The 120,000-nt window shown below is 46.4% G+C and overlaps 1 protein-coding gene and 1 pseudogene across 2 annotated transcripts; one reads left to right on the plus strand and one right to left on the minus strand.

The window, feature by feature from the left end:
- Nucleotides 1-3,230: 3,230 nt before the first annotated feature.
- Nucleotides 3,231-10,018, plus strand: LOC121845031 (uncharacterized protein C18orf19 homolog B-like; the record flags this gene model as incomplete). 2 transcript variants are annotated; one of them, XM_042315736.1, is given in 3 exon segments in its annotated part: nucleotides 3,231-3,342; nucleotides 8,743-9,003; nucleotides 9,037-10,018. In XM_042315736.1, coding segments are annotated over 3 exon segments (619 nt in total), but the record flags the coding sequence as incomplete, so codon positions are not given.
- Nucleotides 10,019-19,170: 9,152 nt separating this feature from the next.
- LOC121845032 lies at nucleotides 19,171-58,588 on the minus strand (annotated as a pseudogene).
- Between the last annotated feature and the right edge of the window lie 61,412 nt (nucleotides 58,589-120,000).

Here is a 120,000-nt window from a genome sequence, read left to right on the forward strand (position 1 = left end):
TGAGTTAACCTCCTGTATATATTACACAGTATCTGGCCTGAGTTAACAGTATCTGGCCCTGTATATATTACACAGTATCTGGCCTGAGTTAACCTGTATATATTACACAGTATCTGGCCTGAGTTAACCTGTATATATTACACAGTATCTGGCCTGAGTTAACCTGTATATATTACACAGTATCTGGCCTGAGTTAACCTGTATATATTACACAGTATCTGGCCTGAGTTAACTGTATATTACACAGTATCTGGCCTGTTAATATATTACACAGTATCTGGCCTGAGTTAACCTGTATATATTACACAGTATCTGGCCTGAGTTAACCTGTATATATTACACAGTATCTGGCCTGAGTTAACCTGTATATATTACACAGTATCTGGCCTGAGTTAACAGTATCTGGCCCTGTATATATTACACAGTATCTGGCCTGAGTTAACCTGTATATTACACAGTATCTGGCCTGAGTTAACCTGAGTTAACCTGTATATATTACACAGTATCTGGCCTGAGTTAACCTCCCTGTTTATATTACACAGTATCTGGCCTGAGTTAACCTGTATATATTACACAGTATCTGGCCTGAGTTAACCTGTATATATTACACAGTATCTGGCCTGAGTTAACCTCCCTGTATATATTACACAGTATCTGGCCTGAGTTAACCTGTATATATTACACAGTATCTGGCCTGAGTTAACCTGTATATATTACACAGTATCTGGCCTGAGTTAACCTGTATATATTACACAGTATCTGGCCTGAGTTAACCAACCTGTATATATTACACAGTATCTGGCCTGAGTTAACCTGTATATATTACACAGTATCTGGCCTGAGTTAACCAACCTGTATATATTACACAGTATCTGGCCTGAGTTAACCTCCTGTATATATTACACAGTATCTGGCCTGAGTTAACCTGTATATATTACACAGTATCTGGCCTGAGTTAACCTCCCTGTATATATTACACAGTATCTGGCCTGAGTTAACCTGTATATAACAGTATCTGGCCTGAGTTAACCTCGCTGTATATATTACACAGTATCTGGCCTGAGTTAACCTGCTGTATATATTACACAGTATCTGGCCTGAGTTAACCTCCTGTATATATTACACAGTATCTGGCCTGAGTTAACCTGTATATATTACACAGTATCTGGCCTGAGTTAACCTGTATATATTACACAGTATCTGGCCTGAGTTAACCATCCTGTATATATTACAAGGTATCTGGCCTGAGTTAACCTCGCTGTATATTACACAGTATCTGGCCTGAGTTAACCTGTATATATTACACAGTATCTGGCCTGAGTTAACCAACCTGTATATATTACACAGTATCTGGCCTGAGTTAACCTCCCTGTATATATTACACAGTATCTGGCCTGAGTTAACCTCCCTGTATATATTACACAGTATCTGGCCTGAGTTAACCTGTATATATTACACAGTATCTGGCCTGAGTTAACCTGTATATATTACACAGTATCTGGCCTGAGTTAACCTGTATATATTACACAGTATCTGGCCTGAGTTAACCCCTGTATATATTACACAGTATCTGGCCTGAGTTAACCTCCCTGTATATATTACACAGTATCTGGCCTGAGTTAACCTCCTGTATATATTACACAGTATCTGGCCTGAGTTAACCTCCTGTATATATTACACAGTATCTGGCCTGAGTTAACCTCCTGTATATATTACACAGTATCTGGCCTGAGTTAACCTGTATATATTCCTGTATATATTACACAGTATCTGGCCTGAGTTAACCTCCTGTATATATTACACAGTATCTGGCCTGAGTTAACCTGTATATATTACACAGTATCTGGCCTGAGTTAACCTCGCTGTATATATTACACAGTATCTGGCCTGAGTTAACCTGTATATTACACAGTATCTGGCCTGAGTTAACCTCCCTGTATATATTACACAGTATCTGGCCTGAGTTAACCTCCCTGTATATATTACACAGTATCTGGCCTGAGTTAACCTCCCTGTATATATTACACAGTATCTGGCCTGAGTTAACCTCCCCTGTTTATATTACACAGTATCTGGCCTGAGTTAACCTCCCTGTTTATATTACACAGTATCTGGCCTGAGTTAACCTGTAGTTACACAGTATCTGGCCTGAGTTAACCTGTATATATTACACAGTATCTGGCCTGAGTTAACCTGTATATTACACAGTATCTGGCCTATTACACAGTATCTGGCCTGAGTTAACCTCCTGTATATATTACACAGTATCTGGCCTGAGTTAACCTGTATATATTACACAGTATCTGGCCTGAGTTAACCTGTATATATTACACAGTATCTGGCCTGAGTTAACCTGTATATATTACACAGTATCTGGCCTGAGTTAACCTCCTGTATATATTACACAGTATCTGGCCTGGCCTGAGTTAACCAGTATCTGGCCTGAGTTAACCTCCTGTATATATTACACAGTATCTGGCCTGAGTTAACCTCGCTGTATATATTACACAGTATCTGGCCTGAGTTAACCTCGCTGTATATATTACACAGTATCTGGCCTGAGTTAACCTCCTGTATATATTACACAGTATCTGGCCTGAGTTAACCAACCTGTATATATTACACAGTATCTGGCCTGAGTTAACCAACCTGTATATATTACACAGTATCTGGCCTGAGTTAACCAACCTGTATATATTACACAGTATCTGGCCTGAGTTAACCTCCCTGTATATATTACACAGTATCTGGCCTGAGTTAACCTCCCTGTATATATTACACAGTATCTGGCCTGAGTTAACCTCCCTGTATATATTACACAGTATCTGGCCTGAGTTAACCTGTATATATTACACAGTATCTGGCCTGAGTTAACCTGTATATATTACACAGTAGCTGGCCTGAGTTAACCAACCTGTATATATTACACAGTATCTGGCCTGAGTTAACCTGTATATATTACACAGTATCTGGCCTGAGTTAACCTCTGGCCTGTATATATTACACAGTATCTGGCCTGAGTTAACCTCGCTGTATATATTACACAGTATCTGGCCTGAGTTAACCTCCCTGTATATTACACAGTATCTGGCCTGAGTTAACCTGTATATATTACACAGTATCTGGCCCGAGTTAACCAACCTGTATATATTACACAGTATCTGGCCTGAGTTAACCTCGCTGTATATATTACACAGTATCTGGCCCGAGTTAACCTGTATATTCCACAGGGGAGTGAATGTGGTGCCTTTTCTGGAGTTCATTGGTTTACCAGAGAAGATCGTTGGTCTGCTGAATCACTCTTCTGGCGGCTATGCCCTTACTGCCTACGCCATGTACAAGGTAATACTCCCTGTCTACTCCATGTACAAGGTAATAATGCTCCCTGTCTACTCCATGTACAAGGTAATACTCCATGTACAAGGTAATACTCCCTGTCTACTCCATGTACAAGGTAAGAATACTCCCTGCCTACTCCATGTACAAGGTAATACTCCCTGCCTACTCCATGTACAAGGTAATACTCCATGTACAAGGTAATACTCCCTGTCTACTCCATGTACAAGGTAAGAATACTCCCTGTCTACTCCATGTACAAGGTAAGAATACTCCCTGCCTACTCCAAGTACAAGGTAAGAATACTCCCGGTCTACTCCATGTACAAGGTTAGAATACTCCCTGCCTACTCCATGTACAAGGTAAGAATACTCCCTGCCTACTCCATGTACAAGGTAGGAATACTCCCTGTCTACTCCATGTACAAGGTAATACTCCCTGTCTACACCATGTACAAGGTAAGAATACTCCCTGCCTACTCCATGTACAAGGTTAGAATACTCCCTGTCTACTCCATGTACAAGGTTAGAATACTCCCTGTCTACTCCATGTACAAGGTTAGAATACTCCCTGCCTACTCCATGTACAAGGTTAGAATACTCCCTGTCTACTCCATGTACAAGGTAAGAATACTCCCTGTCTACTCCATGTACAAGGTAAGAATACTCCCTGTCTACTCCATGTACAAGGTAAGAATACTCCCTGCCTACTCCATGTACAAGGTAAGAATACTCACTAAGAATACTCACTATGACTTGTACAAGGTAAGAATACTCACCGACTATGACTTGTGCAGGGTAAGAATACTCACCGACTATGACTTGTACAGGGTAAGAATACTCACCGACTATGACTTGTACAGGGTAAGAATACTCACTGACTATGACTTGTACAGGGTAAGAATACTCACCGACTATGACTTGTACAGGGTAAGAATACTCACTGAATGTGACTTGTACAATGCTAAGAATACTCACTGACTGACTTGTACAGGGTAAGAATACTCACTATGACTTGTACAGGGTATGAATACTCACTATGACTTGTACAGGGTATGAATACTCACTATGACTTGTACAGGGTATGAATACTCACTATGACTTGTACAGGGTATGAATACTCACTATGACTTGTACAGGGTATGAATACTCACTATGACTTGTACAGGGTATGAATACTCACTATGACTTGTACAGGGTATGAATACTCACTATGACTTGTACAGGGTATGAATACTCACTATGACTTGTACAGGGTATGAATACTCACTGACTGTGACTTGTACAGGGTAAGAATACTCACTGACTATGACTTGTACAGGATAAGAATACTCACCTTGACTTGTACATGGTAAGAATACTCACCTTGACTTGTACAGGGTAAGAATACTCACCTTGACTTGTACAGGGTAAGAATACTCACTGACTATGACTTGTACAGGGTAAGAATACTCACAGACTATGACTTGTACAGGGTAAGAATACTCACTATGACTTGTACAGGGTAAGAATACTCACCTTGACTTGTACAGGGTAAGAATACTCACTGACTATGACTTGTACAGGGTAAGAATACTCACCGACTATGACTTGTACAGGGTAAGAATACTCACCGACTATGACTTGTACAGGGTAAGAATACTCACCGACTGACTTGTACAGGGTAAGAATACTCACCTTGTACAGGGTAAGAATACTCACTGACTATGACTTGTACAGGGTAAGAATACTCACTGACTATGACTTGTACAGGGTAAGAATACTCACCGACTGACTTGTACAGGGTAAGAATACTCACCGACTATGACTTGTACAGGGTAAGAATACTCACTGACTATGACCTGTACAGGGTAAGAATACTCACTGACTGTGACTTGTACAGGGTAAGAATACTCACTGACTATGACTTGTACAGGATAAGAATACTCACCTTGACTTGTACATGGTAAGAATACTCACCTTGACTTGTACAGGGTAAGAATACTCACCTTGACTTGTACAGGGTAAGAATACTCACCTTGACTTGTACAGGGTAAGAATACTCACTGACTGACTTGTACAGGGTAAGAATACTCACAGACTATGACTTGTACAGGGTAAGAATACTCACTATGACTTGTACAGGGTAAGAATACTCACCTTGACTTGTACAGGGTAAGAATACTCACTGACTATGACTTGTACAGGGTAAGAATACTCACAGACTATGACTTGTACAGGGTAAGAATACTCACCTTGTACAGGGTAAGAATACTCACCGACTATGACTTGTACAGGGTAAGAATACTCACTGACTATGACTTGTACAGGGTAAGAATACTCACCGACTGACTTGTACAGGGTAAGAATACTCACCGACTATGACTTGTACAGGGTAAGAATACTCACTATGACTTGTACAGGGTAAGAATACTCACTGACTGTGACTTGTACAGGGTAAGAATACTCACTGACTATGACTTGTACAGGATAAGAATACTCACCTTGACTTGTACATGGTAAGAATACTCACCTTGACTTGTACAGGGTAAGAATACTCACCTTGACTTGTACAGGGTAAGAATACTCACTGACTATGACTTGTACAGGGTAAGAATACTCACTGACTATGACTTGTACAGGGTAAGAATACTCACAGACTATGACTTGTACAGGGTAAGAATACTCACTATGACTTGTACAGGGTAAGAATACTCACCTTGACTTGTACAGGGTAAGAATACTCACTGACTATGACTTGTACAGGGTAAGAATACTCACAGACTATGACTTGTACAGGGTAAGAATACTCACCGACTATGACTTGTACAGGGTAAGAATACTCACCGACTATGACTTGTACAGGGTAAGAATACTCACCTTGTACAGGGTAAGAATACTCACCGACTATGACTTGTACAGGGTAAGAATACTCACTGACTATGACCTGTACAGGGTAAGAATACTCACCGACTATGACTTGTAAAGGGTAAGAATACTCACCTTGTACAGGGTAAGAATACTCACCGACTATGACTTGTACAGGGTAAGAATACTCACTGACTATGACTTGTACAGGGTAAGAATACTCACCGACTATGACTTGTACAGGGTAAGAATACTCACTGAATGTGACTTGTACAATGCTAAGAATACTCACTGACTGACTTGTACAGGGTAAGAATACTCACTATGACTTGTACAGGGTATGAATACTCACTATGACTTGTACAGGGTATGAATACTCACTATGACTTGTACAGGGTATGAATACTCACTATGACTTGTACAGGGTATGAATACTCACTATGACTTGTACAGGGTATGAATACTCACTGACTGTGACTTGTACAGGGTAAGAATACTCACTGACTATGACTTGTACAGGATAAGAATACTCACCTTGACTTGTACAGGGTAAGAATACTCACCTTGACTTGTACAGGGTAAGAATACTCACTGACTATGACTTGTACAGGGTAAGAATACTCACTGACTATGACTTGTACAGGGTAAGAATACTCACAGACTATGACTTGTACAGGGTAAGAATACTCACTATGACTTGTACAGGGTAAGAATACTCACCTTGACTTGTACAGGGTAAGAATACTCACTGACTATGACTTGTACAGGGTAAGAATACTCACTGACTATGACTTGTACAGGGTAAGAATACTCACCGACTATGACTTGTACAGGGTAAGAATACTCACCGACTATGACTTGTATAGGGTAAGAATACTCACCTTGTACAGGGTAAGAATACTCACTGACTATGACTTGTACAGGGTAAGAATACTCACCGACTATGACTTGTACAGGGTAAGAATACTCACCGACTATGACTTGTACAGGGTAAGAATACTCACCGACTATGACTTGTACAGGGTAAGAATACTCACCGACTATGACTTGTACAGGGTAAGAATACTGACTATGACTTGTACAGGGTATGAATACTCACTGACTTGTACAGGGTAAGAATACTCACTGACTATGACTTGTACAGGGTATGAATACTCACTGACTATGACTTGTACAGGGTAAGAATACTCACTATGACTTGTACAGGGTAAGAATACTCACTGACTTGTACAGGGTAAGAATACTCACTGACTATGACTTGTACAGGGTAAGAATACTCACTGACTATGACTTGTACCGGGTATGAATACTCACTATGACTTGTACAAGGTAAGAATACTCACTATGACTTGTACAGGGTAAGAATACTCACTATGACTTGTACAGGGTAAGAATACTCACTATGACTTGTACAGGGTAAGAATACTCACTATGACTTGTACAGGGTAAGAATACTCACTATGACTTGTACAGGGATATGTGCATACGACGCCCTGTTCAGGGTATGAATACTCACTATGACTTGTACAGGGTAAGAATACTCACTATGACTTGTACAGGGATATGTGCATACGACGCCCTGTTCAGGGTATGAATACTCACTATGACTTGTACAGGGATATGTGCATACGACGCCCTGTTCAGGGTATGAATACTCACTATGACTTGTACAGGGTAATAATACTCATTATGACTTGTACAGGGATATGTGCATACGACGCCCTGTTCAGGGTAAGAATACTCACTATGACTTGTACAGGGATATGTGCATACGACGCCCTGTTCAGGGTAAGAATACTCACTATGACTTGTACAGGGATATGTGCATACGACGCCCTGTTCAGGGTAAGAATACTCACTATGACTTGTACAGGGATATGTGCATACGACGCCCTGTTCAGGGTAAGAATACTCACTATGACTTGTACAGGGATATGTGCATACGACGCCCTGTTCAGGGTAAGAATACTCACTATGACTTGTACAGGGATATGTGCATACGACGCCCTGTTCAGGGTATGAATACTCACTATGACTTGTACAGGGATATGTGCATACGACGCCCTGTTCAGGGTAAGAATACTCACTATGACTTGTACAGGGATATGTGCATACGACGCCCTGTTCAGGGTATGAATACTCACTATGACTTGTACAGGGATATGTGCATACGACGCCCTGTTCAGGGTAAGAATACTCACTATGACTTGTACAGGGATATGTGCATACGACGCCCTGTTCAGGGTATGAATACTCACTATGACTTGTACAGGGATATGTGCATACGATGCCCTGTTCAGGGTAAGAATACTCACTATGACTTGTACAGGGATATGTGCATACGACGCCCTGTTCAGGGTATGAATACTCACTATGACTTGTACAGGGATATGTGCATACGACGCCCTGTTCAGGGTATGAATACTCACTATGACTTGTACAGGGATATGTGCATATGACGCCCTGTACAGGGTAAGCAGAAATACTCAGATTGCAACATCAGCTTCAATTCACTTGTTCTACTGAACTTAGTGGCTTTCTTTGTCCTGATTTCCTTCAGATTGCAACACCCGCCAGATACACAGTGACTCTGGGTGGGACGTCCTTCTCAGTGCAGTACCTCCGTAAACACGGCTACTTCTCCACCCCTCCGCCCGTCAAAGACTACCTGCAAGACCGGATGGAAGAGACCAGGGAGAAACTCACAGAGAAAATGGAGGAAACTAAGGAACTGTTCTCTGAAAAAATGGAGGAAACCAAAGAACTACTCTCGGGGAAAATGGAAGATACGAAAGAACGATTGTCTGGTATTTCTGAAAAGATGGAGGAGACGAAAGAACGTTTCTCTGGAAAGATGGAGGAGACGAAAGAACGTTTCTCTGGAAAGATGGAGGAGACGAAAGAACGTTTCTCTGGAAAGATGGAGGAGACGAAAGAACGTTTCTCTGGAAAGATGGAGGAGACGAAAGAACGTTTCTCTGGAAAGATGGAGGAGACGAAAGAACGTTTCTCTGGAAAGATGGGGGAGACGAAAGACATGTTCTCTGATAAACTACAGGAAGCCAAAGACGAAGTGTCTTACCGAAAGAAGCTCGATTAGTCTTGTTTACAAGTGGTTGTGAATAAACACATGTTTGGTGTCTTCAATGTGGTTGGGGTTAAAGACAGAATTAAGGCACATATTATGAACCTATTGTTGAGAGACGAATGAGTCCAGACATTACTGTTCTTCTGCAATTCCTGACTGCCCCAGCTAGTACCGTTATACCTGCTATAAGTAGGAGGCAGGTGGAATTTCTCAGTTGCAATAGAATACACTGAGGAGCATTATGAATTCTGGGTATGAAAAATAAAATTCCTGTTTAATTCATCATCGTCCATCAAAGCCTCATGGAGACTGTAACTGCTTGTCTTTCAACGTTTTAAATCACGTTTTCTAATGTCTTTTATCCAATACCCAAATTTTAATATATTGTATTATTTTTGTGTTCCTACTACCTAATGTCTAATCAACTGAAAGTTGTGCATTTAATAGGAAGTGTGATTACAGAAGTTGTTTGATTGATTCCTTAAAGGGATACTTCTGGATGTTGGCAATGCAGCCCTTTATCTACTTCCACAGTCAGATGAACTCATGGACAAAATCCAGAAGTATCCCTTTAAGTTGCTATGTGGATATTACAGAATTATTAAACCAAAATGCAAAAAAATGAAAACCACAGTCTGAACAGAAGGGTGTTGGGTACTGTAGTACCAGTTATTGGACTGTTCTGTTAATGTCATGTCTGGTATGATCACAATTTGCAATAAAGCAGAATATTGAGCTTCCAAACATCGTTCCGTTTCCTGTCTTCATTCCATGTTCTGAGTACTGTACTTAACTATGGAACGGTTCACTCCCAAAATCATGTAGGGAATTGAAAGCCCAACAACTGATTACCAGCAGCATTGATAAAGGCTGAATCTGTCGCTTTCAAGGAGAGAGACACTAATCCGGACGCTTATTAGAAGTCCTGCTACGACCTCCCAACGAGCCGTCAAACAGTCGAGACGTCAATACCGGACAAAGATTGAATTATACCATGCCGGCTCTGACACTCGTCGGATGTGGCAGGGCTTACAAACTATCACAGATTACAGAGGGAAACAGAACCACGGGCCTACCAGAAGAGCTAAATTCGCATCGAGGAAAGCCATACTGAACCATACATGAGAGCACCAGCTGTTCCGGACGACTATGATCTTGCTCACCATAGGCAATGTGAGTAAGACTTTTGAACAGGTTAACATTCACAAGGCCACGCTAACATCTGGCAAGTGTCAATGCTGTTCATTTACTATAACTCAGCATTCAACACCATAGTGGCCAAGCTCAGGACCCTGGGACTGAACACCTCCCTCTGCAACTGGATCCTGGACTTCCTGATGGGCCGCCCTCAGGTGGTGAGGGTGGGCACCAACACATCCACCACGCTGACCCCCAACACGGGGGTGTGTGCTTAGTCCCCTCCTGTACTCCCTGTTCACCCATGACTGCGTGGCCACGACTCCAACACCATTATTACGTTTGTGGACGACGGTGGTAGGCCTGATCACCGAAAACGAGAAGACAGACTATAGGGAGGAGGTCAGAGACATGGCAGTATGGTGCCAGGACAACAACCTCTTCCTCAACGTCAGCAAGCTGACCGTGGAATACAGGAAATGGAAGGCCAAGCAGGAATAGAACAGGCGAATAGAACAGGGGAAAGCAGGAATAGAACAGGCGAATAGAACAGGGGAAAGCAGGAATAGAACAGGAGGAAGCAGGAATAGAACAGGGGGAAGCAGGAATAGAACAGGAGAAAGCAGGAATAGAACAGGAGGAAGCAGGGATAGAACAGGGGAAAGCAGGAATAGAACAGGAGAAAGCAGGAATAGAACAGGAGAAAGCACGAATAGAACAGGAAAATCAGGAATAGAACAGGAATAGAACAGGATAAAGCAGGAATAGAACAGGAGAAAGCGGGAATAGAACAGGAAAAGCAGGAATAGAACAGGAGAAAGCAGGAATAGAACAGGGGAAAGCAGGAATATAACAGGAAAATCAGGAATATAACAGGAATAGAACAGGATAAAGCAGGAATAGAACAGGAGAAAGCGGGAATAGAACAGGAAAAGCAGGAATAGAACAGGAGAAAGCAGGAATAGAACAGGGGAAAACAGGAATAGAACAGGAGAAAGCAGTAGGGTATTAAAGCAGCAGGGTCCTGGTATTAAAGCAGTAGGGTCCTGGTATTAAAGCAGCAGGGTCCTGGTATTAGAGCAGTAGGGTCCTGGAACTAAAGCAGTAGGGTCCTGGTAGTAAAGCAGTAGGGTCCTGGGTACTGAAGCAGTAGGGTCCTGGGTACTGAAGCAGTAGGATCCTGGGTACTAGAAAAGCAGTAGGGTCCTGGTATTAAAGCAGTAGGGTCCTGGGTACTAAAAGCAGTAGGGTCCTGGTATTAAAGCAGTAGGGTCCTGGTATTAAAGCAGTAGGGTTCTGGTACTAAAGCAGTAGGGTCCTGGTATTAAAGCAGTAGGGTCCTGGTACTAAAGCAGTAGGGTCCTGGAGCTAAAGCAGTAGAGTCCTGGTACTAAAGCAGTAGGGTATTTAAGCAGTAGGGTCCTGGTACTAAAGCAGTAGGGTATTAAGGCAGTAGGGTCCTGGTACTAAAGCAGTAGGGTATTAAAGCAGTAGGGTCCTGGGTACTGAAGCAGTAGGGCCCTGGTATTAAAGCAGCAGGGTCATGGTACTAAAGCAGTAGGGTCATGGTATTAAAGCAGTAGGGTCCTGGTACTAAAGCATTAGGGTCCTGGTATTAAAGCAGTAGTGTATTAAAGCAGTTGGGTCCTGGTATTAAAGCAGTAGGGTCCTGGGTACTAAAGCAGTAGGGTCCTGGTACTAAAGCAGTAGGGTCCTGGTATTAAAGCAGCAGGGTCCTGGTACTAAAGCAGTAGGGTCCTGGTATTAAAGCAGTAGGGTCCTGGTACTAAAGCAGTAGGGTCCTGGTATTAAAGCAGTAGGGTCCTGGTATTAAAGCAGTAGGGTCCTGGTACTGAAGCAGTAGGGTCCTGGGTACTAAAGTAGTAGGGTCCTGGTATTAAAGCAGTAGGGTCCTGGGTACTAAAGTAGTAGGGTCCTGGTATTAGAGCAGTAGGGTCCTGGTACTAAAGCAGTAGAGTCCTGGTACTAAAGCAGTAGAGTCCTGGTACTAAAGCAGTAGGGTCCTGGTACTAAAGCAGTAGGGTCCTGTTATTAAAGCAGTAGGGTCCTGGTACTAAAGCAGTAGGGTCCTGGTACTAAAGCAGTAGGGTCCTGGTATTAAAGCAGTAGGGTCCTGGTACTAAAGCAGTAGAGTCCTGGTTCTAAAGCAGTAGGGTCCTGGTACTAAAGCAGTAGAGTCCTGGTACTGAAGCAGTAGGGTCCTGGTACTAAAGCAGTAGGGTATTAAAGCAGTAGGGTTCTGGTATTAAAGCAGTAGGGTCCTGGTACTAAAGCAGTAGGGTCCTGGTACTAAAGCAGTAACAGTGGCAGGTAGTGGTAAATGAGGACTGTTATAGAGTAAACTAGTACATTTGGAGGACTGCTGTAGAGTAAACTAGTAAATTAGGAGGACTGCTATAGAGTAGACTAGTAAATTAGGAGGACTGCTATAGAGTAGACTAGTAAATGGGGACTGCTATAGAGTACACTAGTAAATGAAGACTGCTATAGAGTAGTTTAGTGAATGAGGACTGCTATAGAGTAGAATAGTAAATGAGGACTGCTATAGAGTAGAATAGTAAATGAGGACTGCTATAGAGTAGAATAGTAAATGAGGACTGCTATAGAGTAGACTAGTAAATGAGGACTGCTATAGAGTAGACTAGTAAATGAGGACTGCTATAGAGTACACTAGTAAATGGGGAGGACTGCTATAGAGTACACTAGTAAATGAGGACTGCTATAGAGTAGACTAGTAAATGAGGACTGCTATAGAGTACACTAGTAAATGGGGAGGACTGCTATAGAGTAGACTAGTAAATGAGGACTGCTATAGAGTAGACTAGTAAATTAGGACTGCTATAGAGTAGACAAGTAATTGAGGACTGCTATAGAGTAGACTAGTAAATGAGGACTGCTATAGAGTAAACTAGTAAATGAGGACTGCTATAGAGTAAACTAGTAAATGAGGACTTGCTATAGAGTAGACTACCCCATAATGACAAAGTTAAAACAGGCTTTTAGAAATGTTTTTCGGAGAAGAAGGGCCTTGGTCATGGAGGTGACCACGAACCCAATGGTCACTCTGACAGAGCTCCAGAGTTCCTCTGTGGAGATGGGAGAACTTTCCTACAGACAACCATCTCTGCAGCACTCCACCAATCAAGGCAGGCGGAAGCAACTCCTCAGTAAAAGGCACATGACAGCCCACTTGGAGTTTGCCAAAAGGCACCTAAAGGACTCTCACAGCATGAGAAACAAGATTCTCTGGTCTGATGAAACCAAGATTGACCTCTTTGGCCTGAATGCCAAGCGTCACGTCTGGAGGAAACCTGGCACCATCCCTACTGTGGCAGCATCATGCTGGTGGGATGTTTTTCAGTGGCAGGGACTGAGAAACTAGTGAGGATCGAGGCACAGATGAACGGAGCAAAGTACCTTGATGAAAACCTGCTCCAGATCGCTCAGGACCTCAGACTGGGGTGAAGGTCCACCTTCCAACAGGACAACGACCCTAAGCACACAGCCAAGACAACACAGGAGTGGCTTCAGGACAAGTTTCTGAATGTCCTTGAGTGGCCCAGCCAGAACCCGGAATTGAACCCGATCTAAACATCTCTGAAGAGACCTGAAAATAGCTGTGCAGTGACGCTCCCCATCCAACCTGACAGAGCTTGAGGATCTGCAGAGAAGAATGGGAGAAACTCCCCAAATACAGATGTGCCAAGCTTATAGCATCATACCCAAGAAGACTGGAGGCTGTTATCGCTGCCAAAGGTGCTTTAACAAAGTACTGAGTAAAGGGTCTGAAAACTTATGTAAATGTGATATTACATTTTTTGGGCAACATTTTCTAAAAACCTGTTTTTGTTTATGGGGTATTGTGATGTAATTATGGGGTATTGTGATGTCATTATGGAGTATTGTGATGTCATTATGGAGTATTGTGATGTCATTATGGGGTATTGTGATGTCATTATGGGGTATTGTGATGTCATTATGGAGTATTGTGATGTCATTATGGGGTATTGTGATGTCATTATGGGGTATTGTGTGTTGATTGATGAGGGGCGAAAAAGGTTTTAATCAATTTTACAATAAGGCTGTAATGTAACAATATGTGGAAAAAGTCACGGGGTCTGAATATTTTCCAAATGTACAGTATGAAGTGCTGAGAACATTTAGCTACAGAGAAACCTCTATATAGAGGAGACTGATGGAGGGCTATGTGTTGAGCTACAGAGAAACCTCTATATAGAAGAGACTGATGGATGGCTATGTGTTGAGCTACAGAGAAACCTCTATATAGAAGAGACTGATGGAGGGCTATGTGTTGAGCTACAGAGAAACCTCTATATAGAGGAGACTGATGGAGGGCTATGTGTTGAGCTACAGAGAAACCTCTATATAGAAGAGACTGATGGATGGCTATGTGTTGAGCTACAGAGAAACCTCTATATAGAAGAGACTGATGGATGGCTATGTGTTGAGCTACAGAGAAACCTCTATATAGAAGAGACTGATGGAGGGCTATGTGTTGAGCTACAGAGAAACCTCTATATAGAGGAGACTGGTGGAGGGCTATGTGTTGAGCTACAGAGAAACCTCTATATAGAAGAGACTGATGGAGGGCTATGTGTTGAGCTACAGAGAAACTAGCTAGTTGTTCTAGTCATCCAGTCTCTGATCTACTGCACAAGGCTGACTGTAGGTCTGTCTTCTCTCTAATGGGCGTCCAGACCAGTAGGCTAGCTAGTTGTTCTAGTCATCCAGTCTCAAGCAGCTAAACTGATGATGTCAGAGAAAAGAAAAGTACTACTGAAGTAGACTCTGTCACGTCCCAAATGGCACCTTATTCCCATAGAGCTCTGATCAAATGGCACCTTATTCCCATAGCGCTCTGGTCAAATGGCACCTTATTCCCATAGAGCTCTGGTCAAATGGCACCTTATTCCCATAGAGCTCTGGTCAAATGGCACCTTATTCCCATAGAGCTCTGATCAAATGACACCTTATTCCCATAGCGCTCTGGTCAAATGGCACCTTATTCCCATAGAGCTCTGGTCAAATGGCACCTTATTCCCATAGAGCTCTGGTCAAATGGCACCTTATTCCCATAGAGCTCTGATCAAATGGCACCTTATTCCCATAGAGCTCTGGTCAAATGGCACCTTATTCCCATAGAGCTCTGGTCAAATGGCACCTTATTCCCATAGAACTCTGGTCAAATGGCACCTTATTCCCATAGAGCTCTGGTCAAATGGCACCTTATTCCCATAGAGCTCTGGTCAAATGGCACCTTATTCCCATAGAGCTCTGATCAAATGGCACCTTATTCCCATAGAGCTCTGATCAAATGGCACCTGGTCAGTGTTGTGGATTAGTTACTAAGTCTTTCAGGGGCCTGGTCAGTGTTGTGGATTAGTGAGAAGGTTTTAGGGTCTTAATCGGCTGGGTTCTACAGGGTAGCTGGTGTACTGTGTGGTAGTGGGACTGATAAATACTAGGCTGGGTTCTACAGGGTAGCTGGTGTACTGTGTGGTAGTGGGACTGATAGATACTAGGCTGGGTTCTATAGGGTAGCTGGTGTACTGTGTGGTAGTGGGACTGATAGATACTAGGCTGGGTTCTACAGGGTAGCTGGTGTACTGTGTGGTAGTGGGACTGATAGATACTAGGCTGGGTTCTATAGGGTAGCTGGTGTACTGTGTGGTAGTGGGACTGATAGATACTAGGCTGGGTTCTACAGGGTAGCTGGTGTACTGTGTGGTAGTGGGACTGATAGATACTAGGCTGGGTTCTATAGGGTAGCTGGTGTACTGTGTGGTAGTGGGACTGATAGATACTAGGCTGGGTTCTACAGGGTAGCTGGTGTACTGTGTGGTAGGACTGATAGATACTAGGCTGGGTTCTATAGGGTAGCTGGTGTACTGTGTGGTAGTCGGACTGATAGATACTAGGCTGGGTTCTATAGGGTAGCTGGTGTACTGTGTGGTAGTAGGACTGATAGATACTAGGCTGGGTTCTACAGGGTAGCTGGTGTACTGTGTGGTAGTGGGACTGATAGATACTAGGCTGGGTTCTATAGGGTAGCTGGTGTACTGTGTGGTAGTGGGACTGATAGATACTAGGCTGGGTTCTATAGGGTAGCTGGTGTACTGTGTGGTAGTGGGACTGATAGATACTAGGCTGTTGGTCCTCCAATAAAAAGAGGCCTGGCCCTACCATTTGCTCCTACCTTACCTTTGGAGCCAGAGTTCAATCAATCAATCCACTCCTGACAGGACAACAACACACATCATCACATCACGTGTTTCTCTCTTTACGCTTCAACAAGTAGACAATGCAACTTATTATTTTATTATTTTTAATGTTAGTTACATAGACACGTCAGTTCCTCTCCTCTGTTTCCACGGTAACCTTGGCACTAAGATTTGGATGTTTGAGTCGTTCCTTCTCCAGCTTGGTTGTGTACAGACCCTGGTCGGTATAAAAAACCCCAGTCCAGCTTGGTTGTGTACAGACCCTGGTCGGTATAAAACCACCCAGTCCATCTCGGGGTCAGTACAGACCCTGGTCTGAATAAAACCACCCATTCCAGCTCGGGGTCAGTACAGACCCTGGTCTGAATAAAACCACCCATTCCAGCTCGGGGTCGGTACAGACCCTGGTCTGTATAAAACCACCCAGTCCAACTCGGGGTCGGTACAGACCCTGGTCGGTATAAAACCACTCAGTCCATCTCGGGGTCAGTACAGACCCTGGTCTGTATAAAACCCCCCAGTCCAGCTCGGGGTCAGTACAGACCCTGGTCTGAATAAAGCCACCAAGTCCAGCTCGGGGTCAGTACAGACCCTGGTCTGAATAAAATGTTGTGTTTAGTTGTAGCAGGTCGATAATGTTGTGTTTAGTTGTAGCAGGTCGATAATGTTGTGTTTATTTCTAGCAGGTCGATAATGTTGTGTTTATTTGTAGCAGGTCGATAATGTTGTGTTTATTTGTAGCAGGTCGATAATGATGTGTTTAGTTGTAGCAGGTCGATAATGTGGTGTTTAATTGTAGCAGGTCAATAATGCTGTGTTTAGTTGTAGCAGGTCGATAATGCTGTGTTTAGTTGTAGGAGGTCGATAATGCTGTGTTTAGTTGTAGCAGGTCGATAATGCTGTGTTTAGTTGTAGCAGGTCGATAATGCTGTGTTTAGTTGTAGCAGGTCGATAATGCTGTGTTTAGTTGTAGCAGGTCGATAATGTTGTGTTTAGTTGTAGCAGGTCGATAATGTTGTGTTTAGTTGTAACAGGTCGATAATGTTGTGTTTAGTTGTAGCAGGTCGATAATGTTGTGTTTAGTTGTAGCAGGTCGATAATGTTGTGTTTAGTTGTAGCAGGTCGATAATGTTGTGTTTATTTCTAGCAGGTCGATAATGTTGTGTTTAATTGTAGCAGGTCGATAATGTGGTGTTTAATTGTAGCAGGTCAATAATGCTGTGTTTAGTTGTAGCAGGTCGATAATGCTGTGTTTAGTTGTAGGAGGTCGATAATGCTGTGTTTAGTTGTAGCAGGTCGATAATGTTGTGTTTAATTGTAGCAGGTCGATAATGCTGTATTTAGTTGTAGCAGGTCGATAATGTGTTTAGTTGTAGCAGGACGATAATGATGTGTTTAGTTGTAGCAGGTTGATAATGTTGTGTTTAGTTGTAGCAGGTTGATAATGTTGTGTTTAGTTGTAGGAGGTCGATAATGTTGTGTTTAGTTGTAGCAGGTCGATAATGTTGTGTTTAGTTGTAGCAGGTCGATAATGTTGTGTTTAGTTGTAGCAGGTTGATAATGTTGTGTTTAGTTGTAGCAGGTTGATAATGTTGTGTTTAGTTGTAGCAGGTAGATAATGTTGTGTTTAGTTGTAGCAGGTCGATAATGTTGTGTTTAGTTGTAGCAGGTTGATAATGTTGTGTTTAGTTGTAGCAGGTTGATAATGTTGTGTTTAGTTGTAGCAGGTAGATAATGTTGTGTTTAGTTGTAGCAGGTCGATAATGTTGTGTTTAGTTGTAGCAGGTCGATAATGTTGTGCTTAGTTGTAGCAGGTCGATAATGTTGTGTTTAGTTGTAGCAGGTCGATAATGTTGTGTTTAGTTGTAGCAGGTCGATAATGTTGTGTTTAGTTGTAGCAGGTCGATAATGTTGTGTTTAGTTGTAGCAGGTCGATAATGTTGTGTTTAGTTGTAGCAGGTCGATAATGTTGTGTTTAGTTGTAGCAGGTCGATAATGTTGTGTTTAGTTGTAGCAGGTCGATAATGTTGTGTTTAGTTGTAGCAGGTTGATAATGTTGTGTTTAGTTGTAGCAGGTAGATAATGTTGTGTTTAGTTGTAGCAGGTCGATAATGTTGTGTTTAGTTGTAGCAGGTCGATAATGTTGTGTTTAGTTGTAGCAGGTCGATAATGTTGTGTTTAGTTGTAGCAGGTCGATAATGTTGTGTTTAGTTGTAGCAGGTCGATAATGTTGTGTTTAGTTGTAGCAGGTTGATAATGTTGTGTTTAGTTGTAGCAGGTTGATAATGTTGTGTTTAGTTGTAGCAGGTAGATAATGTTGTGTTTAGTTGTAGCAGGTCGATAATGTTGTGTTTAGTTGTAGCAGGTCGATAATGTTGTGTTTAGTTGTAGCAGGTCGATAATGTTGTGTTTAGTTGTAGCAGGTCGATAATGTTGTGTTTAGTTGTAGCAGGTCGATAATGATGTGTTTAGTTGTAGCAGGTCGATAATGATGTGTTTAGTTGTAGCAGGTCGATAATGTTGTGTTTAGTTGTAGCAGGTCGATAATGATGTGTTTAGTTGTAGCAGGTTGATAATGTTGTGTTTAGTTGTAGCAGGTTGATAATGTTGTGTTTAGTTGTAGCAGGTTGATAATGTTGTGTTTAGTTGTGCATCCTGGGAGTGTCGGTCCATATAGAGATTGGCCACACCTCTTTACAGGGGGGAGGAGTCTAAGACAGCTTAGTCCCTCATCCATCTCACCTCAGCTCCTCCCCTTTCCTGGCCTTGGCAGGTATTGTGCTTTCTGATTGGCCCTGCTGGCTGGTCCCACCCCGGTCCAGGTCCCGAGTGGGTTACTGCTGTGCGGGTGGTGAAAAAGTGACTAATCACCTCGCAATATGCCGGAGGCGAGCATTCCATGCGTCCGTGGCTGCTGCTATTGGCTACGCTGATACCAGAGTTACTGCTGGGTGGTCTCGGCCCTCTCCCCCCTCCACTGTGCATGTCTATCACTTCACTGTGGAAGATGGTTCTATTGGGGGGGGCCCTGACCGACTCCCTGTTTAACTCCAACTGCTGCTCTGGGTCCCTCAGCTGTAAGGTGCAGGGGCCCTGGTAGGGCGGGGGCTCCTCTCCGTCAGACAGGGAGATGGTGGGGGGAAGGTGGATGTCGTGGGTCAGGTAGGGGTAGGTGGGCTGGAAGCGACTGAAACGATCCCGGGACATAAAGGAGGGGGCTGTAAACCTCTCCTGGCCTGGGGCACATACACCACCTAGACACAGAGATAGATAGAGGGTTAGATAGTTACACCACCTAAACACAGAGATAGATAGAGGGTTAGATAGTTACACCACCTAGACACAGACAGATACACCACCTAGTCCTAGACACAGACAGAAACACCACCTAGTCCTAGACAGACAGATACACCACCTAGTCCTAGACGCAGACAGATACACCACCTAGTCCTAGACACAGACAGATACACCACCTAGTCCTAGACACAGACAGATACACCACCTAGTCCTAGACACAGACAGATACACCACCTAGTCCTAGACACAGACAGATACACCACCTAGTCCTAGACACAGACAGAAACACCACCTAGTCCTAGACACAGACAGATAGACAGATACACCACCTAGTCCTAGACACAGACAGAAACACCACCTAGTCCTAGACACAGACAGATACACCACCTAGTCCTAGACACAGACAGATACACCACCTAGTCCTAGACACAGACAGATAGACAGATACACCACCTAGTCCTAGACACAGACAGATACACCACCTAGTCCTAGACACAGACAGAAACACCACCTAGTCCTAGACACAGACAGATACACCACCTAGTCCTAGACACAGACAGAAACACCACCTAGTCCTAGACACAGACAGATAGACAGATACACCACCTAGTCCTAGACACAGACAGATAGACAGATACACCACCTAGTCCTAGACACAGACAGATACACCACCTAGTCCTAGACCCATTACTAAACAGATTGGATCCATTACTAAACAGATTGGATCTATTACTAAACAGATTGGATCCAGTGGGGTCCATTACTAAACAGATTAGATCTATTACTAAACAGATTGGATCCAGTGGGGTCCATTACTAAACAGATTAGATCCAGTGGGGTCCATTACTAAACAGATTGGATCCAGGGGGGTCCATTACTAAACACATTGGGTCCAGTGGGCTCCCCATCACATCACACAGACTGATGTCAGTGACTGCCAAGTAGACCTGTCTCTCTCCTCCGCTGCGCGCGCGCACACACACACACACACACACACACACACACACACACACACTTGGTTTTTACCTCGGAGGCACCTTGTCGAGCGCCGCTGTCCGGCGGCCAGAGACACACATCCTGATGACAGAAAGAGACAGTCTGAACATTTGACCTGTGGAGGAAACCGATAACCTAACGGCCATATTGGTCTGCTTCACTCAGCAATATATGTTAAAACAAGAACCAGCTCCAATCTGGTGAACTGGGTCTGCTTCCCCTGCAATACATGTTATAACAAGAACCAGCTCCAATCTGGTGAACAGGGTCAGCTGTCTAGACAGGTGTCTGGTGATCAGGGTCAGCTGTCTAGACAGGTGTCTGGTACAGGGTCAGCTGTCTAGACAGGTGTCTGGTACAGGGGCAGCTGTCTAGACAGGTGTCTGGTACAGGGTCAGCTGTCTAGACAGGTGTCTGGTGATCAGGGTCAGTTGTCTAGACAGGTGTCTGGTACAGGGTCAGCTGTCTAGACAGGTGTCTGGTACAGGGTCAGCTGTCTAGACAGGTGTCTGGTACAGGTTCAGCTGTCTAGACAGGGGCAGCTGTCTAGACAGGTGTCTGGAACAGGGCCAGCTGTCTAGACAGGTGTCTGGTACAGGGTCAGCTGTCTAGACAGGTGTCTGGTACAGGGCCAGCTGTCTAGACAGGTGTCTGGTGAGTACACATGAAGAGGGAAGAGGTGTCTGGAGGACTGGGTATATACGCATTCAAACACAGGCACACACGCACGCACGCACGTACACACACACGCACGCACGCACGTACACACACAAATCACAGGAGGTTGGTGGCACCTTAATTGGGGAAGACAGGCTGGTTGTAATGACTGGAGCAGAATGGGTGGGATGGTATCAGGCACATCACTGTTTCCATGGTTTCCAGGGGTTTGATGCCATTCCATTTCCTCTGTTCCGTTCTTAAGAGCCGTCCTTCCCTCAGCAACCTCCACTGACACACACACACTGTACTGACCTGCTGTAGGTGTTGTGCTTGCCTCCGGGTCTGGCTCTGTCTGGTCGTAAAGGAGCAGGCAGACACACACACACACACACTGTACTGACCTGCTGTAGGTGTTGTGCTTGCCTCCGGGCCTGGCTCTGTCTGGTCGTAAAGGAGCAGGCAGACACACACACTGTACTGACCTGCTATAGGTGTTGTGCTTGCCTCCGGGCCTGGCTCTGTCTGGTCGTAAAGGAGCAGGCAGACACACACACACACACACACTGTACTGACCCGCTGTAGGTGTTGTGCTTGCCTCCGGGCCTGGCTCTGTCTGGTCGTAAAGGAGCAGGCAGACACACACACACACACACTGTACTGACCTGCTGTAGGTGTTGTGCTTTCCTCCGGGCCTGGCTCTGTCTGGTCGTAAAGGAGCAGGCAGACACACACACACACACACTGTACTGACCTGCTGTAGGTGTTGTGCTTGCCTCCGGGCCTGGCTCTGTCTGGTCGTAAAGGAGCAGGCAGACACACACACACACACTGTACTGACCTGCTGTAGGTGTTGTGCTTGCCTCCGGGCCTGGCTCTGTCTGGTTGTAAAGGAGCAGGCAGACAGCTTGTAGTGGTTCAACAGACAGCCAATCACCAGCAGCATTACAGTCATCAGGACCAGGATGATGAGGATCTGAGCAGACTCCAGGACAGCTGGAGAACAGAGAGGAGAGACACGGAGAGAAAAACAACAGGTTGGAGGATCTGAGCAGACTCCAGGACAGCTGGAGGACAGACACGGAGAGAAAGACAACAGGTTGGAGGATCTGAGCAGACTCCAGGACAGCTGGAGAACAGAGAGGAGAGACACGGAGAGAAAAACAACAGGTTGGAGGATCTGAGCAGACTCCAGGACAGCTGGAGAACAGAGAGGAGAGACACGGAGAGAAAAACAACAGGTTGGAGGATCTGAGCAGACTCCAGGACAGCTGGAGGACAGACACGGAGAGAAAGACAACAGGTTGGAGGATCTGAGCAGACTCCAGGACAGCTGGAGAACAGAGAGGAGAGACACGGAGAGAAAGACAACAGGTTAGAGGATCTGAGCAGACTCCAGGACAGCTGGAGGACAGACACGGAGAGAAAGACAACAGGTTAGAGGATCTGAGCAGACTCCAGGACAGCTGGAGGACAGACACGGAGAGAAAGACAACAGGTTAGAGGATCTGAGCAGACTCCAGGACAGCTGGAGGACAGACACGGAGAGAAAGACAACAGGTTTCAACATCCACAATACAACATGTTGCTAATTAATCACTGTCAATGTCTGGCAGGGACCGTTTCGGGCGGCAGGTAGCCTAGTGGTTAGAGGGGGAGGCAGGTAGCCTAGTGGTTAGAGGGGGAGGCAGGTAGTCTAGTGGTTAGAGGGGGAGGCAGGTAGTCTAGTGGTTAGAGGGGGAGGCAGGTAGTCAAATCAAATCAAAATCAAATCAAATTTTATTTGTCACATACACATGGTTAGCAGATGTTAATGCGAGTGTAGCGAAATGCTTGTGCTTCTAGTTCCGACAATGCAGTAATAACGAGCAAGTAATCTAACTAACAATTCCCAAAAAAAACTACTGTCTTATACACAGTGTAAGGGGATAAAGAATATGTACATAAGGATATATGAATGAGTGATGGTACAGAGCAGCATAGGCAAGATACAGTAGATGATATCGAGTACAGTATATACATATGAGATGAGTATGTAAACAAAGTGGCATAGTTAAAGTGGCTAGTGATACATGTATTACATAAGGATGCAGTCGATGATATAGAGTACAGTATCAACGTATGCATATGAGATGAACAATGTAGGGTAAGTAACATTATATAAGGTAGCATTGTTTAAAGTGGCTAGTGATATATTTACATCATTTCCCATCAATTCCCATGATTAAAGTGGCTGGAGTAGAGTCAGTGTCATTGACAGTGTGTTGGCAGTAGCCACTCAATGTTAGTGGTGGCTGTTTAACAGTCTGATGGCCTTGAGATAGAAGCTGTTTTTCAGTCTCTCGGTCCCAGCTTTGATGCACCTGTACTGACCTCGCCTTCTGGATGACAGCGGGGTGAACAGGCAGTGGCTCGGGTGGTTGATGTCCTTGATGATCTTTATGGCCTTCCTGTAGCATCGGGTGGTGTAGGTGTCCTGGAGGGCAGGTAGTTTGCCCCGGTGATGCGTTGTGCAGACCTCACTACCCTCTGGAGAGCCTTACGGTTGAGGGCGGTGCAGTTGCCATACCAGGCGGTGATACAGCCCGCCAGGATGCTCTCGATTGTGCATCTGTAGAAGTTTGTGAGTGCTTTTGGTGACAAGCCGAATTTCTTCAGCCTCCTGAGGTTGAAGAGGCGCTGCTGCGCCTTCCTCACGATGCTGTCTGTGTGAGTGGACCAATTCAGTTTGTCTGTGATGTGTATGCCGAGGAACTTAAAACTTGCTACCCTCTCCACTACTGTTCCATCGATGTGGATGGGGGTGTTCCCTCTGCTGTTTCCTGAAGTCCACAATCATCTCCTTAGTTTTGTTGACGTTGAGTGTGAGGTTATTTTCCTGACACCACACTCCGAGGGCCCTCACCTCCTCCCTGTAGGCCGTCTCGTCGTTGTTGGTAATCAAGCCTACCACTGTTGTGTCGTCCGCAAACTTGATGATTGAGTTGGAGGCGTGCATGGCCACGCAGTCGTGGGTGAACAGGGAGTACAGGAGGGGGCTCAGAACGCACCCTTGTGGGGCCCCAGTGTTGAGGATCAGCGGGGAGGAGATGTTGTTGCCTACCCTCACCACCTGGGGGCGGCCCGTCAGGAAGTCCAGTACCCAGTTGCACAGGGCGGGGTCGAGACCCAGGGTCTCGAGCTTGATGACGAGCTTGGAGGGTACTATGGTGTTGAATGCCGAGCTGTAGTCGATGAACAGCATTCTCACATAGGTATTCCTCTTGTCCAGATGGGTTAGGGCAGTGTGCAGTGTGGTTGAGATTGCATCGTCTGTGGACCTATTTGGGCGGTAAGCAAATTGGAGAGGGTCAAGGGTGTCAGGTAGGGTGGAGGTGATATGGTCCTTGACTAGTCTCTCAAAGCACTTCATGATGACGGATGTGAGTGCTACGGGGCGGTAGTCGTTTAGCTCAGTTACCTTAGCTTTCTTGGGAACAGGAACAATGGTGGCCCTCTTGAAGCATGTGGGAACAGCAGACTGGTATAGGGATTGGTTGAATATGTCCGTAAACACACCGGCCAGCTGGTCTGCGCATGCTCTGAGGGCGCGGCTGGGGATGCCGTCTGGGCCTGCAGCCTTGCGAGGGTTAACACGTTTAAATGTCTTACTCACTTCGGCTGCAGTGAAGGAGAGACCGCATGATTCCGTTGCAGGCCGTGTCAGTGACACTGTATTGTCCTCAAAGCGGGCAAAAAGTTATTTAGTCTGCCTGGGAGCAAGACATCCTGGTCCGAGACTGGGCTGGGTTTCTTCCTGTAGTCCGTGATTGACTGTAGACCCTGCCACATACCTCTTGTGTCTGAGCCGTTGAATTGAGATTCTACTTTGTCTCTGTATTGGCGCTTAGCTTGTTTGATAGCCTTGCGGAGGGAATAGCTGCACTGTTTGTATTCAGTCATGTTACCAGACACCTTGCCCTGATTAAAAGCAGTGGTTCGTGCCTTCAGTTTCACACGAATGCTGCCATCAATCCACGGTTTCTGGTTAGGGAATGTTTTAATCGTTGCTATGGGAACGACATCTTCAACGCACGTTCTAATGAACTCGCACACCGTATCAGCGTATTCGTCAATGTTGTTGTCTGACGCAATACGAAACATCTCCCAGTCCACGTGATGGAAGCAGTCTTGGAGTGTGGAGTCAGCTTGGTCGGACCAGCGTTGGACAGACCTCAGCGTGGGAGCTTCTTGTTTTAGTTTCTGTCTGTAGGCAGGGATCAACAAAATGGAGTCGTGGTCAGCTTTTCCGAAAGGGGGCGGGGCAGGGCCTTATATGCGTCGCGGAAGTTAGAGTAACAATGATCCAGGATCTTTCCACCCCTGGTTGCGCAATCAATATGCTGATAAAATTTAGGGAGTCTTGTTTTCAGATTAGCCTTGTTAAAATCCCCAGCTACAATGAATGCAGCCTCCGGATAAATCGTTTCCAGTTTGCAGAGAGTTAAATAAAGTTCGTTCAGAGCCATCGATGTGTCTGCTTGGGGGGATATATACGGCTGTGATTATAATCGAAGAGAATTCTCTTGGTAGATAATGCGGTCTACATTTGATTGTGAGGAATTCTAAATCAGGTGAACAGAAGGATTTGAGTTCCTGTATGTTTCCTTCATCACACCATGTCACGTTGGCCATAAGGCATACGCCCCCGCCCCTCTTCTTACCAGAAAGATGTTTGTTTCTGTCGGCGCGATGCGTGGAGAAACCCGCTGGCTGCACCGCTTCGGATTGCGTCTCTCCAGTTAGCCATGTTTCCGTGAAGCAGAGAACGTTACAGTCTCTGATGTCCCTCTGGAATGCTACCCTTGCTCGGATTTCATCAACCTTGTTGTCAAGAGACTGGACATTGGCAAGAAGAATGCTAGGGAGTGGTGCACGATGTGCCCGTCTCCGGAGTCTGACCAGAAGACCGCTCGTTTCCCTCTTTTTCTGAGTCGTTTTTTTATTTTTGGTCGCTGCATGTGATCCACTCGGTTACACTGGTTGTAAGGCAGAACTCAGGATCCGCATCGCGAAAAACATATTCTTGGTCGTACTGATGGTGAGTTGACGCTGATCTTATATTCAGTAGTTCTTGTCGGCTGTATGTAAAGAAACCTAAGATGACCTGGGGTACTAGTGTAAGAAATAACACGTAAAAAAACAAAAAACTGCATAGTTTCCTAGGAACGCGAAGCGAGGCGGCCATCTCTGTCGGCGCCGGAAGTAGTCTAGTGGTTAGAGGGGAGGCAGGTAGTCTAGTGGTTAGAGGGGGAGGCAGGTAGTCTAGTGGTTAGAGGGGGAGGCAGGTAGCCTAGTGGTTAGAGGGGGAGGCAGGTAGTCTAGTGGTTAGAGGGGGAGGCAGGTAGTCTAGTGGTTAGAGGGGGAGGCAGGTAGCCTAGTGGTTAGAGGAGGAGGCAGGTAGACTAGTGGCAGGTAGTCTAGTGGTTAGAGGGGGAGGCAGGTAGCCTAGTGGTTAGAGGGGAGGCGGGGGGCAGGTAGTCTAGTGGTTAGAGGGGGGGGCAGGTAGTCTAGTGGTTAGAGGGGGGTGGCAGGTAGTCTAGTGGTTAGAGGGGGAGGCAGGTAGTCTAGTGGCTAGAGGGGGTGGCAGGTAGCCTAGTGGTTAGAGGGGGAGGCAGGTAGTCTAGTGGCTAGAGGGGGAGGCAGGTAGTCTAGTGGTTAGAGGGGGAGGCAGGTAGTCTAGTGGTTAGAGGGGGAGGCAGGTAGTCTAGTGGTTAGAGGGGAGGCAGGTAGTCTAGTGGTTAGAGGGGGGGGTGGCAGGTAGTCTAGTGGTTAGAGGGGGAGGCAGGTAGTCTAGAGGTTAGGGGGGCAGGTAGTCTAGTGGTTAGAGTGTTGGACGAGTAACCGAAAGGTTGGTAGATTGATGTTGGATGACGGCATTAAGAAAGCATAGATTTGGGATGATGTGTTGTTGTTCCATTCCCCCACCAGGTGGAAGCAGAGGTCAACATGTGAAGCTCATCCAGAGACTCAGAGAGCTTCAGTCTTCAGGCCACACAGACAGGACCACTACAGACCACTACAGACAGGACCACTACAGACCCCTACAGACAGGACCACTACAGACAGGACCACTATAGACCACTACAGACAGGACCACTATAGACCACTACAGACAGGACCACAACAGACAGGACCACTACAGACAGGACCACTACAGACAGGACCACTATAGACCACTACAGACCTCTACAGACAGGACCACTATAGACCACTACAGACAGGACCACTACAGACAGGACCACTATAGACCACTACAGACAGGACCACTACAGAAAGGACCACTATAGCCAGGACCACTATAGACCCCTACAGACAGGACCACTACAGACAGGACCACTATAGACAGGACCACTACAGACAGGACCACTATAGACCACTACAGACAGGACCACTATAGACCACTACAGTCAGGACCACTACAGACAGGACCACTATAGACAGGACCACTATAGACAGGACCACTACAGACAGGACCACTATAGACCACTACAGACAGGACCACTATAGACCACTACAGACAGGACCACTACAGACAGGACCACTATAGACCACTACAGACAGGACCACTATGGACAGGACCACTATAGACCACTACAGACAGGACCACTAGACAGGACCACTATAGACAGGACCACTATAGACCACTACAGACAGGACCACTATATACCACTACAGACAGGACCACTATAGACAGGACCACTATAGACCACTACAGACAGGACCACTATATACCACTACAGACAGGACCACTACAGACAGGACCACTATAGACCACTACAGACAGGACCACTATATACCACTACAGACAGGACCACTACAGACAGGACCACTATAGACCACTACAGACAGGACCACTATAGACCACTACAGACAGGACCACTACAGACAGGACCACTACAGACCACTACAGACAGGACCACTATGGACAGGACCACTATAGACCACTACAGACAGGACCGTTAGACAGGACCACTACAGACAGGACCACTATAGGCCACTACAGACAGGACCACAACAGACAGGACCACTATAGACCACTACAGACAGGACCACTAGACAGGACCACTATAGACAGGACCACTATAGACCACTACAGACAGGACCACTATAGACAGGACCACTATAGACCCCTACAGACAGGACCACTACAGACAGGACCACTATAGACCACTACAGACAGGAACACTACAGACAGGACCACTACAGACCCCTACAGACAGGACCACTATAGACCCCTACAGACAGGACCACTATAGACCCCTACAGACAGGACCACTACAGACAGGACCACTACAGACCCCTACAGACAGGACCACTATAGACAGGACCACTATAGACCACTATAGACAATACCACTACAGACAGGACCAATACAGACAGGACCACAATAGACAGGACGACTACAGACAGGACCACCACAGACAGGACCACTATAGACAGGACCACTATAGACCCCTACAGACAGGACCACTATAGACAATACCACTACAGACAGGACCACTATAAACAGGATCACTATAGACCACTACAGACAGGACCACTATAGACAGGACCACTATAGACCACTAGAGACAGGACCACTACAGACAGGACCACTATAGACCACTACAGACAGGACCACTATAGACCACTACAGACAGGACCACTATAGACCACTACAGACAGGACCACTATAGACAGGACCACTATAGACCACTACAGACAGGACCACTATATACCACTACAGACAGGACCACTATAGACAGGACCACTATAGACCACTACAGACAGGACCACTATATACCACTACAGACAGGACCACTACAGACAGGACCACTATAGACCACTACAGACAGGACCACTACAGACAGGACCACTATAGACTATAGGGGGGGGGGCAGGTAGTCTAGTGGTTAGAGGGGGGTGGCAGGTAGTCTAGTGGTTAGAGGGGGAGGCAGGTAGTCTAGTGGCTAGAGGGGGTGGCAGGTAGCCTAGTGGTTAGAGAGGGGGAGGCAGGTAGTCTAGTGGCTAGAGGGGGAGGCAGGTAGTCTAGTGGTTAGAGGGGGAGGCAGGTAGTCTAGTGGTTAGAGGGGGAGGCAGGTAGTCTAGTGGTTAGAGGGGGAGGCAGGTAGTCTAGTGGTTAGAGGGGGGGGTGGCAGGTAGTCTAGTGGTTAGAGGGGGAGGCAGGTAGTCTAGAGGTTAGGGGGCAGGTAGTCTAGTGGTTAGAGTGTTGGACGAGTAACCGAAAGGTTGGTAGATTGATGTTGGATGACGGCATTAAGAAAGCATAGATTTGGGATGATGTGTTGTTGTTCCATTCCCCCACCAGGTGGAAGCAGAGGTCAACATGTGAAGCTCATCCAGAGACTCAGAGAGCTTCAGTCTTCAGGCCACACAGACAGGACCACTACAGACCACTACAGACAGGACCACTACAGACCCCTACAGACAGGACCACTACAGACAGGACCACTACAGACAGGACCACTACAGACCCCTACAGACAGGACCACAACAGACAGGACCACTACAGACAGGACCACTACAGACAGGACCACTATAGACCACTACAGACCTCTACAGACAGGACCACTATAGACCACTACAGACAGGACCACTACAGACAGGACCACTATAGACCACTACAGACAGGACCACTACAGAAAGGACCACTATAGCCAGGACCACTATAGACCCCTACAGACAGGACCACTACAGACAGGACCACTATAGACAGGACCACTACAGACAGGACCACTATAGACCACTACAGACAGGACCACTATAGACCACTACAGTCAGGACCACTACAGACAGGACCACTATAGACAGGACCACTATAGACAGGACCACTACAGACAGGACCACTATAGACCACTACAGACAGGACCACTATAGACCACTACAGACAGGACCACTACAGACAGGACCACTATAGACCACTACAGACAGGACCACTATGGACAGGACCACTATAGACCACTACAGACAGGACCACTAGACAGGACCACTATAGACAGGACCACTATAGACCACTACAGACAGGACCACTATATACCACTACAGACAGGACCACTATAGACAGGACCACTATAGACCACTACAGACAGGACCACTATATACCACTACAGACAGGACCACTACAGACAGGACCACTATAGACCACTACAGACAGGACCACTATATACCACTACAGACAGGACCACTACAGACAGGACCACTATAGACCACTACAGACAGGACCACTATAGACCACTACAGACAGGACCACTACAGACAGGACCACTACAGACCACTACAGACAGGACCACTATGGACAGGACCACTATAGACCACTACAGACAGGACCGTTAGACAGGACCACTACAGACAGGACCACTATAGGCCACTACAGACAGGACCACAACAGACAGGACCACTATAGACCACTACAGACAGGACCACTAGACAGGACCACTATAGACAGGACCACTATAGACCACTACAGACAGGACCACTATAGACAGGACCACTATAGACCCCTACAGACAGGACCACTACAGACAGGACCACTATAGACCACTACAGACAGGAACACTACAGACAGGACCACTACAGACCCCTACAGACAGGACCACTATAGACCCCTACAGACAGGACCACTATAGACCCCTACAGACAGGACCACTACAGACAGGACCACTACAGACCCCTACAGACAGGACCACTATAGACAGGACCACTATAGACCACTATAGACAATACCACTACAGACAGGACCAATACAGACAGGACCACAATAGACAGGACGACTACAGACAGGACCACCACAGACAGGACCACTATAGACAGGACCACTATAGACCCCTACAGACAGGACCACTATAGACAATACCACTACAGACAGGACCACTATAAACAGGATCACTATAGACCACTACAGACAGGACCACTATAGACAGGACCACTATAGACCACTAGAGACAGGACCACTACAGACAGGACCACTATAGACCACTACAGACAGGACCACTATAGACCACTACAGACAGGACCACTATAGACCACTACAGACAGGACCACTATAGACAGGACCACTATAGACCACTACAGACAGGACCACTACAGACAGGACCACTATAGACCACTACAGACAGGACCACTATATACCACTACAGACAGGACCACTACAGACAGGACCACTATAGACCACTACAGACAGGACCACTATATACCACTACAGACAGGACCACTACAGACAGGACCACTATAGACCACTACAGACAGGACCACTATAGACCACTACAGACAGGACCACTACAGACAGGACCACTACAGACCACTACAGACAGGACCACTATGGACAGGACCACTATAGACCACTACAGACAGGACCGTTAGACAGGACCACTACAGACAGGACCACTATAGGCCACTACAGACAGGACCACAACAGACAGGACCACTATAGACCACTACAGACAGGACCACTAGACAGGACCACTATAGACAGGACCACTATAGACCACTACAGACAGGACCACTATAGACAGGACCACTATAGACCCCTACAGACAGGACCACTACAGACAGGACCACTATAGACCACTACAGACAGGAACACTACAGACAGGACCACTACAGACCCCTACAGACAGGACCACTATAGACCCCTACAGACAGGACCACTATAGACCCCTACAGACAGGACCACTACAGACAGGACCACTACAGACCCCTACAGACAGGACCACTATAGACAGGACCACTATAGACCACTATAGACAATACCACTACAGACAGGACCAATACAGACAGGACCACAATAGACAGGACGACTACAGACAGGACCACCACAGACAGGACCACTATAGACAGGACCACTATAGACCCCTACAGACAGGACCACTATAGACAATACCACTACAGACAGGACCACTATAAACAGGATCACTATAGACCACTACAGACAGGACCACTATAGACAGGACCACTATAGACCACTAGAGACAGGACCACTACAGACAGGACCACTATAGACCACTACAGACAGGACCACTATAGACCACTACAGACAGGACCACTATAGACCACTACAGACAGGACCACTATAGACAGGACCACTATAGACCACTACAGACAGGACCACTATATACCACTACAGACAGGACCACTATAGACAGGACCACTATAGACCACTACAGACAGGACCACTATATACCACTACAGACAGGACCACTACAGACAGGACCACTATAGACCACTACAGACAGGACCACTACAGACAGGACCACTATAGACCACTACAGACAGGACCACTACAGACAGGACCACTACAGACAGGACCACTATAGACCACTACAGACAGGACCAATATGGACAGGACCACTATGGACAGGACCACTATGGACAGGACCACTATAGACCACTACAGACAGGACCACTACAGACAGGACCACTATAGGCCACTACAGACAGGACCACAACAGACAGGAACACTATAGACCCCTACAGACAGGACCACTACAGACAGGAACACTATAGACAGGAACACTACAGACCCCTACAGACAGGACCACTATAGACCCCTACAGACAGGACCACTACAGACAGGACCACTATAGACCACTACAGACAGGACCACTATATACCACTACAGACAGGACCACTACAGACAGGACCACTATAGACCACTACAGACAGGACCACTACAGACAGGAACACTACAGACAGGAACACTACAGACCCCTACAGACAGGACCACTATAGACCCCTACAGACAGGACCACTATAGACCCCTACAGACAGGACCACTACAGACAGGACCACTATAGACCCCTACAGACAGGACCACTATAGACAGGACCACTATAGACCACTACAGACAGGACCACTATAGACAATACCACTACAGACAGGACAACTATCGACAGGACCACTAAAGACAGGACCATTATAGACAGGACCACTATAGACAGGACCACTATAGACAGGACCACTATAGACAGGAACACTATAGACAGGACAACTATCGACAGGACCACTAAAGACAGGACCACTAAAGACAGGACCACTATAGACAGGACCACTATAGACAGGACCACTATAGACAGGACAACTATCGACAGGACCACTAAAGACAGGACCATTATAGACAGGACCACTATAGACAGGACAACTATCGACAGGACCACTAAAGACAGGACCACTATAGACAGGACCACTATAGACAGGACCACTATAGACAGGACCACTATAGACAGGACAACTATCGACAGGACAACTATAGACAGGACCACTATAGACAGGACAACTATCGACAGGACCACTATAGACAGGACCACTATAGACAGGACCACTATAGACAGGACCACTATATACCATTATAGACAGGACCACTATAGACAGGACCACTATAGACAGGACCACTATAGACAGGACCACTATATACCATTATAGACAGGACCACTATAGACAGGACAACTATAGACAGGACCACTATAGACAGGACAACTATCGACAGGACCACTATAGACAGGACAACTATAGACAGGACCATTATAGACAGGACCACTATAGACAGGACAACTATAGACAGGACAACTATAGACAGGACCACTATATACCATTATAGACAGGACCACTATATACCATTATAGACAGGACCACTATATACCATTATAGACAGGACCACTATATACCATTATAGACAGGACAACTATAGACAGGACCACTATAGACAGGACCACTATAGACAGGACCACTATAGACAGGACCACTATAGACAGGACAACTATCGACAGGACCACTATAGACAGGACCACTATAGACAGGACCACTATAGACAGGACAACTATAGACAGGACCACTATAGACAGGACCACTATAGACAGGACCACTATAGACAGGACAACTATCGACAGGACCACTATAGACAGGACCACTATAGACAGGACCACTATAAGACAGGACCACTATAGACAGGACCACTATAGACAGGACCACTATAGACAGGACAACTATAGACAGGACCACTATAGACAGGACCACTATAGACAGGACCACTATATACCATTATAGACAGGACCACTATAGACAGGACCACTATAGACAGGACCACTATAGACAGGACAACTATCGACAGGACCACTATAGACAGGACCACTATAGACAGGACCACTATATACCATTATAGACAGGACCACTATAGACAACTATAGACAGGACCACTATAGACAGGACCACTATAGACAGGACCACTATATACCACTATAGACAGGACCACTATAGACAGGACAACTATAGACAGGACCACTATAGACAGGACAACTATAGACAGGACAACTATAGACAGGACCACTATAGACAGGACCACTATAGACAGGACCATTATAGACAGGACCAATATAGACAGGACAACTATAGACAGGACCACTACAGACAGGACCACTATAGACCATTATAGACCATTATAGACAGGACAACTATCGACAGGACCACTATAGACAGTACCACTATAGACAGGACAACTATAGACAGGACCACTATAGACAGGACCACTATAGACAGGACCATTATAAACAGGACCAATATAGACCAATATAGACAGGACCACTATAGACAGGACCACTATAGACAGGACCACTATAGACAGGACCACTATAGACAGGACCACTATAGACAGGACCAATATAGACAGGACCAATATAGACAGGACCAATATAGACCAATATAGACAGGACCACTATAGACAGGACAACTATAGACAGGACCACTACAGACAGGACCACTATATACCATTATAGACAGGACCACTATAGACAGGACAACTATAGACAGGACCACTACAGACAGGACCACTATAGACCATTATAGACCATTATAGACAGGACAACTATCGACAGGACCACTATAGACAGTACCACTATAGACAGGACCACTATAGACAGGACCACTATAGACAGGACAACTATAGACAGGACCACTATAGACAGGACCACTATAGACAGGACCATTATAGACAGGACCAATATAGACCAATATAGACAGGACCACTATAGACAGGACCACTATAGACAGGACCACTATAGACAGGACCACTATAGACAGGACCACTATAGACAGGACCAATATAGACAGGACCACTATATACCATTATAGACAGGACCACTATATACCATTATAGACAGGACCACTATATACCATTATAGACAGGACCACTATATACCATTATAGACAGGACCACTATATACCATTATAGACAGGACCACTATAGACAGGACCACTATATACCATTATAGACAGGACCAATATAGACACGACCACTAAGACTCTTCTCTTCATGAACTAAGACTGACCCTCTTCATGAACTAAGACTGACCCTCTTCTCTTCATGAACTAAGACTGACCCTCTTCTCTCCATGAACTAAGACTGACCCTCTTCTCTTCATGAACTAAGACTGACCCTCTTCTCTTCATGAACTAAGACTGACCCTCTTCTCTCCATGAACTAAGACTGACCCTCTTCTCTCCATGAACTAAGACTGACCCTCTTCTCTTCATGAACTAAGACTGACCCTCTTCTCTTCATGAACTAAGACTGACCCTCTTCTCTTCATGAACTAAGACTGACCCTCTTCATGAACTAAGACTGACCCTCTTCATGAACTAAGACTGACCCTCTTCTCTTCATGAACTAAGACTGACCCTCTTCTCTCCATGAACTAAGACTGACCCTCTTCATGAACTAAGACTGACCCTCTTCATAAACTAAGACTGACCCTCTTCTCTTCATGAACTAAGACTGACCCTCTCCATGAACTAAGACTGACCCTCTTCTCTTCATGAACTAAGACTGACCCTCTTCTCTCCATGAACTAAGACTGACCCTCTTCATGAACTAAGACTGACCCTCTTCATGAACTAAGACTGACCCTCTTCATGAACTAAGACTGACCCTCTTCTCTTCATTAACAAAGACTGATCTCTGTCTCTGTATCTAATAGACAGCTACAGAGGAGATACCCTACAACGAGAGTAGCAACACCTGCAGACAGACTCACTGGTAAAGACATGCAGACAGACTCACTGGAAAAGACCTGCAGACAGACTCACTGGTAAAGACCTGCAGACAGACTCACTGGTAAAGAGAGTAGTAACACCTGCAGACAGACTCACTGGTAAAGAGAGTAGTAACACCTGAATACAGACTCACTGGTAAAGACCTGTAGACAGACTCACTGGTAAAGAGAGTAGTAACACCTGTAAACAGACTCACTGGTAAAGACCTGTAGACAGACTCACTGGTAAAGACCTGTAGACAGACTCACTGGTAAAGACCTGTAGACAGACTCACTGGTAAAGAGAGTAGTAACACCTGAATACAGACTCACTGGTAAAGAGAGTAGCAACACCTGTAGACAGACTCACTGGAAAAGACCTGCAGACAGACTCACTGGTAAAGACCTGCAGACAGACTCACTGGTAAAGAGAGTAGTAACACCTGAATACAGACTCACTGGTAAAGAGAGTAGTAACACCTGAATACAGACTCACTGGTAAAGAGAGTAGTAACACCTGAATACAGACTCACTGGTAAAGAGAGTAGCAACACCTGCAGACAGACTCACTGGTAAAGAGAGTAGTAACACCTGTAGACAGACTCACTGGTAAAGAGAGTAGTAACACCTGTAGACAGACTCACTGGTAAAGAGAGTAGTAACACCTGTAGACAGACTCACTGGTAAAGAGAGTAGTAACACCTGTAGACAGACTCACTGGTAAAGAGAGTAGTAACACCTGTAGACAGACTCACTGGTAAAGAGAGTAGTAACACCTGCAGACAGACTCACTGGTAAAGAGAGTAGTAACACCTGCAGACAGACTCACTGGTAAAGAGAGTAGTAACACCTGAATACAGACTCACTGGTAAAGAGAGTAGTAACACCTGCAGACAGACTCACTGGTAAAGAGAGTAGTAACACCTGAATACAGACTCACTGGTAAAGAGAGTAGCAACACCTGCAGACAGACTCACTGGTAAAGAGAGTAGTAACACCTGTAGACAGACTCACTGGTAAAGAGAGTAGTAACACCTGAATACAGACTCACTGGTAAAGAGAGTAGTAACACCTGTAGACAGACTCACTGGTAAAGACCTGCAGACAGACTCACTGGTAAAGAGAGTAGTAACACCTGTAGACAGACTCACTGGTAAAGAGAGTAGTAACACCTGCAGACAGACTCACTGGTAAAGAGAGTAGCACCACCTGTAGACAGACTCACTGGTAAAGAGAGTAGTAACACCTGCAGACAGACTCACTGGTAAAGACCTGTAGACAGACTCACTGGTAAAGAGAGTAGCAACACCTGCAGACAGACTCACTGGTAAAGACCTGTAGACAGACTCACTGGTAAAGAGAGTAGTAACACCTGCAGACAGACTCACTGGTAAAGACCTGCAGACAGACTCACTGGTAAAGAGAGTAGTAACACCTGAAGACAGACTCACTGGTAAAGACCTGTAGACAGACTCACTGGTAAAGAGAGTAGTAACACCTGTAGACAGACTCACTGGTAAAGAGAGTAGTAACACCTGTAGACAGACTCACTGGTAAAGAGAGTAGTAACACCTGTAGACAGACTCACTGGTAAAGAGAGTAGTAACACCTGTAGACAGACTCACTGGTAAAGAGAGTAGTAACACCTGTAGACAGACTCACTGGTAAAGAGAGTAGTAACACCTGCAGACAGACTCACTGGTAAAGAGAGTAGTAACACCTGAATACAGACTCACTGGTAAAGAGAGTAGCAACAGCTAATACTGCAACTACTACTGCTACTACTACTACTGACACTACTGCTACTACTACTACTTATACTAGAACTGCTACAACAACTACTACTACTACTGATACAACTGCTACTACTACTGCTACTACTACTGATGCTGCCACTACTACTGATACTACTACAACTGCTACTACTACTACTGATACTACTACTACTACTGCTACTACTACTACTACTGCTACGACTACTACTAATACTGCTACTACTACTGATACTACTACTACTACTACTACTACTACTGATACTACTACTACCACTACTACTACTACTACTACTACTACTACCACTACTACTACTACTACTGATACTACAACTACTATCACTACTACTACTACTACTACTACTACTACTGCTACTACCACTACTAATACTACTACTACTACTAATACTGCTAGTACTACTGATACTACAACTACTATCACTACTACTACTACTACTACTACTACTACCACCACTACTACTACTACTACTGCTACTACCACTACTAATACTACTCCCACTACTACTACCATTACTACTACTACTACTACCACCATTACTACTACTGATACTACTACTACTACCACCACCACCACTTTTACTATTACTACTGCTACCACTACCACCACTACTACTACTGCTACTACTACTACTACTGATACTACTACTACCACTACTACTACTACTACTACCACTACTACTACTACTACTACTACTACTACTACTACTGATACCACTACTATTACTACTACTGATACTACTACTACTACTACTGCTACTACTACTATTACTACTACTGATACTACTACTACCACTACTACTACTACTACTACTACTACTACCACCACTTCTACTACTACTGATAATACTACTACTACTACTACTACTACTACTACTACCACCACTGATACTACTACTACTACCACTACTACCACCTCTCTCTCCTGAAACACATTGTGTTGCGTTACATATCTGAAATATGCTGTATAAATAAAGCTTGAAGAAGCTATTTCAGGCTAGCTTTTCTAACCATATCTTGTCTAACTATATTATCTTGTGGAAGTATTTTATCTTGTCTAACTATATTATCTTGTCTAAATATATTATCTTGTCTAACCATATTATCTTGTGGAAGTATTTTATCTTGTCTAACTATATTATCTTGTCTAACTATTTTATCTTGTCTAACTATTTTATCTTGTCTAACTCTATTATCTTGTGGAAGTATTTTATCTTGTCTAACTATATTATCCCTGTCGAAGTATTTTATCTTGTCTAACTATATTATCTTGTCGAAGTACTTTATCTTGTCTAACTATATTATCTTGTCTAACTATATTATCTTGTGGAAGTTTTTTATCTTGTCTAACTATATTATCTTTGTCGAAGTATTTTGTCGAAGTATTTTATCTTGTCTAACTATATTATCTTGTCGAAGTACTTTATCTTGTCTAACTATATTATCTTGTCTAACCATATTATCTTGTGGAAGTATATTATCTTGTCTAACTATATTATCTTGTCTAACCATATTATCTTGTCTAACTATATTATCTTGTGGAAGTATTTTATCTTGTCTAAGTATATTATCTTGTCTAACCATATTATCTTGTCTAACTATATTATCTTGTCTAACCATATTATCTTGTCTAACTATATTATCTTGTCTAACCATATTATCTTGTCTAACCACATTATCTTGTCTAACCATATTATCTTGTGGAAGTATTTTATCTTGTCTAACTCTATTATCTTGTCTAACTATATTATCTTGTGGAAGTATTTTATCTTGTCTAACTCTATTATCTTGTCTAACTATATTATCTTATGGAAGTATTTTATCTTGTCTAACTATATTATCTTGTGGAAGTATTTTATCTTGTCTAACTCTATTATCTTGTCTAACTATATTATCTTGTGGAAGTATTTTATCTTGTCTAACTCTATTATCTTGTCTAACTATATTATCTTGTGGAAGTATTTTATCTTGTCTAACTATATTATCTTGTCTAACTATTTTATCTTGTCTAACTATATTATCTTGTGGAAGTATTTTATCTTGTCTAACTATATTATCTTGTGGAAGTATTTTATCTTGTCTAACTATATTATCTTGTCTAAGTATTATCTTGTGGAAGTATTTTATCTTGTCTAACCATATTATCTTGTCTAACCATATTATCTTGTCTAACTATTTTATCTTGTCTAACTCTATTATCTTGTGGAAGTATTTTATCCGGCACGCTGCTGGCCCGGTTGGTGGACTTCAGAAAAACAAGCAACAGGTGAATGGAGTGAACAAGACTGACATTCCATTCAGTGTTTTTTACCCAGATTGGAGCAGAGATGCAGAGGAGCGTGTTGTTTGAAAACCAGAACGCCAGGTGGATACAGACAGCTCAAGAGCTATGCTGAGACATGCAGAACAATACATGGATTTAAAAACATAGAATGAAGCATAATGTTGACGACTCTAGATTGTTTCAGGTGTTTTGACTGATCCAACTTAAGGACAGGGTGACCGTCCCCCCAGCCATCCTCACATACTTTGTGCCCCATCAGATTTTTGGAGTGCCCGACTCCCCTGAGCACTGCTCTCAATTCGATTTCAATTCAAGGGGCTTTATTGGCATGGGAAACCTATGTTAACATTGCCAAAGCAAGTGAAGTAGATAATAAACAAAAGTGAAATAAACAATAAAAATGAACAGTAAATATTACACTCACAGAAGTTCCAAAAGAATAAAGACATTACAAATGTCATATTATGTCTTTATACAGTGTTGTAATGACGTGCAAATAGTTAAAGTACAAAAGGGAAAATAAATTAACATAAATATGGGTTGTATTTACAATGGTGTTTGTTCTTCACTGGTTGACCTTTTCTTGTGGCAACAGGTCACAAATCTTGCTGCTGTGACGTCACACTGTGGTATTCCACCTGATCTCTCTGTGATGTCACACTGTGGTATTCCACCTGATCTCTCTGTGATGTCACACTGTGGTATTCCACCTGATCTCTCTGTGATGTCACACTGTGGTATTCCACCTGATCTCTCTGTGATGTCACACTGTGGTATTCCACCTGATCTCTCTGTGATGTCACACTGTGGTATTCCACCTGATCTCTCTGTGATGTCACACTGTGGTATTCCACCTGATCTCTCTGTGATGTCACACTGTGGTATTCCACCTGATCTCTCTGTGATGTCACAGATACGGGAGTTTATCAATGTTTGATTTGTTTTTTCAAATTCTTTGTGGATCTGTGTAATCTGAGGGAAATATATGTCTCTAATATGGTCATACATTTGGCAGGAGGTGAGGAATTGCAGCTCAGTTTCCACCTCATTTTGTGGGCAGAGTTGCACATAGTCTGTCTTCTCTTGAGTGCCAGGTCTGTCTGACTGTCTGTCTGTCTGTCTGTCTGTCTGTCTGTCTGTCTGTCTGTCTGTCTGTCTGTCTGTCTGTCTGTCTCTCTCTCCCTCCAGACAGTAGACCAGCCAGCCCCCTCTCCTTCTCTCTCTCCCTCCAGACAGTAGACCAGCCAGCCCCTCTCCTTCTCTCTCTCCCTCCAGACAGTAGACCAGCCAGTCTCTCTCCTTCTCTCTCTCCCTCCAGACAGTAGACCAGCCAGTCTCTCTCCTTCTCTCTCTCCCTCCAGACAGTAGACCAGCCAGTCTCTCTCCTTCTCTCTCTCCCTCCAGACAGTAGACCAGCCAGTCTCTCTCCTTCTCTCTCTCCCTCCAGACAGTAGACCAGCCAGCCCCCTCTCCTCTCTCTCTCTCCAGACAGTAGACCAGCCAGCCTCTCTCCCTCCAGACAGTAGACCAGCCAGCCCCTCTCCTCTCTCTCCCTCCAGACAGTAGACCAGCCAGCCCCTCTCTCTATCCCTCCAGACAGTAGACCAGCCAGCCCCTCTCCTCTCTCTCCCTCCAGACAGTAGACCAGCCTTCCTCTCTCCTTCTCCTGGGCCCTCAGGTCAGCAGTCAGCTGGAAGGGGGTAGGGGGGGGCTTCACCAGACCAGACATTTCAATTTGAGTCATTTAGCAGAAGCTTTTATCCAGAGAGATATAAAGTTGTGAGTGCATGCATTTTTGTACACACTCACTACTCTCCCTCCCTCCAGACAATAGACCAGTCAGCGCCTCTTCCTCTCACTCTCCCTCCAGACAATAGACCAGCCAGCCCCTCTTCCTCTGTGTCTCTCCCTCTGCCCCAGGGGCCTGGGGTCAGCAGTCAGCTGGTGGGGGGAGGGGGGGGGTAGTCTAGAGCTGCCAGACAGCGGGGGAGGAGGCTGTAGTCTAGGGGGAGAGGTGGTTGAGATTCAGACACCCTCTGAATCACTGATGAAGACAGAGGACGACTCCAGACACCACAAATATCCCAGATCAGCCAAATGGTAAACTAGTACCAAGTCGTACCCTACACTATAGGGAAGAGGGTGCCGATTGGGATGCACCCAGGGCATTATAGAGTTACAACAGTACTAAGACAACCCAGTGTGTGTTATCTGTACAGGGCATTATAGAGTTACAACAGTACTAAGACAACCCAGTGTGTGTTATCTGTCACGTACAGGGAACAGTGAGAGGATCTCCTATCTGTCACGTACAGGGCCAGTGAGAGGATCTCCTATCTGTCACGGTCAGGGAACAGTGAGAGGATCTCCTATCTGTTACGTACAGGGCCCAGTGAGAGGATCTCCTATCTGTCACGTCCAGGGCCAGTGAGAGGATCTCCTATCTGTCACGGTCAGGGAACAGTGAGAGGATCTCCTATCTGACACGTACAGGGCCCAGTGAGAGGATCTCCTATCTGACACGTCCAGGGCCCAGTGAGAGGATCTCCTATCGGTCATGTTAGTTAGAAGGAGAGAGGAGCAACCCAGAGACCAGGTTGTAATGTCCTGTAAGGAGGAGAGAGGAGAGACCAGGTTGTAATGTCCTGTAAGGAGAGAGGAGAGACCAGGTTGTAATGTCCTGTAAGGAGAGAGGAGAGACCCAGAGACCAGGTTGTAATGTCCTGTAAGAAGAGAGGAGAGACCAGGTTGTAATGTCCTGTAAGAAGGAGAGAGGAGAGACCAGGTTGTAATATCCTGTAAGGAGAGAGGAGAGACCAGGTTGTAATGTCCTGTAAGGAGAGAGGACAGACCCAGAGACCAGGTTGTAATGTCCTGTAAGAAGAGAGGAGAGAGGAGAGACCCGAGACCAGGTTGTAATGTCCTGTAAGGAGAGAGGAGAGAGGAGAGACCAGGTTGTAATGTCCTGTAAGGAGAGAGGAGAGACCCAGAGACCAGGTTGTAATGTCCTGTAAGGAGAAAGGAGAGAGGAGAGACCAGGTTGTAATGTCCTGTAAGGAGAGAGGAGAGACCAGGTTGTAATGTCCTGTAAGGAGAGAGGAGAAACCCAGAGACCAGGTTGTAATGTCCTGTAAGAAGGAGAGGAGAGACCCAGAGACCAGGTTGTAATGTCCTGTAAGGAGAGAGGAGAGACCCAGAGACCAGGTTGTAATGTCCTGTAAGAAGAGAGGAGAGAGGAGAAACCAAGTTGTAATATCCTGTAAGGAGAGAGGAGAGACCAGGTTGTAATGTCCTGTAAGAAGGAAAGGAGAGAGGAGAGACCCGAGACCAGGTTGTAATGTCCTGTAAGGAGAAAGGAGAGAGGAGAGACCAGGTTGTAATGTCCTGTAAGGAGAGAGGAGAGACCAGGTTGTAATGTCCTGTAAGGAGAGAGGAGAAACCCAGAGACCAGGTTGTAATGTCCTGTAAGAAGGAGAGGAGAGAACCAGAGACCAGGTTGTAATGTCCTGTAAGAAGGAGAGAGAAGAGAGGAGAGACCAGGTTGTAATGTCCTGTAAGAAGGAGAGAGGAGAGACCAGGTTGTAATGTCCAGTAATGAGAGAGGAGAGACCCAGAGACCAGGTTGTAATGTCCTGTTAGAAGGAGAGAGGAGAGACCAGGTTGTAATGTCCTGTAAGAAGGAGAGGAGAGAACCAGAGACCAGGTTGTAATGTCCTGTAAGGAGAGAGGAGAGACCCAGAGACCAGGTTGTAATGTCCTGTAAGAAGGAGAGAGAAGAGAGGAGAGACCAGGTTGTAATGTCCTGTAAGAAGGAGAGAGGAGAGACCAGGTTGTAATGTCCAGTAATGAGAGAGGAGAGACCCAGAGACCAGGTTGTAATGTCCTGTTAGAAGGAGAGAGGAGAGACCAGGTTGTAATGTCCTGTAAGAAGGAGATAAGAGAGACCCAGAGACCAGGTTGTAATGTCCTGTAAGGAGAGAGGAGAGACCCAGAGACCAGATTGTAATGTCCTGTAAGGAGAGAGGAGAGACCAGGTTGTAATGTCCTGTAAGGAGAGAGGAGAGACCAGGTTGTAATGTCCTGTAAGGAGAGAGGAGAGACCCAGAGACCAGGTTGTAATGTCCTGTAAGAAGAGAGGAGAGAGGAGAGACCAGGTTGTAATGTCCTGTAAGAAGAGAGGAGAGGGGAGAGACCAGGTTGTAATGTCCTGTAAGAAGGAGAGAGGAGAGAGGAGAGACCAGGTTGTAATGTCCTATAAGGAGAGAGGAGAGACCAGGTTGTAATGTCCTGTAAGAAGGAGAGAGAAGAGAGGAGAGACCAGGTTGAGAAAATTCATTGACACATTGGAAAGAATTGGCAAAAAACTGAACTAGAATGCTATTTGGGCCTAAACAGAGAGTACACAGTGGCAGAATAGACAGTGTTATCATCTCAGACAGCGTTATAATCTCAGACCGCGTTATCATCTCAGACAGTGTTATCATCTCAGACAACGTTATCATCTCAGACCGCGTTATCATCTCAGACAGCGTTATCATCTCAGACCGCGTTATCATCTCAGACCGCGTTATCATCTCAGACCGCGTTATCATCTCAGACCGCGTTATCATCTCAGACCGCGTTATCATCTCAGACCGCGTTATCATCCCAGACAGCGTTAGCATCTCAGACCGCGTTATCATCTCGGACAGCGTTATCACAGCGTTATCATCTCAGACAGTGTTATCATCTCGGACAGCGTTATCACAGCGTTATCATCTCAGACAGTGTTATCGTCTCAGACCGCGTTATCACAGCATTATCATCTCAGACAGTGTTATCATCCCAGACAGCATTATCATCTCAGACAGCGTTATCATCTCAGACAGCGTTATCATCTCAGACCGCGTTGTCATCTCAGACAGCGTTGTCATCTCAGACAGCGTTATCATCTCAGGCAGCGTTATCATCTCAGGCAGCGTTATCATCTCAGGCAGCGTTATCATCTCAGACCGCGTTATCATCCCAGACAGCGTTAGCATCTCAGACCGCGTTATCATCTCGGGCAGCGTTATCACAGCGTTATCATCTCAGACAGTGTTATCATCTCGGACAGCGTTATCACAGCGTTATCATCTCAGACAGTGTTATCGTCTCAGACCGCGTTATCACAGCATTATCATCTCAGACAGTGTTATCATCCCAGACAGCGTTATCATCTCAGACAGCGTTATCATCTCAGACAGCGTTATCATCTCAGACCGTGTTGTCATCTCAGACAGCGTTGTCATCTCAGACAGCGTTATCATCTCAGGCAGCGTTATCATCTCAGGCAGCGTTATCATCTCAGGCAGCGTTATCATCTCAGGCAGCGTTATCATCTCAGGCAGCGTTGTCATCTCAGGCAGCGTAGTCATCTCAGGCAGCGTAGTCATCTCAGACAGCGTAGTCATCTCAGACAGCGTAGTCATCTCAGACAGCGTAGTCATCTCAGGCAGCGTAGTCATCTCAGACAGCGTAGTCATCTCAGACAGCGTAGTCATCTCAGACAGCGTTATCATCTCAGATAGCGTTATCATCTCAGACAGCGTTATCATCTCAGACAGCGTAGTCATCTCAGACAGCGTAGTCATCTCAGACAGCGTAGTCATCTCAGACAGCGTTATCATCTCAGACAGCGTTATCATCCCAGACAGCATTATCATCCCAGACAGCGTTATCATCTCAGACAGCGTTATCATCTCAGACAGCGTTATCATCTCAGACAGCGTTATCATCTCAGACAGCGTAGTCATCTCAGACAGCGTAGTCATCTCAGACAGCGTTATCATCTCAGACAGCGTTGTCATCTCAGACCATCTAGAGAGTAAATAGCTGTTGACCCTCCGAGACATCAGACACACACACCCCTCTCTAGTCTGACTAATGGCCTGTCACACACCACAGACAAACAGGGGAAGGTTGGGAACAAGTAGAGGGAGTGGGTGGTGAGGAACCCAGACACAAAGAGAGGGAGCCCAGTCACTGGCTGGCTGGCTGCCTGTAGCATGTCTCAGCAAGCAGGAACCAGTCTGAGGTCTGAGACAAGAGGACGTGACGTGAGGGCGGACCTCTCCTCTTCTCTGCCTAGTGCCTCAGCCTGCTCCTTGACCCCCATAGACAAGCAGCTCTTTCTAATTGTCATACCGTATCCCCTGGCTGTAGTCCTCTATAACAACCGTACACTCTGAAGGGCTCCAAAAGGGTATTTCGGCTGTCCCCGTAGGAAAACCCTTCTGGGTTCCGAGGATAACTATTTTGGGTTCCATGTAGAACCCTCTGTGTAAAGGACCACACTGCAGACCATAAAACACAGACACAGAGACAGACACAGAGACAGAGACAGACACAAGGACAGGCACGGAGACAGAGCCAGACCACGCTATAGCTCACAGAGCCAGACCCCACTATAGTCCAGAGTCAGACCCCACTATAGCCCACAGAGCCAGCCCACAGAGCTAGACCATGCTATAGCCCACAGAGCCAGACCACACTATAGCCAACAGAGCCAGACCCCACTATAGCCCACAGAGCCAGACCACACTACAGCCCACAGAGCAAGACCCCACTATAGCCCACAGAGCCAGACCACACTATAGCCTACAGAGCCAGACCCCACTATAGCCCACAGAGCCAGACCACACTATAGCCCACAGAGCCAGACCACACTATAGCCCACAGAGGCAGACCACACTATAGCCCAGAGCCAGACCCCACTATAGCCCAGAGGCAGACCCCACTATAGCCCACAGAGCCAGACCCCACTATAGCCCACAGAGCCAGACCACACTATAGCCCAGAGAACCAGGCCCCACTATAGCCCACAGAGCCAGACCACACTATAGCCCACAGAGCCAGACCACACTATAGCCCATAGAGCCAGACCCCACTTTAGCCCACAGAGCCAGACCACACTATAGCCCACAGAACCAGACCCCACTATAGCCCACAGAGCAAGACCACACTATAGCCCACAGAGCCAGACCCCACTATAGCCCACAGAGCCAGACCCCACTATAGCCCACAGAGCCAGACCACACTATAGCCCACAGAGCCAGACCCCACTTTAGCCCACAGAGCCAGACCACACTATAGCCCACAGAACCAGGCCCCACTATAGCCCACAGAGCAAGACCACACTATAGCCCACAGAGCCAGACCCCACTTTAGCCCACAGAGCCAGACCACACTATAGCCCACAGAACCAGGCCCCACTATAGCCCACAGAGCAAGACCACACTATAGCCCACAGAGCCAGACCCCACTTTAGCCCACAGAGCCAGACCACACTATAGCCCACAGAACCAGGCCCCACTTTAGCCCACAGAGCCAGACCACACTATAGCCCACAGAACCAGGCCCCACTATAGCCCACAGAGCCAGACCACACTATAGCCCAGAGCCAGACCACACTATAGCCCACAGAACCAGGCCCCACTATAGCCCACAGAGCAAGACCACACTATAGCGCACAGAGCCAGACCCCACTATAGCCCACAGAGCCAGACCCCACTATAGCCCACAGAGCCAGACCACACTATAGCCCACAGAGCCAGACCCCACTTTAGCCCACAGAGCCAGACCACAATATAGCCCACAGAACCAGGCCCAACTATAGTCCACAGAGCCAGACCACACTATAGCCCACAGAGCCAGACCCCACTATAGCCCACAGAGCCAGACCCCACTATAGCCCACAGAGCCAGACCCCACTATAGCCCACAGAGCCAGACCCCACTATAGCCAACAGAGCAGGACCCCACTATAGCCCACAGAGCCAGACCACACTATAGCCCACAAAACCAGGCCCCACTATAGCCCACAGAGCCAGACCCCGCTATAGCCCACAGAGCCAGACCCCACTATAGCCCACAGAGCCAGACCACACTATAGCCCAGAGACAGACCCCACAGAGCCAGACCCCACTATAGCCCACAGAGCCAGACCCCACTATAGCCCACAGAGCCAGACCCCGCTATAGCCCACAGAGCCAGACGCCACTATAGCCCACAAGCCAGACCCCACAGAGCCAGACCACACTATAGCCCACAGAGTCAGACACAGAGCCAGACCACACTATAGCCCACAGAGCCAGACCCCACTATAGCCCACAGAGCCAGACCCCACTATAGCCCACAGAGCCAGACCCCACTATAGCCCACAGAACCAGGCCCCACTATAGCCCAGAGAGCCAGACCACACTATAGCCCACAGAGCCAGACCCCACTATAGCCCACAGAGCCAGACCCCACTATAGCCCACAGAGCCAGACCCCACTATAGCCCACAGAACCAGACCACACTATAGCCCACAGAGCCAGACCCAACTATAGCCCACAGAGCCAGACCCCACTATAGCCCACAGAGCCAAACCCCACAGAGCCAGGCACCACTATAGCCCAGAGACAGACCCCACAGAGCCAGACCCCGCTATAGCCCACAGAGCCAGACCCCGCTATAGCCCACAGAGCCAGACCCCACAGAGCCAGACCCCACTATAGCCCACAGAGCCAGACCCCGCTATAGCCCACAGAGCCAGACCCCACTATAGCCCACAGAGCCAGACCCCACTATAGCCCACAGAACCAGACCACACTATAGCCCACAGAGCCAGACCACACTATAGCCCACAGAACCAGACCACACTATAGCCCACAGAGCCAGACCCCACTATAGCCCACAGAGCCAGACCCCGCTATAGCCCACAGAGCCAGACCCCACTATAGCCCACAGAGCCAGACCCCACTATAGCCCACAGAACCAGACCACACTATAGCCCACAGAGCCAGACCACACTATAGCCCACAGAGCCAGACCCCACTATAGCCCACAGAGCCAGACCACACTATAGCCCAGAGACAGACCCCACAGAGCCAGACCCCACTATAGCCCACAGAGCCAGACCCCACTATAGCCCACAGAGCCAGACCCCACTATAGCCCACAGAACCAGGCCCCACTATAGCCCACAGAGCCAGACCACACTATAGCCCACAGAGCCAGACCCCACTATAGCCCACAGAGCCAGACCCCACTATAGCCCACAGAGCCAGACCCCACTATAGCCCACAGAACCAGACCACACTATAGCCCACAGAGCCAGACCCCACTATAGCCCACAGAGCCAGACCCCACTATAGCCCACAGAGCCAGACCACACTATAGCCCAGAGACAGACCCCACAGAGCCAGACCCCACAGAGCCAGACCCCACTATAGCCCACAGAGCCAGACCCCACTATAGCCCACAGAACCAGACCACACTATAGCCCACAGAGCCAGACCCCACTATAGCCCACAGAGCCAGACCCCACTATAGCCCACAGAACCAGACCACACTATAGCCCACAGAGCCAGACCCCACTATAGCCCACAGAGCCAGACCCCACTATAGCCCACAGAGCCAGACCACACTATAGCCCAGAGACAGACCCCACAGAGCCAGACCCCACAGAGCCAGACCCCACTATAGCCCACAGAGCCAGACCCCACTATAGCCCACAGAGCCAGACCCCACTATAGCCCACAGAGCCAGACCACACTATAGCCCACAGAACCAGGCCCCACTATAGCCCACAGAGCCAGACCACACTATAGCCCACAGAGCCAGACCACACTACAGCCCACAGAGCCAGATCCCACTATAGCCCACAGAGCCAGACCCCACTATAGCCCACAGAGCCAGACCCCAGAGCTATAGCCCACAGAGCCAGACCCCACTATAGCCCACAGAGCCAGACCCCACTATAGCCCACAGAACCAGACCACACTATAGCCCACAGAGCCAGACCACACTATAGCCCACAGAGCCAGACCCCACTATAGCCCACAGAGCCAGACCACACTATAGCCCAGAGACAGACCCCACAGAGCCAGACCCCACTATAGCCCACAGAGCCAGACCCCACTATAGCCCACAGAGCCAGACCCCACTATAGCCCACAGAACCAGGCCCCACTATAGCCCACAGAGCCAGACCACACTATAGCCCACAGAGCCAGACCCCACTATAGCCCACAGAGCCAGACCCCACTATAGCCCACAGAGCCAGACCCCACTATAGCCCACAGAACCAGACCACACTATAGCCCACAGAGCCAGACCCCACTATAGCCCACAGAGCCAGACCCCACTATAGCCCACAGAGCCAGACCACACTATAGCCCAGAGACAGACCCCACAGAGCCAGACCCCACAGAGCCAGACCCCACTATAGCCCACAGAGCCAGACCCCACTATAGCCCACAGAACCAGACCACACTATAGCCCACAGAGCCAGACCCCACTATAGCCCACAGAGCCAGACCCCACTATAGCCCACAGAACCAGACCACACTATAGCCCACAGAGCCAGACCCCACTATAGCCCACAGAGCCAGACCCCACTATAGCCCACAGAGCCAGACCACACTATAGCCCAGAGACAGACCCCACAGAGCCAGACCCCACAGAGCCAGACCCCACTATAGCCCACAGAGCCAGACCCCACTATAGCCCACAGAGCCAGACCCCACTATAGCCCACAGAGCCAGACCACACTATAGCCCACAGAACCAGGCCCCACTATAGCCCACAGAGCCAGACCACACTATAGCCCACAGAGCCAGACCACACTACAGCCCACAGAGCCAGATCCCACTATAGCCCACAGAGCCAGACCCCACTATAGCCCACAGAGCCAGACCCCACTATAGCCCACAGAGCCAGACCACACTATAGCCCACAGAGCCAGACCCCACTATAGCCCACAGGGCCAGACCCCACTATAGCCCACAGAGCCAGACCACACTATAGCCCACAGAGCCAGACCACACTATAGCCCACAGAGCCTATAAGGAACCAGGCTGAAAGTACTGAACAAAACAAAGCTCCATTGAGAGTCAAACCAAAGAAGTGAAACTAATGTCAGTGAGTAACACAGAGCTGGGTTTGACTTCAGCTCTCTGGTTTAGAATGAATGTACAAGAGACTCATTATGGAACATTACTAACAGAAACACACTGCCTAACCCCATAAACACCAACACACACCACAACCAGCACTGGGCAGGGGAGTGAGGGATCCTAACTAGTATTGGTATGGGAGTGAGGGATCCTAACTAGTATTGGACAGGGAAGTGAGGGATCCTAACTGGTATTGGACAGGGGAGTGAGGGATCCTAACTAGTATTGGTCAGGGGAGTGAGGGATCCTAACTAGTATTGGTATGGGAGTGAGGGATCCTAACTAGTATTGGACAGGGAGTGAGATATCCTAACTAGTATTTGTATGGGGAGTGAGGGATCCTAACTAGTGTTGGTATGTTAGTGAGCGATCCTAACTAGTATTGGACAGGGGAGTGAGGGATCCTAACTAATATTGGACAGGGGAGTGAGGGGTCCTAACTAATATTGGACAGGGGAGTGAGGGATCCTAACTAGTATTGGACAGGGGAGTGAGGGATCCTAACTAGTATTGGACAGGGGAGTGAGGGATCCTAACTAGTATTGGACAGGGGAGTGAGGGATCCTAACTAATATTGGTATGGGAGTGAGGGATCCTAACTAGTATTGGTATGGGAGTGAGGGATCCTAACTAGTATTGGACAGGGGAGTGAGGGATCCTAACTAGTATTGGACAGGGGAGTGAGGGATCCTAACTAGTATTGGACAGGGGAGTGAGGGATCCTAACTAGTATTGGACAGGGGAGTGAGGGATCCTAACTAGTATTGGTATGGGAGTGAGGGTCAACTAGTGAGTCTCCTCAACACCTGAACAAACTACAACACTGACACCAGTCTGCCCGCCAGAGGACGTGGTCTACAGGATGATGGCTGTCTGACACCAGAGGACGTGGTCTACAGGATGATGGCTGTCTGACAACAGAGACACCAGAGGACGTGGTCTACAGGATGATGGCTGTCTGACAACAGAGGACGTGGTCTACAGGATGATTGCTATCTGACAACAGAGGACTTGGTCTACAGGATGATGGCTGTCTGACACCAGAGGACCTGGTCTACAGGATGATGGCTGTCTGACACCAGAGGACCTGGTCTACAGGATGATGGCTGTCTGACAACAGAGACACCAGAGGACCTGGTCTACAGGATGATTGCTGTCTGACAACAGAGACACCAGAGGACATGGTCTACAGGATGATGGCTGTCTGACAACAGAGACACCAGAGGACCTGGTCTACAGGATGATGGCTGTCTGACACCAGAGGATGTGGTCTACAGGATGATGGCTGTCTGACACCAGAGGATGTGGTCTACAGGATGATGGCTGTCTGACACCAGAGGACCTGGTCTACAGGATGATGGCTGTCTGACAACAGAGACACCAGAGGACGTGGTCTACAGGATGATGGCTGTCTGACACCAGAGGACCTGGTCTACAGGATGATGGCTGTCTGACACCAGAGGACCTGGTCTACAGGATGATGGCTGTCTGACAACAGAGACACCAGAGGACGTGGTCTGACAACAGAGACACCAGAGGGCGTGGTCTACAGGATGATGGCTGTCTGACACCAGAGGACCTGGTCTACAGGATGATGGCTGTCTGACAACAGAAGACAATTCAATAAACAGGAGACTTCTTCCGAATGAACAACAACAACAACAAACATTATCTACGGTCTATTTATTCTCAACTAGCTATGTTAGACTTCATTGTGTCCTTTCCTGGCAAGATGACACGGAGCATCAGACCAGACAGACCATAGCAGACAGCACCAGACCAGACCTGGCCAAACAGACAATAGCAGACAGCATCAGACCAGACAGACCATAGCAGACAGCACCAGACCAGACAGCACCTGGCCAAACAGACACAAGCAGACAGCACCAGACCAGACAGACCATAGCAGACAGACCCAGAGGAGATAGACCATAGCAGACAGCACCAGACCAGACAGACCATATCAGACAGCACCAGACCAGACAGACAATAGCAGACAGACCCAGACCATAGCAGACAGCACCAGACCAGACAGACCATAGCAGACAGCACCAGACCAGACAGACCATAGCAGACAGCAACAAGCCAGGCAGACAATAGCAGACAGCACCAGACTAGACAGGCCATAGCAGACAGCACCAGACCAGACAGAACATAGCAGACAGACAATAGCAGACAGACCCATACCATAGCAGACAGCACCAGACCAGACAGACCATAGCAGACAGCACCAGACCAGACAGACAATAGCAGACAGCAACAAGCCAGGCAGACAATAGCAGATAGCACCAGACTAGACAGACCATAGCAGACAGCACCAGACCAGACAGACCATAGCAGACAGACCATAGCAGACAGCACCTGGCCAGACAGACCATAGCAGACAGCACCAGACCGGACAGACCATAGCAAACAGCACCAGACAAGACAGACCATATCAGACAGCACCAGACAAGACAGCACCTGGCCAGACAGACCATAGCAGACAGCACCAGACCAGACAGACCATAGCAGACAGCACGAGACCAGACCTGGCCAAACAGACAATAGCAGACAGCATCAGACCAGACAGACCATAGCAGACAGCACCATACCAGACAGCACCTGGCCAAACAGACACAAGCAGACAGCACCAGACCAGACAGACCATAGCAGACAGACCCAGAGGAGATAGACCATAGCAGACAGCACCAGACCAGACAGAACATAGCAGACAGCACCAGACCAGACAGACAATAGCAGACAGACCCAGACCATAGCAGACAGCACCAGACCAGACAGACAATAGCAGACAGACCCAGACCATAGCAGACAGCACCAGACCAGACAGACCATAGCAGACAGCACCAGACCAGACAGAACTTAGCAGACAGCACCAGACCAGACAGACAATAGCAGACAGACCCAGACCATAGCAGACAGCACCAGACCAGACAGACAATAGCAGACAGACCCAGACCATAGCAGACAGCACCAGACCAGACAGACCATAGCAGACAGCACCAGACCAGACAGACCATAGCAGACAGCAACAAGCCAGGCAGACAATAGCAGACAGCACCAGACTAGACAGACCATAGCAGACAGCACCAGACCAGACAGACCATAGCAGACAGCACCAGACCAGACATACCATAGCAGACAGTACCAGACCAGACAGACCATAGCAGACAGCACCTGACCAGACAGACCATAGCAGACAGCACCAGACCAGATAGACCATAGCAGACAGCACCTGGCCAGACAGACCATAGCAGACAGCACCAGACCAGACAGACCATAGCAGACAGCACCAGACAAGACAGCACCTGGCCAGACAGACCATAGCAGACAGCACCAGACCAGACAGACCATAGCAGACAGCACCAGACCAGACAGACCATAGCAGACAGCACCAGACCAGACAGACCATAGCAGACAGCACCAGACCAGAGAGCACCTGGCCAGACAGACCATAGCAGAAAGCACCAGACCAGACAGACCATAGCAGACAGTACCTGGCCAGACAGACCATAGCAGACAGCACCAGACCAGACAGACCATAGCAGACAGCACCAGACCAGACAGACCATAGCAGACAGCACCCGACCAGACAGACCATAGCAGACAGCATCAGACCAGAGAGCACCTGGCCAGACAGACCATAGCAGACAGTACCTGGCCAGACAGACCATAGCAGACAGCACCTGACCAGACAGACCATAGCAGACAGCATCAGACCAGAGAGCACCTGGCCAGACAGACCATAGCAGACAGCACCAGACCAGACAGACCATAGCAAACAGCACCAGGCCAGACAGACCATAGCAGACAGCACCAGACCAGGCAGACAATAGCAGACAGCACAAGACCAGACAGACAATAGCAGACAGCACCATGCCAGACAGACCATAGCAGACAGCACCAGACCAGACAGACCATAGCAGACAGCACCAGGCCAGACAGACCATGGCAGACAGCACCAGACCAGACAGACAATAGCAGACAGCACCAGGCCAGACAGACCATAGCAGACAGACCATAGCAGATTGCACCAGACCAGACAGACAATAGCAGACAGCACCAGACCAGACAGACAATAGCAGACAGCACCATGCCAGACAGACCATAGCAGACAGCACCAGACCAGACAGACCATAGCAGACAGCACCAGACCAGACAGACAATAGCAGACAGCACCAGGCCAGACAGACCATAGCAGACAGCACCAGACCAGACAGACAATAGCAGACAGCACCAGGCCAGACAGACCATAGCAGACAGCACCAGACCAGACAGACCATAGCAGACAGCACCAGACCAGACAGACAATAGCAGACAGCACCGGACCAGACATACCATAGCAGACAGCACCAGACCAGACAGACCATAGCAGACAGCACCAGACCAGACAGACCATAGCAGACAGCACCAAACCAGACAGACCATAGCAGACAGCACCAGACCAGACAGACCATAGCAGGCAGACCATAGCAGACAGACCATAGCAGACAGACCATAGCAGACAGACCATAGCAGACAGCACCAGACCAGACAGAACATAGCAGACAGACAGTAGCAGACAGACAGTAGCAGACAGCACCAGACTAGACAGACCATAGCAGACAGCACCAGACCAGACAGACAATAGCAGACAGCACCAGACAGACCACAGCAGACAGACCCATAACAGACAGACCATAGCAGACAGACCCATAACAGACAGACCATAGCAGACAGCACCAGGCCAGACAGACCATAGCAGACAGCACCAGAACAGACAGACCATAGCAGACAGCACCAGAACAGACAGACCATAGCAGACAGCACCAGAACAGACAGACCATAGCAGACAGCACCAGACCAGACAGACCATAGCAGACAGCCCCAGACCAGACAGACCATAGCAGACAGACCATAGCAGACCGACCATAGCAGACAGCACCAGACCAGACAGACCATAGCAGACAGCACCAGGCGAGACAGACCATAGCAGACAGCACCAGACCAGACAGACCATAGCAGACAGCACCAGACCATAGCAGACAGCACCAGACCAGACAGACCATAACAGACAGCACCAGACATACCATAGCATACAGACCCATAACAGACAGACCATAGCAGACAGCACCAGGCCAGACAGACCATAGCAGACAGCACCAGAACAGGCAGACCATAGCAGACAGCACCAGAACAGACAGACCATAGCCGACAGACCATAGCAGACAGACAATAGCAGACAGCCAATAGCAGACAGACCATAGCAGACAGCGATAGTGGTCTTTTGGTTACATGATGGCGTCAGTTCATCCCAGCCTAACTGCCAAATCACCATCTAATATATCCTGCTGCCTTCCTTTTCTCGTGGTGTTGCTGTCTGGCCCTGGTCCCAGGGGAAATGACTGTCTGTCTGTCTGGCCCTGGTCCCAGGGGAAATGACTGTCTGTCTGTCTGGCTGGCCCTGGTCCCAGCGGAAATGACTGTCTGTCTGTCTGTCTGTCTGTCTGTCTGTCTGGCCCTGGTCCCAGGGGAAATGACACATCCCACTGTAACACAACCCGTCTGTCTGTCTGTCTGTCTGTCTGTCTGCAATGAAATCAGTAGTTCTGTCTACATTCCATTCAAATAACATCTCAACACAACAACATAACCCAGCAAGTCCCATGAAACTATCTGTCTGTCTGTCTGTCTGTCTGTCTGTCTGTCTGTCTGTCTGTCTGTCTGTCACACAACACACTGTCTGTCTGTCTGTCTGTAACACCATCTCAACACAACAACATAACCCAGCAAGTCCCATGAAACTGTCTGTCTGTCTGTCTGTCTGTCTGCCTGTCTGTCTGTCTGTCTGTCACACAACACACTGTCTGTCTGTCTGTCACACAACACACTGTCTGTCTGTCTGTCTGTCACACAACACACTGTCTGTCTGTCTGGCTGTAACAACATCTCAACACAACAACGTAACCCAGCAAGTCCCATGAAACTGTCAACAGGGTTATATATCTTCCTTCATAGCGTATTTCGTCTCAATGTTTTACAGTGTTGGAGTATGTAGCAGAAACTACTGCCAGTCTATGGCAATTACCGAACGACGACAGCAACACGGTAACGTAACCATAAACGACTGACAGCGAACATACCAGAACACCAACCAAACACGGATATTTGACTGATAAAAAGTTCCCAAACCATAACCAAATTGTATTTAAATAATCCCCTACAATGTGTACCTCTCGTTTATAACACATCGTCGTTTACATGCGCGTAATCGATGCGTAAAAGGTAACATAGTGATAAATCACAGTAGAACAACAGACATCAGTTCCAAAGCGGCATCCGCGGTTTCCGCTACAATACTACTTACATATCTCCATTCCCTCCGGCTGGGGACCGGTGCAGTTACAGGAGCAAATGACATCAGAGTTGTTGTTGGGGCTGCCGGGTGCCGTTATGTTTTGCATGGGGCTACCCGGGGAAATGGGACCCCGGTAATAACACCGGACCGGGGAAGAGGCGCCGTGATCGGCCCTTCAAAACTTCCAGCCTGAGTCTGTCTCCGGTGCCCGTTCACATTCCCTTGAGTACGACATAATACATATTGCTACCAAGTTAAAGTAATTTGTTTTAAAGTGTATCCGCATGCCATTTCTTCAGACTAGTACATTCTCAGACAGAGCGAGTAACGTTATCCGCCTGGCCGTGTAGTTCCTCTCTCTCTCCGCTGTACAGGGGAAAACACCTCTCCGATCGACTGAAGGCTGGATGCACGGACTATGGCCCACCCCCAAACAAGGAAGCCACTCTCTTCGACCAGACGTGCAGGAGGGGAGAGGAGGGGGAGAGGAGGTTAGGGGCGACTCGGAACAGACTGGTGAGGTAGTGACAATAAGGGGTTTCGTTTATCTGGCCCGGGTTACCCCACTGGGAGGAGTTTACATAGGGTGAAATTAAATTGCATTGAGGCCCTTCGCTAGGGGGCCCGTGTAGGCGTGTTTTGCACTCTGTCTATCTGTCTGTCTGTCTGTCTCTCTGTCTGTCTGTTACACATCACAGTGGGCAAAGGGGGATACCTAGTCAGCTGTACACCTAATGCCTTCAACTGAAATGTGTCTTCTGCATTTAACCCAACCCCTCTGAATCAGAGAGGTGCGGGGAGCTGCCATAATCGACATCCAAGTCAACGGCGCCTAAGACTAACGGTCTGTCTAGTCTTCTATAATAACATCACACTGTAATGGTCTGTCTAGTCTTCTATAATAACATCACACTGTAATGGTCTGTCTGTTACACATCACACTGTAATGGTCTGTCTAGTCTTCTATAATAACATCACACTGTAATGGTCTGTCTGTTACACATCACACTGTAATGGTCTGTCTGTTACACATCACACTGTAATGGTCTGTCTAGTCTTTTATAATAACATCACACTGTAATGGTCTGTCTGTTACACATCACACTGTAATGGTCTGTCTAGTCTTTTATAATAACATCACACTGTAATGGTCTGTCTGTTACACATCACACTGTAATGGTCTGTCTAGTCTTCTATAATAACATCACACTGTAGTGGTCTGTCTAGTCTTCTATAATAACATCACACTGTAGTGGTCTGTCTAGTCTTCTATAATAACATCACACTGTAATGGTCTGTCTAGTCTTCTATAATAACATCACATTGTAATGGTCTGTCTAGTCTTCTACAATAACATCACACTGTAATGGTCTGTCTAGTCTTCTATAATAACATCACACTGTAATGGTCTGTCTAGTCTTCTATAATAACATCACACTGTAGTGGTCTGTCTAGTCTTCTATAATAGTGCGTTCAAGACAACTGGGAACTCTGAAATCTCAGACTACCGACAGCAGTGCGTTCAAGACAACTGGGAACTCTGAAATCTCAGACTACCGACAGCAGTGCGTTCAAGACAACTGAGAACTCTGGAGAGAAAACAAAACTTGCTCCGACAGAGAAAAATCTTTTGAACGGTCATCCAACTCGGAATTTCAACTCGGGAACTCGGGCCTCTTTCCAGAGCTCCAACTTTCTGACCTGAAGATCACTGAAGTCATTAATTGACCTTGTATTTTTCCAAGATCCCAGTTGTCTTGAATGCACCAAAAGCCCACGGCAAAGTCAGCTCAAAACAAAGTTAAAGTGATGTAGGAGCAAGTGGAGTAATGAGTAGGTTTCTGTGTTTCCAAATGCCAGTGGAGTAATGAGTAGGATTCTGTGTTTCCAAATGCAAGTGGAGTAATGAGTAGGATTCTGTGTTTCCAAATGCAAGTGGAGTAATGAGTAGGATTCTGTGTTTCCAAATGCAAGTGGAGTAATGAGTAGGATTCTGTGTTTCCAAATGCAAGTGGTAGCAACTAGCTTTATCTGCCTTCCCAATGAAAACCAGGTAGAAAATTCTAACATTTATTTGAATTGAAAATAGATGTAGGTTTGTGGACGATGCACCACGCTGGCTTGTTGACAAAATGACAAAGCAGCACAGATCACTGTTCCATCTGATTAGGGAGCTCCTCCCCCTTTCACAGCATATTTGAATCCACCCAATCGTTTTGAAACCGGGCTCTGGGCCGCTGGCGAAGTCGGATCAACACTAAAGTGACGTAAATAGGATTCTTTGTTTTCACATTTAAAAAAAAAAGTGATTGATTAGATATAAACATTTTATCTGCTGTCCCAATGAAAACTATTTTGAAAATGAAAACGTTTATTTTACGAAAATGTATGTTTCTGGACAATGCACTATGCTTTCGCCCGAGGACATGACAGGCCATAGAACAGTTCAACTAGGGCCAGACTAATATACCTCCCTCATAGGCAGCGAGAGAGGAGAGGGGAGGAGATGGCCTAACATTGAGGACTGTGGGAGAGTTAGAATGACACCAGTGGTATAATAAATGGCAGTCTAGGGTCACCTCAGGTCTAACCCTGACCCTAACCCTGACCCTAACCCTGACCCTAACCCTAACCCCAGCTGATCTAGGGTCACCTCAGGTCTAACCCTGACCCTGACCCTAACCCTAACCCCAGCTGGTCACTGGCTTACTGGGGCTCTCTCTTGCCGTCCCTGGAAGGGGTGCGTCACCTGAGTGGGTTGATTCACTGATGTGGTCATCCTGTCTGGGATGGCGCCCCCCCTTGGGTTGTGCCATGGCGGAGTTCTTTGTGGGCTATACTCAGCCTTGTCTCAGGATGGTAAGTTGGTGGTTGAAGATATCCCTCTAGTGGTGTGGGGGCTGTGCTTTGGCAAAGTGGGTGGGGTTATATCCTTCCTGTTTGGCCCTGTCTGGGGGTGTCCTCGGATGGGGCCACAGTGTCTCCTGACCCCTCCTGTCTCAGCCTCCAGTATTTATGCTGCAGTAGTTAATGTGTTGGGGGGCTAGGGTCAGTTTGTTATATCTGGAGTACCTCTCCTGTCCTATTCGGTGTCCTGTGTGAATCTAAGTGTGCGTTCTCTAATTCTCTCTTTCTTTCTCTCTCGGAGGACCTGAGCCCTAGGACCATGCCCCAGGACTACCTGACATGATGACTCCTTGCTGTCCCCAGTCCACCTGACCGTGCTGCTGCTCCAGTTTCAACTGTTCTGCCTTATTATTATTGGACCATGCTGGTCATTTATGAACATTTGAACATCTTGGCCATGTTCTGTTATCTCCACCCGGCACAGCCAGAAGAGGACTGGCCACCCCACATAGCCTGGTTCCTCTCTAGGTTTCTTCCTAGGTTTTGGCCTTTCTAGGGAGTTTTCCCTAGCCACCGTGCTTCTACACCTGCATTGCTTGCTGTTTGGGGTTTTAGGCTGGGATTCTGTACAGCACTTTGAGATATCAGCTGATGTACGAAGGGCTATATAAATACATTTGATTTGATTTGATTTGATTTGGTCAAGGGTCACCTCAGGTCTAACCCTGAACCTGACCCTAACCCTGACCCTAACCCCAGCTGATCTAGGGTCACCTCAGGTCTAACACTGACCCCAGGTGATCTAGGGTCACCTCAGGTCTAACCCTAACCCCAGCTGATCTAGGGTCACCTCAAATCTAACCCTAACCCCAGCTGATGTAGGGTCACCTCAGGTCTAACCCTAACCCCAGCTGATCTAGGGTCACCTCAGGTCTAACCCTAACCCCAGCTGATCTAAGTCCACCTCAGGTCTAACCCTAACCCCAGCTGATCTAGGGTCACCTCAGGTCTGACCCTGACCCTAACCCCAGCTGGTCTAGGGTCACCTCAGGTCTAACCCGAACCCCAGCTGATCTAGGGTCACCTCAGGTCTAACCCTAACCCCAGCTGATCTAGGGTCACCTCAGGTCTAACCCTGACCCTAACCCCAGCTGATCTAGGGTCACCTCAGGTCTAACCCTAACCCCAGCTGATCTAGGGTCACCTCAGGTCTAACCCTGACCCTAACCCCAGCTGATCTAGGGTCACCTCAGGTCTAACCCTAACCCCAGCTGATCTAGGGTCACCTCAGGTCTAACCCTGACCCCAGCTGATCTAGGGTCACCTCAGGTCTAACCCTAACCCCAGCTGATCTAGGGTCACCTCAAATCTAACCCTAACCCCAGCTGATGTAGGGTCACCTCAGGTCTAACCCTGTCCCTAACCCCAGCTGATCTAGGGTCACCTCAGGTCTAACCCTAACCCCAGCTGATCTAAGTCCACCTCAGGTCTAACCCTAACCCCAGCTGATCTAGGGTCACCTCAGGGCTAACCCTAACCCCAGTTGATCTAGGGTCACCTCAGGTCTGACCCTGACCCTAACCCCAGCTGGTCTAGGGTCACCTCAGGTCTAACCCGAACCCCAGCTGATCTAGGGTCACCTCAGGTCTAACCCTAACCCCAGGTGATCTAGGGTCACCTCAGGTCTAACCCTAACCCCAGCTGATCAAGGGTCACCTCAGGTCTAACCCTAACCCCAGCTGATCTAGGGTCACCTCAGTTCTAACCCTAACCCCAGCTGATCTAGGGTCACCTCAGGTCTAACCCTGACCCTAACCCCAGCTGATCTAGGGTCACCTCAGGTCTAACCCTAACCCCAGCTGATCTAGGGTCACCTCAGGTCTAACCCTGACCCTAACCCCAGCTGATCTAGGGTCACCTCAGGTCTAACCCTAACCCCAGCTGATCTAGGGTCACCTCAGGTCTAACCCTAACCCCAGTTGATCTAGGGTCACCTCAGGTCTAACCCTAACCCCAGCTGATCTAGGGTCACCTCAGGTCTAACCCTGACCCTAACCCCAGCTGATCTAGGGTCACCTCAGGTCTAACCCTAACCCCAGCTGATCTAGGGTCACCTCAGGTCTAACCCTGACCCTAACCCCAGCTGATCTAGGGTCACCTCAGGTCTAACCCTAACCCCAGCTGATCTAGGGTCACCTCAGGTCTAACCCTAACCCCAGTTGATCTAGGGTCACCTCAGGTCTAACCCTAACCCCAGCTGATCTAGGGTCACCTCAGGTCTAACCCTGACCCTAACCCCAGCTGATCTAGGGTCACCTCAGGTCTAACCCTAACCCCAGCTGATCTAGGGTCACCTCAGGTCTAACCCTAACCCCAGCTGATCTAGGGTCACCTCAGGTCTAACCCTAACCCCAGCTGGTCTAGGGTCACCTCAGGTCTAACCTTAACCCCAGCTGATCTAGGGTCACCTCAGGTCTAACCCTAACCCCAGCTGATCTAGGGTCACCTCAGGTCTAACCCTAACCCCAGCTGGTCTAGGGTCACCTCAGGGCTAACCCTAACCCCAGCTGATCTAGGGTCACCTCAGGTCTGACCCTGACCCTAACCCCAGCTGATCTAGGGTCACCTCAGGTCTAACCCTAACCCCAGCTGATCTAGGGTCACCTCAGGTCTAACCCTGACCCCAGCTGATCTAGGGTCACCTCAGGTCTAACCCTAACCCCAGCTGATCTAGGGTCACCTCAAATCTAACCCTAACCCCAGCTGATGTAGGGTCACCTCAGGTCTAACCCTGTCCCTAACCCCAGCTGATCTAGGGTCACCTCAGGTCTAACCCTAACCCCAGCTGATCTAAGTCCACCTCAGGTCTAACCCTAACCCCAGCTGATCTAGGGTCACCTCAGGGCTAACCCTAACCCCAGCTGATCTAGGGTCACCTCAGGTCTGACCCTGACCCTAACCCCAGCTGGTCTAGGGTCACCTCAGGTCTAACCCGAACCCCAGCTGATCTAGGGTCACCTCAGGTCTAACCCTAACCCCAGCTGATCTAGGGTCACCTCAGGTCTAACCCTAACCCCAGCTGATCTAGGGTCACCTCAGGTCTAACCCTAACCCCAGCTGATCTAGGGTCACCTCAGGCCTAACCATAACCCCAGCTGATCTAGGGTCACCTCAGGTCTAACCCTAACCCCAGCTGATCTAGGGTCACCTCAGGACTAACCCTGACCCTAACCCCAACCCCAGCTAATCTAGGGTCACCTCAGGTCTAACCCCAACCCCAGCTGATCTAGGGTCACCTCAGGTCTAACCCTGACCCTAACCCCAACCCCAGCTAATCTAGGGTCACCTCAGGTCTAACCCTAACCCCAGGTGATCTAGGGTCACCTCAGGTCTAACCCTAACCCCAGCTGATCAAGGGTCACCTCAGGTCTAACCCTAACCCCAGCTGATCTAGGGTCACCTCAGTTCTAACCCTAACCCCAGCTGATCTAGGGTCACCTCAGGTCTAACCCCCTGACCCTAACCCCAGCTGATCTAGGGTCACCTCAGGTCTAACCCTAACCCCAGCTGATCTAGGGTCACCTCAGGTCTAACCCTGACCCTAACCCCAGCTGATCTAGGGTCACCTCAGGTCTAACCCTAACCCCAGCTGATCTAGGGTCACCTCAGTTCTAACCCTAACCCCAGCTGATCTAGGGTCACCTCAGGTCTAACCCTGACCCTAACCCCAGCTGATCTAGGGTCACCTCAGGTCTAACCCTAACCCCAGTTGATCTAGGGTCACCTCAGGTCTAACCCTAACCCCAGCTGATCTAGGGTCACCTCAGGTCTAACCCTGACCCTACCCAGCTGATCTAGGGTCACCTCAGGTCTAACCCTAACCCCAGCTGATCTAGGGTCACCTCAGGTCTAACCCTGACCCTAACCCCAGCTGATCTAGGGTCACCTCAGGTCTAACCCTAACCCCAGCTGATCTAGGGTCACCTCAGGTCTAACCCTAACCCCAGTTGATCTAGGGTCACCTCAGGTCTAACCCTAACCCCAGCTGATCTAGGGTCACCTCAGGTCTAACCCTGACCCTAACCCCAGCTGATCTAGGGTCACCTCAGGTCTAACCCTAACCCCAGCTGATCTAGGGTCACCTCAGGTCTAACCCTAACCCCAGCTGATCTAGGGTCACCTCAGGTCTAACCCTAACCCCAGCTGGTCTAGGGTCACCTCAGGTCTAACCTTAACCCCAGCTGATCTAGGGTCACCTCAGGTCTAACCCTAACCCCAGCTGATCTAGGGTCACCTCAGGTCTAACCCTAACCCCAGCTGGTCTAGGGTCACCTCAGGGCTAACCCTAACCCCAGCTGATCTAGGGTCACCTCAGGTCTGACCCTGACCCTAACCCCAGCTGGTCTAGGGTCACCTCAGGTCTAACCCGAACCCCAGCTGATCTAGGGTCAACTCAGGTCTAACCCTAACCCCAGCTGATCTAGGGTCACCTCAGGTCTAACCCTAACCCCAGCTGATCTAGGGTCACCTCAGGTCTAACCCTAACCCCAGCTGATCTAGGGTCACCTCAGGCCTAACCATAACCCCAGCTGATCTAGGGTCACCTCAGGTCTAACCCTGACCCTAACCCCAACCCCAACCCCAGCTAATCTAGGGTCACCTCAGGTCTAACCCCAACCCCAGCTGATCTAGGATCACCTCAGGTCTAACCCTGACCCTAACCCCAGCTGATCTAGGGTCACCTCAGGTCTAACCCTAACCCCAGGTGATCTAGGGTCACCTCAGGTCTAACCCTAACCCCAGCTGATCAAGGGTCACCTCAGGTCTAACCCTAACCCCAGCTGATCTAGGGTCACCTCAGTTCTAACCCTAACCCCAGCTGATCTAGGGTCACCTCAGGTCTAACCCTGACCCTAACCCCAGCTGATCTAGGGTCACCTCAGGTCTAACCCTAACCCCAGCTGATCTAGGGTCACCTCAGGTCTAACCCTGACCCTAACCCCAGCTGATCTAGGGTCACCTCAGGTCTAACCCTAACCCCAGCTGATCTAGGGTCACCTCAGGTCTAACCCTAACCCCAGTTGACCTAGGGTCACCTCAGGTCTAACCCTAACCCCAGCTGATCTAGGGTCACCTCAGGTCTAACCCTGACCCTAACCCCAGCTGATCTAGGGTCACCTCAGGTCTAACCCTAACCCCAGCTGATCTAGGGTCACCTCAGTTCTAACCCTAACCCCAGCTGATCTAGGGTCACCTCAGGTCTAACCCTAACCCCAGCTGATCTAGGGTCACCTCAGGTCTAACCCTAACCCCAGTTGATCTAGGGTCACCTCAGGTCTAACCCTAACCCCAGCTGATCTAGGGTCACCTCAGGTCTAACCCTGACCCTAACCCCAGCTGATCTAGGGTCACCTCAGGTCTAACCCTGACCCTAACCCCAGCTGATCTAGGGTCACCTCAGGTCTAACCCTAACCCCAGCTGATCTAGGGTCACCTCAGGTCTAACCCTAACCCCAGTTGATCTAGGGTCACCTCAGGTCTAACCCTAACCCCAGCTGATCTAGGGTCACCTCAGGTCTAACCCTGACCCTAACCCCAGCTGATCTAGGGTCACCTCAGGTCTAACCCTAACCCCAGCTGATCTAGGGTCACCTCAGGTCTAACCCTAACCCCAGCTGATCTAGGGTCACCTCAGGTCTAACCCTAACCCCAGCTGGTCTAGGGTCACCTCAGGTCTAACCTTAACCCCAGCTGATCTAGGGTCACCTCAGGTCTAACCCTAACCCCAGCTGATCTAGGGTCACCTCAGGTCTAACCCTAACCCCAGCTGGTCTAGGGTCACCTCAGGGCTAACCCTAACCCCAGCTGATCTAGGGTCACCTCAGGTCTGACCCTGACCCTAACCCCAGCTGGTCTAGGGTCACCTCAGGTCTAACCCGAACCCCAGCTGATCTAGGGTCACCTCAGGTCTAACCCTAACCCCAGCTGATCTAGGGTCACCTCAGGTCTAACCCTAACCCCAGCTGATCTAGGGTCACCTCAGGTCTAACCCTAACCCCAGCTGATCTAGGGTCACCTCAGGCCTAACCATAACCCCAGCTGATCTAGGGTCGCCTCAGGTCTAACCCTGACCCTAACCCCAACCCCAACCCCAGCTAATCTAGGGTCACCTCAGGTCTAACCCCAACCCCAGCTGATCTAGGGTCACCTCAGGTCTAACCCTGACCCTAACCCCAGCTGATCTAGGGTCACCTCAGGTCTAACCCTAACCCCAGCTGATCTAGGGTCACCTCAGGTCTAACCCTAACCCCAGCTGATCTAGGGTCACCTCAGGTCTAACCCTAACCCCAGTTGATCTAGGGTCACCTCAGGTCTAACCCTAACCCCAGCTGATCTAGGGTCACCTCAGGTCTAACCCTGACCCTAACCCCAGCTGATCTAGGGTCACCTCAGGTCTAAACCCTAACCCCAGCCAGCTGATCTAGGTCACCTCAGGTCTAACCCTGACCCTAACCCCAGCTGATCTAGGGTCACCTCAGGTCTAACCCTAACCCCAGCTGATCTAGGGTCACCTCAGGTCTAACCCTAACCCCAGTTGATCTAGGGTCACCTCAGGTCTAACCCTAACCCCAGCTGATCTAGGGTCACCTCAGGTCTAACCCTGACCCTAACCCCAGCTGATCTAGGGTCACCTCAGGTCTAACCCTAACCCCAGCTGATCTAGGGTCACCTCAGTTCTAACCCTAACCCCAGCTGATCTAGGGTCACCTCAGGTCTAACCCTAACCCCAGCTGATCTAGGGTCACCTCAGGTCTAACCCTAACCCCAGTTGATCTAGGGTCACCTCAGGTCTAACCCTAACCCCAGCTGATCTAGGGTCACCTCAGGTCTAACCCTGACCCTAACCCCAGCTGATCTAGGGTCACCTCAGGTCTAACCCTAACCCCAGCTGATCTAGGGTCACCTCAGGTCTAACCCTGACCCTAACCCCAGCTGATCTAGGGTCACCTCAGGTCTAACCCTAACCCCAGCTGATCTAGGGTCACCTCAGGTCTAACCCTAACCCCAGTTGATCTAGGGTCACCTCAGGTCTAACCCTAACCCCAGCTGATCTAGGGTCACCTCAGGTCTAACCCTGACCCTAACCCCAGCTGATCTAGGGTCACCTCAGGTCTAACCCTAACCCCAGCTGATCTAGGGTCACCTCAGGTCTAACCCTAACCCCAGCTGATCTAGGGTCACCTCAGGTCTAACCCTAACCCCAGCTGGTCTAGGGTCACCTCAGGTCTAACCTTAACCCCAGCTGATCTAGGGTCACCTCAGGTCTAACCTAACCCCAGCTGATCTAGGGTCACCTCAGGTCTAACCCTAACCCCAGCTGGTCTAGGGTCACCTCAGGGCTAACCCTAACCCCAGCTGATCTAGGGTCACCTCAGGTCTGACCCTGACCCTAACCCCAGCTGGTCTAGGGTCACCTCAGGTCTAACCCGAACCCCAGCTGATCTAGGGTCACCTCAGGTCTAACCCTAACCCCAGCTGATCTAGGGGGTCACCTAACCCCAGCTGTCTAGGGTCACCCTAACCCCCCAGCTGATCTAGGGTCACCTCAGGTCTAACCCTAACCCCAGCTGATCTAGGGTCACCTCAGGTCTAACCATAACCCCAGCTGATCTAGGGTCACCTCAGGTCTAACCCTGACCCTAACCCCAACCCCAACCCCAGCTAATCTAGGGTCACCTCAGGTCTAACCCCAACCCCAGCTGATCTAGGGTCACCTCAGGTCTAACCCTGACCCTAACCCCAGCTGATCTAGGGTCACCTCAGGTCTAACCCTAACCCCAGGTGATCTAGGGTCACCTCAGGTCTAACCCTAACCCCAGCTGATCAAGGGTCACCTCAGGTCTAACCCTAACCCCAGCTGATCTAGGGTCACCTCAGTTCTAAACCTAACCCCAGCTGATCTAGGGTCACCTCAGGTCTAACCCTGACCCTAACCCCAGCTGATCTAGGGTCACCTCAGGTCTAACCCTAACCCCAGCTGATCTAGGGTCACCTCAGGTCTAACCCTGACCCTAACCCCAGCTGATCTAGGGTCACCTCAGGTCTAACCCTAACCCCAGCTGATCTAGGGTCACCTCAGGTCTAACCCTAACCCCAGTTGATCTAGGGTCACCTCAGGTCTAACCCTAACCCCAGCTGATCTAGGGTCACCTCAGGTCTAACCCTGACCCTAACCCCAGCTGATCTAGGGTCACCTCAGGTCTAACCCTAACCCCAGCTGATCTAGGGTCACCTCAGGTCTAACCCTAACCCCAGCTGATCTAGGGTCACCTCAGGTCTAACCCTAACCCCAGCTGGTCTAGGGTCACCTCAGGTCTAACCTTAACCCCAGCTGATCTAGGGTCACCTCAGGTCTAACCCTAACCCCAGCTGATCTAGGGTTACCTCAGGTCTAACCCTAACCCCAGCTGGTCTAGGGTCACCTCAGGTCTAACCCTGACCCCAGCTGATGTAGGGTCACCTCAGGTCTAACCCTGTCCCTAACCCCAGCTGATCTAGGGTCACCTCAGGTCTAACCCTAACCCCAGCTGATCTAAGTCCACAGGTCTAACCCTAACCCCAGCTGATCTAGGGTCACCTCAGGGCTAACCCTTACCCTATCCCGAGCTGTTCTAGGGTCACCTCAGGTCTAACCCTTACCCTATCCCCAGCTGTTCTAGGGTCACCTCAGGTCTAACCCTTACCCTATCCCCAGCTGTTCTAGGGTCACCTCAGGTCTAACCCTAACCCCAGCTGTTCTAGGGTCACCTCAGGTCTAACCTTAACCCCAGCTGATCTAGGGTCCCCTCAGGTCTAACCCTAACCCCAGCTGATCTAGGGTCACCTCAGGTCTAACCCTAACCCCAGCTGGTCTAGGGTCACCTCAGGTCTAACCCTAACCCCAGCTGGTCTAGGGTCACCTCAGGTCTAACCCTGACCCCAGCTGATCTAGGGTCACCTCAGGTCTAACCCTAACCCCAGCTGATCTAGGGTCACCTCAAGTCTAACCCTAACCCCAGCTGATGTAGGGTCACCTCAGGTCTAACCCTGTCCCTAACCCCAGCTTATCTAGGGTCACCTCAGGTCTAACCCTAACCCCAGCTGATCTAAGTCCACCTCAGGTCTAACCCTGACCCTAACCCTAACCCCAGCTGGTCTAGGGTCACCTCAGGTCTAACCCTGACCCTAACCCCAGCTGTTCTAGGGCCACCTCAGGTCTAACCCTGATCCTAACCCTAACCCCAGCTGATCTAGGGTCACCTCATGTCTAACCCTGACCCTAACCCCAGCTGGTCTATGGTCATCTCAGGTATAAACCTGCCCTAACCCTAACCCCAGCTGGTCTAGGGTCACCTCAGGTCTAACCCTGACCCTAACCCCAGCTGGTCTAGGGTCACCTCAGGTTTAACCTTACCCCTCAGGTCTAACCCTAACTCTAACCCTCAGGTCTGACCCTAACCCTCAGGTCTAAACCTGAGGTCTAACCCTGAGTTCTAACCCTGAGGTGACCCTGAGTTCTAACCCTGAGGTGACCCTGAGTTCTAACCTTGAGGTGTGACCCTGCGGTCTAACCCTGAGTTCTATCCCTGAGGTGACCCCGAGGTCTAACCCTGAGTTCTATCGCTGAGGTGATCCCGAGTCTAACTCTGAGTTCTAACCCTGAGGTGACCCTGAGGTCTAACCCTGAGGTGACCCTGAGGTCTAACCCTGAGGTGACCCTGAGTTCGAACCCAGAGGTGTAACCCTGAGTTCTAACCCTGAGGTGACCCTGAGGTCTAATCCTGAGGTCAAACCCTTATTTCTAACCCTGAGGTGACCCTGGGGTCTAATCCTGAGGTGTGACCCTGCAGTCTCTAGAGCCTCTAGAGCACATGCTGCTGGATTATACCCCCTGTAGGCCCTAGAAACCCCCCCCCCCATATTATCCCCGTCCCCCCATATTACCCCTGTAGGCCCTAGAACCCCCATACTACCCCTGTAGGCCCAAGAAACCCCCCATATTATCCCCATCCCCATATTACCCCTGTAGGCCCTAGAACCCCCATACTACCCCTGTAGGCCCTAGAACCCCCATATTATCCACGTCCCTCCATACTACCCCTGTAGGCCCTAGAACCCCCATATTATCCACGTCCCTCCATACTACCACTGTAGGCCCTAAACCCCCATATTATCCCCGTCCCCCATACTACCCCTGTAGGCCCTAGAACCCCCCATATTATCCACGTCCCCCATACTACCCCTGTAGGCCCTAGGATCCCCCATATTACCCCCTGTCCCCCATACTACCACTGTAGGCCCTAAAAAAACATATTACCCCCTGTCCCCCATACTAGTAGGCCCAATAACCCCCATATTACCCCCTGTCCCCTTACTACCACTGTAGGTCCTAAACCCCCATATTACCCGCTGTCCCCATACTACCACTGTAGGCCCAGTTCACCTAGGATCCCCCATATTACCCCCTGTCCCCCATACTACCACTGTAGGCCCAAGAACCCACCATATTACCCCCTGTCCCCATACTACCCCTGTAGGCCCTAAACCCCCATATTACCCGCTGTCCCCCATACTTCCACTGTAGGCCCAGTTCACCTAGGATCCCCCATATTACCCCCTGTCCCCCCCATACTACCACTGTAGGCCCAAGAACCCCCATATTACCCTCTGTCCCCATACTACCACTGTAGGCCCAAGAACCCCCATATTACCCCCTGTCCCCCATACTACCACTGTAGGCCCAAGAACCCCCATATTACCCCCTGTCCCCCATACTACCACTGTAGGCCCTAGAACCCCCATATTACCCCCTGTCCCCCATACTACCACTGTAGGCCCTAGAACCCCCATATTACCCCTGTCCCCCATACTACCACTGTAGGCCCTGGAACCCCCATATTACCCCTGTCTCCCCATACAACCCCTGTAGGCCGTGGAACCCCCCACACTACCACTGAAGGCCCTAGAACCCCCATATTACCCCCTGTCCCCCATACTACCACTGTAGGCCCTAGAACCCCCATATTACCCCCTGTCCCCATACTACCCCTGTAGGCCCTGGTACCCCCATATTACCCCCGTCCCCCATATTACCACTGTAGGCCCTAGAACCCCCATATTACCCCTGTCTCCCCATACAACCCCTGTAGGCCGTGGAACCCCCATACTACCACTGAAGGCCCCAGAACCCACCCATATTACCCCTGTCCCCCATGCATACTACTACCACTGTAGGCCCTAGAACCCCCATATTACCCCCTGTCCCCCATACTACCACTGTAGGCCTTGGAACCCCCATATTACCCCCTGCTGCTTGCTCTTTAAAAGTACTTACCTCTCCATCTTAAATAAGAATGCTCCATTAAAAAATGTAGGACTAAGAACAGATATAGCCCTTGGTTCACCGCAGACTTGACTGCCCTTGAGCAACTCCACCTCACCACCAACACCACCATCTCTCCACCTCTCCACCACCTCTCCACCTCTCCACCACCACCACCTCTCCACCATCTCACCACCACCACCTCACCATCACCACCACCTCACCATCACCACCACCACCACCACCTCACCACCTCTCCACCACCACCACCTCTCCACCATCTCACCACCACCACCTCACCATCACCACCACCTCACCATCACCACCACCACCACCACCTCACCACCTCACCACCACCACCTCTCCACCACCACCTCACCACCACCACGTCTCCACCACCACCACCACCATCACCATCTCTGCACCACCACCACCTCTCCACCACCACCACCACCACCTCTTCACCACCACCACCATCTCTCCACCACCACCACCATCTCTCCACCACCACCACCACCTCTCCACCACCACCTCTTCACCACCACCACCATCTCTCCACCACCACCACCTCTCCACCACCACCTCACCACCTCTCCACCACCACCTCTTCACCACCACCACCATCTCTCCACCACCACCACCTCTCCACCACCACCTCACCATCACCACCACCCCCTCACCACCACCTCTCCACCTCACCACCACCACCACCACCACCACCACCTCATCACCACCACCACCACCACCACCACCTCATCACCACCTCTCTACCACCTCTCCACCACCTCACCAACACCACCTCACCACCACCACCTCACCTCTCCACCACCACCACCCTCCACCACCACCACCATCACCATCTCTGCACCACCACCACCTCTCCACCACCATCACCATCTCTGCACCACCACCACCTCTCCACCACCACCTCTCCACCACCACCACCACCACCTCTCCACCACCTCACCACCTCTCCAACACCACCACCACCACCTCTCCACCACCTCACCACCTCTCCACCACCACCACCACCACCACCTCTCCACCACCACCTCTCCACCACCACCACCATCACCATCTCTGCACTACCACCACCTCTCCACCACCACCTCTCCACCACCACCACCACCACCACCTCTCCACCACCTCACCACCTCACCACCTCTCCAACACCACCACCACCACCAACACCACCGCCACCACCTCTCCACCACCTCACCACCACCACCACCACCTCTCCACCACCTCACCACCTCTCCAACACCACCACCACCACCTCTCCACCACCTCACCACCACCACCACCACCACCACCTCTCCACCACCTCACCACCTCACCACCTCTCCAACACCACCACCACCACCTCTCCACCACCACCTCTCCACCACCTCACCACCACCACCACCACCACCACCACCACCTCTCCACCACCGGTGAGTTCAAATACTCTTTAGAGGTCAGAAGGTACTCACACTCAGATCATACAAAAGAAAAACATCAAATTCTCTGCAAAATGACTCCCTTTCATTTCCATCCAGGCGGTGAAGTTCAGCTGAGAGGTCTGTGTTGTCTGCCTGGCGACAGAGTCCACTGGGTCTGATTGGCCCGTGGGTCTGCAGGTGGAGGGCTGAGGAGGAATGGCACTGCTGAGCGGTCTCTTCCTCTTTCTTCTCCCCCTCCTCTCCTCTCCCTCCCTCTCTCTCCCCCTCCCTCCTCTCCTCTCCTCTCTCCCCCCTCCCTCCCTCCCTCCCTCCCCCTCCCTCCCTCCCTCCCTCCCTCCCCCTCTCCCTCCCTCCCTCCCTCCCTCCCTCCCTCCCTCCCTCCTCCTCCCTCCTCCCTCCCTCCCTCCCTCCCTCTCTCTCCTCTCCCTCCCTCCCTCCCTCCCTCCCTCCCTCCCTCCCTCCCTCCCTCCCTCTCCTCTCCTCCCTCTCCCTCCCTCCCTCCCCCTCCCTCCCTCCCTCCCTCCCTCCCTCCCTCCCTCCCTCCCTCCCTCCCTCTCCTCCCTCCCTCCCCTCCCTCCCTCCCCTCCCTCCCCTCCCCTCTCCCTCCCTCCCTCCCTCCCTCCCTCTCTCCCTCTCCTCTCCTCTCTCCCTTCCTCCCTCCCTCCTCCCTCTCCTCCCTCCCTCTCCTCTCTCCTCCCTCCTCCCTCCCTCCCTCCCTCCCTCCCTCCCTCCCTCCCTCCCTCCTCCCTCCTCTCCTCTCTCTCCCTCCCTCTCTCCCTCCCTCCCTCCCTCCCTCCCTCCCTCCCTCCCTCCTCTCTCCTCTCCTCTCCTCTGTCCCTTCCTCTGTCCCTCCTTCCCTCTCCTCTCCTCTCCTCTCCCTCCCTCTCTCCCCTCCCTCCCTCCCTCTCTCCTGTCCCTCCCTCCCTCCCTCCCTCCCTCCCTCCCTCCCTCCCTCCCTCCCTCCCTCCCTCCCTCCCTCCCTCCCCTCCCTCCCTCCCTAACCCTCCCTCCCTCTCTCCTCTCCTCTCCTCTGTCCCTTCCTCTGTCCCTCCCTCCCTCCCTCTCTTTTTTCTCCTCTCCTCTCCCTATCAGTTCTAACCCTCCCTATCACTCTCTTCTCTTGTCTCCTCTCCGCTCCGTTCCCCTCCCTCCCTCTCCCCCTTACTACCTTCCTCCCTCCAGACCAGCAGGCTAGCCAGCACCAGCCAGTAACAAGTCTCTCCCCCTCTCTGTCTCCCTCCCTCTCCCCCTCCCTGTCTCCCTCCCTCCTCTCAGAGCAGCAGAGGAAGGCTTGTTGTCCTCCCTCCCTCTCAGAGCAGCAGTTTAACCAGCCAGTAACAGGGGAAGTCTTGTTGTCCTCCCTCCCTCTCAGAGCAGCAGTTTAACCAGCCAGTAACAGAGGAAGGCTTGTTGTCCTCCCTCCCTCTTAGAGCAGCAGTTTAACCAGCCAGTAACAGAGGAAGGCTTGTTGTCCTCCCTCAATCTCAGAGCAGCAGTTTATCCAGCCAGTAACAGAGGAAGGCTTGTTGTCCTCCCTCTAAGAGCAGCAGTTTAACCAGCCAGTAACAGAGGAAGGCTTGTTGTCCTCCCTCTCAGAGCAGCAGTTTAACCAGCCAGTAACAGAGGAAGGCTTGTTGTCCTCCCTCCCTCTCAAAGCAGCAGTTTTACCAGCCAGTAACAGAGGAAGGCTTGTTGTCCTCCCTCCCTCCCTCTCAGAGCAGCAGTTTAACCAGCCAGTGACAGAGGAAGGCTTGTTGTCCTCCCTCTCAGAGCAGCAGTTTAACCAGCCAGTAACAGAGGAAGGCTTGTTGTCCTCCATCCCTCTCAAAGCAGCAGTTTAACCAGCCAGTAACTGAGGAAGGCTTGTTGTCCTCCCTCCCTCCCTCCCTCTCAGAGCAGCAGTTTAACCAGCCAGTAACAGAGGAAGGCTTGTTGTCCTCCCTCTCAGGGCAGCAGTTTAACCAGCCAGTAACAGAGGAAGGCTTGTTGTCCTCCCTCCCCCTCAAAGCAGCAGTTTAACCAGCCAGTAAATGAGGAAGGCTTGTTGTCCTCCCTCCCTCTCAGAGCAGCAGTTTAACCAGCCAGTAACAGAGGAAGGCTTGTTGTCCTCCCTCTCAGAGCAGCAGTTTAACCAGCCAGTAACAGGGGAAGTCTTGTTGTCCTCCCTCCCTCTTAGAGCAGCAGTTTAACCAGCCAGTAACAGAGGAAGGCTTGTTGTCCTCCCTCCTCCCTCCCTCCCTCCCTCCCTCCCTCCCTCCCTCCCTCCCTCCCTCCCTCCCTCCCTCCCTCCCTCCCTCCCTCCCTCCCTCTCAGAGCAGCAGTTTAACCAGCCAGTAACAGAGGAAGGCTTGTTGTCCTCCCTCCCTCCCTCCCTCCCTCCCTCCCTCCCTCCCTCCCTCCCTCCCTCCCTCCCTCCCTCCCTCCCTCCCTCCCTCCCTCCCTCCCTCCCTCCCTCCCTCCCTCCCTCTCAGAGCAGCAGTTTAACCAGCCAGTAACAGAGGAAGGCTTGTTGTCCTCCCTCTCAAAGCAGCAGTTTAACCAGCCAGTAACAGAGGAAGGCTTGTTGTCCTCCCTCCCTCTCAAAGCAGCAGTTTAACCAGCCAGTAAATGAGGAAGGCTTGTTGTCCTCCCTCCTTCTCAGAGCAGCAGTTTAACCAGCCAGTAACAGAGGAAGGCTTGTCGTCCTCCCTCTCAGAGCAGCAGTTTAACCAGCCAGTAACAGAGGAAGGCTTGTTGTCCTCCCTCCCTCTCAGAGCAGCAGTTTAATCAGCCAGTAACAGAGGAAGGCTTGTTGTCCTCCCTCTCAGGGCAGCAGTTTAACCAGCCAGTAACAGAGGAAGGCTTGTTGTCCTCCCTCTCAGGGCAGCAGTTTAACCAGCCAGTAACAGAGGAAGGCTTGTTGTCCTCCCTCCCTCTCAAAGCAGCAGTTTAACCAGCCAGTAACTGAGGAAGGCTTGTTGTCCTCCCTCCCTCTCAAAGCAGCAGTTTAACCAGCCAGTAACAGAGGAAGGCTTGTTGCCCTCCCTCCCTCTCAGAGCAGCAGTTTAACCAGCCAGTAACAGGGGAAGGCTTGTTGTCCTCCCTCCCTCTCAGAGCAGCAGTTTAACCAGCCAGTAACAGAGGAAGGCTTGTTGTCCTCCCTCTCAGGGCAGCAGTTTAACCAGCCAGTAACAGAGGAAGGCTTGTTGTCCTCCCTCACTCCCTCCCTCCCTCTCAGAGCAGCAGTTTAACCAGCCAGTAACAGAGGAAGGCTTGTTGTCCTCCCTCTCAAAGCAGCAGTTTAACCAGCCAGTAACAGAGGAAGGCTTGTTGTCCTCCCTCTCAGGGCAGCAGTTTAACCAGCCAGTAACAGAGGAAGGCTTGTTGTCCTCCCTCCCTCTCAAAGCAGCAGTTTAACCAGCCAGTAAATGAGGAAGGCTTGTTGTCCTCCCTCCCTCTCAGAGCAGCAGTTTAACCAGCCAGTAACAGAGGAAGGCTTGTTGTCCTCCCTCTCAGAGCAGCAGTTTAACCAGCCAGTAACAGAGGAAGGCTTGTTGTCCTCCCTCTCAGAGCAGCAGTTTAACCAGCCAGTAACAGAGGAAGGCTTGTTGTCCTCCCTCCCTCTCAGAGCAGCAGTTTAACCAGCCAGTAACAGAGGAAGGCTTGTTGTCCTCCCTCCCTCTCAGAGCAGCAGTTTAACCAGCCAGTAACAGAGGAAGGCTTGTTGTCCTCCCTCTCAGAGCAGCAGTTTAACCAGCCAGTAACAGGGAAGTCTTGTTGTCCTCCCTCCCTCTTAGAGCAGCAGTTTAACCAGCCAGTAACAGAGGAAGGCTTGTTGTCCTCCCTCCCTCCCTCCCTCTCAGAGCAGCAGTTTAACCAGCCAGTAACAGAGGAAGGCTTGTTGTCCTCCCTCTCAAAGCAGCAGTTTAACCAGCCAGTAACAGAGGAAGGCTTGTTGTCCTCCCTCTCAGGGCAGCAGTTTAACCAGCCAGTAACAGAGGAAGGCTTGTTGTCCTCCCTCCCTCTCAAAGCAGCAGTTTAACCAGCCAGTAAATGAGGAAGGCTTGTTGTCCTCCCTCCCTCTCAGAGCAGCAGTTTAACCAGCCAGTAACAGAGGAAGGCTTGTTGTCCTCCCTCTCAGAGCAGCAGTTTAACCAGCCAGTAACAGAGGAAGGCTTGTTGTCCTCCCTCTCAGAGCAGCAGTTTAACCAGCCAGTAACAGAGGAAGGCTTGTTGTCCTCCCTCTCAGAGCAGCAGTTTAACCAGCCAGTAACAGAGGAAGGCTTGTTGTCCTCCCTCCCTCTCAGAGCAGCAGTTTAACCAGCCAGTAACAGAGGAAGGCTTGTTGTCCTCCCTCTCAGAGCAGCAGTTTAACCAGCCAGTAACAGAGGAAGGCTTGTTGTCCTCCCTCTCAGAGCAGCAGTTTAACCAGCCAGTAACAGAGGAAGGCTTGTTGTCCTCCCTCCCTCTCAGAGCAGCAGTTTATCCAGCCAGTAACAGAGGAAGGCTTGTTGTCCTCCCTCTCAGGGCAGCAGTTTAACCAGCCAGTAACAGAGGAAGGCTTGTTGTCCTCCCTCTCAAAGCAGCAGTTTAACCAGCCAGTAACTGAGGAAGGCTTGTTGTCCTCCCTCCCTCTCAAAGCAGCAGTTTAACCAGCCAGTAACAGAGGAAGGCTTGTTGCCCTCCCTCCCTCTCAGAGCAGCAGTTTAACCAGCCAGTAACAGGGGAAGGCTTGTTGTCCTCCCTCCCTCTCAGAGCAGCAGTTTAACCAGCCAGTAACAGAGGAAGGCTTGTTGTCCTCCCTCTCAGGGCAGCAGTTTAACCAGCCAGTAACAGAGGAAGGCTTGTTGTCCTCCCTCCCTCCCTCCCTCCCTCCCTCTCAGAGCAGCAGTTTAACCAGCCAGTAACAGAGGAAGGCTTATTGTCCTCCCTCTCAAAGCAGCAGTTTAACCAGCCAGTAACAGAGGAAGGCTTGTTGTCCTCCCTCTCAGGCAGCAGCAGTTTAACCAGCCAGTAACAGAGGAAGGCTTGTTGTCCTCCCTCCCTCTCAAAGCAGCAGTTTAACCAGCCAGTAAATGAGGAAGGCTTGTTGTCCTCCCTCCCTCTCAGAGCAGCAGTTTAACCAGCCAGTAAGAGAGGAAGGCTTGTTGTCCTCCCTCTCAGAGCAGCAGTTTAACCAGCCAGTAACAGAGGAAGGCTTGTTGTCCTCCCTCTCAGAGCAGCAGTTTAACCAGCCAGTAACAGAGGAAGGCTTGTTGTCCTCCCTCTCAGAGCAGCAGTTTAACCAGCCAGTAACAGAGGAAGGCTTGTTGTCCTCCCTCCCTCTCAGAGCAGCAGTTTAACCAGCCAGTAACAGAGGAAGGCTTGTTGTCCTCCCTCCCTCTCAGAGCAGCAGTTTATCCAGCCAGTAACAGAGGAAGGCTTGTTGTCCTCCCTCTCAGGGCAGCAGTTTAACCAGCCAGTAACAGAGGAAGGCTTGTTGTCCTCCCTCTCAGGGCAGCAGTTTAACCAGCCAGTAACAGAGGAAGGCTTGTTGTCCTCCCTCCCTCTCAAAGCAGCAGTTTAACCAGCCAGTAACAGAGGAAGGCTTGTTGTCCTCCCTCCCTCTCAAAGCAGCAGTTTAACCAGCCAGTAACAGAGGAAGGCTTGTTGTCCTCCCTCTCAGAGCAGCAGTTTAACCAGCCAGTAACAGAGGAAGGCTTGTTGTCCTCCCTCTCAGAGCAGCAGTTTAACCAGCCAGTAACAGAGGAAGGCTTGTTGTCCTCCCTCTCAGGGCAGCAGTTTAACCAGCCAGTAACAGAGGAAGGCTTGTTGTCCTCCCTCTCAGGGCAGCAGTTTAACCAGCCAGTAACTGAGGAAGGCTTGTTGTCCTCCCTCCCTCTCAGAGCAGCAGTTTAACCAGCCAGTAACAGAGGAAGGCTTGTTGTCCTCCCTCTCAGAGCAGCAGTTTAACCAGCCAGTAACAGAGGAAGGCTTGTTGTCCTCCCTCTCAGAGCAGCAGTTTAACCAGCCAGTAACAGAGGAAGGCTTGTTGTCCTCCCTCTCAGAGCAGCAGTTTGGGGTACGATGGGGAACGATGGTGTGGCCAGCTCCCTGCCAGTTCCAGCATGGGTTCTGTGATATTTGATAAACCTGTCACACCCCTCCTTCCTTCCCTCCCTCCCTCGCCAAAGAGAGAGGGAGAGAAACCCAGCAACCCAGAGACAGGCAACACAATGGCTGATTGATATTCAAACTATGAACTGAATTTCAATTCACTTCCTGAATCGTGAACTGACTTGACCCCAACCATTGTGCAATCCAACAACAACCCACAGCAAGGGTCCCCAGTCCTCCTAGAGATACCCCACCACCCTCCATCACTACCCACAGCAAGGGTCCCCAGTCCTCCCAGAGATACCCCACCACCCTCCATCACTACCCACAGCAAAGGTCCCCAGTCCTCCCAGAGATACCCCACCACCCTCCATCACCACCCACAGCAAGGGTCCCCAGTCCTCCCAGAGATACCCCACCACCCTCCATCACCACCCACAGCAAGGGTCCCCAGTCCTCCCAGAGATACCCCACCACCCTCCATACCACCCACAGCAAGGGTCCCCAGTCCTCCCAGAGATACCCCACCACCCTCCATCACCACCCACAGCAAGGGTCCCCAGTCCTCCCAGAGATACCCGACCACCCTCCATCACTACCCACAGCAAGGGTCCCCAGTCCTCCCAGAGATACCCCACCACCCTCCATCACCACCCACAGCAAGGGTCCCCAGTCCTCCTATAGATACCCCACCACCCTCCATCACCACCCACAGCAAGGGTCCCCAGTCCTCCCAGAGATACCCCACCACCCTCCATCACCACCCACAGCAAGGGTCCCCAGTCCTCCTATAGATACCCCACCACCCTCCATCACCACACACAGCAAGGGTTGTGTCAGCGTGTGTTGTGTCAGTGTGTGTTGTGTCAGTGTGGCAGTGTGTGTTGTGTCAGTCTGTCAGTGTCAGTGTGTGTTGTGTCAGTGTGTGTTGTGTCAGTGTGTGTTGTGTCAGCGTGTGTTGTGTCAGTGTGTGTTGTGTCAGCGTGTCAGTGTGTGTTGTGACCACTACTATCTACTATAGACCACATCTACTATAAGCCTGACCACATCTACTATAAGCCTGACCACATCTACTATAGACCATATCTACTATAGACCACATCTACTATAGACCATATCTACAATAACCCTGACAACATCTACTATAGACCACATCTACTATAGACCACATCTACTATAACCCTGACCACATTTACTATAGACCACATCTACTATAGACCACATCTACTATAACCCTGACCACATTTACTATAGACCACATCTAGTATAGACCACATCTACTATAACCCTGACCACATCTACTACAACCCTGACCACATCTACTATAACCCTGACTACATCTACTATAGACCACATCTACTGTAGACCACATCTACTATAACCCTGACCACATCTGCTATAACCCTGACCACATTTACTATAGACCACATCTACTATTGACAACATCTACTATAACCCTGACCACATCTACTATAACCCTGACCACATCTACTATAACCCTGACCACATCTACTATAGACCACATCTACTATAGACCACATCTACTACAACCCTGACTACATCTACCATAACCCTGACCACATCGACTATAACCCTGACTACATCAACTATAGACCACATATACTATAAGCCTGACCACATCTACAATAACCCTGACTACATCTACTATAGACCACATCTGCTATAGGCCTGACCACATCTACTATAACCCTGACTACATCTACTATAGACCACATCTACTATAACCATGACCACATCTACTATAACACTGACCACATCTACTATAACCCTGACCACATCTACTATAACCCTGACCACATCTACTATAACCCTGACTACATCTACTATAGACCACATCTACTGTAGACCACATCTACTATAACCCTGACCACATCTGCTATAACCCTGACCACATTTACTATAGACCACATCTACTATTGACAACATCTACTATAACCCTGACCACATCTACTATAACCCTGACCACATCTACTATAACCCTGACCACATCTACTATAGACCACATCTACTATAGACCACATCTACTACAACCCTGACTACATCTACCATAACCCTGACCACATCGACTATAACCCTGACTACATCAACTATAGACCACATATACTATAAGCCTGACCACATCTACAATAACCCTGACTACATCTACTATAGACCACATCTGCTATAGGCCTGACCACATCTACTATAACCCTGACTACATCTACTATAGACCACATCTACTATAACCCTGACCACATCTACTATAACCCTGACCACATCTACTATAACCCTGACTACATCTACTATAGACCACATCTACTATAGACCACATCTACTATAACCCTGACCACATCTACGATAGACCACATCTACTATAACCCTGACCACATCTACTATAGACTACATCTTCTATAGACCACATCTACTATAGACCACATCTACTACAACCCTGACTACATCTACCATAACCCTGACCACATCGACTATAACCCTGACTACATCAACTATAGACCACATATACTATAAGCCTGACCACATCTACAATAACCCTGACTACATCTACTATAGACCACATCTGCTATAGGCCTGACCACATCTACTATAACCCTGACTACATCTACTATAGACCACATCTACTATAACCATGACCACATCTACTATAACCCTGACCACATCTACTATAAGCCTGACCACATCTACGATAGACCACATCTACTATAGACCACATCTACGATAAGCCTGACCACATCTACGATAGACTACATCTACTATAGGCCTGACCACATCCACTATAACCCTGACTACATCTACTATAGACCACATCTACTATAACCCTGACCACATCTACTATAACCCTGACCACATCTACTATAACCCTGACTACATCTACTATAACCCTGACCACATCTACTATAGACCACATCTACTATAGACCCTGACCACATCTACTATAGACTACATCTACTATAACCCTGACTACATCTACCATAACCCTGACCACATCTACTATAACCCTGACTACATCTACTATAGACCACATCTACTATAGACCACATATACTATAAGCCTGACCACATCTACAATAACCCTGACTACATCTACTATAGACCACATCTACTACAACCCTGACTACATCTACCATAACCCTGACCACATCGACTATAACACTGACTACATCAACTATAGACCACATATACTATAAGCCTGACCACATCTACAATAACCCTGACTACATCTACTATAGACCACATCTGCTATAGGCCTGACCACATCTACTATAACCCTGACTACATCTACTATAGACCACATCTACTATAACCCTGACCACATCTACTATAACCCTGACCACATCTACTATAGACCACATCTACTATAAGCCTGACCACATCTACGATAGACCACATCTACTATAGACCACATCTACGATAAGCCTGACCACATCTACGATAGACCACATCTACTATAGACCCTGACCACATCTACTATAGACTACATCTACTATAACCCTGACTACATCTACCATAACCCTGACCACATCTACTATAACCCTGACTACATCTACTATAGACCACATCTACTATAGACCACATATACTATAAGCCTGACCACATCTACAATAACCCTGACTACATCTACTATAGACCACATCTACTATAAGCCTGACCACATCTACTATAACCCTGACTACATCTACTATAGACCACATCTACTATAACCCTGACCACATCTACTATAACCCTGACCACATCTACTATAGACCACATCTACTATAGACCACATCTACTATAAGCCTGACCACATCTACGATAGACCACATCTACTATAAGCCTGACCACATCTACTATAGGCCTGACCACATCAACAATAAACCTGACTACATCTACTATAGACCACATCTACTATAACCCTGACCACATCTACTATAACCCTGACCACATCTACTATAGACCACATCTACTATAGACCACATCTACTATAAGCCTGACCACATCTACGATAGACCACATCTACTATAGACTACATCTTCTATAGACCACATCTACTATAACCCTGACCACATCTACTATAACCCTGACCACATCTACTATAGACCACATCTACTATAAGCCTGACCACATCTACGATAGACCACATCTACTATAGACCACATCTACGATAAGCCTGACCACATCTACGATAGACCACATCTACTATAGACCCTGACCACATCTACTATAGAATACATCTACCATAACCCTGACTACATATACTATAGACCACATCTACTATAGACCACATATACTATAAGCCTGACCACATCTACAATAGACCACATCTACCATAGACCACATCTACTATAGGCCTGACCACATCTACTATAACCCTGACTACATCTACTATAGACCACATCTACTATAACCCTGACCACATCTACTATAACCCTGACTACATCTACTATAGACCACATCTACTATAGACCACATCTACTATAAGCCTGACCACATCTACGATAGACCACATCTACTATAGACCACATCTACTATAAGCCTGACCACATCTACTATAGACCACATCTACTATAGGCCTGACTACATCAACAATAAACCTGACTACATCTACTATAGACCACATCTACTATAACCCTGACCACATCTACTATAACCCTGACCACATCTACTATAGACCACATCTACTATAGACCACATCTACTATAAGCCTAACCACATCTACGATAGACCACATCTACTATAGACCACATCTACTATAGGCCTGACCACATCTACTATAACCCTGACCACATCTACTATAACCCTGACCACATCTACTATAACCCTGACCACATCTACTATAGACCACATCTACTATACCCCTGACCACATCTACAATAGACCACATCTACTATAACCCTGACCACATCTACTATAACCCTGACTACATCTACCATAACCCTGACCACATCTACTATAACCCTGACTACATCTACTATAGACCACATATACTATAGACCACATATACTATAAGCCTGACCACATCTACGATAGACCACATCTACTATAGACCACATCTACAATAAGCCTGACCACATCTACGATAGACCACATCTACCATAGACCACATCTACTATAGGCCTGACCACATCTACTATAACCCTGACTACATCTACTATAACCCTGACTACATCTACTATAGACCACATCTACTATAGACCACATCTACTATAACCCTGACCACATCTACGATAGACCACATCTACTATAACCCTGACCACATCTACTATAGACTACATCTTCTATAGACCACATCTACTATAGACCACATCTACTACAACCCTGACTACATCTACCATAACCCTGACCACATCTACTATAACCCTGACCACATCTACGATAGACCACATCTACTATAATTCTGACCACATCTACTGTAGACCACATCTACTATAACCCTGACCACATCTACTATAAACCACATCTACTATAATCCTGACCACATCTACAATAGACCACATCTACTATAACCCTGACTACATCTACCATAACCCTGAGCACATCTACTATAACCCTGACTACATCTACTATAGACCACATCTACTATAGACCACATATACTATAAGCCTGACCACATCAACAATAACCCTGACTACATCTACTGTAGACCACATCTACTGTAACCCTGACCACATCTACTATAAGCCTGACCACATCTATTATAACCCTGACTACATCTACTATAGACCACATCTACTATAACCCTGACCACATCTACTATAACCCTGACCACATCTACTATAGCCCACATCTACTGTAGACCACATCTACTATAACCCTGACCACATCTACTGTAAGCCTGACCACATCTACTATAGACCCTGACCACATGTACTATTGACCACATCTACTATAAGCCTGACCACATCTACGATAGACCACATCTACTATAGACCACATATACTATAACCCTGACCACATCTACTATAACCCTGACCACATCTACTATAGACCACATATACGATAAGCCTGACCACATCTACTATAACCCTGACAACATCTACTATTGGCCACATCTACTATAATCCTGACCACATCTACTATAGACCACATCTGCTATAACCCTGACCACATCCACGATAGACCACATCTACTATAACCCTGACCACATCTACTATAGACCACAACTACTATAGACCACATCTACTATAAGCCTGACCACATCTACTATAACTCTGACCACATCTACTATAGACCACATCTGCTATAACCCTGACCACATCTACTATAACCCTGACAACATCTACTATAAGCCTGACCACATCTACTATAACCCTGACTACATATACTATAGACCACATCTACTATAAGCCTGACCACATCTACGATAGACCGCATCTACTATAACCCTGACCACATCTACTATAGACCACAACTACTATAGACCACATCTACTATAAGCCTGACCACATCTACTATAACTCTGAACACATCTCCTATAGACCACATCTGCTATAACCCTGACCACATCTACTATAACCCTGACCACATCTACTATAAGCCTGACCACATCTACTGTAACCCTGACCACATCTACTATAGACCACAACTACTATAGACCACATCTACTATAAGCCTGACCACATCTACTATAACTCTGAACACATCTCCTATAGACCACATCTGCTATAACCCTGACCACATCTACTATAACCCTGACCACATCTACTATAAGCCTGACCACATCTACTATAACCCTGACCACATCTACTATAACCCTGACCACATCTACTATAACCCTGACCACATCTACTATAACCCTGACAACATCTACTATAACCCTGACCACATCTACTATAGACCACATCGACTGGAAACCACATCTACTCGAGACCACATCTACTATAACCCTGACCACATCTACTATAGACCACATCTACTATAAGCCTGACCACATCTACAATAACCCTGACTACATCTACTATAGACCACATCTACTATAAGCCTGACCACATCTACTTTAACTCTGACCACATCTACTATAGACCACATCTACTATAACCCTGACCACATCTACTATAACCCTGACCACATCTACTATAGACCACATCTACTATAGACTACATCTTCTATAGACCACATCTACTATAGACCACATCTACTACAACCCTGACTACATCTACCATAACCCTGACCACATCGACTATAACCCTGACTACATCAACTATAGACCACATATACTATAAGCCTGACCACATCTACAATAACCCTGACTACATCTACTATAGACCACATCTGCTATAGGCCTGACCACATCTACTATAACCCTGACTACATCTACTATAGACCACATCTACTATAACCATGACCACATCTACTATAACCCTGACCACATCTACTATAAGCCTGACCACATCTACGATAGACCACATCTACTATAGACCACATCTACTATAAGCCTGACCACATCTACGATAGACCACATCTACTATAACCCTGACCACATCTACTATAGACTACATCTTCTATAGACCACATCTACTATAGACCACATCTACTACAACCCTGACTACATCTACCATAACCCTGACCACATCGACTATAACCCTGACTACATCAACTATAGACCACATATACTATAAGCCTGACCACATCTACAATAACCCTGACTACATCTACTATAGACCACATCTGCTATAGGCCTGACCACATCTACTATAACCCTGACTACATCTACTATAGACCACATCTACTATAACCCTGACCACATCTACTATAGACCACATCTACTATAAGCCTGACCACATCTACGATAGACCACATCTACTATAGACCACATCTACGATAAGCCTGACCACATCTACGATAGACCACATCTACTATAGACTACATCTACTATAGGCCTGACCACATCCACTATAACCCTGACTACATCTACTATAGACCACATCTACTATAACCCTGACCACATCTACTATAACCCTGACCACATCTACTATAACCCTGACTACATCTACTATAACCCTGACCACATCTACTATAGACCACATCTACTATAGACCCTGACCACATCTACTATAGACTACATCTACTATAACCCTGACTACATCTACCATAACCCTGACCACATCTACTATAACCCTGACTACATCTACTATAGACCACATCTACTATAGACCACATATACTATAAGCCTGACCACATCTACAATAACCCTGACTACATCTACTATAGACCACATCTACTACAACCCTGACTACATCTACCATAACCCTGACCACATCGACTATAACACTGACTACATCAACTATAGACCACATATACTATAAGCCTGACCACATCTACAATAACCCTGACTACATCTACTATAGACCACATCTGCTATAGGCCTGACCACATCTACTATAACCCTGACTACATCTACTATAGACCACATCTACTATAACCCTGACCACATCTACTATAACCCTGACCACATCTACTATAGACCACATCTACTATAAGCCTGACCACATCTACGATAGACCACATCTACTATAGACCACATCTACGATAAGCCTGACCACATCTACGATAGACCACATCTACTATAGACCCTGACCACATCTACTATAGACTACATCTACTATAACCCTGACTACATCTACCATAACCCTGACCACATCTACTATAACCCTGACTACATCTACTATAGACCACATCTACTATAGACCACATATACTATAAGCCTGACCACATCTACAATAACCCTGACTACATCTACTATAGACCACATCTACTATAAGCCTGACCACATCTACTATAACCCTGAATACATCTACTATAGACCACATCTACTATAACCCTGACCACATCTACTATAGACCACATCTACTATAGACCACATCTACTATAAGCCTGACCACATCTACGATAGACCACATCTACTATAGACCACATCTACTATAAGCCTGACCACATCTACTATAGACCACATCTACTATAGGCCTGACCACATCAACAATAAACCTGACTACATCTACTATAGACCACATCTACTATAACCCTGACCACATCTACTATAACCCTGACCACATCTACTATAGACCACATCTACTATAGACCACATCTACTATAAGCCTGACCACATCTACGATAGACCACATCTACTATAGACTACATCTTCTATAGACCACATCTACTATAACCCTGACCACATCTACTATAACCCTGACCACATCTACTATAGACCACATCTACTATAAGCCTGACCACATCTACGATAGACCACATCTACTATAGACCACATCTACGATAAGCCTGACCACATCTACGATAGACCACATCTACTATAGACCCTGACCACATCTACTATAGAATACATCTACCATAACCCTGACTACATCTACTATAGACCACATCTACTATAGACCACATATACTATAAGCCTGACCACATCTACAATAACCCTGACTACATCTACTATAGACCACATCTACTATAAGCCTGACCACATCTACTATAACCCTGAATACATCTACTATAGACCACATCTACTATAACCCTGACCACATCTACTATAGACCACATCTACTATAGACCACATCTACTATAGACCACATCTACTATAAGCCTGACCACATCTACGATAGACCACATCTACTATAAGCCTGACCACATCTACTATAGGCCTGACCACATCAACAATAAACCTGACTACATCTACTATAGACCACATCTACTATAACCCTGACCACATCTACTATAACCCTGACCACATCTACTATAGACCACATCTACTATAGACCACATCTACTATAAGCCTAACCACATCTACGATAGACCACATCTACTATAGACCACATCTACTATAGGCCTGACCACATCTACTATAACCCTGACCACATCTACTATAACCCTGACCACATCTACTATAACCCTGACCACATCTACTTTAAACCTGACCACATCTACTTTAACCCTGACCACATCTACTATAGACCACATCTACTATACCCCTGACCACATCTACAATAGACCACATCTACTATAACCCTGACCACATCTACTATAACCCTGACTACATCTACCATAACCCTGACCACATCTACTATAACCCTGACTACATCTACTATAGACCACATATACTATAGACCACATCTACTATAAGCCTGACCACATCTACGATAGACCACATCTACCATAGACCACATCTACTATAGACCACATCTACTATAACCCTGACCACATCTACTATAACCCTGACTACATCTACTATAGACCACATCTACTATAGACCACATCTACTATAACCCTGACCACATCTACGATAGACCACATCTACTATAATTCTGACCACATCTACTGTAGACCACATCTACTATAACCCTGACCACATCTACTATAGACTACATCTTCTATAGACCACATCTACTATAACCCTGACCACATCTATTATAAACCACATCTACTATAATCCTGACCACATCTACAATAGACCACATCTACTATAACCCTGACTACATCTACCATAACCCTGACCACATCTACTATAACCCTGACTACATCTACTATAGACCACATCTACTATAGACCACATATACTATAAGCCTGACCACATCAACAATAACCCTGACTACATCTACTGTAGACCACATCTACTATAACCCTGACCACATCTACTATAAGCCTGACCACATCTACTATAACCCTGACTACATCTACTATAGACCACATCTACTATAACCCTGACCACATCTACTATAACCCTGACCACATCTACTATAGCCCACATCTACTGTAGACCACATCTACTATAACCCTGACCACATCTACTGTAAGCCTGACCACATCTACTATAGACCCTGACCACATGTACTATTGACCACATCTACTATAAGCCTGACCACATCTACGATAGACCACATCTACTATAGACCACATATACTATAACCCTGACCACATCTACTATAACCCTGACCACATCTACTATAGACCACATATACGATAAGCCTGACCACATCTACTATAACCCTGACAACATCTACTATTGGCCACATCTACTATAATCCTGACCACATCTACTATAGACCACATCTGCTATAACCCTGACCACATCCACGATAGACCACATCTACTATAACCCTGACCACATCTACTATAGACCACAACTACTATAGACCACATCTACTATAAGCCTGACCACATCTACTATAACTCTGACCACATCTACTATAGACCACATCTGCTATAACCCTGACCACATCTACTATAACCCTGACAACATCTACTATAAGCCTGACCACATCTACTATAACCCTGACTACATATACTATAGACCACATCTACTATAAGCCTGACCACATCTACGATAGACCGCATCTACTATAACCCTGACCACATCTACTATAGACCACAACTACTATAGACCACATCTACTATAAGCCTGACCACATCTACTATAACTCTGAACACATCTCCTATAGACCACATCTGCTATAACCCTGACCACATCTACTATAACCCTGACCACATCTACTATAAGCCTGACCACATCTACTGTAACCCTGACCACATCTACTATAGACCACAACTACTATAGACCACATCTACTATAAGCCTGACCACATCTACTATAACTCTGAACACATCTCCTATAGACCACATCTGCTATAACCCTGACCACATCTACTATAACCCTGACCACATCTACTATAAGCCTGACCACATCTACTATAACCCTGACCACATCTACTATAACCCTGACCACATCTACTATAACCCTGACCACATCTACTATAACCCTGACAACATCTACTATAACCCTGACCACATCTACTATAGACCACATCGACTGGAAACCACATCTACTCGAGACCACATCTACTATAACCCTGACCACATCTACTATAGACCACATCTACTATAAGCCTGACCACATCTACAATAACCCTGACTACATCTACTATAGACCACATCTACTATAAGCCTGACCACATCTACTTTAACTCTGACCACATCTACTATAGACCACATCTGCTATAACCCTGACCACATCTACTATAACCCTGACCACATCTACTATAACCCTGACCACATCTACTATAGACCACAACTACTGTAGACCACATCTACTATAAGCCTGACCACATCTACTATAACCCTGACAACATCTACTATAAGCCTGACCACATCTGCTATAACCCTGACCGCATCCACGATAGACCACATCTACTATAACCCTGACCACATCTACTATAGACCACAACTACTTTAGACCACATCTACTATAACCCTGACCATATCTACTATCGACCACATCTACTATAGACCACATCTACTATAACCCTGACCACATTTACTATTGACCACATCTACTATAAGCCTGACCACATCTATGATAGACCACATCTACTATAGACCACATCTACTATAACCCTGACAACATCTACTATAACCCTGACCACATCTACGATAGACCACATCTACTAGAAACCACATCTACTATAAACCACATCTACTAGAGACCACATCTACTATAACCCTGACCACATGTACTATTGACCACATCTACTATAAGCCTGACCACATCTACGACAGACCACATCTACTATAACCCTGGCCACATCTACTATAACCCTGGTCACATCTACTATAACCCTGACCACATCTACTATAACCCTGACCACATCTACTATAACCCTGACCACATCTACTATAGACCACATCTACTAGAAACCACATCTACTAGAGACCACATCTACTATAACCCTGACCACATCTACTATAGACCACATCTACTATAACCCTGACTACATCTACCATAACCCTGACCACATCTACTATAACCCTGACTACATCTACTATAGACCACATCTACTATAGACCACATATACTATAAGCCTGACCACATCAACAATAACCCTGACTACATCTACTGTAGACCACATCTACTGTAACCCTGACCACATCTACTATAAGCCTGACCACATCTATTATAACCCTGACTACATCTACTATAGACCACATCTACTATAACCCTGACCACATCTACTATAACCCTGACCACATCTACTATAGCCCACATCTACTGTAGACCACATCTACTATAACCCTGACCACATCTACTGTAAGCCTGACCACATCTACTATAGACCCTGACCACATGTACTATTGACCACATCTACTATAAGCCTGACCACATCTACGATAGACCACATCTACTATAGACCACATATACTATAACCCTGACCACATCTACTATAACCCTGACCACATCTACTATAGACCACATATACGATAAGCCTGACCACATCTACTATAACCCTGACAACATCTACTATTGGCCACATCTACTATAATCCTGACCACATCTACTATAGACCACATCTGCTATAACCCTGACCACATCCACGATAGACCACATCTACTATAACCCTGACCACATCTACTATAGACCACAACTACTATAGACCACATCTACTATAAGCCTGACCACATCTACTATAACTCTGACCACATCTACTATAGACCACATCTGCTATAACCCTGACCACATCTACTATAACCCTGACCACATCTACTATAAGCCTGACCACATCTACTATAACCCTGACTACATATACTATAGACCACATCTACTATAAGCCTGACCACATCTACGATAGACCGCATCTACTATAACCCTGACCACATCTACTATAGACCACAACTACTATAGACCACATCTACTATAAGCCTGACCACATCTACTATAACCCTGACACATCTACTATAGACCACATCTACTATAACCCTGACCACATCTACTATAACCCTGACCACATCTACTATAACCCTGACAACATCTACTATAACCCTGACCACATCTACTATAGACCACATCGACTGGAAACCACATCTACTCGAGACCACATCTACTATAACCCTGACCACATCTACTATAGACCACATCTACTATAAGCCTGACCACATCTACAATAACCCTGACTACATCTACTATAGACCACATCTACTATAAGCCTGACCACATCTACTTTAACTCTGACCACATCTACTATAGACCACATCTGCTATAACCCTGACCACATCTACTATAACCCTGACCACATCTACTATAACCCTGACCACATCTACTATAGACCACAACTACTGTAGACCACATCTACTATAAGCCTGACCACATCTACTATAACCCTGACAACATCTACTATAAGCCTGACCACATCTGCTATAACCCTGACCGCATCCACGATAGACCACATCTACTATAACCCTGACCACATCTACTATAGACCACAACTACTTTAGACCACATCTACTATAACCCTGACCATATCTACTATCGACCACATCTACGATAGACCACATCTACTATAACCCTGACCACATTTACTATTGACCACATCTACTATAAGCCTGACCACATCTATGATAGACCACATCTACTATAGACCACATCTACTATAACCCTGACAACATCTACTATAACCCTGACCACATCTACGATAGACCACATCTACTAGAAACCACATCTACTATAAACCACATCTACGAGAGACCACATCTACTATAACCCTGACCACATGTACTATTGACCACATCTACTATAAGCCTGACCACATCTACGACAGACCACATCTACTATAGACCACATCTACTATAACCCTGACCACATCTACTATAACCCTGACCACATCTACTATAACCCTGACCACATCTACTATAACCCTGACCACATCTACTATAGACCACATCTACTAGAAACCACATCTACTAGAGACCACATCTACTATAACCCTGACCACATCTACTATAGACCACATCTACTGTAGACCACATCTACTATAACCCTGACCACATCTACTATAACCCTGAACACATCTACTATAGACCACACCTACTATAGACCACATCTACTATAACCCTGAATAGATCTACTATAACCCTGACCACATCTACTATAGACCACATCTACTATAGACCACATCTACTATAACCCTGACCACATCTACTATAACCCTGACCACATCTACTATAGACCACATCTACTATAGACCACATCTACTATAACCCTGAATACATCTACTATAACCCTGACCACATCTACTATAGACCATATCTACTATAACCCTGACCACCTGACCACATCTACTTTAACCCTGACCACATCTACTTTAACCCTAACCACATCTACTATAGACCACATCTACTTTAGACCACATCTACGATAACCCTTACCACATCTACTATAACCCTGATCACATCTACTATAGACCACATCTACTATAGACCACATCTACTATAACCCTGACCACATCTACTATAACCCTGACCACATCTACTGAAGACCACATCTACTATAAGCCTGACCACATCTACCATAGACCACATCTACTATAACCCTGACCACATCTACTATAACCCTGACCACATCTACTATAACCCTGAACACATCTACTATAGACCACATCTACTATAGACCACATCTACTGTACGCCTGACCACATCTACTCTAGACCACATCTACAATAGACCACATCGACTATAGACCACATCTACTATAACCCTGACCAGATCTACTCTGACCCTGACCACATCTACTATAGACCACATCTACTATAGACCACATCTACTATAACCCTGAATACATCTACTATAACCCTGACCACATCTACTATAACCCTGACCACATCTACTTTAACCCTGACCACATCTACTTTAACCCTAACCACATCTACTATAGACCACATCTACTTTAGACCACATCTACTATAAACCACATCTAGTATAGACCACATCTACTGTAACCCTGACAGCATCTACTATGGACGATGTCTACTATAAGCCTGACCACATCTACTATAGACCACATCTACTATAGACCAGATCTACTGTAACCCTGACCACATCTACTTTAACCCTGACCACATCTAATATAACCCTGACTACATCTACTATAGACCACATCCTCTATAGACCACATCTACTATAAACCACATCTAGTATAGACCACATCTACTATAACCCTGACCACATCTACTATGGACCATGTCTACTATACCTGACCACATCTACTATAGACCACATCTACTATAAGCCTGACCACATCTACTATAGACCATATCTACTATAGACCACATCTACTATAGACCATATCTACTATAGACTACATCTACTATAACCCTGACCACATCTACTATAGACCATATCTACGATAGACCACATCTACTATAACCCTGACCACATCTACGATGGACCATGTCTACTATAACACTGACCACATCTACTATAGACCATATCTACACTAGACTACTTCTACTATAAACCAAATCTGCTATAGACCACATCTACTATAGGCCTGACCACATCTACTATAACCTTGACTACATCTACTATAACCCTGACCACATCTACTATAGACCACATCGACTGGAAACCACATCTACTCGAGACCACATCTACTATAACCCTGACCACATCTACTATAGACCACATCTACTATAACCCTGACCACATCTACTGTAACCCTCACCACATCTACTATAACCCTCACCACATCTACTTTAACCCTGACCACATCTACTATAGACCACATCTACTATAAGCCTGACCACATCTACTATAGACCACATCGACTGGAAACCACATCTACTCGAGACCACATCTACTATAACCCTGACCACATCTACTATAGACCACATCTACTATAACCCTGACCACATCTACTATAACCCTCACCACATCTACTATAACCCTGACAACATCTACTATAACCCTGACCACATCTACGATAGACCACATCTACTAGAAACCACATCTACTATAAACCACATCTACTAGAGACCACATCTACTATAACCCTGACCACATGTACTATTGACCACATCTACTATAAGCCTGACCACATCTACGACAGACCACATCTACTATAACCCTGGCCACATCTACTATAACCCTGACCACATCTACTATAACCCTGACCACATCTACTATAACCCTGACCACATCTACTATAGACCACATCTACTAGAAACCACATCTACTAGAGACCACATCTACTATAACCCTGACCACATCTACTATAGACCACATCTACTGTAGACCACATCTACTATAACCCTGACCACATCTACTATAACCCTGAACACATCTACTGTAAGACCACATCTACTATAGACCACATCTACTATAAGCCTGACCACATCATAGACCACATCTCTAGACCACATCTACTATAGACCACATCTACTGTAGACCACATCTACTATAACCCTGACCACATCTACTATAACCCTGAACACATCTACTATAGACCACACCTACTATAGACCACATCTACTATAACCCTGAATAGATCTACTATAACCCTGACCACATCTACTATAGACCATATCTACTATAACCCTGACCACATCTACTTTAACCCTGACCACATCTACTTTAACCCTAACCACATCTACTATAGACCACATCTACTTTAGACCACATCTACGATAACCCTTACCACATCTACTATAACCCTGATCACATCTACTATAGACCACATCTACTATAGACCACATCTACTATAACCCTGACCACATCTACTATAACCCTGACCACATCTACTGAAGACCACATCTACTATAAGCCTGACCACATCTACCATAGACCACATCTACTATAACCCTGACCACATCTACTATAACCCTGACCACATCTACTTTAACCCTGAACACATCTACTATAGACCACATCTACTATAGACCACATCTACTATACGCCTGACCACATCTACTCTAGACCACATCTACAATAGACCACATCGACTATAGACCACATCTACTATAACCCTGACCAGATCTACTCTGACCCTGACCACATCTACTATAGACCACATCTACTATAGACCACATCTACTATAACCCTGAATACATCTACTATAACCCTGACCACATCTACTATAACCCTGACCACATCTACTATAGACCATATCTACTATAACCCTGACCACATCTAATTTAACCCTGACCACATCTACTTTAACCCTAACCACATCTACTATAGACCACATCTACTTTAGACCACATCTACTATAAACCACATCTAGTATAGACCACATCTACTATAACCCTGACAGCATCTACTATGGACCATGTCTACTATAAGCCTGACCACATCTACTATAGACCACATCTACTATAGACCATATCTACTGTAACCCTGACCACATCTACTTTAACCCTGACCACATCTACTTTAACCCTGACCACATCTAATATAACCCTGACTACATCTAATATAGACCACATCCTCTATAGACCACATCTACTATAAACCACATCTAGTATAGACCACATCTACTATAACCCTGACCACATCTACTATGGACCATATCTACTATAACCCTGACCACATCTACTATAGACCACATCTACTATAAGCCTGACCACATCTACTATAGACCATATCTACTATAGACCACATCTACTATAGACCATATCTACTATAGACTACATCTACTATAACCCTGACCACATCTACTATAGACCATATCTACGATAGACCACATTACTATAACCCTGACCACATCTACGATGGACCATGTCTACTATAACACTGACCACATCTACTATAGACCATATCTACACTAGACTACTTCTACTATAAACCAAATCTGCTATAGACCACATCTACTATAGGCCTGACCACATCTACTATAACCTTGACTACATCTACTATAACCCTGACCACATCTACTATAGACCACATCGACTGGAAACCACATCTACTCGAGACCACATCTACTATAACCCTGACCACATCTACTATAGACCACATCTACTATAACCCTGACCACATCTACTATAACCCTCACCACATCTACTATAACCCTCACCACATCTACTTTAACCCTGACCACATCTACTATAGACCACATCTACTATAACCCTGACCACATCTACTATAGACCACATCGACTGGAAACCACATCTACTCGAGACCACATCTACTATAACCCTGACCACATCTACTATAGACCACATCTACTATAACCCTGACCACATCTACTATAGAACCCTCACCACATCTACTATAACCCTGACAACATCTACTATAACCCTGACCACATCTACTATAGACCACATCTACTAGAAACCACATCTACTATAAACCACATCTACTAGAGACCACATCTACTATAACCCTGACCACATCTACTATTGACCACATCTACTATAAGCCTGACCACATCTACTACAGACCACATCTACTATAGACCACATCTAGACCACATCTACTATAACCCTGACCACATCTACTATAACCCTGACCACATCTACTATAACCCTGACCACATCTACTATAACCCTGACCACATCTACTATAGACCACATCTACTAGAAACCACATCTACTAGAGACCACATCTACTATAACCCTGACCACATCTACTATAGACCATCTCTACTGTAGACCACATCTACTATAACCCTGACCACATCTACTATAACCCTGAACACATCTACTGTAGACCACATCTACTATAGACCACATCTACTATAAGCCTGACCACATCTACTCTAGACCACATCTACAATAGACCACATCTACTATAGACCACATCTACTATAACCCTGACCACATCTACTATGACCCTGACCACATCTACTATAGACCACACCTACTATAGACCACATCTACTATAACCCTGAATACATCTACTATAACCCTGACCACATCTACTATAGACCACATCTACTATAACCCTGACCACATCTACTTAACCCTGACCACATCTACTTTAACCCCTAACCACATCTACTATAGACCACATCTACTTTAGACCACATCTACTATAACCCTGACCACATCTACTATAACCCTGACCACATCTACTATAGACCACATCTACTATAGACCACATCTACTATAACCCTGACCACATCTACTATAACCCTGACCACATCTACTGAAGACCACATCTACTATAAGCCTGACCACATCTACTATAGACCACATCTACTATAACCCTGACCACATCTACTATAACATCCTGACCACATCTACTATAACCCTGAACACATCTACTATAGACCACATCTACTATAGACCACATCTACTATACGCCTGACCACATCTACTCTAGACCACATCTACAATAGACCACATCGACTATAGACCACATCTACTATAACCCTGACCAGATCTACTCTGACCCTGACCACATCTACTATAGACCACATCTACTATAGACCACATCTACTATAACCCTGAATACATCTACTATAACCCTGACCACATCTACTATAACCCTGACCACATCTACTTTAACCCTGACCACATCTACTTTAACCCTAACCACATCTACTATAGACCACATCTACTTTAGACCACACCTCTACGATAACCCTTACCACATCTACTATAACCCTGACCACATCTACTATAGACCACATCTACTATAGACCACATCTACTATAACCCTGACCACATCTACTATAACCCTGACCACATCTACTGAAGACCACATCTACTATAAGCCTGACTATAAGCCTGACAAAACATCTACCATAGACCATATCTACTATAACCCTGACCACATCTACTTTAACCCTGACCACATCTACTTTAACCCTGAACACATCTACTATAGACCACATCTACTATAGACCACATCTACTATACGCCTGACCACATCTACTCTAGACCACATCTACAATAGACCACATCGACTATAGACCACATATACTATAACCCTGACCAGATCTACTCTGACCCTGACCACATCTACTATAGACCACATCTACTATAGACCACATCTACTATAACCCTGAATACATCTACTATAACCCTGACCACATCTACTATAACCCTGACCACATCTACTTTAACCCTGACCACATCTACTTTAACCCTAACCACATCTACTATAGACCACATCTACTTTAGACCACATCTACTATAAACCACATCTAGTATAGACCACATCTACTATAACCCTGACAGCATCTACTATGGACCATGTCTACTATAAGCCTGACCACATCTACTATAGACCACATCTACTATAGACCATATCTACTGTAACCCTGACCACATCTACTTTAACCCTGACCACATCTACTTTAACCCTGACCACATCTAATATAACCCTGACTACATCTAATATAGACCACATCCTCTATAGACCACATCTACTATAAACCACATCTAGTATAGACCACATCTACTATAACCCTGACCACATCTACTATGGACCATATCTACTATAACCCTGACCACATCTACTATAGACCACATCTACTATAAGCCTGACCACATCTACTATAGACCATATCTACTATAGACCACATCTACTATAGACCATATCTACTATAGACTACATCTACTATAACCCTGACCACATCTACTATAGACCATATCTACGATAGACCACATCTACTATAACCCTGACCACATCTACGATGGACCATGTCTACTATAACACTGACCACATCTACTATAGACCATATCTACACTAGACTACTTCTACTATAAACCAAATCTGCTATAGACCACATCTACTATAGGCCTGACCACATCTACTATAACCTTGACTACATCTACTATAACCCTGACCACATCTACTATAGACCACATCGACTGGAAACCACATCTACTCGAGACCACATCTACTATAACCCTGACCACATCTACTATAGACCACATCTACTATAACCCTGACCACATCTACTGTAACCCTCACCACATCTACTATAACCCTCACCAAATCTACTTTAACCCTGACCACATCTACTATAGACCACATATACTATAAGCCTGACCACATCTACAATAACCCTGACTACATCTACTATAGACCACATCTACTATAAGCCTGACCACATCTACTTTAACTCCGACCACATCTACTATAGACCACATCTGCTATAACCCTGACCACATCTACTATAACCCTGACCACATCTACTATAGACCACAACTACTGTAGACCACATCTACTATAACCCTGACAACATCTACATTAACCCTGACCACATCTACTATAGACCACATCGACTGGAAACCACATCTACTCGAGACCACATCTACTATAACCCTGACCACATCTACTATAGACCACATCTACTATAACCCTGACCACATCTACTGTAACCCTCACCACATCTACTATAACCCTCACCACATCTACTTTAACCCTGACCACATCTACTATAGACCACATATACTATAAGCCTGACCACATCTACTTTAACTCTGACCACATCTACTATAGACCACATCTGCTATAACCCTGACCACATCTACTATAACCCTGACCACATCTACTATAGACCACAACTACTGTAGACCACATCTACTATAACCCTGACAACATCTACATTAACCCTGACCACATCTACTATAGACCACATCTACTGGAAACCACATCTACTCGAGACCACATCTACTATAACACTGACCACATCTACTATAACCCTCACCACATCTACTATAACCCTCACCACATCTACTATAACCCTGACCACATCTACTATAGAGCACATATACTATAAGCCTGACCACATCTACAATAACCCTGACTACATCTACTATAGACCATATCTACTATAAGCCTGACCACATCTACTATAACCCTGACAACATCTAATATAAGCCTGACCACATCTGCTATAACCCTGACCGCATCCACGATAGACCACATCTACTATAACCCTGACCACATCTACTATAGACCACAACTACTATAGACCACATCTACTATAACCCTGACCATATCTACTATAGACCACATCTACTATAAGCCTGACCACATTTACTATTGACCACATCTACTATAAGCCTGACCACATCTATGATAGACCACATCTACTATAGACCACATCTACTATAACCCTGACAACATCTACTATAACCCTGACCACATCTACGATAGACCACATCTACTAGAAACCACATCTACTATAAACCACATCTACTAGAGACCACATCTACTATAACCCTGACCACATGTACTATTGACCACATCTACTATAAGCCTGACCACATCTACGATAGACCACATCTACTATAGACCACATCTACTATAACCCTGGCCACATCTACTATAACCCTGACCACATCTAATCTACTATAACCCTGACCACATCTACTATAACCCTGACCACATCTACTATAGACCACATCTACTAGAAACCACATCTACTTGAGACCACATCTACTATAACCCTGACCACATCTACTATAGACCACATCTACTATAGACCACATCTACTATAGACCACATCTACTATAACCCTGACCACATCTACTATAACCCTGAACACATCTACTGTAGACCACATCTACTATAGACCACATCTGCTATAAGCCTGACCACATCTACTCTAGACCACATCTACTATAGACCACATCTACTATAACCCTGACCACATCTACTATGACCCTGACCACATCTACTTTAACCCTAACCACATCTACTATAGACCACATCTACGTTAGACCACATCTACGATAACCCTACCACATCTACTATAACCCTGACCAGATCTACTCTGACCCTGACCACATCTACTATAGACCACATCTACTATAGACCACATCTACTATAACCCTGAATACATCTACTATAACCCTGACCACATCTACTATAACCCTGACCACATCTACTTTAACCCTGACCACATCTACTTTAACCCTAACCACATCTACTATAGACCACATCTACTTTAGACCACATCTACTATAAACCACATCTAGTATAGACCACATCTACTGTAACCCTGACAGCATCTACTATGGACGATGTCTACTATAAGCCTGACCACATCTACTATAGACCACATCTACTATAGACCAGATCTACTGTAACCCTGACCACATCTACTTTAACCCTGACCACATCTAATATAACCCTGACTACATCTACTATAGACCACATCCTCTATAGACCACATCTACTATAAACCACATCTAGTATAGACCACATCTACTATAACCCTGACCACATCTACGATGGACCATGTCTACTATAACACTGACCACATCTACTATAGAACATATCTACACTAGAATACTTCTACTATAAACCAAATCTGCTATAGACCACATCTACTATAGGCCTGACCACATCTACTATAACCTTGACTACATCTACTATCGACCACATCTACTACAACCCTGACCACATCTACTATAACCCTGACCACATCTACTATAGACCACATCTACTATAGACCACATCTACTATAACCCTGACCACATCTACTATAGACCACATCTACGATATACCACATCTACTATAACCCTGACCACATCTACTATAACCCTGACCACATCTACTATTGACCACATCTACTATAGACCACATCTACTATAACCCTGACCACATCTACTATAGACCACATCTACTAAAGACCACATCTACTTTAACCCTGACCACATCTACTTTAACCCTAACCACATCTACTATAGACCACATCTACTTTAGACCACATCTACGATAACCCTTACCACATCTACTATAACCCTGACCACATCTACTATAACCCTGACCACATCTACTATAACCCTGACCACATCTACTATAGACCACATCTACTATAACCCTGACCACATCTACTATAAGCCTGACCACATCTACTATAGACCACATCTACTATAGGCCTGACCACATCTACTATAGGCCTGACCACATCTACTGACTACATCTACTATAGACCACATCTACTATAACCCTGACCACATCTACTATAACCCTGACCACATCTACTATAACCCTGACCACATCTACTATAACCCTGACCACATCTACTATAACCCTGACCACATCTACTATAACCCTGACCACATCTACTATAGACCACATCTACTATAAACCACATCTCTACTACTATAACATCCTGACCACATCTACTATAACCCTGACCACATCTACTATGACCACATCTACTATAGACCACATCTACTATAACCCTGACCACATCTACTATAGACCACATCTACTAAAGACCACATCTACTATAACCCTGACCACATCTACTATAACCCTGACCACATCTACTATTGACCACATCTACTATAGACCACATCTACTATAACCCTGACCACATCTACTATAACCCTGACCACATCTACTATAGACCACATCTACTAAAGACCACATCTACTTTAACCCTGACCACATCTACTTTAACCCTGACCACATCTACTATAGACCACATCTACTTTAGACCACATCTACTATAACCCTTACCACATCTACTATAACCCTGACCACATCTACTACCCTGAGACATCACTATCTACTATAACCCTGACCACATCTACTATAACCTGACCACATCTACTATAACCTGACCACATCTACTATAAGACCACATCTACTATAAGACCCACTATCCTAGACCACATCTACTATAACCCTGACCACATCTACTATAACATCCTGACCACATCTACTATAAGACCACATCTACTATAATGACCACATCTGACCACATCTACTACATCTACTATAGACCACATCTACTATAACCCTGACCACATCTACTATAACCCTGACCACATCTACTATACCCTGACCACATCTACTATAACACATCCTGACCACATCTACTATAGACCACATCTACTATACCCTGACCACATCTACTATAGACCACATCTACTATAGACCACATCTACTATAGACCACATCTACTATAGACCACATCTACTATAAGACCACATCTACTATAACCCTGACCACATCTACTATGAACATCTACCCTGACCACATCTACTAATAGACCACATCTACTATAAGACCACATCTACTATAGACTGACCACATCCTGACCACATCTACTATAGACCACATCTACTATAGAAGACCACATCTACTATACCCTGACCCCTGACCACATCTACTATAACCCTGACCACATCTACTATAGACCACATCTACTATAGACCACATCTAGACCCCACATCTACTATAACCCTGACCACATCTACTATAACCCTGACCACATCTACCTGACATCTACTATAACCCTGACCACTATATAGACCACATCTACTATAACCATCTACTGACCACATCTACTATAGACCACATCTACTATAGACTATATCTCTATAACCCTGACCACATCTATAACCCTGACCACATCTACTATAACCCTGACCACATCTACTATAGACCACATCTACTTTGACCACATCTACTATAGACCATCTACTATAAGACCACCATCATCTACTATAGACCACATCTACTATAACCCTGACCACATCTACTATGGACCACATCTACTATAAGCCTGACCACATCTACTATAGACCACATCTACTATAGACCATCTATCTACTATAACCCTGACCACATCTACTATAACCCTGACCACATCTACTATAGACATCTGACCCATCTGACCACATCTACATCTATAACCCTGACCACATCTACTATAGACCACATCTACTATAGACCACATCTACTATAAACCTGACACTATAGACCACATCTACTATAACCCTGACCACATCTACTATAACCACCACATCTACTATAACCCTGACCACATCTACTATAGACATCCTGACCACATCTACTATAGACCACATCTACTATAAGCCTGACCACATCTACTATAGACCATATCTACTATAGACCACATCTACTATAGACCATATCTACTATAGACCACATCTACTATAACCCTGACCACATCTACTATAGACCACATCTACTATGACCACATCTACTATAACCCTGACCACATCTACGATGGACCATGTCTACTATAACACTGACCACATCTACTATAGACCATATCTACACTAGACTATCTACTATAAACCAAATCTACTATAGACCACATCTACTATAGGCCTGACCACATCTACTATAACCTTGACTACATCTACTATAACCCTGACCACATCTACTATAGACCACATCTACTGGAAACCACATCTACTCGAGACCACATCTACTATAACCCTGACCACATCTACTATAGACCACATCTACTATAACCCTGACCACATCTACTATAACCCTCACCACATCTACTATAACCCTCACCACATCTACTTTAACCCTGACCACATCTACTATAGACCACATCTACTATAACCCTGACCACATCTACAATAACCCTGACTACATCTACATAGACCACATCTACTATAAGCCTGACCACATCTACTATAACCCTGACCACATCTACTATAGACCACATCTACTATAACCCTGACCACATCTACTATAACCCTGACCACATCTACTATAGACCACATCTACTATAGACCACATCTACTATAACCCTGACAACATCTACATTAACCCTGACCACATCTACTATAGACCACATCGACTATAGAAACCACATCTACTCGAGACCACATCTACTATAACCCTGACCACATCTACTATAGACCACATCTACTATAACCCTGACCACATCTACTATAACCCTCACCACATCTACTATAACCCTAGACCACATCTACTATAACCCTGACCACATCTACTATAGACCACATATACTATAAGCCTGACCACATCTACTTTAACTCTGACCACATCTACTATAGACCACATCTACTATAACCCTGACCACATCTACTATAACCCTGACCACATCTACTATAGACCAATCTACTGTAGACCACATCTACTATAACCCTGACAACATCTACATTAACCCTGACCACATCTACTATAGACCACATCTACTGGAAACCATCATCTACCGAGACCACATCTACTATAACACTGACCACATCTACTATAACCCTCACCACATCTACTATAACCCTCACCACATCTACTATAACCCTGACCACATCTACTATAGACCACATCTACTATAAGCCTGACCACATCTACTATAACCCTGACCACATCTACTATAGACCATATCTACTATAAGCCTGACCACATCTACTATAACCCTGACAACATCTAATATAAGCCTGACCACATCTGCTATAACCCTGACCACATCTACTATAGACCACATCTACTATAACCATGACCACATCTACTATAGACCACAACTACTATAGACCACATCTACTATAACCCTGACCATATCTACTATAGACCACATCTACTATAAGCCTGACCACATTTACTATTGACCACATCTACTATAAGCCTGACCACATTATGATAGACCACATCTACTATAGACCACATCTACTATAACCCTGACCACATCTACTATAACTGACCACATCCTGACCACATCTACTATAGACCACATCTACTAGAAACCACATCTACTATAAACCACATCTACTAGAGACCACATCTACTATAACCCTGACCACATGTACTATTGACCACATCTACTATAAGCCTGACCACATCTACTATAAGACCACATCTACTATAGACCACATCTACTATAACCACATCTACTATAGACCACATCTACTATAACCCTGACCACATCTACTATAACCCTGACCACACTATAACATCTACTATGACCACATCTACTATAACCCTGACCACATCTACTATAGACCACATCTACTAGAAACCACATCTACTATGAGACCACATCTACTATAACCCTGACCACATCTACTATAGACCACATCTACTATAGACCACATCTACTATAGACCACATCTACTATAACCCTGACCACATCTACTATAACCCTGAACACATCTACTGTAGACCACATCTACTATAGACCACATCTGCTATAAGCCTGACCACATCTACTCTAGACCACATCTACTATAGACCACATCTACTATAACCCTGACCACATCTACTATGACCCTGACCACATCTACTTTAACCCTAACCACATCTACTATAGACCACATCTACTTTAGACCACATCTACGATAACCCTTACCACATCTACTATAACCCTGACCACATCTACTATAACCCTGAATACATCTACTATAACCCTGACCACATCTACTATAGACCATATCTACTATAACCCTGACCACATCTACTTTAACCCTGACCACATCTACTTTAACCCTGAACACATCTACTATAGACCACATCTACTATAGACCACATCTACTATACGCCTGACCACATCTACTTTAACCCTAACCACATCTACTATAGACCACATCTACTTTAGACCACATCTACTATAAACCACATCTACTATAGACCACATCTACTATAACCCTGACAGCATCTACTATGGACACATCTACTATAAGCCTGACCACATCTACTATAGACCACATCTACTGTAACCCTGACCACATCTACTTTAACCCTGACCACATCTAATAACCCTGACCACATCTACTATAGACCACATCTACTATAGACCACATCTACTATAAACCACATCTAGTATAGACCACATCTACTATAACCCTGACCACATCTACGATGGACCATGTCTACTATAACACTGACCACATCTACTATAGAACATATCTACACTAGAATACTTCTACTATAAACCAAATCTGCTATAGACCACATCTACTATAGGCCTGACCACATCTACTATAACCTTGACTACATCTACTATCGACCACATCTACTACAACCCTGACCACATCTACTATAACCCTGACCACATCTACTATAGACCATATCTACTATAAGCCTGACCACATCTACTATAGACCACATCTACGATAACCCTTACCACATCTACTATAACCCTGACCACATCTACTATAGACCACATCTACGATAACCCTTACCACATCTACTATAACCCTGACCACATCTACTATAACCCTGACCACATCTACTATAGACCACATCTACTAAAGACCACATCTACTTTAACCCTGACCACATCTACTTTAACCCTAACCACATCTACTATAGACCACATCTACTATAGACCACATCTACTACCAAGACCACATCTACTATAACCCTGACCACATCTACTATAACCCTGACCACATCTACTATAACCCTGACCACATCTACTATAGACCACATCTACTATAGACCACATCTACTATAAGCCTGACCAAATCTGCTATAGACCACATCTACTATAGGCCTGACCACATCTACTATAACCTTGACTACATCTACTATAGACCACATCTACTATCACCCTGACCACATCTACTATAACCCTGACCACATCTACTATAACCCTAACCACATCTACTATAACCCTGACCACATCTACTATAACCCTGACCACATCTACTATAGACCACATCTACTATAGACCACATCTACGATAACCCTTACCACATCTACTATAACCCTGACCACATCTACTCTTGACCACATCTACTATAGACCACATCTACTATAACCCTGACCACATCTACTATAGACCACATCTACTAAAGACCACATCTACTTTAACCCTGACCACATCTACTATAACCCTGACCACATCTACTATTGACCACATCTACTATAGACCACATCTACTATAACCCTGACCACATCTACTATAACCCTGACCACATCTACTATAGACCACATCTACTAAAGACCACATCTACTTTAACCCTGACCACATCTACTTTAACCCTAACCACATCTACTATAGACCACATCTACTTTAGACCACATCTACGATAACCCTTACCACATCTACTATAACCCTGACCTGACCACATCTACTATAGACCATATCTACTATAACCCTGACCACATCTACTTTAATCCTGACCACATCTACTTTAACCCTAACCACATCTACTATAGACCACATCTACTTTAGACCACATCTCGACCTTACCACATCTATAACCCTTACCACATCTACTATAACCCTGACCACATCTACTATAACCCTGACCACATCTACTATAACCCTGACCACATCTACTATAGACCACATCTACTAAAGACCACATCTACCATAACCCTGACCACATCTACAATAGACCACATCTACTATAGACCACATCTACTATAACCCTGACCAGATCTACTATAGACCATATCTACTATAGACCACATCTACTGTAGACCATATCTACTGTAGACTACATCTACTATAACCCTGACCACATCTACTATAGACCAAATCTGCTATAGACCACATCTACTATAGGCCTGACCACATCTACTATACCTTGACACATCTACTATGACCACATCTACTATAACCCTGACCACATCTACTATAACCCTGACCACATCTACTATAACCCTGACCACATCTACTATAACCCTGACCACATCTACTATAGACCCTGACCACATCTACTATAGACCACATCTACTATAAGCCTGACCAAATCTACTATAGACCACATCTACGATAACCCTACCACATCTACTATAACCCTGACCACATCTACTATTGACCACATCTACTATAGACCACATCTACTATAACCCTGACCACATCTACTATAGACCACATCTACTAAAGACCACATCTACTTTAACCCTGACCACATCTACTATAACCCTGACCACATCTACTATTGACCACATCTACTATAGACCACATCTACTATAACCCTGACCACATCTACTATAACCCTGACCACATCTACGATGGACCATGTCTACTATAACACTGACCACATCTACTATAGACCATATCTACACTAGACTACTTCTACTATAAACCAAATCTGCTATAGACCACATCTACTATAGGCCTGACCACATCTACTATAACCTTGACTACATCTACTATCGACCACATCTACTACAACCCTGACCACATCTACTATAACCCTGACCACATCTACTGTAGACCACATCTACTATAGACCACATCTACTATAAGCCTGACCACATCTACTATAGACCACATCACATCCACGATAACCCTACCCATCTACTATAACCCTGACCACATCTACTATAACCTACTATAACCCTGACCACATCTACTATAACCCTGACCACATCTACTATAGACCACATCTGACCACATCTACTATAGACCCCACATCTACTATAACCCTGACCACATCTACTATAGACCACATCTACTAAAGACCACATCTACTTTAACCCTGACCACATCTACTTTAACCCTAACCACATCTACTATAGACCACATCTACTTTAGATCTACTATAGATCTACTATAACCCTGACCACATCTACTATAACCCTGACCACATCTACTATAGACCACATCTACTATAACCCTGACCACATCTACTATAGACCACATCTACTATAACCCTGACCACATCTACTATAACATCCTGACCACATCTACTATAACCCTGACCACATCTACTATAACCCTGACCACATCTACTATAGACCACATCTACTATAGACCACATCTACTATAAGCCTGACCACATCTACTATAGACCACATCTACTATAGACCACATCTGACCACATCTACTATAACCCTGACCACATCTACTATAACCCTGACCACATCTACTATAACCCTGACCACATCTACTATAACCCTGACCACATCTACTATAGACCACATCTACTATAGACCACATCTACTATAACCCTGACCACATCTACTATAGACCACATCTACTATAGATCTACTATAGACCATCTACATCTACTATAACCCTGACCACATCTACTATACCACATCCTGACCACATCTACTATAGACCACATCTACTATAGACCACATCTACTATAGACCCACATCTACTGACCACATCTACTATAGACCACATCTACTAAGACCACATCTACTATAACCCTGACCACATCTACTATAACCCTGACCACATCTACTATAGACCACATCTACTATAGACCACATCACATCGATAACCCATCTTGACCACATCTACTATAACCCTGACCACATCTACTATAGACCATATCTACTATAACCCTGACCACATCTACTTTAATCCTGACCACATCTACTTTAACCCTAACCACATCTACTATAGACCACATCTACTTTAGACCACATCTACGATAACCCTTACCACATCTACTATAACCCTGACCACATCTACTATAGACCACATCTACTATAGACCACATCTACTATAACCCTGACCACATCTACTATAACCCTGACCACATCTACTATAGACCACATCTACTAAAGACCACAAGATAAGCCTGACCACATCTACTATAACATCTACTGACCACATCTACTATAGACCACATCTACTATAGACCACCATCTACTATAGACCACATCTACTATAACCCTGACCACATCTACTATAACCCTGACCACATCTACTATAGACCACCACATCTACTATAACCCTGACCACATCTACTATAACCCTGACCACATCTACTATAACCCTGAATCCACATCTACTATAGACCACATCTACTATAGACCACATCTACTATAACCCATCTACTACCACATCTACTATAACCCTGACCACATCTACTATAGACCACATCTACTATAGACCACATCTACGATAACCCTGACCACATCTACTATAACCCTGACCACATCTACTATAGACCACATCTACTAAAGACCACATCTACCATAAGCCTGACCACATCTACAATAGACCACATCTACTATAGACCACATCTACTATAGACCACATCTACTATAACCCTGACCACATCTACTTTGACCTTGACCACATCTACCATAGACCACATCTACTATAACCCTGACCACATCTACTATAACCCTGACCACATCTACTGTAACCCTGAACACATCTACTATAGACCACATCTACTATAACCCTGACCACATCTACTTTGACCTTGACCACATCTACCATAGACCACACCTACTATAACCCTGACCACATCTACTATAACCCTGAACACATCTACAATAGACCACATCTACTATAGACCACATCTACTGTAGACCATATCTACTGTAGACTACTTCTACTATAACCCTGACCACATCTACTATAGACCAAATCTGCTATAGACCACATCTACTATAGGCCTGACCACATCTACTATAACCTTGACTACATCTACTATAGACCACATCTACTATAACCCTGACCACATCTACTATAACCCTGACCACATCTACTATAACCCTAACCACATCTACTATAACCCTGACCACATCTACTATAACCCTGACCACATCTACTATAGACCACATCTACTATAGACCACATCTACTATAAGCCTGACCAAATCTACGATAGACCACATCTACGATAACCCTTACCACATCTACTATAACCCTGACCACATCTACTCTTGACCACATCTACTATAGACCACATCTACTATAACCCTGACCACATCTACTATAGACCACATCTACTAAAGACCACATCTACTTTAACCCTGACCACATCTACTATAACCCTGACCACATCTACTATTGACCACATCTACTATAGACCACATCTACTATAACCCTGACCACATCTACTATAACCCTGACCACATCTACTATAGACCACATCTACTAAAGACCACATCTACTTTAACCCTGACCACATCTACTTTAACCCTAACCACATCTACTATAGACCACATCTACTTTAGACCACATCTACGATAACCCTTACCACATCTACTATAACCCTGACCACATCTACTATAGACCATATCTACTATAACCCTGACCACATCTACTTTAACCCTGACCACATCTACTATAACCCTGACCACATCTACTATAGACCACATCTACTATAGACCACATCTACTATAACCCTGACCACATCTACTATAGACCACATCTACTATAGACCACATCTACTATAACCCTGACCACATCTACTATAGACCCTGACCACATCTACTATAGACCACATCTACTAAAGACCACATCTACTATAACCCTGACCACATCTACTATGACCACATCTACTATAGACCACATCTACTATAACCCTGACCACATCTACTATAACCCTGACCACATCTACTGTAACCCTGAACACATCTACTATAGACCACATCTACTATAGACCTACATCTACTATAACCCTGACCACATCTACTTTGACCTTGACCACATCTACTATAGACCACATCTACATAACCCTGACCACATCTACTATAACCCTGAACACATCTACTATAGACCACATCTACTATAGACCACATCTACTATAACCCTGACCACATCTACAATAGACCACATCTACTATAGACCACATCTACTATAGACCACATCTACTATAACCCTGACCACATCTACTTTGACCTTGACCACATCTACCATAGACCACATCTACTATAACCCTGACCACATCTACTATAACCCTGACCACATCTACTACTAACCCTAGACACATCTACTATAGACCACATCTACTATAACCCTGACCACATCTACTATGACCACATCTACCTGACCACATCTACTATACCCTGACCACATCTACTATAACCCTGAACACATCTACAATAGACCACATCTACTATAGACCACATCTACTAGACCATCTATAGACTACATCTACTATAACCCTGACCACATCTACTATAGACCACATCTCTATAGACCACATCTGCTATAGACCACATCTACTATAGGCCTGACCACATCTACTATAACCTTGACTACATCTACTATAGACCACATCTACTATAACCCTGACCACATCTACTATAACCCTGACCACATCTACTATAACCCTAACCACATCTACTATAACCCTGACCACATCTACTATAACCCTGACCACATCTACTATAGACCACATCTACTATAGACCACATCTACTATAAGCCTGACCACATCTACTATAGACCACATCTACGATAACCCTGACCACATCTACTATAACCCTGACCACATCTACTATGACCACATCTACTATAGACCACATCTACTATAACCCTGACCACATCTACATCTATAGACCACATCTACTAAAGACCACATCTACTTTAACCCTGACCACATCTACTATAACCCTGACCACATCTACTATTGACCACATCTACTATAGACCACATCTACTATAACCCTGACCACATCTACTATAACCCTGACCACATCTACTATAGACCACATCTACTAAAGACCACATCTATTATAAGCCTGACCACATCTACTTTAACCCTAACCACATCTACTATAGACCACATCTACTTTAGACCACATCTACGATAACCCTTACCACATCTACTATAACCCTGACCACATCTACTATAGACCATATCTACTATAACCCTGACCACATCTACTTTAATCCTGACCACATCTACTTTAACCCTAACCACATCTACTATAGACCACATCTACTTTAGACCACATCTACGATAACCCTTACCACATCTACTATAACCCTGACCACATCTACTATAGACCACATCTACTATAGACCACATCTACGATAACCCTGACCACATCTACTATAACCCTGACCACATCTACTATAGACCACATCTACTAAAGACCACATCTACCATAAGCCTGACCACATCTACAATAGACCACATCTACTATAACCCTGACCACATCTACTATAACCCTGACCACATCTACTGTAACCCTGAACACATCTACTATAGACCACATCTACTATAGACTACATCTACTATAACCCTGACCACATCTACTTTGACCTTGACCACATCTACCATAGACCACATCTACTATAACCCTGACCACATCTACTATAACCCTGAACACATCTACAATAGACCACATCTACTATAACCCTGACCAGATCTACTATAGACCATATCTACTATAGACCACATCTACTGTAGACCATATCTACTGTAGACTACTTCTACTATAACCCTGACCACATCTACTATAGACCATATCTACTATAGACCAAATCTGCTATAGACCACATCTACTATAGGCCTGACCACATCTACTATAACCTTGACTACATCTCCTATAGACCACATCTACTATAACCCTGACCACATCTACTATAACCCTAACCACATCTACTATAGACCACATCTACTATAACCCTGACCACATCTACTATAACCCTGACCACATCTACTATAGACCACATCTACGATAGACCACATCTACTATAAGCCTGACCACATCTACTATAGACCACATCTACGATAACCCTTACCACATCTACTATAACCCTGACCACATCTACTCTTGACCACATCTACTGTAGACCACATCTACTATAACCCTGACCACATCTACTATAACCCTGACCACATCTACGATAGACCACATCTACTAAAGACCACATCTATTATAAGCCTGACCACATCTACTGTAGACCACATCTACAATAGACCACATCTACTACAGAACACATCTACTATAACCCTGACCACATCGACTTTGACCTTGACCACATCTACCATAGACCACATCTACTATAACCCTGACAACATCTACTATAGACCACATCTACTATAGACCACATCTACTATAACCCTGACCTAATCTACTATAACCCTGACCACATCTACAATAGACCACATCTACTATAGACCACATCTACTATGACCCTGACCACATCTACTATAGACCACATCTGCTATAGACCACATCGACTATAACCCTGACAACATCTACTATAACCCTGACCACATCTACCATAACCCTGACCACATCTACTATAGACCATATCTACTATAACCCTGACCACATCTACTTTAACCCTGACAACATCTACTATAGACCACATCTACTATAGACCACATCTACTATAAACCACATCTACTATAGACCATATCTACTTTAACCCTGACCACATCTACTATAGACCACATCTACTATAGACCACATCTACTATAAACCACATCTAGTATAGACCATATCTACTATAGACCATATCTACTATAGACCACATCTACTATAACCCTGTCTGTCTCAGACCCACCCAGACCTCTGTAACCCAGACCTCCCTGTCTCAGACCCACCCAGACCTCCCTGTCTCAGACCCACCCAGACCTCCCTGTCTCAGACCCACCCAGACCTCCCTGTCTCAGACCCACCCAGACCTCTGTAACCCAGACCTCCCTGTCTCAGACCCACCCAGACCTCCCTGTCTCAGACCCACCCAGACCTGCCTGTCTCAGACCTCCCTGTCTCAGACGCACCCAGACCTCCCTGTCTCAGACCCACCCAGACACAGACATTTTCAGACACAGAGCAGGTCTCCATTTCATACACCATACTGGCCAGCCATTAACCCTGACCACATCTACTATAGACCATATCTACTATAGACTACATCTACTATAACCCTGACCATATCTACTTTAACCCTGACCACATCTACTATAACCCTGACCACATCTACTATAACCCTGAACAAATCTACTATAACCCTAACCACATCTACTATTGACCACATCTACTATAACCCTGACCACATCTACTATAGACCATATCTACTTTAACCCTGACCACATCTACTATAGACCACATCTACTATAGACCACATCTACTATAAACCACATCTAGTATAGAACACATCTACTATAGACCATACCTACTTTAACCCTGACCATATCTACTTTAACCCTGACCACATCTACTATAACCCTGACCACATCTACTGTAACCCTGAACAAATCTACTATAACCCTAACCACATCTACTACAGACCACATCTACTATAACCCTGACCACATCTACTATAGCCCACATCTACTATAACCCTGACCACATCTACTATAACCCTGAACAAATCTACTATAACCCTGACCACATCTACTGTAGACCACATCTACTATAACCCTGACCACATCTACTATAACCCTGACCACATCTACTATAGACCATATCTACTGTAGACCACATCTACTACAGACCACATCTACTATAGACCATATCTACTATAACCCTGACTACATCTACTATAGACCATATCTACTATAGACTACATCTACGATAACCCTGACCACATCTACTATACGCCTGAAAACATCTACTATAACCCTGACCACATCTACTATAGACCATATCTACTGTAGACCACATCTACTACAGACCACATCTACTATAGACCATATCTACTATAACCCTGACTACATCTACTATAACCCTGACCACATCTACTATAACCCTGACCACATCTACTATAACCCTGAACAAATCTACTATAACCCTAACCACATCTACTATTGACCACATCTACTATAACCCTGACCACATCTACTATAGACCATATCTACTTTAACCCTGACCACATCTACTATAGACCACATCTACTATAGACCACATCTACTATAAACCACATCTAGTATAGAACACATCTACTATAGACCATACCTACTTTAACCCTGACCATATCTACTTTAACCCTGACCACATCTACTATAACCCTGACCACATCTACTGTAACCCTGAACAAATCTACTATAACCCTAACCACATCTACTACAGACCACATCTACTATAACCCTGACCACATCTACTATAGCCCACATCTACTATAACCCTGACCACATCTACTATAACCCTGAACAAATCTACTATAACCCTGACCACATCTACTGTAGACCACATCTACTATAACCCTGACCACATCTACTATAACCCTGACCACATCTACTATAGACCATATCTACTGTAGACCACATCTACTACAGACCACATCTACTATAGACCATATCTACTATAACCCTGACTACATCTACTATAGACCATATCTACTATAGACTACATCTACGATAACCCTGACCACATCTACTATACGCCTGAAAACATCTACTATAACCCTGACCACATCTACTATAGACCATATCTACTGTAGACCACATCTACTACAGACCACATCTACTATAGACCATATCTACTATAACCCTGACTACATCTACTATAACCCTGACCACATCTACTATAACCCTGACCACATCTACTATAGACCATATCTACTGTAGACCACATCTACTACAGACCACATCTACTATAGACCATATCTACTATAACCCTGACTACATCTACTATAGACCATATCTACTATAGACCACATCTACTATAACCCTGACCACATCTACTATAGACCACATCTACTATAGACCACATCTACTATAGACCATATCTACTATAGACCACATCTACTATAACCCTGACTGTCTCAGACCCACCCAGACCTCTGTAAACCAGACCTCCCTGTCTCAGACCCACCCAGACCTCCCTGTCTCAGACCCACCCAGACCTCCCTGTCTCAGACCCACCCAGACCTCTGTAACCCAGACCTCCCTTTCTCAGACCCACCCAGACCTCCCTGTCTCAGACCCACCCAGACCTCCCTGTCTCAGACCCACCCAGACCTGCCTGTCTCAGACCTCCCTGTCTCAGACCCACCCAGACCTCCCTGTCTCAGACCCACCCAGACCTGCCTGTCTCAGACCCACCCAGACCTGCCTGTCTCAGACCTCCCTGTCTCAGACGCACCCAGACCTCCCTGTCTCAGACCCACCCAGACCTCCCTGTCTCAGACCCACCCAGACACAGACATTTTCAGACACA

This window comes from Oncorhynchus tshawytscha, unplaced genomic scaffold, assembly GCF_018296145.1.
Source record: "Oncorhynchus tshawytscha isolate Ot180627B unplaced genomic scaffold, Otsh_v2.0 Un_contig_1588_pilon_pilon, whole genome shotgun sequence".
In the NCBI taxonomy this organism is placed as follows: Eukaryota; Metazoa; Chordata; class Actinopteri; order Salmoniformes; family Salmonidae; genus Oncorhynchus; species Oncorhynchus tshawytscha.